The following is a 144,179-nucleotide window of genomic DNA, read 5'->3' on the forward strand; positions in this document are numbered from 1 at the left end:
AGGCATAGATTGTTGTGACTGCTCATGTGAGAGATATCAGGCTGAGTTTCTGTGTCCAGACCCCTGGGTACAGCCACCCAGAGACTGTGGGTTTCATATGTTTTGTGTCAGGAGGGCAGTCAGATTCTTACAAATGAATGAAAAAACAGAGTAAAGAAAAATCATAAATGAGAACTGAGACATCTAGATTTTGACTTTTAGTCTGAATAATCACACTGTGTTATGCCTTAGTACATTTTCAAGGTAAATTTTTGGTTTTAAGAAATCTTTGTAAAGATGACATATTTTATTATGTAAATCTAGACAACTCTGCCATTTTGGATAATTCATTATTGTCTTTGAAAATGAAAATAAGTGTTAAATTTTCTTGGTCATTGAGTAGTCATTTTTTCTTTGCAATTAACCTTGAAAAAGTGTTCTTCATCTTATGGCTTTATCTAGTATTCTGAGAATTAATTTCGCAGTCATTCAAAAAACATCCAAATAGCTGTTTATTTTGCTAACCAATAAATATCTTTGTATTCCATATCGATACCTAAAACCATCTAGTTTATAAGAGGACTCCACAAATACCTGTGGCATTAGAAAGAAGAGTATCCAGCTATAAGATAGCAATGGAGATAGATAAATTCATTTGGAAAGCGGTTTAGATTTTATTGGTGCTTCATCATTTCCCAGAGTACCTTTCATTTTTACTAAGGAGCCAAGAGCAACCTAAGTATCTCAATAAAACATTTAAAGTTAATGATGTGACTCAATCCATAAGCTTTTTAGACTCCCTAAGCCTACACAATATATCTCTATAAGACTCAAGAATAATGATTTATCACACAGTTGTGGAATATATTCTTAAAGGTTGATTACTTTCCTAACAAGCTGATTTGAAGTTTATGCTACCTACATACAACTCATGATTAAAACTGCTATGGAAGAAACTATAGAAGTTTCAAATCCTTAAGAAAAATTTAAATACTATAAGCACTACAAATATTAAAAGAACTAGCATTCTGTTGCAGTTTTAAAACTGAGCCTAAAATAAAATTTTTGACCAGAAGCAGCTCTCAAGAACTATGATCTTATCTGTGGACTAAGAGGTGGTTGTGTTTATTACAGATTTACAGAGGGGAGACATTACTTCTGAAGGATTTCAGGCTTGTTACTTCTTATGAGAAACTAGAAGTTTCTCCAGCATTTCTTTAATTAATGTGGACCTCTTAAAAAAACAACCAAATACAACTGCACTCAATTATCATTTTAGTATCTTTTGAAAGAATGTTTATCACTAAGTATTTCAAAGAGGAATAGAAATGAGAATGAAATTGTGAGTTACTAAAATTCCAACTTATGTGTAATAGCAGTGTGTATCAAAATATATGAATCCAAGATTTAGAAAACAAACAAACAAAAAAAAACCCAACATTTTTATATAGCACTTACCTTCTGAACTGCTCTTATGCCATGAGCTCATGTTTGTATTCCAAGGTTAAAGATGATCAACAGCTTTGGATCTCACGATTTTCTGATGTTGAAACAGAATCTAAAAAAAGGAAGTCTACTTTTATTCTCATTTTCAAGAATAATTTGTATTTTCTTTTAAGATCCAGCTTAATCTACCCAAGTGCTAGTATCTTTAATTGCTTTGTTTCTACAGGTAGCTGTCAGATATGATCAGAAAGTTTAACCTTGGCATCACAAACCATGATGTCTCATTAACTACAAGAGGATACTTGGATTGAGAATTTAGTAAGATTGTAATTGCTGGCTTTCTGACTGTCTTTTTACAAGTTTAATCATTCTATAAATACCTTCAAAAAAACCTGCTGGAATTTTTTAGTAATATTAAAGTTTTATAGAATGCTATAATAATGGATTTCCTGGTATTAACTTGTACACATTTTTCACCAATTTATAAACTGCTTTTTAAAACATCAACTCAAGACTTATGAACTGTTTTCTATGTTTTCTAATAAAAAATACAAGATGATAACAGTTGTGTAGAGGTTTTGTTTGTGAACTATATTTGTTTTGAGAAAGATCATTCTGTGCTCTTTTATCATACTTCACTACTAAGTTTTTGCTTAGTTTTGTATGCAAGAAGTGTTGGGGTTTTTTTCTCTGTCTATAAGCTGGATAGAAAAAGCTTATGCTGTCAGATATCACTCTAGTTTCCCAAATGGAAATACTTCAGATTTCTTCTCATTCTTTCCTTTCTCTTTCTTCTTTCGAACATGTTCCAATCTTCACTTCATGCTCAACTCCTTTAAACAGCTTTAACAGTCCATACCAGTACCAACACATTAAGTTTTTCTAAAGTCAGTTACTTCCTCGTCTTTGTCCCACAAGTGATACTGCCAGTAAATGTAGCCCAGACCACAAAGATACCTTTTCTCTGAGAAAACTCCCCTTACTCATAATCTCCCCAGTCTAACTAACCTTCCCCCCAAAAATAATAGGTCAAGACATTTTGTTATGCACTTTTTGTAGAAAAAACAAATTGAATTCTTGTTGAAGCATTTCACAGTACAAGTCTGCAAACTTTTCCCCCCAAGGAGTCCCCTAACTTTGTTTAAATATTGGCAAACATATTAGCTTGCCTCTATCTACATTTTCTACTGAAGAAAATTTTATATTATTCAAAAAACTTCTGAAGGCTTAAGGACAAAAAGATGAGATTATGGTCACAATTATGAAAATTATAGGTAAGGAAAAGCGCACACCTGACTAAAAAATCCTACACTTCTAACTCCCAGTTAAAGATTTTTAAGACTCCCTTGATCATTTAAAACTGATCATATACCTCAATCTTCTGAATTTTGACAAACCTTTTAAGAGCACATTGTCTTTTTCCCATACAAAATATATTGTGCTTATCTAGGATCTTTGAGATGAGTCCTTCAATCAGGCAGAGAGAAAAGATATTAAATTATATATTTATATTTTATTTAGAATTACCTGCATACTTTCTTCTATGTACATCATAGAGTAAAATTGCAAGTGTTTATCAACCTAAAATCACTTTCTATAGAATTTATCAAATTTATTAAGCATGGAAATGGTCAGATGCATTTTAACATTTTTTGCATGTAACAAGGGTATCCATATGAGTTTTGTGCTTGGCTGGTGAAGACTAATGATTCTTTTGACTTTCTCAGCTAGTTCAGGGGTCTTCTGCCTTCAAAGTCTATCATAATTGAAGTAATTTCAAGCAAATAGCAAACTTGTCATCATGATGAATTAACACTTTAAGGCTGATGTTAAGGAATTAATAAGATTTAGCAGGCCTGCTCAGCCTTACCTGAGCCTTCCAGACACACCGATGTGTCCAAAGGCTCCAGTTCAGGTCCTCAGTGGGTTCTTCAGGCCCCTCCAGAGCTATGCAGGAAGAGCATTGAACTCTGCTCAGAAACAGGCATTCTCTGCCTGCCCATGGAGCCCCACAGTCAGAACTCTGTTGCCACCGTGAGGGACCTGTGCGGGGCTGGAGCCTGGCTGTGTGCCAGGGAGGTGCTGGGGAGGTGCTGGCTGACACTGGGCTCTCATACCCCCACATTCCCCTGCCTGCTTAAACCAGAACCAACAGCAGCAGTTTTGATGGCTCTATTCAGTTCACTCTGGATTTTGGGGGACAAATGGCAATAGGGTAGCAAGGGGCTGTCAGGAATGGTGACCCAGATGTCTTGCTAGTATGCTAATATGGCTATAAATCAATCACCCTACTCCATAAATAGTGGACAGCCCTTGAGATCTCCTGCATGGCAGTGGGCTGCATGCCAGGATCTCCCCTTGAGTAAGGACAGATTTGAAGGTTACTCCTTGAGGTTGAGATGTTCCTTGCTGCAACGGATCTTTGGTAATGATTAATAGTGTGCTAAACTGTGGAATATTAGCTGAGTGATATAAGGATTGATTGTGTGCATATAATCATTTAGAAATAAACTGCTGACCAAATGAAGAACTAGGACTGGATCCAGTCACACCTAAAATCCTTTCTGAGATGGAGTTAAGAGCACAGGGAAGTCCTTTCTGAACATCATGACTCAACAGGAGGCTCTTCTTGCTTTATCCAACCCTGTCCTCTATTCAGACATCAATCTAATCTATCTTGTCATGGAATCCTATTCAACTACTGTCACATTTAGCACTGAATTTGATAGCTCACTGTTTTATATGAATAAGGTATATTGCTGTTTCTCTGTTAGGACTGACGTGCATCACTCCATTCATGACACGAAGACCTGTTCTGCCAACTCTCTCGGGCACCCTCAGCTTCTGAGGCTCTTAAGGAGTATCTAGCCCTTTCTACTTCCTAAAAATTGATTTTGGATGAAATATGCATTGCTTTTGTACTAATACATACCTGGGTGTTCAGAATGAATACTGAAATACTGAAACAAGCATGGAGCAGTATCTTCAAACCATAAAGCAAATTGGTTTTTAGAAGTAGCATGTCTGAATTTAATTTTCTTCTAATTTCTGCATAATGCCACTTCTTTCTTGGTCTAAACATATCTGAAATGCAGGACTCAGGAGAATAGTATAAAGCACTTTAGGCATGTTGTTCTCTTTCTAAATAAAAAAGAATAAATTGACTGTTTACTTCCATCCTGAAGTACTTAGATTTGGAAGTAAATGCATCTTGTTTATCTTGATAAATATTTTAAATATTTTTCCTCTTTTTTTTTTTTTTTTACTTTGATTTATTTTAACTTCTGATAAATATACTCATAAAGTAATCTGTATTTTAGAGAATCTAAATAATTTTTTGTCACAATACAGAGAACATAGTAAAGTTGTATTAGCAATTGATACATTAGAGTTTCTACTGGTTTCTTTTTACCTACACTACTGAAACTTTCCTGAACCTTTTCTGGGCTATGAGATGTCAGGAAAGGAATCAGTATTTTTCAGCTCACAAGTACATTCAGTGCCTAAAAGACAATGTCAACAAGAAAATGTTTATTGTTACAGTAAATTCTGGTAATTAAAAATATTTTGTTTATTTAAATGCTACTGTCTATTTCTGTGATCATCCCTCACAGATTCTTTTTTTTTCCCATTCTTGAGCAATATCAATGTACAAGAAATTCTATCTATTTCTTAGGGAAAAAAATACAAAGAACAGTAGTTTTTCAATTGAAATCTATGCTCTTCCAATTATCCTTGTGGAGCTATTTGGGTTTTAAAATTCAATAAGAAAGAAATCATCTGTATAAAGACTTTAGGAGTTCTTAGAACATCAAATCATCAGTTTAAAGGCCATTCAGATAATTTCTTATTCCAGTGCTAATCAAAGGAGGATACACTGAATGCTGATTAGATTTGGTCATAATCTTTTGAATCAAATATTTTTTTCCCTAGGAAATATCAACTTGTCAAAATTAAACACTAGATCAGTAATGTTAAATTCTTTTGCTTTAACAAACAAATGAACAAAATAAGATGAGAAAGCAACAAAATAGATCCTTCACACTTATATGATGCAATTTTACAGTGATTAAACATAGTCTGAGACAGAGCCAACTTCTGGGACTCCTCCTCATATAACACTGCAGTAGTAGTTAGAACATGGAAAATACTGATTAGATATTAAAGAAAAAAAAAAAAAACAACAAACCACCACCACAAGGAGGCTCAGATACTGGAACAGGTTACTCAGAGAAATTGCAGGATGTCTATCCTTAAAGGTATTCAAGGTTCAACTACCACAGTGATTTAATTAGGTGTATTTTGAGCAGAGACAGGGCTGAGTACCTCCATTTTTCTTTCTAACCTAAATTATTCTATGATTTCTCAGTTCTAAAAGTGATGCAGTGCTGGCCTAAACTAGTGTTGCTTATCAGTTACAGTAGAACTATCAGCCCTGGATTTAGGACGACTGCCTGGAATATCCATATAAAAGTCTCTTGACTACAGAATTTGGCTTTTTCTGGAAAGTTTGATCTACAGTATTTTACATCTTAATTCTGTCTAGTATCAGAATCTAGTTTTTGTCAGATATCATTTTATTTAATGAAGAATGGAAAGTTTTCTCTAAACCTAAACATGAGTGGGATGAAAATACCATTTCTTTCTTCCATTTTTCTTTACCTCAGGAATTGTTGGCATACATGAAAACCAAAACATTCCCCAGGGACTGATGTATTCTCAAGGTCTAAGGAAACAGGAAGCTATTTTTGTAAATCTACTTGTAATGAACCTGTTGCATATGGTATTTTTAAACAATCATATTCTACAGTTTCTCCCCCTTTTTATCTCATTGGCTTATATTTATTGTCTTAGGGTTTGTTTTATAGGTTTTATCTTTATTAAATTTATGTTTGTTCTTTCTTTAAGCATTATATTTTATCTTGGCTTCAACTCTCTTTTTCTATTACCTGTCCTCCTTTCTTATATACAATCTGGAATTCTATCATAATCAACCTTCTGATCTTTTAGCTAGCTTTCCACTTACCTTTTTTTTTTTTTTTTTTAATGTTCCCAATATATCTGATGATTCTGCAAAACTATTGATATTTCTAGATATCACATGCTGTCTCTCAACTACCAGATGTTTGTTAGAACAGTTTCACTAGGAGGAACTTTTATATCTAGGACAAATATTATCAACAGTCTAAAACAAAACCAGGTTTAGGAAGAAATACATCTCAGCTAGTTTTCATATGCATAGAAAAGCTCACCCTGACAGAACCTGCAATATCCTAACCGCTACCGTGCTATCCCTGATTGGAAAAGACCCAATGGATGCAAAAAAGACATCTGAGTTATCAGTTACCCATGAGTTCACTTTAAAGTACAGACGGGTTTGAAAAGAATAAAAACAAACAAACAAAACCTTCTGTACAAAAAAGCTGTACAATAGAATACAAAGTTCACTTTTTGATTGTAACCTTTGAAATAAGGTCAAAAAGAAATCAGAAAATACAGTCTTAACCCAGTGAAATCAGGAAATGGCACTGAGAGTTGATATTAATCACTTTACTGCTCATCATTTATAATACCCTGAGATAGCCTATCTTCAAAAGTTACTCAGCTGCATCTTGTCCTGACTGTATTGTTATCCAGTGAGAACATCTCTCACTCCTATTCTCATTATACTGAAATCTGAGCTGTATTTTCAGAAAACTATAATTGTCAGCATATCTCCTAGCACCTTCAGTTCTTGTTTCTCCTTGTGATGTGATTGTATTTTTGATTATTGATGATCTTTTCTGAAAATACAAATCAAAGACTAATTAAACTTGTCTGGAGCTGAAAAGCATACATAGCAATATATTATTATAATAATTTTTATTTCTAGGTTGACCTTTCTGAACATGAAATGAGTTGTACTGTATGTATTGTACTGTATGTATTGTGAGCTCTCAGGTCTTAATACAGACAGCAAGATTTTTCATAGGAATTTTTCACTTCTTCAAATAAATTTATAACCTGTTTAGGGATTGGGTTTGGTTTTTTTTTTTTCCCTTGTTTTTTGGGGGTATTATTTGTTTGTTTTAATAAGGAAGCATAATTCATCTAACTTTATAGTTTCAAAAGCTGAATTGCTATGTTGCATTCTGTCATGGGTTAGCACTGGCCAGATGTTAGTGCACCCATGAATATATGTTTTTTTCTAACAACTCCTGTGGGATGTGATCAGGAACAGAGCAGAGCAGGCTTAAATCTTGAAAACAAAAAAAAAAAACCCACCAAAACTTTATTAATTACATAAGAACAGGGACAGAAATACTCTTAAACACACACAGAGACAGAAATAAAAACTTCTTAGAACATTTCTTCTCCCAGTTTCTACCTCCCCACCCATCACTCTTCAAAGACCAACTCTTGGGTTTTAGATTAAACAATCACCACTCAAAAACAAACTAATCTTCAATTCAGTAAGGGAGAGAGAAGTCTCTCTCGCACCACAGACTGTTCCTCAGAAAACACGGGTCCACCCCTTATGTGTTTCCATGTCACCCGTGGCACCGCCCGGAGAAGTCTGCTAAGGTGACACTCTCTTTTTTCCTATGTCCAGCGCTCTCACCGCTGTCTCATAGGCCAAAACTACATACAGGGCTTTTTAAGGATGCTGCATGCCGAGCTCTCCCCTTTTCACCCAGGGGCCGGGGTTCCAGGAGCAGGTCTGCCCTGAGGGCAGAGGGTGCCACCTCACCCTCCCCCTCTCTTCTCTGCTCGCTCCAACTCTTCAAGTGCCAGTCACTGTAGCAAAAGCAGGGCAGCTGCATTCACCCAAAAATGCAGTTTATGTTCAAAAGAGACTCAAGTTCAGTCTATGGCTGACATTATGCAAGAAACGTCCAGCTCCAAGGCTACTCCTCTCATTCTTCCATCGAGTTCCTTCCAATCATGCTTTATCATCTCGGTCCCAGGCCGCTGCCCTCTCTCCGAAAACCACCAGTCATGAGAATCAATGTCTAAGAAAAGTTTCTTTCTGCCAAGCAAGGGTTAACAGTTCTTCTCGGCAGGGTGCTGCAGGCTCAGGCACTCCCAGGCTCCGCAAACCCCCACGTGGCTGGGCACTTTCTCCCGGAGTTTGGGGGGGAAGGAGGGGGGTGAGCACACACAGAAGGCACTTCCACAGTTTTCCACCCCTCCATCCTGGATGGGGCAGCTCAGTTCCAGTCCTGTCCACTCTCTTCTCCCCCCCCCCGGGGGCTCCGGCTTACCTGAGCCGACCACGTGTTTCCCCACCCCCGCCCAGCCTCGTGGCCAGGCGGGGGAAGGAGACTGGAGACGTCTCTCTGCTGAAACCGGGATCTGAAAAGAGGCTGAGCCCCCCAGACTCCTGCTTTTAACTCTTTGTGTCTTCAGAGGCGTGTCCAAACCTCTGAGTGACCAACCCAGGTGCCAGCAGAAAAGCTGATCACTGATTGGACTGCCCACATCCCCCTGGAAACATTCACCTCCCCCCCCCAACCACGACACATTCCCATATACGTAGTCTATTAATAACACACAGGAGCAGATTTTCTTCTGGAATGACTATCCAGTAATCCTGCAGCCACTGCTTGTAATTGGCTTTTGCATGCAGCTTGCAGATTCCTCTGATTCTCACATCCTCTTCAAATCTAGTAAAATGATAACTTTAAAGATAATAGGTCCGCAGGCAAATGGTACAAGTAGACAGCTGAAGGCTCTATCAGCTGTTTGCTAGGGGGCAGAAAATCAGTGCCAGTCAGTAGAAAAGTTATTGGAGAAGATTAATTTTTTTCCTACCGTAATAATTTGAAGTTTGTCTTTAATATTTAAGATCTTGTGTCTTGATTCATTTTTACTCAATGAAAAGAGAATTCTTAAAGTACAATACAGTTTATCATAAAATACGTGCCCAAGGACATATGAATTTCTATTTTGATACACTTATTTCTCTTTCAGAAATTCAAATAAAATTTATGTATCTAATTTTTCAGATATTTAAATTTAAATGGTTCCCATTTACCCATGCAAGTCTCTGTTTCTCTCTGTCACACAAAGTAAAAGAACACAGAAATAAGTCAATGGTCTGTCTGGATGGGGAAAAATATTCTATTGAATCAGCTGCTTGTTCCTCTTTCACTTTTCCTCCACAGATAAGCAACTACAGACACTGCAGGATTCAAGTGACTGCAAGACCATAACTGTGGCATTAGAGGATGGTTTCATAGTAAAATCATGGCAATTTAAAGAAAATTGCTACTGCACTATTTGCCTTTGGAGTTCAAGGCCTTCCTATACCACTGCAAGAAAATATAAAGTATTTAAGATCTGTTTCATTTTGTCTGTAGACATAACCTGTGGCACACCATCATAGCTTCTGGTATACAGGTTGCCAGAGAGAGTCTTGTCTACTGAACTGAAATTTCTGAAGTTTATGAAAAACAAAGAAATACCCTTGCTCACACAAATACACATGCAGATTTGGTCAAAATACTGAAAAAGGGATTTTTTTTCTTGCAAAGCAAGATTGGATAAACAGTCACACACTTTGATCTATAGTCTATTTGAGACTTAAGTGAGATGAATTTCCTACTGTTACACAAAGAAGCAAATGTTACATATTCAGCCAAACATGTCCCTGCAAACAAGTTTTCAATCCAGAATGCCTCTCCAAGTGGCCACTCAGTCTGTTTGCACAAGTATCACATTGCAGTTAACATGGTCTCTTTTCTTTAAAGCACACTTTTATCAGCTGGCATTCCTCTACATTTCCATATTCACGTGCGCAGCCATCAACTGGCATGAGAACAAAATATTAACTACAAAATATAAACTTATTAAAGTTTTATTTTTTAAAGCTGATTTTTTTTGAAGCAACAAAAGTACTCCAAGGATTCTAAGACAAGCTTTAAACAAGAAACTGAAATGCTTTCCTGCCTTTGACAATCCACAAGTCTCCTTTATCTTTTCTGTTCCTAAGGGTAAAGTGAGTCACTTTCATGGAAAAGGTATCTTCAAGCCCTTAGCTGAAATATATAAGAACCTAATCAGCCTGAGGTCATTCTAAAAATGAATCAGGAAAAAAGAATAGTCTGTAATCCCTATGCTTCCATCAACTATACAGGAAGTTGTGTGAGTGTTTCATGTAGTTAAATAGTTGTCATCTCAATGTGTTTTAAACAGATTTAAAATTTCTGGGATAAAATCAAGGCACGTTTGAAACCAATTGGAAATACCTACTAATTCTACTGCAGCACAATCTTCAGTCCACGAGCTGCTTACAAAGAAAATATTTGCTAAGAATATATTTACCAGTGATTTAACAATATTACTTGTCCAGCTCCTCTCAGAAAAATCTACAACCAACCAAATAGAAAAAGAAAAACCAACCTCAAAACCCCAATATTGTAATTCTTCATAAGTGTGAATATTTTTTTGCTTGACCACGCTTAGTATATTACTTGGAAGTAACGGTTGAACTAGTACATTAAATGTACAAACAAGAAAATTTACACTTTGACTCCATCTCATCACCTGCAGGCTCTGAACATGAAACATGAAGATGATACAATGTTCAAAAGATCTTAAAACTGTTATTTGTCAGTTTCTGTACATTTACATTTTTCAGTGCTATCATAAGTACGTAAGACATCTCCACCTTAGAAAATTAAGAGAATTTGCAATTCAATCTCTAAGGTATCAATCAAACTCCCAGTCTTTCAGACCATTTAATATATGAGTTTTATAAAAAGTCTTTAGAACTGGCTGCATTATAAATTCCTGACTAGGATCTTTTCATTGTAACCCTTGAGTAAGACTAAAAATGTAAAATCAAAATTATAAACCTGTGACAAATCATTGAATGCAACTGTAAAAATCTGGGTCAGCTGCACTCATGAGTTTTATTAAAGCTACCCGGAAACTACCAAGTCCAAATACATTTCAAGTTTTGCATGTCCCAGCCTGCATGGCTGTGTGATTTACAATGCACAAACAGCATTCCTTTCATGGTGGTCTCCATTTGTAACAATGTGAATGGGTTTTTACTTGTGCTCTGATACATTTGGGTTTGTCTGGTGGTCACAGTTGGCAGGTCATAATTTCCTGCTCTCTGGACTGTTTCTTGGCAGTGACCACTCAAATGAAATTAGTATCACTGAGGGACTGGAGGCTATATCCCACAGCTAGGTGGCAATCCATACAGTGCTGCCAGCTTACTTTGTGGTTTCAGGCAGGTTATTTTATTTTTCCATCTGTAAAATGAAAATAGCAGCAGTTCATCTCCTTTGCTGGGGTGCCAGAAAAAAACAGATCTGCTCAAGATCTTTACATCAAGAAGAAGTAAAGGTAAGGCAATGATTTATATAAAGACAAACTAAAGAATAGGAAAAAAATTACATAGAAAACACAAGATGGATTAGAAATGTTAAACTTGAAAACAGAATAGAATAGGTGAAGTCAAGGTAATCAGTTCCATCAATAAGAATGTGTAGTTGGGCATGGAACCCATGAGACACAAGGTATACTGATTAATCAGTATCTCACTGCTTAAATTTTAGACTCTTATGTGGCTAAAGAGTTCAATAAACTTATGATATGCCATGAAAGAAGGTGATGATGGAGAAAAAAATATGGCATGTTGGTCATAACAATCCAAATCAAGAGGACAGTGTAAATATGCCAACTACTTTGGTGTATTTTTCCTGAATTGGATTCAGTGTGTTTCATGTATTAATTCTGACTCATAAAAGTTGGTGTTATAACTATGAAGTTTCTTTCATCACTTTTTGATATTGTGCTGAAGATTTTTAATATTTTAGTTCTATATAAATTTGCTTTACATACAGGCAGAAATCATTCTTTTTCTTCCAAGGGCTGGTATGTACAAAGATTCCCTAAGTATATTCATATTCCACAAGTGGAATAAAACAACAAATGTTTCATGGAGGAAAAAAGGTTAGCTTGACCAAACAACTCTTCATTTTGTTATATTTCAATGGATGTAAAAGTGGAGAGTGTTTTTAAAGGAAATTGTTTTGCAATGTTGTGTTTCTAGGTCACAGGTATACAGCTTGATTCTTTTCCACCAGATTTGTGTCTGGATAATACAACAGAATCACAGTAAGGATTTCTGGTAAAAGGAATGGAGTATTAGTTCATGAAAACATATTTATTCTACATTGTAAATATTTTAAAGGCTCAACTGTTTGTTTACAAGTTGGTACATTTGGTAATTGCAGCCATTCCTAAAAGATATAGTAGGAACAATGGCTTAAACATAGACAAATCCTAGCAGTATTTGAGACAAAATATAAATATTTAAATTTTGCACAGTGTTCCTGTGAATGCATATGTATCCCACTGAAAAATACGTATGTGTGCATATCTCTGTGTCATGTCATAGGTAAAAGACTTAATCAAGTGAGTAGATTCCTTTAAAACAGAAAGCAAACACAAAGAAAGGCTAACTGTCTTCTGCAGGCCCTTACATAATCCTGTTTCTTTGTAGACAGAAAGGGTAAACTGCCTGCTCTGGCACTCTCTATGCACTATCCCTGCTGTGATAAGTCAGCATCCAGTAGAAAAGAGGATGCACACACTCCCTGATACCAAATCCTAGAGTGTAAAATAAGTGCCATAAGTTTTATGCTGTTAGACCCCTATAATTCTGGACTTCTTTACAGTCTTGACATTACTCCAGACACTCTGGCTAGAGAAGGAAAGAGGAAAATAACACCTCTTCAAATAATGATGATGTTTTAGATCCTGAAGGGCATCAAGGCATGATGTCAGAGGAGATCAGGGAAAGGTACATTGAATGGTAAAACAGGCTGGTTTAGAAGGCAGCATCTCTAAGAAGGGTGGATGAAAAAGCACAGTACCTCTCTTAGGCACTTTGATTTCTTCTTGGAAGCAGATCAATTCTTACAAAATGTTTCAGTCTTCAGGATACAGACTACATGTAAAAAGTATAAAGCCACTGAAATGCTTAACATGAAGTAGACCACAATTTTAACAGCTATGACCTGTACAACCTTTGCTGCTGTTAAACATTTCTTTATTGAAAATCACTCAAACACGATCAAATTAGCTGGTGATAAAAATCTCAGGTAGCCAGTGTGCTAGATATATTTAATTTAAATGTAAAAAATATTAAGTGAGTTTTCTAATCAAGCTTTTTTAGTTTTTCCTATTATCCCATCTTTGCTTTTACTTTTTCACTACCTTTAAAATACTTTTCTGAGTGCTTGAAACTCTGTACTCTTTCTCTTGGGCAAATTAGAAGTGCAGGGGTTTTGTTGTCATTTCTGAATCATGATTCAAAGGTAACTGCCTGATGATTTGCCTTGTAGAGCAATTACATTTCAAATACAAGTTTGTCAGAAATTAGGTCGAGTCAATTGTGTGAGGTAAATGCAGTGAAGTATGACAAAAAACTTCATATAATCTACTCAGTATATTTCAGTTTCTAAGCCTCATACACATATATTAACTATATTTTTTCTTAAATTGTATTAACTTATGGTAATAATTTTTAACATACCTGCTTATAATCCAATAGATTTTATTTGAAGGTGTTTTCTCCTTCAAGACATCAAGGCTAAGTTTTATATGTCACCAGCTATTTTAATTTAAGAGATTTGGCAACCGAGCTTCAGATGTCCCTCAGAGACAGTAAACATATTACTTTGCTTTGTACACTGTTTTAATAAGAATTTAAATAATAAATGTTGCAGTATTTAGTATACAATACATCCCTATAGACAAGTAGATAGACAAGTTATCTAATACTTGTTAATTTAATTTCTCCTTTTGGAAAGTTGTATGAAATCCTAGTTTTCTTTTTAAATACAGTGTTTCAATTGACTTTTACAAAAAACCCAGCACAAATTTGACCATGTAATTCAGATACATGCTTTTACAATTTTCTCCTGTACCCTTGATCATTGTAGTTCTTTCTGTACATAGGACCAGCTTCAATGGAAAAAGATGAAATACTTCATAGTTAAACTAGCAGGTAGTCTTAATGTATCTGGTGAGATAATGCTGAAATGTTGGATCTGGCTCATTTCTTTCTTCATGAATGAACACTTTCTTTTCAGGTAATTCATTCAAATGCCATTATCTCCAGTGTTTACAAAGGGTGTGTATGGAAGATCCCCTGCATCAGGTCCATTGGAGAAGCTAGGTAACACTCTTTTAGTTTCTGGAAGTAAATCCTGAGTTCTTTTGGTTAGTCTGGCTCTGACATGCACAGAAGATCCATGTGTATCTTGTAAACTCTCACACTGAAACAGCAAGCCTCTGCTACTCACATGCTACACTGATGTTTTACATTTGAATTTTTAATTTGGATTTTTGTTACAGTTCAAATAACATTCAGTTTATGGATTTTTAATATCTCCTGTTCAGTATAAGTATGACTTATCAGAAAATATTTTCTGATTTCTATCTATAAATTCTATAATTAGAGCAAATATTTTAAAAATAGTTTTTGTTTAAAAAGAATCATCAGCTTTTTTTTTTTTTTCCAGGAATACATTACTGCACAAGTGAGATTTTTTTCTTTTTATTATGCAGGTTTATTTTACTACTTCCCATGTGTCAGTGCCATAAACAGTGTAGTTACGAAAACTGACCACAAACATATCTCAACAAAAGTCTCCATAAAAAGTGAACTGAGGAGAGTCATATGAGCCTGAATAATGATAGCAGTGTATAAATTTCTTTAGTTGATGAGTGTGAAATAATTTACAAGAATGTCAGGTGACAAAATATATTAATTAATGAAAGAAACTGGATATTTCTCCTTGCTCACTCACATTCCAGTTCTTTACCATAAAAAGATGACCGAGAGGCAGAAGCTCTTGCTTATTTTCAGTGCTACACTGCAAGAGTGGAGTAAGGTTAATTGCAGGACTCCCTGTCAGAATGCATAATGTTTCCCATTTGAATAGATTTCAGGTCTAGCTAAAAAACTGTGTTTCCACTAGGCAACTAGAATAAAATGTAAAAAAAAAGCCAAATAAACCAAACCAAAACAACAAACAAACAAACCTGGAAACAAATTAAAAAAATTCATCTTGATTAAGGAACACAGTTCAAGATTTCTTAATTGACTACAAGCAAGTATGTTGCCATCAAAATGCTTGTCATTATATGTCAGAGGTGAAACTACCTATTAAAATTGGGATTATATGTTTAAAGGGTAACTTCTTGTTTCCATATTCTTATGCTCCATGCCATGCTCCTTAGGAGAGCCTGAAGTGAAGCCTTGCAATAAGTTCAATGAAAATTACCTAGGGCCAGCATGTCTTCCAAAAAACAGCCAGAGAGCTAGTACTTTCTAAATCTCTTGTCTTGAAACTCTTACAGAGTGGTGAAGATGCAGCATGTAGCTTGCCACAGCACAGAAACTGATTGCCATGATAGACCACAGGGCAACTCAAAGAAACAGCTGTGTTTAACAGAAATCCTTTGTCTCCTCTATCCCAAATGTATGACAGGAGTGAGGTTTAAAAAGAAACAGTTGCTTCAACTCACTGATCTTGCAATGATGTTTGTGCTGCGCTGCTCTGTCTCCACAGGACCCCTGCAAGAGGATGGACGAGGTTTTCATGTTGAATTAAAAGTACATTTCAACATGTGATAGTTTTTTTTATTTTTCTTCAAATGCTTGATCTGGGACATGAGAAAACAAAGTTTAATCCTTGTACCTTCTCATAAAGGCTAGACAGCCTACAAGTGCTGATGGAGGTAGGGGGAGTAAGAAGCAGTAGTGGTCACATACAGTGTTCCCAGGTTCAGGGTCTCACTCTTGGAGGAAGGCAACTCTCTTCTGACCAAAGCATGTAGAAGGTTTCTGTGAAAAGCCAGTGCCATGGACTAATTATTTGGTAATACATATTTGTAACGAGTTGTTCCATAACTGAAAAACTCTTATTAGCTATGACTCTATTACACAGATAATATATTTTTGTTTCCTAAGTCTTGGAGAGAATAGTTTTCTCCTTCTTGAGGGAAGAAAGGAAAAGAGAACAATATTTTAAAGCTGTCACACTAATTTATTCATCATTTCTTAAAATTTTTTCTCCTCATACAAGCTAATCTGAGCTTGACTATGAAATGCAGCTTTGAGTTGGCAGGCCTGCAGCCTGATTGAACTGCTGAAGAAAAAATACAGCCCTTCATACCACAAATAATGGAGGAAATACAAATGGTTTAGTATTTCTGCAGTAGACTGGCAAAAGGAATTATCTAACTAAAATAGAATCCTGAATCCATTATTTCTTGACAAAGCCATCACTGGACTCAGAAGCCACTGAAATTTCATTCTCCTGTTTTATGTATTATACCACCAAATTACCTGCATGCCCTCATCTTCCTAACTTGTAACATAACAGATCGAAAAGAGAAAGCAAGTAGTTGCAATGGTGTTATTACTTGTTCTGAAGTTGAGATAAGGCATACTATTATTCCCTTCAGGATACGGACATGAACTCCTAAGGATTTTGACAGACGATTCATGACTTTTAAAGGACCTGTCCCCATTGTATTTCAGAAATTAAGTATGAATAAACTTAAACAAACTGTATAAACATGTTTAGATCTCAAAGGAAATCTGACAGATCTGTAGAATTGTGCTTAGAACTGAAGAAAAGTCTAAATATTTCCTCAGGAAACCTTTACATATGAACACAAGGAATCAAATTATCCTGATGCTTAAGGAAACTGCATACAACACAGCAAATTATTTTTCCCCCTGGGAAGACAAGATAAACCTCATTTCAGTCAAGGAAGTAGAGCAGATGGCTAAATCAATGTAGTATTTCTTTCTTAATGAAGTGTTACCAAATATTTGAAGTTTTACTTACATACATCAGTAACACTTTTGTAGCTCTTAGGAAATAACAGACTTGGAAGATTTAGTTACTGTGTGTAACTTTTCTTTGTGTTACTGGTAGAAGAAAAACATTGAGATTTGCATATTACATAAATTAACCCATATAAGTAAACCAACCTACTGGGCTAAAATAGCCCAGGAGTTCAGGCAGCCAAGGAGCAATGCAAAAGCTTCTAGGCATGAAGGGAATAAGCTGCCAACTAGACTGAAAGCTATGTAAAGGAGGAATGTCTTGTACATGGTAAAATCCATGTCTGTTATATGATTTTCATGCTACAGTTCAAAATCTGTCAGCACTGAGAATATGAAGAGGATTAACATTTCATTATGACTCTTCATGGAGTACAAAGAACTGTCAGAGCAAGGAAATTTGATTGGAATTTATCTAGGCAAGCATTAACTGTCTCTGTGGGATTCAACCAATGAAGGTTAAGCACATCTGTGGCACATATCCCAGTAATGGCATATATCAGAAGAGATGGAGACTCTTTCAGTGAAGAGCAAGTAAATGTCTAAAGTGATGATTATTTCTGTATGTGATGTCAGCTTGGATTTGAATCCAAACTTGAGTTCAAACCTCTTTGTTGTTCATGTGTTGATTTTTTCTGTGGTATGATGCTGAGCAAAGCATCTTGTTCCCCGTTGGGGAAACTCAGATCCGAGGCAAGGGAGGAGCTGGGTTTTGTGTGACAGAATGGATGTGAGTCCATGTCTTATATTCAGATCTTTGCATTAGTTTTCCAGACTCTTAGATTTACTGAGATTACTAAGTTAAAAAGAAGATCCTGAATACTGTCCTCAAGCTCATTTCATGTGATACATGATACTGTGATCCTTCTGTAGTTAATTTTGTTTATACTTTCTTGCCTTATTTTTTTTAGGATGTGTTGGCTTTTAATTTTTGCCCTTTTTTAATCATCAGGGACATTTCTCAGTAGTCATGGGCCTTTGAATATAAAGAACAGTCCTATAATGATCTTATTTAGCTCTCTCAGTATATTTAGATGCTTTGATGTCTTCACACTGACTTTGGTGTGTCAAAATTTGTGATTTCTAAGTCAGTTTCTCTCTGCTGGGGGTAATGGTTTAATTCCTACAGACTGTTGCCAGATTTAAGAACCTGGTGAGCCTCAGAGCACACCTTGTCAGTAAAAGTGAGACAGAAGTGGCGTTAAGTCTTTTTGGCATAATTTATCACTAGATCCCATGCCTATTGAAAAGTGAGATTACATTTTTGTCTCTTCCTTTTGCTACTTATGTACATACAGAAATCTCACTTGTTGCCTTTTGCATTCTTTTCTAATTCCAACTCCAATTTCAACTTCTGGCTTTCATTTCAAACCTGTATGCTGGAGCAATAGTCCCTGTAGTTCTCTCAGGTCACTGCTTCCCACTTCTACCTTCTGTGTATTTAATTTTTGCATTTAAGCTCAGCTGTGTTTCCTGTTCCTCTATGCTGGCCATCTCCCACGATTGCTAGACTTTCTGCACATTGGAAAGGACTGTCCTCCTTGAAGACAGCTAGCTTTTCTAGGCTGTTTTTTTTATGTGCCCCCACTAATCAGATTCCAGAAGAAGCTAAAACCTGGTATGTTTGAAGTCCAGATCCATACTTCTTCTATTCTACTGACTTTTAGTTTTTAGAAGAAGGCTTTGTGAGGCCTTAGAAGGTGGTCTGTAGCAGATGTACACTTTGACAACACCAGTGTTGGTCTGTCCTTGACCAGCTTGCTCTTTCCTCCAAGGCGAAATTCTATGCATGTTTACTGCTCCATTGCACTAAATTCAGCCCCTTCTGCTCATCTTCCTGTCCCATCCATACTAAAGGGCCTCTATCCATCTGTTGTATCAGTCCATTCATGAGTCATACCCCATTATGTATCTGTGATCCTAATGAGACCTTTCCTGAGGCTTCATTTCCCCTCAGACCTCCACTTCTCTTCAGGTATTTTCAGTTTTACCAACAGCCTTATTTAAAGCCCACGTCAGTGAAGTAGATAACCACTTTGCAAAGAGCTGCTTCCTTGGCTTTGTCAAATGGCTTGGGTTACTCCTCAGACAGTTTAGGGTAGCAGCAGTGTGAAGGTGGGGCCACACCAGCCTCTGAGCAGGTGGTAAAGCTGCCTTGGACTCTAGGTTCTCATTTGCTGTGAAAACTATGCTGACATGCATTCCACTGTCTCTTCATTTGTCTGCACTGATTTCTAAACTTGCTCTAGTCAAGCTAATTCAGGCTGATAAATGAATTATCTTTGTTTTTACCAAATGGGTATTTGAGGGAGCCCTCTTTTCATGCTACAAGAAGCGAAAGAAAGGTTTTGTGCATTTATGAAATTGGAGGTTAGAATTCTGAACTCTGCATAGGCTGATGGTTTCCATCTTGCAGAAGCAAGATGCCAGCTTAGTATTCCTGCAAAGGAGCTTCTCTGTGTAAGAAAACTCAGCTGTAAGCCAGAAAATGCCATTCCTCACTAGGGAAACTGAGTGCCGATTACTGTTGTCTCTTAAACAGTTTAGAATTCATTAAACGCCATAGAACCCCTGTGTGGTATATGAGCAGCAGCTCATAAGCCATACTGCTACCTTATCTTCTCTGTAGTGTTCAGTGACAGATCAAGAAGGAAGAGGTGCAAGCTGAAACACAGGAAATACTACTTTCCCATTAGAAAACAGATTTTTACTATGAGTGCTTACAGCCTACCCAGAGATGTTACAAAGTTCCTGTCCTTGGTGACATTCAAGGTCCAACTGTACATGGCCTTGATCAACCTGTTGTAGCCAACTTTGCTTTGAGCAGGTGGCTTGGAATAAACAATGTCCAGAGGTCTCTCCCGGTTTCAAAGACTCTGTGATAGTCATTACTATCAGCTAAAAAATGGTTTTTCTTCAAGATGGTGAACCTTTCTGAATTCTTGAAAGCATCTCAGCCTTTTGACTTAAGAAACTTTTCTATGATAATTTTGGAGACCACAGATAAGTGGTGACACATTCCATTACATTTAGAGCACTGACTGTTAGTGAGATCTGTCCTGTCTTTCCATAAATCCAGAAATGGATTTATTGAATGGATTATATGAAGAAACCACCAAACAGAATTTAAATACTCTTATCTGTTGATTGCAGTTGAGTTTGTATTTATTTATTTCCTTTATCTGAGGTCTGGATTAAGGTCAAAAGAAGAGATGGTTACTAGGCAGAATCATAGTAGAGTGAGTCATCAATGATTTTATGGCATTGATGTCATTCACAGTATTTTAGACATAAGCACCAATGTCAATGTTCAAAATTACTTCAGTTGTTAAAACAGAGTCAGTTTTTCAGGTAAGCATTTCTCTTATGACATTTCTGCTATGAAAATCCTATGGACTGTTTAAAAAATCAACATCATTATGCATACTTTTTTTTTGACCCATATTTTCTTAAACCCCTGCTTTATCTAATGATCTTTTTTTACTCTTTTCAGTATTTCTGAACATAGCATTCTTCTGTAAGAGGAAAGAATACTCTTACTTTGGACTATTCTTCCACTTCCTTTTATCATCAATCATGTTTACTGTCGGAGTCTATGTTTTCATGGATCCTCCACAGAGAGTGAAAAGTACAGAGATAGAATTAAAGCCTTTAGAAAAATTAGAATATATAAAAGCTTTAAATGCATAAAGTAGAAATCTAACCCTTAGCTTTAAGCTTTACATGCCCTAAGTCCTAGTTCAGTGTAGAAGGACACAGCTTCAGGCCTAGTGATAGAGTAAAGACATAACAAAAATAGGGTAGATTGTTGCTTGTAACTCGTATAAACTTAAAGACATAACAAAAATAGGGTAGACTGCTGTTTGTAACTCGTATAGACTTTATGCAGAGAAGATAGAGTTTTTCATATATGATAGAATAGAGGTTTTTTACAATAACAAGATAGAACTTGAGGCTAGCAAGATAGTGTTTTGCGTTAATAGATATGTTATGTGCGTAGGTTCTGATACTGTTTTTCGTAGTTTTACGAACTTTAGAATTGTACCTAGATTGGTTAGTGTGTAGATAAAAAATATGAATATGCATTTTGCAATTTGGGATAAAAAGCCTCAGGGTTGGAGGTGGAGGCATCGATTGATTGATCAATTCGATCCATCGATCCAACCTCCACTCTCTGCAACCTGAGGAACGATCCTTGACAGGAGCCAAGACGGGATTTTAAGGTATTATACATCGCGGTCCCCGCACTAAGGGACCTGGGCCCCGGGGTCCCCCCTTTTCCCCTGCAGCACTTGCTACCGGTGCGCCGGTTGGGACAGTCGGGGACTCTGTGTGGGGAGGGACCCCGGGGCCCCACTGCCCTCGCGATCCCGCGGACGGGAACCCTGCGCGGCTCGGACCCTTTGTCTGCCCTCTCTATCCCGCGGACGGGAACCCTGCGCGGCTCGGACCCTCCATCTGTCCTCGCGGTCCCCCGGACGGGAACCCTGTTTGGCTCGGGCCCCCATTGCCCTCGGGAACCCTGCGTGGCTCGGGCCCCCACTGCCCTCGCGATCCCCCGGACGGGAGCTCTGTGCGGTTCGGGATTTCCCGTTGCGTTCGCGTCCCTGTGGCCGAGGGCTCTGTGTGGGTTTGGAATTTCGGGGTTCCTTTTGTTACTACGATCCCTGTGGCTGAGATTCCTGTCTGAAACTTGTGATCGATTCCTCTCTGTTAGTGTGATCCCAGCGATTGAAAATGCAGACAGTAATAAGAGGTTGCTTTACCCTGAGGCTGTGAATTATATGCTCTGTCTATAATTTTATTAGAGCTTTGTTTGTTAGGAATCTTATGCTTTGTTCGCTGTCTCATTTGAGTTGTATGTGTTAAGATTTCTATGCTTTAGTTATTGTCTTGTTCAGACTTTCTTTGCCTAGGTTTGTAACTGGTTGTAGAATAAGGCCGCTCTTAGAACTCTCTGCCTTCAGATATGTGCTTTTGTATAAATAAATTACTCTATTTAGAAATCAAGATGTGGTAAGATCTTTAGAGACTTTATACCTGTACCCAGCCTAGGCAAATTGGTGCCCCGTGTGAGGAGCGGCGTACATTGCTATACATAAGCAACGGCCAGGTCTCTCCAGACGACTGCTCGAATCGGCTGTTAGGACGAAAACAGCATTCCCCCGCGCGGGCTTTTTTGCAAGAATCTGTATCCCGAAGGAAGGATAAGGGCGGTGTTCTAAGGCTTTCTCCAGGACGCTGGGAAAGCTGCCGTGCCTACTAGCGAAATAATGGTCTGGAGTAATCCTAAATATGGGGAATAATTTGTCTAAAGAACAAAAACACATCTATGATTGTTTAAAGTTACTGATTTTGAATAATGGCTATGATGTTTCTGGAAAGGATCTGAAGGTATTACTCTAAAACTGCTACTTTAACTGCTACTTTAAAACTGTAAAACTTTTTAACTAATCACAAATGGAAACTGTAAACTTAGAACTTACTTTATTCGGTAAAGCTGCATCGCAAACTGTTGAGGTAACCCGGGACCGCGATTCGCTTCTAGGGGCGGTGGGGGGCAAAGATGAATCTCTGTTTGTTCCTCAGCAACAAGGGTTTGTTCCCCGCGCTGCCGAGCCCATGCCGCGGCCCGGGAGCCGCGGGACAGAGGACGATACAGCTCCACCGCACACAGCCGCGAGCTCGGGAGCACAAACACAGACTGCGGCATGCCCAGAGCCCCCCTGCCAGCTCCAGCCGCGGACCCGGGCTGCGGAGGGACCCCCCCCACACACAAGCCCGTGCCGGGAGGACCCGAACTCTTCGGGAGTCCCGCCGCAGCCCACCCCCGCAAGGATCATGGATCGTTCACAAACTAAAACCCTGCCGTCCTTTACACCGCTGCACGGTCCGGCGGCAGCCGTGGCTCTCATCCTACGGGAGCCGCCGCTGCCGCCGCCCGACCACGGCGCGGGACACCCTGCACCTAACCCGCCACAACCCATCGGACACCGCCACCCAAGAGCGCGACCGCGGGAGCCGCTGCCAGCACCCACGCCGCCATCACACGAACACGCGGTTTGTACTGCCCGCGGAAAAGAACCAGCGCTGCGGAGTGACGTCATGCCTGCGCCAGCCCACACCGTCCTGCCTTCAGCGCCTGAGCCCGTGCCTGGGAGCCCGGACTCTCCACTGACCCCCCCGATCCTGCACAGACCTCGGACAATACCAACGCTGCAACAAGAGGGGGGAACAGGGGAGGGTAGGCACCAAAGTAAAACAACCACACAGGACATCCGTGAGAGACACCATAAGACTATTATGCACCAAAACACAGACATAAATAATACTTGCTCGGACAGTGACTCAGATTTATTAATTTTAGATCCAGCAGACTTAAACTGGGAAGCAGATTTAGTTACTTCTGACATAGAACACCCTTCATCTCAGCCTGAATGGAGGCTTCCTCCAAGAGAGGCTCAGCAGGAGTCCCTGGCTGAAGAGCTGCTTGTGGCTTTGTCAGTCAGGGGTGGCAGACAGGGTGGCAACTTATTACAGACACTAAATCATGGGGACACTGGGGATCCTGCTTGTGAAGCTCTGGTGTTGACTCAGTCAATAACAACCGCAAAAGAGACTTATCCAGACATAAAGCAGGGAACATCAGAGACATTTTTCACGTTTTTAGATCACCTGATAGATGTCATAGACACACAATGTAACAATGACCTGGCTTGTCTTTATATGGAAAATTTCTGTCCAGCATCTCTTCTGGACTTTTTCAGTCCAGTTGCAGGGAAACTAGTCACCACCAAAAAGTACAACAACATCTAACTTGTACTCTAATTAATACAGAAATACATTACCATATGAAGCTCAATCACAATGGAGAGTAGAATAGAAATAGATTTAATAGAAATGGATTTTTAATTAGAGTCATTTATTATATATGTATGTTTGAGTTAAGTTATATTTTAGTAATCTGTTAATATTAAGATAAACTTTTATATAGTTTAGTTTAAGTATAGTCAGTGTGGTTTAGTTTAAGTATAGGTTAAGTGTTGTTCAATTAAATTAGGTTAGGTTAAGTTTAAATTCTGTTAAGTTTAAGCTATTTTTAAGTTTTAGTAAGTTTAAGTTTTATAAGATTTAAATAATATTAAGTTTATATGCTATTAAGGTTTTTATCGCATATGAGTTTTGTTAAGATTTATTCATATTAAGTTTGTGTTGTTTGTTTTTAAGAAAATATGCTCATTTTATTTGTAAAGTTAAATTAGTTCTAGAGATAAGATGCTTCACGGGAACAGCGATGATGAAACATTGGAAAACACCTATTAGTAGATGGAGGAAGATGAAAGGTTTGAAAGGTTTGAAAGGTTCTATTATTAGTGGCATTTCACAAAGCCACATTGGGATTGTTGATTGTGAGCTGTTTTAGTGAAGTTTCCCTTTTTGTAAGTTATAAGTATATGATAGTTTAGAAAGGTATTATTTCAATTTTCTAGGATGATTAGTGTTGATATATTAATTATTTGATGTGAATTTGTTAATTTTCCTTATTTGCAGAGGCTTTTTGATGTGCTTTAGTATCCTTCTTCTAACTATATAAGGACACGTGTCATTTCAAGATCTTTCCTTTATTTTTTAATTGTTTAAGTATTTCATAATTGCTATTGTTAGGATCTTTGTTTTAGAAATGTATTAAAGGACCTCACTCCAGTTTAGAGCTCGAGCCTTGGCCAAGCCCTGACTCTCTCTGGATGGATGTTCTGCTAAAAGCTCAGATGGTTTCTGCTTCAAAAAACAAATTCAAGTCATTTTGACTTGACAATTTGACCCTGTAAAATGACAGCTGAACCAATTTTCAGGGTGGACCTGAGCATCTTGCCCGGGAAAGGTGGTCTGGATCCAGACTGAAAAAAGGTTCCAAAAGCTGTCTGCAGACTCTGAGATGAAAGCACAGTGTTTTAGTAATTAGTAATTATCTTATTTTACATATGTAATTGTTAAAAGTCACCAATTATGCCTGTTCTTCATTGTCGTACCTGAATTTTCCTGATTTCTGTCAGTACTTAACAGAGTTATGCATTTGTTTAGAGTACCTGTGCACTTATGTAATATTCACATCAATCATAAATATTGCCCAGTCTACCAGCTGGTGCAATTTTCTGTATTTACAGGAGCTGTCAACTCATTAGAATGGAGAAGTGTAAAATATCCATCAGTCAGTAGATGTTCTTTAAGTGCAATTTTACACCGGTACACACAGGGAAAAGTTTTTTTTTAGTTTAGAAATCTAGAAACAGGACAAATTGAAGGTACACTTCCTCTATTAACCTGGGGCGAAGGGCTTGCTTGTGTTTCTGCAGATTTGAGCCCAGGTGAATTCTAGCATAGAATGTAAAGAAGACAGCGAGCACAGAAACACGCTGACCACTCCATGAACAGACGAGCAAGCACGCAGACGTGAACTGCGCAGAGATTCTGATTTGCACCTGCCATCGTGTGCTTCAGTCACAAAAGACTTTGGACTTTGGGGATTTAATGTGGGAATCTGTAGTAATGTAGAATTTCTGTTAGTAGATGTGGGGAACAATTGTATGTTATCTTTTTGCTTTTGTTTTGCTTGCTTTTAGTAGCACAGATTTTTTTTCCTAGTTAGCCAAACCTATAACTAATGTAGATGATTAATAAGGCTGTTAAGAAAGTCTACATGTGTAAACAAGGAGGGGGAGATGTCGGAGTCCATGTTTTCATGGATCCTCCACAGAGAGTGAAAAGTACAGAGATAGAATTAAAGCCTTTAGAAAAATTAGAATATATAAAAGCTTTAAATGCATAAAGTAGAAATCTAACCCTTAGCTTTAAGCTTTACATGCCCTAAGTCCTAGTTCAGTGTAGAAGGACACAGCTTCAGGCCTAGTGATAGAGTAAAGACATAACAAAAATAGGGTAGATTGTTGCTTGTAACTCGTATAAACTTAAAGACATAACAAAAATAGGGTAGACTGCTGTTTGTAACTCGTATAGACTTTATGCAGAGAAGATAGAGTTTTTCATATATGATAGAATAGAGGTTTTTTACAATAACAAGATAGAACTTGAGGCTAGCAAGATAGTGTTTTGCGTTAATAGATATGTTATGTGCGTAGGTTCTGATACTGTTTTTCGTAGTTTTACGAACTTTAGAATTGTACCTAGATTGGTTAGTGTGTAGATAAAAAATATGAATATGCATTTTGCAATTTGGGATAAAAAGCCTCAGGGTTGGAGGTGGAGGCATCGATTGATTGATCAATTCGATCCATCGATCCAACCTCCACTCTCTGCAACCTGAGGAACGATCCTTGACAGGAGCCAAGACGGGATTTTAAGGTATTATACATCGCGGTCCCCGCACTAAGGGACCTGGGCCCCGGGGTCCCCCCTTTTCCCCTGCAGCACTTGCTACCGGTGCGCCGGTTGGGACAGTCGGGGACTCTGTGTGGGGAGGGACCCCGGGGCCCCACTGCCCTCGCGATCCCGCGGACGGGAACCCTGCGCGGCTCGGACCCTTTGTCTGCCCTCTCTATCCCGCGGACGGGAACCCTGCGCGGCTCGGACCCTCCATCTGTCCTCGCGGTCCCCCGGACGGGAACCCTGTTTGGCTCGGGCCCCCATTGCCCTCGGGAACCCTGCGTGGCTCGGGCCCCCACTGCCCTCGCGATCCCCCGGACGGGAGCTCTGTGCGGTTCGGGATTTCCCGTTGCGTTCGCGTCCCTGTGGCCGAGGGCTCTGTGTGGGTTTGGAATTTCGGGGTTCCTTTTGTTACTACGATCCCTGTGGCTGAGATTCCTGTCTGAAACTTGTGATCGATTCCTCTCTGTTAGTGTGATCCCAGCGATTGAAAATGCAGACAGTAATAAGAGGTTGCTTTACCCTGAGGCTGTGAATTATATGCTCTGTCTATAATTTTATTAGAGCTTTGTTTGTTTGGAATCTTATGCTTTGTTCGCTGTCTCATTTGAGTTGTATGTGTTAAGATTTCTATGCTTTAGTTATTGTCTTGTTCAGACTTTCTTTGCCTAGGTTTGTAACTGGTTGTAGAATAAGGCCGCTCTTAGAACTCTCTGCCTTCAGATATGTGCTTTTGTATAAATAAATTACTCTATTTAGAAATCAAGATGTGGTAAGATCTTTAGAGACTTTATACCTGTACCCAGCCTAGGCAGTTTACATTTTAAACACACATTTCATGGAAGGTAATAATTGAACAGTTTGATTCTATTTTTTAAATCTTTGCCCATTTTTTTTTCAGTATTGACTACAAAACCAATATTGCTTTTCTGCCTGAAGTTAGTCCTTCTGGAGTCTTTGCATTACACTAGACTAGGACTTTTCTCATGTCCGTTTACACTTACTTTTAGTCATCTTAGAATATTTGCTCTTTTTCACCACCATCACTTATCTTTTTTTTTTCAATTCAACCTACAATCATGAATTATATACTAATATTCTTCACCTCCTTCTTCCCTTTTTGGATGTAAAGTATGTAGAAATAAAGATGATACTCTAAAGCTAAATTGGATAGAAAAAATAAACTATGAAAGATATATTATGCAACAGAGCAAGTATATTGGTAGTTCATTACAGTTGTGGTAGCACCCAAATTTTCCTCCTCTATCCCCAGTGAATGTGTGTGGATGTGGTTGCTTAGTTTCTATTGCCTATAAGAAAGTCAAAAAGCCAACATAAATTCTTCTGGATAGGGAATTATTGAGTGCTGTTGGTGCTTTTGATAAAAGAGTTAAGGAGAAATAAGGAGATGAGCCTGACTGCATCTGTAAAGTGGCTCAAGTGAGAATTACAAAAAAGGCCATGTGAGAGAGCTGAAGGTCAGGGACAAAAGGAGTAGAAAAAATACTCAAAATTGTACTGCAGAAAGCAGGCTGACAGGATCAATTGCTGATATTCCTGGCTGAAGCCACTTCTTGTTTTTGTTTCTGTAAGTCTGAGGTTTTTATGGCATTGATCCAGTACAAATAAAGTCAACAATAAGTCTGTTGAACCCTCAGTCTGTTTTTGTGATTTATTTTCTGTTCTCTTTGCATGTTTTTCATCTCCTTTTCTATCTCTGTTGAAATGTGTTCCTACTAGTTTGCCAGTACAGTTAGATTATCACTTTATATTGTCTGTTGGCCTAGTAAGAAAGTAAATCTTGGCAGGTTAACTTGGGAGTTCTGTCAAAAATCTCTGGAGTCATTGAGTCATCTCACCAAAATCCACTGGCTCTGTTACAATGAATAACTGTGTAACTTTATCTAAAGAGAAGTAAATGCTTATAAAAATGTTATCATTTCAATGACTTGGAGATGCCATCAAATAGATCAGATTGCCTTTCCAATGGTATTTTAAACCAAAGAATATCTACAGAATTTTCACTCTGCTGCCTTTACAACAAAACAAGTGATCTGATATTGGAAAAGGGTCTCCTACAAAGCTGATGCCTTTAAATTCACAATCCTCTGAAGAAATTTAGTGCTATTTTTCAGATCTATGTCTAGAAGACTTTATTCTACAGTTAGACTACTGGGCTCTGAAGTAAGTCATAAAGTCTACCAGGTCAGATCAAGCTCATAGTACGTACCTTAAAAAATTTTAGCCAAGAAATAAGCAGCCAACTTTAAATATTTCTTTTGATCTACATTCCATTCAACAAAATTAACAAGAAGTTCTTTATAGACATTATTAATTTCTACACTGAAGTAATTGTTGTAGAAAGAACCCAAAGCTATCAGTACAAGATGTTTTCTTATCATACAGTTTCCCAAGAACCAATCTAGGTGGAATAAAGTATTCCACCTAGAATTGTGAAATCAGTATTTACTCATGGGGATAAAAACTCAAGGTGAGTTCCACACTTTCATTGAACAGAGTGGAGAAATTGCCTTAAAGGACCTGGGATTTATATCACCTGCACATTGAACGGGTCCAGAGGCAAAGATCCAGAAACTTAGAGGGTCCAGGATTATATGTTGGTAGAAGGGGGTGCAGCCAATGGTAGCAACCAATCACTGAGAGGTGTGGGTGGGAAAAAGGAGTACAATGGCCAATAGGGAAACACAAGGATAAACAGACAGGGGTACAAACCAATGGGGTTACAAGGATCAAAGACACTACTAGAAACCTGACCACATGTGGTCAGCCGGGGTGTAATAGCCAATGGACCAAGAGAGGGGCGTGGCACTGGGGTTGACTTGATAGCATGCCAGTTAAACAGAGGGTCCATAAGAGAGGTTAAAGTCTAGGGGGTGTTTTTCCAAGGTATAGCCCCAGGAAGTCGCCTAGTGGGCCCACAGGCCTCCACAAATCCCCTTTCATTATCTATTAAAAAGACTTCTCATATAGACTTCCACAGGCATTTAACTAGGCAAGAAAGCATAGTAAAACTATGACGATAACAACTAAAATCCCTAAAATTCCTTCTACAGTAGACAAGGCCCATGCAGTCAGTCCCCATTGTTTGAAAAGTTCGGTAATCCCACTTGGATTATTTTCTTCCTTTAGCTCCTCTATTTGCCTTTTTAGCTTCTGGATGTTCATATGTATTGATTCCCTGTGTGATGACAAGTTAAAACAGCAGAGTCCCTCAAAGTCTTGGCAGCCATGTCCATGGGCAAGTAGTAAAATATCAACGGCTGCCCTATTTTGCAATGTCACGTGCCTCGTAGTCTCCTGATCCACTAATAGCTCACAAAGGGCAGCAGACGTTGTGTTGGTCTGCTTACTGATCCAGCACCCCAGGTGAGAAAGCTCACTGAGAGCCTTAGCTGCAGCCACTCGAGGTAAAAAAGCAGTGACTGCAACCCTCTTTCTTTTACTCCAATTTTTAACTTGACAATTTCCGTCAAATTTTTCATATGATCTTTTTTGGTGTGCTAATTCGTTCTTCTGCTTCCAGTCCTTCAGTAATCTTATGCTGGGGGTGAGGATGATAAGCTGGCCAAGGCTATGGGAAGCATGAGGGGATCCCTGCCCATACTCAGTCTCTGCAGATAAGACACAACCCCTGAGTAGCACCTTGGGATGAGCACCAAGAAAATATGGGGCTGGTGTAATTGCACCAATTTGTTGGAACATATATGTTCTTAATAGGTGTTACATTTTTCCTATAAACAGTCCCAACCTTAGATCTAGCAATTTCACTAAGTGTCCAGTGTTGGTTCAGTCTACTATAGTATGATTGGACACAGTAGGTGGCCTGGGAGGACCCCAGGAAATCCAGTTCCTGTGATTCTTCTAGTGCATGCAGTAAAACCTTGGTCCATTCATCCCAGATATCCACTGGGTTGGGTTTCTTACCTGCCTACAGGTAGTTGTTTGCTGTTAAAGGAATTTCTACCAGGTGTGTTGATAAGGGATCATTTACACTGCAGATGGACATGCATAAACTATCTTGTTGTAATGTTTTCGCTAAGGTGACCCAGATGTTTTGTTTTGGTTGAGGGACAATTCATATTGTTGCTGGTGGAAAGGCAAGGAGCACCTAGGTGGTTATGATGACTGGATGATGGTCTGTGGCCACCAGGAACCTGGTGAGAACTCACAGAGGGCGGGTTGTTCCGTAAAATAAAGAAAAAACTTAAACTAGATTGTTTATAAAGTATTTAAATAGTCAAGAAAAACCCACCCACCATCCCTCCCCTCTAATACAGAAAATATAGCGAGTTGGTCCTTATTCCCTGAGTGCCTAATACTGATGCTTAAGCTGCGAGCCATAGTGGCTGACTGGAGCTCAGCACAAAACCACTGCTAAATTGTCAGTAAAGTGTTGCACTGTGCATGCTGAATGGAACACTGTCGTTGTTCTGTAAATGAGGCATTTTTTCCAACTCGTATTTATTGTTTATGAACAGCATTCTCTGACAGTCTTGGAAAAGCCTCCAAGACTTTTATAATGACCTACTTTTATGTTCCTTCCTGTAATGGATAAAGTGGCAAATATATAAGCATCAGCAAAGGCATGTTGCTTAATGAGTATCAGTAGACATGGTCCTCAGCATATTATCCCTGTACTTTTTAAATATAATTCATCCTTATAATAAAATATTATCTCACAGCAACCCATAGTGGGGCTGGAACACCACACACTAATCAGTCTGCGGTGATTGCTTATATCAGCCTGAGCCTGCTTGTTACACAGCAGAAACAACAAATCTTATATCATCTTTGGCAATTCTGGTTTATGAGTGCAATTATATGTACTAGGGCCTAATGGTATTAATATAAATAAAAGTAGTAAGTTTAAATGAATTCATGCAGCGAGAACTTTAATTACTCAGCTGTACAAAAATTTGTTAACCTGTTAATAGTACTATGAGCTGAGAACTACATAAATTGCTCCTGGTATTTTTCTCCCAACCTTGATTTTTTAAGAATTAGCAAAATGTTTAAGTAATGTTACACACATGGCAACTTGCTACACAAAATTTATTTTGCTGGAAGATTTATAGACTTACTTATGTGCATTAGAGGTAATTTTCACAACAAATTCCTCTACTATGCAGCGTTCTCTAATAATGATGTTGAAGACTATAGCTTTATTAGTGATCTTTCAGTATTATGAGTATTTAATTTTAAATTAGCCATTTTGTGAGGCACATTCCTGTGGTAGACTGATGCTGTCTGGCTGATAAACACCCATATGCCACTCTCAGTCCACCTCCTCAGCATGACAGGAGAAAGTATAAGAAAAAATTGGTGAATCAAGATAAGGACATGGAGATCACTCACCAATTACTTTCAGAGGCAAAACAATGTTATCTTGGGGAAGATTAATTTATTGCCAACTAAAAAAATAGAATAGAATAGAAGCAAAGACAGAGCTAAAACTAAATCTGCCCTTTTTCTTCCCAAACATAGCTTTAATTTTCCATTCATGACTCCTCTGCTTTATCCCTTGTCCAGGCAATGCAGGGAGATGGGGAATAACAGTTGCAGTCAGCTCATAATACTTCATCTCTGCAAGTCATTGTTACTTATACTCTTCCTCTGCTCCCCCTTCCACAGGTGGCATTTTTTATGGATTGTTCCAGCATGCTTTCCTTCCATGGGGTTCAGCCCCTCAGGAACAGACTGCTGTGGTGTAGGTTACCCACAGGGTCACAGGTTCTACCTGAAAACCTACTCCAGCATGAGGTCTGCTTCCCACAGGTGCTGTCAGGATCCTGCTTCAGTGATGTCCATGGCTTGAATCTTCTTTCAGGGCATGCTCACGTGCTCCATTGTGAGGCTCTCCAAAGGCTGTAGATGGATATCTGCTTTATTCTCCTCCTCCATGAGCTGCAAGGGGACAGCCTGCCTCACCAAGGTCTTCCCTCCATGAGTTACAGGCAAATCTATCCTAGTGCCAGGAGCACCTCCTCCCCCTTTTTCTTCACTGACCTTGGTGTCTGCAGAGTTGTCACTTGTGGTGATGTGTATTTTGTGTTTTAATCCCTGATGGTTTGTTCCTTTCCCCACCCTGGGTTGTTGGTTTAGCCTGATATCCACCCACTAAGCTGCCAGTCTTCCCTGACACCTGCCCCTTGTTCCTGAAAGTTCTCTGTCCATCCTCCATCATACCAGCCCCTGCCTGGACTGCCCCTGTGGAAATCCCCTATTTTTCGAGGTCCCATTGGTTTGTTTGTGTTCGCCTCCTCACGTTAGCCTCTCCATTGTTTTGTGTTCTGTAAACCCCACCTTGTGTCCCTCCCTGGTCTTCTCCCTCTTGGTCCCTCTACCCTAAAATCCCTCCCTCATTCTGTCCCTTAAAACCCACTGTGATGCCTTTGTTCCCTGTCCTCGCCCCTGCTCTGCGTTCCAGTTATCTTACATTAATAAAGGATTCCTTGGACTGCATGCGAAGCCCACTTTGCTCCTTTCTACACTGATCCTGTGGCCACTTCTTGGGACTCTTGGGACCCCAGAGGCTGTGTTGCATCCCTGCCAAGAGCCACACCACCAGGAGTGCCATGACAGTCACTGATTGACTCATCTTTGGGCAGCAGTGGGCCCATCTTGGGGCCAGCTGGAACTGTCTCTATCTGGTATTGGGACATTTCTCGGCCTCTTTGTGCAGTCTGCTCCCTGCAGTCTCCGCTGCCTCCCATCAAAATCTTGCCACCTAAATCCAATACATATCCTGATGAACTTTTTTAAAGGTTTGAAATATTTGTAGGCTACAATATGTGCAATGACTGAAACAGCAGGTTACAAAGATGTACAGTGAGAACATGTGAATCCTGTGTCAAATACATGGAGCATTTGAACTTGCATAAGGCACAGAGCAGATGTGGATTTTTTTCTCTAGCGAAATACAGTGAGGATAAAGGATAGAAAGAAGTCATTGACACTGACGTGCCTGTGGAGCACAGAGATCCTTGAGCTAATCTTCACTGAGCTGAAAAATCCATGTACAAAAGTAAAGGGCCATGTGGCTGCACCAGCTGGTGTCCACAAATGTCTTATCCGCACATACATGCCCCACATTGAAAACAACCAGGATTTGCCAGCTCTCCTGGCTTACGCTGGGCCAGTTTGCTGACAGCATCACAGGATGCCTAACAGGCTGAGCACATCCAGTAGTGACTGAGAGTTGATAGTGCAGCTGGGGAAGTGTGACATGTTTCATACCCTGCCCTTTGGAGGGAAAATCACATTGTTCATAGAAAAATAGAATAATTTCATTTGGAAAAGACCTTCAATATCAAGATCAGCTGCAAACCTAACACTTCCACTTGTCCCAAAGTGCCATATCTACACATCTTTTACATATCTCCAGGGCTGGTGACTCAACCACATCCCTGGAGAACCCGTTCCAATACTTGACAAGACTTTTGGTGAAGAAAATTTTACCTGATATTGAATCTTAACTTTCCCTGGTGCAGTTTGAAGCAACTTCTTCTCACTTACTACTTCTGGTATTCATTTTTGAAGCTGCAGTGTGCTGGATTTATCTGACAGGGTGATTTTTTTAAGTTGTGATGTTACTTCCAAAAACTCCTGGAATTGTGAAACATATTCAGATACATTTTAGAAATAAAAATTGTTTTATTGAATTGCATGAGAAAAAGTCATTCCTGTATCCTTGTTAAATTAATCTGATGGATAACAAGTTCATTCAGTGTTGTGAACTTCCCACAGCTTCAGTTCTCAGAGTGAGTTTTCACATCCAGTAATACACTTGCCTACATTACATTGCCTATGTTTCACTGATGATCCTCTTTTTCAGAGGAACAGAATGTTCTGGCAGATATGCACATATTCTGTCTACTGTGTCTTGCTTGCACCAGGATTTCAGATTGATCTCTGTGTGCTGCAAACTATCATTTTAATGTGAGCTTCTTGAAACAGAGTTCTGTGATGAGGCAAATTTAAAAGCAAATTATAATACAGTAACTAAATTCTGTAACAGCAAACTCACAAAATCTCCTTACAGAGCTCTGTGTAGAATATAGCAGAGATTTTATCTTCTTTTTTTGTAAGGTCACATCTGTTGAAAGGCTCCTCATGCTTTTAACCATACTTCTGTACTTACCACAGCATTAAAAACAGCGCTACTTCAGCCTTTTCAGTCAAATGCTTTTGAGAGTATATGAAGGCAAAGATCTTAAAAAAAGGTAATCTGCAGCAACATGTTAACCTTGTGTTGGGTATTGGATGTTCATAAGGAAGGTGTTTAAAGTTGATGAATTAATCACATAGACATCTTATTATTTCTTCATTATAATTTGGAATATTTCTACTTCCTTTAATAATCAGCTTTGGGGAGGATGAAAGCCTGCTTAAATGCAGCAGATGGGAGAACATCAGGGATGGTTTTAGTATACCTACTGCCTTTGTAAACATAATTCTTTGATCTAATTTTAAGTTACATCACATTCACAGAAAGTCCAATGCCAGTGTTCTCTTTTCTTTACAATAAATTACACTCTTTACAGATAAATCTGTATGATTCACAGGTAGTGAATAGAATGACAGAAAAAAACCACCACAATCTTTGTCTGCTGCCTGTCTATCCTTAAATGTAGCTCAGAAACATGAGTAATAGACTATAAAATAGTTGTAGCTTCTTGAACAAAAGGAAGTTTTTTGTTAGGTTGAGCTCTGGAAAATGTATAACCATGGAAAAGAGAGTGTTTCCTTTCCTCCTGGGCATGAGTGACACAACTTAGTTTAAATTAATTTTCAGACAACGGAAATATTTTTTTAAAAAATAGAAAAATATACAGAGGATTTTTTTGTTTCATTTACCATTTGAAGACTCAAACACATTCATCTGTAGTTAGATCAAATCTCATTTAATATTACCATCACTTTGAAGAAAAGACTGAGGGAGACCTGGTGTTCATTGTAGGAAAATTATCAATATTTTGTATTATTAAAATGGCTCAAAAGATAAGTTTCTTTCCAAGATGTAAACTTTAGATTTCAATTTTTTAGTCAAAGCGCTATTCAGATGTTGGTGTGTCTCAGTTCTGAACCAAATTTAAGAGAAGGCACTCTGCTACGGGTAGTCTCCTCTGAAGGGTTTCAGTAATTCCCTTCCAAAAGCAAAAAAATGAATGCTGATAGAGGAAAGTGAAAAAAACCCAAACCAACAGTTTATTAACAACAGAATGCCCACAGATTCACCCCCTCCCCAGGCAGACACACATACAGGAACAAAGACCAAAAAATGAGGCAAGTGTTGAAGAAATACCCCTTCCCAACACTTGGTGTGAGATGGCGACTTTCACACTGAAGCAAGTGGAGTTTCTATGAAGGAGTTCCGGCAGGAGGCAAAAACTGGTGGCTCTCTGATGTGGGCCTCTTCTCCACAGCAGATGAAGCAGCTGTGCTAGGGCCTCTTGTGTGCTTTCTCTCCCCACCTCAGCTCCTCAGGACCTGGGGCAGGAGCAGGGTGATGCTGCTCCTGCTTGTCCTGCTTCTCCAAGCCTGGATCAGCAGCGGTTCTGTTCACCTCAAGGCAGCTCAGAGATTGCCACTGCAGCTGCTTCGAGCCAGAGAAGGCAAAAGCTTTTCTGCCTGGGCCAACAAAACTAAGCTAAGCCAAGCAAAGACAAACAGCACAGCACCAAGGAAAGCCTGGGGAGGGAGGCTTCAAAAAATGCCCACAAAAGGGCCCAAAGCTCTTGTACTCCCTGGCCCCACACACACCCAGTCCTAGGCCTTAAAGATACAGCAACCATTTTGGGGCATAAAGGGGAGGATCATGGACGAGACTATCATCATAAATCACTATAAGACATGATATCCCTTCTGCAGGTGTAAATGTGCTGAGGCAGTCAACAGATGAAGTTCTTTGAGCAGCAGTTAACGTGGAGGGCTACAAAGATGAGGACAAAACCCCAACACCCCTTCTAAGAACACCTGTGGTGGGTTGACCATGGCTGGATACCAGGTGCATGCCAAGACACTGTATTATTGTTATCACTTCCCTCCACAGCTGTACAGGGGAAGGAAATAAGATGGAAAACACTAAAACAAACAAGCAAAAAAATCATTATGGATTGAGATATAGGCAGTTTACCAAAGAAAAAGTGAAGGTTGTGCACGTGAAAGCAAACGATGAAAAAAATTTCCAACAATGAATATTTTATTCCCCACTTCCCATCAACAGGTGATGTCCAGCCATTTCCTGGGAAGCAGGGCATTAGCACACACAGCAGTTGCTTGAGAAGGAAAGCATGATAAATAACAAATGCCTCCCTTCATCCTCCTTTCTCTTAGCTTTTATGTCTGAGTAGATGTAATATTATACGGAATATCCTTTGTTCAGTTGGGGTCAGCTGCCCTGTCTGTGTCCCCTCCCGAGATCTTGCCCACCCCAGCCTGCTGGTTGTGGAGACAGTGGTGAGGCTTTGCCTGAGACCCTGCTGTTTCAAAAAGCCAAACTGCTCACTGTTGCAGAAGAGTCTATGCCTGTCTGGTTGGAAAGAAGAAATTCCTTTGATGGCAAAGACTGGAAGCTGGTGACTTCAGATACCAGGAGGAAGGTAGAGACTAAATTTTGCAGTTACACAGTAGATTGACTGCTTTCTGAGCTGATGAGTAGCAAGGAGTGTTAGCCAATGAAACATTCATGCTGTCTGGCCCTGAGCCATGCAGCAGAACGAAGAGAAAATGGTGAATGACAGCAGTGGGAGACTCCCTGGGGAGAACAGCAGAGTTCCCCATCTGCTGACCTGATCTGTCATCTACGAAAGTTTACAGCTTTCCATATTTGTCTTTCAGACTGATTTGTGGAGCTGCTGCCAAGGTTTCTCTGTCACTCAGACCTGCTGCTCTTTTGTGTGGGCACTGACAGAACTGTCAGGGACAGCATGGATAGCATGGAGCATGACTACATGGCTTCAGAGAGGGTGATCAAAGACATAAAGGACCAGGTCTCCTTCATCCTTTTAGTGAGGGGGAAGGAACCCTCTCTCTGAAGACTGGTGACTGCTTGGAGGAAACCAAGATACCAAGATTTTTCACCTGGAAAGGAATAACCCTGTGTCCCAATATAGGCCAGGGCTGGACCACGTAGGAAGTAGCTTTTCCAAGACATTCTGTGGTTTGGTGACCAACAAGCTGACCACATGTCATAGCACCCTTGCAGCAAAAAAGATCATCAATAGCATTTTGGGAATACATCAGGAAGAGTGCCAGCAGGTTGGGGGACATGATCCTTCATCTCTCCTCAGCATTGGTGAAACCACCTCTGTAGTGTTGGATCCTTCATCTCTCCTCAGCATTGGTGAAACCACCTCTGTAGTGTTGTGCCCAGTTCTGGGCTCCCCATTATAAAAAAAGATAAAGAGGAGCAAGTCCAGTAAAGGGCAACAAAGATTATGACAGAACTGGAACATTTGTTATGTTGGGAGATTCACAGAGCTCTTGACTGTTAAGCCTGGACAATGGCAGAGTTGGAATGATTTTAGTAAAATGTGTAAAAACCTGATGGAAGAATTAAAAAAAAAAAAAAAAGAATCTTCTCACTGGTTCTCAAGAAAACGATATGAAAAAATGGACACAACTTAAATGTGGAAAATTCCATCTAAACACAAGAAAAAATACTTTCTGTGAACAAATGCTAAAAAGATGAATTTATTAGAAATGCGTTAATAATACAAGTTGTGCTGAAATCTGATTCTAGTATTGAATGGACCCATCAAGAGGCAATTTAATAAAAAATCTTACACCAGAAAATTTCTCCCTTTCAACAAGTAAATTTGTGTAATTTTCTCTTTCCAGTGAGTCCAGTGTAAATCTCAGGGAGCATACTGAAGATAAAGATGTTACTTCTTATTGATATGTGCATAAGGGAAAATGCAATACTGCCAGTATGCAGCATTTTATTCTGGCTTCCTTATTTGGTTGCAGAGTGCAGTGTGGATCTAAAAGGTCTCTGCTCCTGGGCTGTCTGGCTCCTCCAAGCAGATTTTTTTCCTTTCATCCTTTTACATTATAACTCTTTGTGAAAAGAATGAGTTGAGAATGTCAGGGGTGTAAACGGCAACTCAGAAGGAAGTGTAAATATTGATCTGACCCTTGGCATATGAATGTGGCTCAGAGATGCAGAATTTCTTTTTATGCTTTCTCACACAGTTCTTGTTCACACTGGCCAGGTCTGTGAGCAATCCAGTGGGATTACTTGTATAGTGTAAGGGATTCATGATCTAATCTGTCATATCTCATGAAATTTCCTTCAAATTTTTATTATTAGGCCTTTATACAGTTCATTAAAATTTTAAAAATATTTGCCAGTACTGTTAGATCGGATCAACAGTGACACTTGCAACTTAGTCAGCCCTGGCTGATTTTAATAACTCTAAAAAAAATAGAAGTATGGCATGTTTTTCCTACCTATGCATATTAGAGTCTGGCAGCAGTCACAGCCGGATATAAAAGACAATGGCGTGTAATAACAGGAAAATAACAGATGTTGAGTTATTGACTCATCATTCAGTCACCATATATGTCTCTTATAGAAAACTAAATTTCTTTCTTTATTTATAGACTCGATTTCTCATTGCACTACCCTCATATCCCTACATCAGTTGCAGTGTTTTTTCCTGCGAGATTGTTCCACTGGAAATTTACATAGATTTACATTCACATTCTGTGATGAACTATATGGTAACAGTGGAGAACGTTCATTCCATCAGTATTCAAAAAATAGAGTTCTGATGCCAAAGGCTATAGGACTTCTGATTATTGCAGGTTGGCTGACTGTTTAAGAAGTCATTTTGGTTCCTTGAAGACTCACAAAATGACAACACCAACTGCATCCAACAATAAAGCAAATAATCATTTGATTCACTGACACACATATGTGAAATCAGCTGTTGTTTCCCTTGAAGATCCATTTAGACTGTCAACCAAGCAACATGAAGTTCTAAAACTGGGAGAGGGACAAGTCAGAGAAGATTATAAATAAGCATTTAGGAAAAAACTGAATTGTCGCTGTGCGTGTTTTCCTAAACCCCAGGGCACGCAGCGACATTCAGGGGTGCGACACCTTCCCCCGGGGAGCTCTCACTTCCCCACCGGGACTCTGGTTCAGCCAGTCTATGGGCGCAGAGACAAAGTGAAGACGAGACGGGTCTTGGGGTGAACTAAGGAGATTTATTACGGGTATAACTGAAGCATAACAACTAAAAAATGAACCCCAAAGACCAGGGGCACGTGTCCTCCCGTGCGTTTTATAGACAGGGCAATACAAAGCAAGCAACCAATGAAAATGCACTCAGGGAGGGGTTTAGGGCGGGGAGTACAGAACAAAATCCAATGGGAATAGCAGAAGCAGTGTAAGATATGAAACAGCAAATGATGTATCGAGTTAGGGAAGATTGGCAAGGAAGGTTCTAGAAACAGAGGCAGAGACACAGAGAAATGACACATAACGGCATGTATAATTTAAATCATAACACACAAATGAAATAGAAAGCTAGCTTGAAGACTTAAAGCAGAAATCCACACCGCAACACTGAATATGGTAAAAAAGGTTAAAATGAAAAATTAGAGCCATTGACAAATATTACAGCGTGATAGCATAACAGAGGGAAGTGAACATCCATTTATTAGTCATGATTTGAAATATTAGCGACACCTGGAAGACACTCTGCAGAACAGAGTTAGAATATATTCTTGAGGATGTCCCCCATCAAAGCAGAGATGCCTTTGGGACTCTCTCCTGCTGAGGATGTCAGTGGAATATCTGATAATACATCCCCTATAGTTCAACAGGTTTGTATCTATTACAAACACATAGATAGGAAAGGTACACACATGTAGGTATTTATGTACTTTTATAGATATTTACACACAGACACACAGACACACATTCACTTTAAATGAAAGCTTGTCTTTTATTTCTGAAAGATGAGTAAAAATACATGTGACACAATTTAAAATATCAGGTTGGAAGTTATTATTACATTGATGGGGGATGGTGTACCTGAGATGGGGATATGTTTTTTACTCTTTATGACCAAATCTACTGTGTGAGAACAGCTTTTGAAGATGCTATTTCTAATCTGTCATAACTTTTGAGCAGATTTACAGGACAGCAGATCCCAGGGACTGAAAGATAGACTTAATAACAAATCTTTCAAACATCTAGACAAATATTCTTTCTGAACTGGGTTGTCTGTGTAGTTCATTGGCAGAAAATTCATGCAATTTCCTGTTTACAAGGTAATGTGCTCTTCCATCACTACTCAGCATCTGCTGTTTTAAGGATCCTTGAAGTCATGATGTGAAGGCTGCATTAGGTGAAAGAACATTTTACTACTGAATGTTGCAAAGACTGTTTTTGTCAGACTGCATTGTGAACTGCTGCCTCACAGAGTAGTCAGTTATAAACGACAGCAGTAAATACATGGAGTAAAATGCAACACATGAATAACTGTTTAGCACTTCTTAGAAATATGACCAGCTTGCTACTACCGAAGGAATAAAACAAGTATTTGACACATCATTTCTTGAGAAAGAAGAATCTTGTTATATAATAGCACTGTACCACATATACATTCTGGAACATCTTTTAATTTTTACCTTTTTTGTGAAAGCCTGCAAACCTTTCATATTTTCTTCTATCCATTGAATGTGTAGTGAATATTGACTATGCAATACTGGATGAGATTCCTTATTTTTATATGGATATGTTTAAACCTTAGATAAGTGAGATGGAAAGATCCCTCTATTATCAAATGAGAAGTTATGGACATGCCTAGCAAAGATCCATTTAACTGGAATCCTTACCCTCCTTCAGAAGAATCAAACTGTGCTCTAGAGGAGATTTCTATCCATTAACTTAAGGGCAGGATAGGATGAAAAATTCTGACTTTCAAACATCTAAAGGCAGGTAAATCCCATACATTATTTCCAAAAATAGGTGATTTAAAAGACCAATTCTTAAGAGTATGTGATTCGGCAACAATCTTAATATATTCTCTAATTATGAAACTTCCGGACAAATAAGAAACCTTATATATAAGAAGCTTTCAAAAGTGTGTTTTTTTTGTTTTGTTTTGTTTTTTTCCCTTTGGTTTAGTTTTTTAGGTTTTTGGTGTTTTGTTTAAGGTTTATGTAACAAAGAAATTAATTTTGAAGGCTTGGATAGAGATGGTGGGTGGTTACAAGATCTTGCTTTAATTTGTTGTTTTCAAAAAAAAATCCAGAATTTTAACTGAAAACAAAGATAACAAATTTTAAAATGCATGAAGGGGAAAGATATTTTCATCAAATACATTAAGAGATTTTGTAAGTCCTTACTGCAAAACATAAGGAGATCAGAAAGATGGAATACCAAAGTTACCCCTTTTACTCAACTAGAACGGGATCAGGCAGGCATTTTTGCTAAACAGATTTCAGCTGCGAAGGACTGATATATTTTCCTCAATCCATTCAAGATAAATAGTGAAAATATTGAGCTCCTCTCAGGCTACAGGTTCTACTAATATCAGCATTGTTTCAAAAGAGGGTGTTTTATAAATTTAAATTTACAGGCTGTTTGGTCAAGATTCAAGTGAGTTTTTTACATCTGTTTGTGCAGCTATGAATACAGACATATTTGTGCATATAGATCTTAGACTCTTAATAGTCTATCATTTTCCACAGAGAGGGATTATTTTGCATAATAAGAACTGATGGGGTTTTTTCACTGGAAGCTGTTTTTTGCAATAGGAAATGATTTGAAAGAAAAGAGGGATTTTAGGGCTGTTCAGACAGACAGATATTTCTTTTTTGTCCTTATGTCAATTTTTTTTTCTCCTCTTTGCTTCTCCTTTCTGTTTTAGTTCGTTTGTTTGTATGTTTTTTGGGTTTTTTTTTTTTCACCTCTTCTTCAGTGTCAGGAGAAGGAGCTGTACAATTCAGCAAAATGCAGCACAGTTGATTATTTACTGGGCAAGAAGGAGTGGAAACACTGATGAGGATGTTTAGACAGCATCTTTGACACTGTTACTAAGAAAACCTGAATATTAAATCACTCTGAGAAACTGGAAATTACTTACCTTCAAAGCAAGAACTTTTGCTAATTTCTAGCTGCATGATTTGCCAAGGTTACAGGACAACATTCTTAGGTTAAAAATATTTCCTTTACTGTGTAAGGTGTTTAATTTCTGATCTCTGTGGAATTACACATTATATCCATAGTTATTTATGATTTTGCTTACAAACCTTAAAGCCTTACAATGTTGCCTCTACTTTGCAAGCAATGTCTTTAAGTAGGTTGTGTTAATAGTGTCTTGAAGGCTGGTAATCAGATGTGTCCTGCATTGCAGCAAGCAAAGAGAATTTTTGCATTCTTACCCAATAGTGTTTGGTTCATATTAAAGCAAAATTATTGAAAGCCATATTTCCAACAAGTGCATGTACTTCCTGTGCTGGGGGGCCCAGACCCCAGGTGGGGTCCCATGAGAGCAGAATGGTGGGCAGAACCATGTCCCATAACCTGTTGGCCACTCTTTGAATGCTGTCCAGGATGCAATTTGTTTTCTGGGCTGCAGTGCATATTGCTGGCTCATGTCTAGTTTTTCATTCACTAAAACCTCCAGGTTCTTCTTGTCAGGGCTTCTCTAAATCTGCTTATCTGTTGTATTGATAACGGGTTGCTCTGACCCAGGTGCAGGACCTTGCATTCGGCTTTGTTGAACCTCATGAATTTCCCATGGGGCTCATTCTCCAGGCTTTTCCAGGTCCCTCTGGATGACATTCCAACCTGCAGCTGTGTCAACTGCACTACTCAGGTTGGTGTTTGAAAATTTTCTGAGGGTGCTCCACTGTGCATTACACCAATGAATGTAATGAACAGAACAGGTCCCAGTACTGACCTTCTGACACCACTCTTCACTGATTTCCATCCAGACATTGACCAAAACCCTCTGCATGTGACCATCCAAACAATTTCTTATCCACCTATGAGTGCACCCATCAAATGCATCTCTCTCCAGTTTGAGAGAAGGCTGTTGTGAGGGACCACATCAAAGGCTTTACAGATGTTCAGATAAATTGTGTCTTTAGCCCTTCCCTCATCCACTGATGCAGTCATTCCGTCGTAGAAGGCCACTGAGTTGGTCAGGTGGGACATGACCTTGGTGAAGATGTGCTGGCTATCTTGAACCATAGCAAAGCTTCTAGAAGGCTTTAATAAAGGTTCCATGATCTTACCTGGCACAGAGGTGAGGCACAGAGACCAGGAGTTCTGAGTTGGCCTAAGTATAGGGAAAAAGATATTTGGATCCCATCTGTGCATTTCTAGTTTTCCTGCCTTTATAGCCCCTGTAAAATTTGATTTTCAGGGTTTTTTTCTGTGTTTAGTACTTTTGTCAATTAATTTAGCAGTAAATGCTTCTTTATTTGTGTTCATTATCTTTTTCCTTTGTAGTTCACAGTCAGATTAAGTTAATTTGTAGCAATATATTGTCATTTTCTGCACTTAAAAAGCTACACTACAGAATGAATGTAATGGTTTCACTTGACTGTAATGCTTGAACTACTTTATGCTCCTGTGCTTAATACAGCTCTTGACTTGTATGATTCCTTTCAGAATTTTGTGGCAGCTTGACTTTGAATGTGGCTGAGAAGTCAGATTTATTTTCACTGCAACAATCTGCCACAGCATTTTGTGTATGTTTTTCTTTTGCCAAGTACACAGCTTTCATGTTTCTCCCCCCTCCCTCCCCCCCTTGAAGGAATGGCTTTGAAAACAACTGGCAGTTTGCAGCCCTGCTATTCAGTGTTTCAGTTCTGGATTTTTAAGCTGGATATATATCAGAATACTCTCTTTTATGCTTAGAGCTACTGTCCAGTTTTAAACATAAGCTGTAGCAGTCAGTGAGCTCTATTTTCAGTAGATAAAAATGAAAAACAGAAGAGAAACAGGAATAATGAAATGTAAATTTCTAGTTTCCTCTGTCATGTTTATTATTAGCTTCACATTACTGAACAGTAATAGGCCTCTTTTTTGAAGACAGTGATCTTTAAGATTTTAAAAAATGCAAACAAACCCAGAAAGAATTTACTTCTTTTTATTTCTGAAAGGGAGTTATGGGGAGAATTGGTCTGTTAATGGAAAAGCAGAGAACAGTAGCTTGTAACAAGCAATTTTTGCAATGACTGAATATGTTTGTTGCTTGTACATGATTTTTCTTAAGCAGCTAGGAGATAAGATTGACACCTTCATTCATCACTGTGCAAGTGTGTGATAGCAGTTATGGGAATGAAAATATTCCTTACTTTGTTCTATCCCACTGTCAGTTCTGGGGATCCTTTTTAAAATTTTCTTTCTTTTTTCTTTTGTTTTCTCTTTTAAAAGCAAAGATCAGTAAGTATTTCTTTCCCAGCTGATTTTACACCAAATTTATGTGGAAGTCAATATTTCTATATACTTAAATATGCATATAATATTCAAGTCAACACTTTTAATATGGCCATTTAAATATTAACAGCTAAGCATATCTAGGAGTAGCATGGGAATGTTTCTGTGACTGAGTCTAGTTTTGGGTGCTGCAAATTCTTCCTGTCTCTTTTTTAACAGCAGCTGGATGAGCATCCAAAAACAAAGGTGTTAATTGAGGCTGTTGCTCCAGGAGGACCTCAACCTTTGGAAAGGTTTTCTGTGTAATCATATGAATGTGTTTTTTTAACTAATAGAGGGAAACAGAGAATTCAGATATGTAATTCATCAGTTTCAGTTCTAACATGGTTAGTTTTCAAGTCTAGTCCTTTTTATAAACTAAAATCTAGACATAAGAATATGAGTAGGAGTGTGGCCCTAATTTCCTGTCTCTTTCATCTGCTTGGTGAAGGCATGTACATGTGGGTGAAACCAGATGATGATGACAGCTGTGAAATATTATCAGTTATCTCATCCTTCTAGTATACTGTCAGGAAAAAAAAGAGAAAATAAATATTCTCAAGTTTCAAGGGACATGGAATACGGTTTGATGTGAGCCTTGCCACTGAAACTGTAGATGACTTGATATAAAATATGCTTACTGAATGCAGTAATGAAAATCCTTATCAACCCAATTCAGAGGATTAAAGATTAATCATCTCACATCAGAATAAGAATAGCTTTCATTTCCCTCTCTCTTTACTCTTGAGTTTTCAAAGTGTCTTACATGAACAAAACCAAATAGTATAAGTAATCTAGACTATAATTTGTTTCTTCCACCTATCAAAAAGTTAACAGAAAACAAACAAACAAAAAATCCAGAGTAAAATATTCAGTCAGTCGATCAAAAACCTAGTGAAATAAGCTATAAGCTTTTATTTTTTTCTTAAAAAAAAACCCCTCAAAACTTGTTCGGAATCTTTTTTCTTTAAGTATGTCTTTTGAAGAAAAATAAGGTCATTAAGTTTGGATGTGTTATTTAAAAGCAAAATATGGGCAGAAAAATAAACAATTTTTTTATTATTATAATGTATAGACTTCCCTATGATTGAATTACAGACAGTAATAACTAGGTTCTACTTCTAGCTATTTCAAAAACTTATTTCAAATGTGGGATTTGAAGCTTTTTCTCACTTTTTCAAAAGAGCTCTCTGTTAAAAAAAAAAAAAAGTTATGGATAGTTTTCTTCAAGGATCTTTGGCTCCACCTTGTGTCCTTTTTGTTTTCCCAAAGAAGCTGGTATGCCATGACAAAATGTGAAAGAATAATATGGACGAAATTTTCTGCTTAAACTTAGAGGGAAGTTTTACCATTGACATCTGTCATGTTGGATTTGACCTCATTGTGCACTAAGGAGAGATGAAACTCAAAAAGTAGTGCTTTTCCCATTTTTTAATAATTACAATACTTAAAAGACAGTACCATTTCAAATGGAGAGATACATAAATCACTCATGAATGTTTTTTATGTATGCCAGTATAGACATTATTTACTGGAAAAAATCTTCAATTGATGTAAATGAATTGTTGAATTTAAGTAGAGTTTGACTATGGAGGTAGGAAAAGTAAAATGTCAAATGGCAATATGCTCTGCTCATTTAGGGTTTTGCCTGAACTTTGAAAGAACCCAATTTTAAAAATTCCCCTTTCAGATTCAGGTAGGCTGAAGTCATTTTTATGAAAACCTATCTCTTATGTTCTACTGCACAGAGGTTCTTTCTCCACAAAAGGATCATATGATGGAGAAGTGTCTGGCCTAACATTATGTTTTTCAGATAAGTCACACATAGAATTTCAGTTCCTGTATCCTTTTCATGTCTTTCTCCTCCTCTTTAAAGTTATACTGAAAATTAATGTCCTGAACAATAACTGCAAGAACAGCAAGTGGTGTGTACTGAATGGGAGTATTTCATAGAGTTATCTTCTAAAATCAATCAGTGTTTCCCTCTTTCCTTTTAGGAACTAACACTGCAAATCAGTTGGGCGTGGGGTGAGGCTTACCCTGTTAGAAGTGAATGTTACAGTTTGCTGTAATTTATGTGCCTTGTCTTATGGTGCACATCACATCATCCAGAATCCTCCAATGAATATCAGAAATACCAGGTAAGAGTTTGAGCTTTTGGAAACCTCATGAACTTTTCAGAAGCCTTACTATATGAAATGTGTGTCCCAACGCAGCCAGTAATGACCTCAGGAAACAGGACTATCTCAGTTCTTCTAACTCACCCAGTATATTATAAGTTTAATAGATTGCACGGAACCAACACACAGGAAAAGAACATTTTAGTTTACACCGTAAGAAGAAATTGACTGTGTTTGCAATAAACAAAGTTCATCTCTGTGTTTTCTCAGCTTTCTCTATTAATTTTATTCTTTGCTGTATTTGCTCAGGTATTTCCATTTACTCAACTTTTGTTCTTCAGTTAGTTCTAAAATATTAAATTTGGGTTGCTGTTTTGGGTTCTTTTGTGGGGTTTTTTGGTTTTTGGGGTTTTTTTGTTTGTTTGTTTGTTTGTTTTTGGGTTTTTTGTGGTTTGTTTGTTGTCGTTTTTTGTTTGTTTGGTTTGGTTTGGTTTGGTTTTGTGGTTGATTTAGGGGTTTTTTGCCCTCTTTGTCTTTTCTGGGAACTTTTTCTTAGGCAGGAGGTGCCACTGACAATCTATACTCTTTTTACTTCCTAAAAAACTGAGATGTCAGATTTTGTTCCATGACTTGCACAGTCATCCACCTGTTTTTTCTTGCTGTTTTGTTTATTTGGTTTGGAATTTTAATGGTCAACATCACTGAGGAGAAGAATTTTCCTATCTAAACTTTTATCAACCAAACTATGCCATAATTTTCATACAAAGAATTTTTAAATTTACATCCTTGTTAAGGAAGGAAATATTGAAAATAATTGCATTGACTAGAGTCCTACATGACCATTACAAAATTAAGCTCAACTAGAGAGAAAAAATAAGTGAATGCTCTGTAAGGCAAGAATAAGGAAAGAATAAAAAACTCTATACTCATTTTACTATATTTTCCTCCAAATTAAACATTTTTCTTTCTTCAGACCTCCTCTTCCTCCCTTGTCCCTGGGATCATAACAACTATTGTCTTCTCTGAAGGAGGGGAAAAAGAAAGACTCAGCAAACTGCTATGTGGACCAGAACTTGGGGCCTTATTGTTTGCTGCTTTCTTTGGCTTCTGTTAAAGAGCTATCATTTCCTGATATACAAGCCAGAGATTGAATGCCTATCACCATGGTAGCTACAGACAGATGTCTATGAGAATAAATCAGTCTGGTGTACAGTTTTTCAGTAACCTTCAGGAGCTCAAATGTTCAACATTGCTGGTTTAAGACCAGTGGAATTTGGCCTAAATGTTCTTTTTCTTTTCTATCCACACAGCTTCTTTTCTAGCCTACACAGTTTCAGAATTGCTCCCAGTCATAAGAAGGAAAGCTAAAATAAAGCTGGTACGGCATTTTGAGCTTGATTTTATTAAGAGCTGATTACTACAAGGTACCTTAGCAAAGAGACTTTGCTAGTAATAGTGTCACTTTTTCTCATGGGCATATTGAGAACACCAAGACTCTTCACATCCTGCCTAGAAGTAAACAGATGCACACACCACACTCAATTCAGCTAATCCTGGGTCTGTCATTCAAATCAGGAAGGAGTCAGGAGAAGTCAGAACTACATAAAGCAATGACCAAAGCAAACCCCACAAAAAATGAAGCTCTATGTTATGGCAGAATCACAGAATGTGCTGGATTGGAATAGACCCACAAGGATCATTATGTCCAACTCTTGGTGCTGCACAGGACCACCCTCAAGAATCACATCACCTCTCTGCATTTAAACTCTGTCAGGCTTGGTGCTGTGACTGCTTCCCTAGAGACCCTGTTCCAGTGCTCAGCCATCCTTGGGTTGAAGAACCTTTTCCTAATATCCAACCTAAAACTCCCCTGACAACTTCAGGCTATTCCCTTGAACCCTCTCACTGGTCACCACAGAAAAGAGATCAGTGTCTGTCCCTCCTCTTTCCCTCAGGAGGAAGTTGTAACTGCAGTGAGGTTTCCCCTCAGTTTCCTCTTCTCCGGGCTGAACAGACCAAGTGACCTCAGCCACTCCTCATGTGGCTTCCCCTTAAGGACCTTTACCATTTTTTCCCCACCTTCTTTGGATGCTGTCTAATAGCTTCATATCTTTCTTACACTGTGGTGCCCAAACCTGCTTCCAGCACTTGAGGTGAGGCCGCTCCAGCTCAGAGCAGAGCACGACAATCCCCTCCCCTGCCCAGCTGGCCATGCTGTGCCTGATGCCCCCCAGGACAAGGTTGACCCTCTTGGCTGCGAGGGCACTGGCACTTAGTCATTGACCAAGACTCTTAGGTCCCTTTCCATGTTGTTGCTCTCCAGCATCTCATTCCCCAGTCTGTCTGTACATCCAGGGAAAATGCAAATCAATTCAGAATGGGAGTCCATCTAATTTAAGTTAGGTTGTTCACAATATTCAATGACAACACTTTGAATACTCACTTTAATTCACTGAAACAGTTTTATTGTGAATGAAGGCTATTCAATTAGGAAAACAAATAGATTTTGATTATACTCAAGGATCAAGGTGAAAGAGTGGTCATGGTCATGGTCAAAGAGTGTCAATTTCCTTACATGTATTTTCCTGATAAAATTCAAGAAAATCATTAAGGTCTACTTCTATGTCTCTTCTAATAAGATATAGAAAAAAAATCAATTAATGAACAATGTAATATTCATATTCTTCTTGCTTGAAATAAAAGCAGAGTTCAAGGAAGAGATTTCTAAGTGTATAAATATTATGATTGCAAATATCTTATTTGAGATTGTCACTAATGATCATTTTTTGAGATCCTGTTGAAATGGTTAGTAATATCTGTATGGCTGTCACAGATCCCTGAGTCTCCCAGGGACTGGAAGCAGAATATTTCCTGCCATTTTCGTGATGTTCCTAAAGGATGTTGGCAACTTCTGCTCTCTAAAATGGAGTAGTGCAAATACACATACACACAAAAGAATCTAGAGAAGTGTATCTCCAAATAAAGTAAAGATGATTTCCACTATGTAGTACCCAAAATACAAGCCTTTAAAGTAAATCTCCTTTTTGCCCATCATGTTGTCCCTTCCTCTTAAATACATCTTTCCAGCCCAGGCACTTTCAGAGGTTTGTGTAGTTGAAACAACTTAGATGTAGACATCTAAGGTTTGGTTTCTTGTCCTGCAGGCAGGTCTCTGTCTTCTTAAGCACGTCCAGATTTGTGAACTTCAAAGTCCTCATCAGCTCCTGTCTTCAGGGATATTGCCAACAATATCCTAATACTGAGAAGACCTGGATGCACACCAAACTGTTTTATGTGGTAGGGTCTTCAGGAAGAAAAGCCAGTCATAGGCAGTAAAATGGTGTCATGACATGCTACAGACATGTCCCCCTTCAGCAGAATTGTCCCAGACTATAGCAGTGTTTGAAATGTCTCTGCATTGTTGATTGTCCTGCCTATTCCAATCTGTACTTCATAAATATTTTAAAGGGGAAAATATTTCAAAGATCAAAATATTTCAGTGTTCTTCCCCAAAAGGCTCTCAAAAGGATCTTAAAAACACCAGTGAGTAATGGAATGCAAAGAAAGGTCATCAAATTAAGGGAAAACTCTTGGGAAGAGAATAAATTAGAGGTAGGAATAAAATCTCATTTATGACAGTTCAAGGAGGTCACAGCAAGAGAAGACTATCAAAAAAAGAGTAAAACATTTAAGTTTCTGAGGAAGATGTGGGGGTTTTTTAATGCAGTTCTGCGGATCCACAACTTTGATTATAATTATGCCTCATCTCTGACATATTTTGAGTGAATATTTAGCTTCAGAATATTTAGCTTCAGAAGGTTAGTATGTAGGTTACTTGCCAGTCAATGGCAAGAAAAGCTTAACCATCTTTTGTTCAAGCTCATTTAACATTTTGGAGCCTAAGATTTCCCTCAGAAAACTGCAAAATAAGCAATGGCAGCCAATTATTCAAGTTAAGTGGGCAGTAAGAATGCATCATTTACTTTTTCGCCTTCATTAAGTTTGGACCGTCTGTGTCCCAGAGGTGGTACAGAGGGTGTTGCCTAGAAAAGGATAGCAGGCAAGGAGGAGAAGGTAAAGGCAGACCCAGTCATCCTTTGGCCAGCTTGGAAACAGAATCTATTCATATGTGGGAAGATTTTAATAATTACAGAGGATATTTGGGTAACCAAATACTGTTGACTTACTTTCAGAAAGGGGTGGCCTAATTTCAAAGGATGAACAAAACATCACTGTTTAGATGAAGAGCTCTGAATTTAGCCTATATGACTATTGCCAGACACTGGGCAAATTAGAAAAAAAAAAGACATTAAACCTGTTGATATGATTTTGTAGGGGTTTTTTTTAAATTGTAAACATTATTTTTATTTTTATAATGAAAACCATTTGGCTGAAAGATGCAACCAAATTTTATCAGTGCAGGATTTCAGCTTTTGAAAATTTGCTTTGAGAAGCATAGTCATGCACAGAAATTTTTTAAAAATGAATAGAAATTAGTTGCAGTTGGCTTTCAAAATTATTTAAGTACTTTAAAAGCTCACAAATTCTACAAAACCCCACATTTTATGCCCTTACGAGGAATGAAAAAAACAGCACAGTATTGCAATCAAATATACAGAAAGTGTATAATTAATGTTTTGTGTGCAAATATACTTCAGTCTGTTTAATTTTTTTGATGCGTTATCAGCGCAGATTCAAATTTCTCTTGTGGTAGTTATGCTTGATTTGATATATTGATAAAGAGCTTTCAGAGATGGCTCTCTGCTCTGAGATTCCCATAATCAGCAATGGTATCTGGGACTTCTTCAGGTTTATATGATCACAAAACTAGAATCAAAATTAGAAAATTATGCCAAAGAAATAAAAATGTGTTTACATCGGCTTGCTGTTTGGCTGACAGCAAAATGTTCATCTGTTTTGCCACTTATTCCATAATGTCAAATAATATTTTTTTTGCAATCAAATTAATTTCTGAGAATAGTCACAATCGCCACTGGAAAACAAGGGATGCCAAGTGCTTGAACTTGTCTTGTGCCTGTAAAAGTTAATCTTCTTCCACCTGTTAATAACAGGGAAAATATATTAGGGAGAGTAATGTAATTAAAGAGAAAAACAGATGGTATCTTCAGTGAGAAAATTATCCGTAGCTGTTGAATCCTAGAGCACCGATTAACTCTTGTCCATACAGAGGACACTATTCCAGCAAACTTGGATGCCTAAAATTAAATACTGCTCATGTTGACTCAGCTGCTCAGCCAGAAGCAGGGGCAAAAGCTTCCTAATGAAACCAGGTCCAGGTCAGAAAATGCCTGCAAGAATAATTTCTAGGCACTTCAGGCAAGAATATGAATTTGAGACTTTGCTTTGCAGTTCTCTGATCATTCAGTGCTGTGATGTCTTTGCTCTTTTGTGGGTCCGGTATATTTTTAGGTTGTTGCACTCTCTTTCCTGTCTGCAGAGGTTGGTGCCTGTTCTGGTCCCACTATGAGAGTGGAGGTTTGGCACATTCTAATTGTCTTTAAGACAAAATCTGCCATTGGAGGCTGGAAGATGTAGAATTTATTTTGTGTATTTGCAGTATAGCCAGGGCATTGTGCAGTATATTTTTTTCTTACAAAGATGATGACTTCCATTTGTTTGTAGTTTTGAGCTCTGGGTCAGGTGGATTGCAGAGTCTGACCCTGCTTGGGTCTGCCCTTGCTGCAACTGAAAACACCCAAAAAGAATTATGTAGTACAATGTAGGGTAGCCAGCAATGTGATAAAGCTGGAAAAGATTTATTATGCAGCATGAGTGAAGAACTACTGCAGACAAAAACACATGAATGACTTTTCTTTTGAAGTGGCACGAAATCACAGCCCACAGCCCAGCTTTCCCTGTTCCCCTACTGCCACTGCTTTTTTGTAAGAAAGCATAGCTACTGCTGCATCCTCTATGTACAAAATGCATTCAGTAACCTGACCCCATTGCTAAGAAATTAAGATTGTAAATTACTAATGAACTGCGTGCTTGGCCTCCTGCAAGCTCACTTGATCTCTCCTCGCCCTCAAGGGAGAGCTGTATAGCTGTGGGTAGAACAGAGCTGAGTCTAAGACAGGAATGAGCTTGGAGCACAAACAAAGCATCTGTGGCCAAAATTGACTTGTGTTTGCCTGCCAAGGAAATCATGAACAGTATGATACCACAGAAAGGAAGAAACAGCTTGTTTTTGGCATTAAAAAGGCAAAACAAAACAAGATGCTTAGCAGAACTATTATGGTTTGCATAGGATGTGATGTTTTTCATGCCAGTGACTCCTGCATGTCTATTGGAAATAGAGGCTCAGTAGCTGATGTGTCAGGGGCAGCTGTTAACCTGTGTATTCTCTGCTAGCCATGCTTGACAGTTGTCTACTTACAGTTATCAAAGCCATGCCTTGATAAAATCCTTAAAATCCTTAAAAATCCTGTTATGGAATCACACACAAGGCAGTGGGCTTCTCTCTTGCTTCCTTGTTATTAATGAAGATGGTGCTGCTGAGATGAAAGGCAGTTCTTTGTTGATATACAGATATTTTCTGCAATTAGCATCCTGTCCTGATAGTTCTGGAATGAGCACCATAAAAATCATTCATATTAAGAAGAAACAAGAACTTTATTTTATCCCTTGTCATCATGTGTAATGGTGAGAGTCAACTGATACAATTAACACTGGATTGCTTTTCATCATGTAAATCCAAGCTAATCCTGTTCCAGAAGCCTGTCTCCAATTAGGAAACAGTGAATCAAAATATGATAATGTCTACACTGCAGTGATGCCTCTTGGGCTGTTTTGTCATTTGATCTGCTTTTGTGATGGACCATATGCCTGCATCTCTCATTCATTTTAATGAGAGAATAATTTCACATGGTCACTGCTTTATCTCTCTGTGTCTGTTACCCACTTCGTGCTTTAGAAGAAGGTTTTCCCCCAACGGGTTTCAGATACATTCTGTGATGACATACAGAATCTGTGCACAAGTACCTTCACTATTCCATTTGATACTGGGGATTATGTGAAACTAAAAATTTTATTATGAGCCTGAGGCTTGATTACTTCCTCTACTTTTAGTTTGTTTTTTTTCCTCTCACTCTCAGCAGTTCCAGGAAAGAGACACACATGTAATCCACAAGCCAGCAGGACTGAACTTTGGCAATCCTCTGTTTGAAAATAAATGCTTTGGGTGAAAGATGTCATCAAACCAAGGAAAAGAGCCCATCCAGGCAGGTTGTCAGCAAACTACATCATTGTGAATGTTTGGCCTATGCTGAGGTTCATCAAAACTTAATTAACAAAGTGATCTACAGAGTAAGAAGACCACTCTCTTATCCATCACTTTAAAGAGAATAAGAAAGTTCATTTTCTATGGAAGACAACAGATGGAGGGAGGAAGAGGAAATATTGAAGACTGGAGAGAAGACTAGGAAACGATATGAGACTGTTGTATTATTGTTGGCCGGATATGTGTATTGAGCTGTACAACAGAATCGATTTCTTATAAATTCTGAAAGTTGTCATGAAATCAGTGTTTTGTGTCTTTTTCTGCAGAAAAAGCCATGATACCCACTGATTTAGACATTTGAAAGAGTGAATTATTTATTGTTTACTAAAACATACAGTTGTCAAAAAAAAAGTATCAAAAGAAGAGACACTACTGTAGTCTACTGTATTACAAAATCTTTAATCATGCAAGTCCAGCATGAAGGATCAAATTGCTGCAGCCAGAAAAGCCAATGAATCCTTTGGCCAGAGCTGTGAGAGTGGCCAATCTGGAAGCAGAAATAGGAAACCTGGACTATCAGAAGCACTGAATGTTCACCATTCCTATACAGTGAATGGGAGTTCAAATAGCTGCCCATAATCTTTCATCCCTGAATTGCTAAAAAGGGTCTTTAGAAAGTGCTACAAAAGCATGAGTAAATGGAAAAAAAAAACCCAACTATTAAAACTATGAGAAACCTTTTTATAAAGAGCCAGGTATAGTTCATCTATCAGTCTCTCACCTCCAGACTAGTTGGATTATTTTGGTGAAAATCAGTGTGCAGATCAACTCAGTCTAAAGCTTTAATACCACACAAGGAAGCAGTCCAATCTTGGAGTCAGTGCTTTCTATTTAATTTATGTGGATCTTTAAATATGAAGTCTCTCTGCTCATGCTTGTGTTTTCCTTTGGGCAGAGAAATTACAATCCCTATGTGAAAGGCAATTATTCTACTCCAGTGAGTTCTTTCCTTTCATCACCCTCCTCCCAAAGCACTTAGTATCTAGGAGTAGAAAGCATACTGCCACCCAATTTCTTACCCCTGAATGAGGAGAGAAATGGGAATATGCTGTGATTCTGTTTTGACCTACCATGCATGGTCTAAAGTGTCAGTTAACATTAGCCTGGGATGGAGTTTTGCACTAACTTTCAACTGAAAATAAGAAGTGCTTCCAATCAGTGACTGCCTTAGAGTGGAGAATGTGGAAAATTGGTTTTATAAGCATACAAAAAATTGAAATGAGTCTTTAGGTATTTTCTCTGTATGTGAAGAGCCTGCTGCTGATGGAAATTTTTTCCATTATTTTTGAATTACTCATATTGTGTTTATATTCATTAGATCACCCTGCACAAAGCCTTAAAATGACTACCAGTGATTTATTGGCATGTAGGCAATATTAATCAAATGCTCACAATGCATTTTGGTGTTTTAAGTGTCTCTTTCAGAAAGGAGTAGAATCCCATACATATCTGCTTGCATTCAACTTTATCTGAGATATTCAGAAGTCCTAAGGGAAAGAATTGGCTTGCTTGTGAAAACAGGATAAGAAGCTTGACAAGGGCATTCAGAGATAGTATTTCCCTAGACTACTCCCAGAGCTCTTCATACATTTTGGGATGGAGAAGTTTGTTTAATTTCCTCCCTGGAAAGAACCAAAAAAACAAACAAAAACAAAACCAACCAACCAACCAAACAAAAACCCCAAAAACAAACAAACAAACAAAAGCAAAATACTCAGAAAAGGAGGTAAGACGTTTAAACTTTAATTTGAAATAAACCACTTCTAATTATGGGCAAAATGTGGCTGTTGAGCAGGAAGGAGGAAAAAAACCTGCCACAAAACCATCTATGGTGAGAGTCTGCTCCCAGACCACTCTCACATAGCAAAAGAAATTGTTGTTTATCATGGTTATAGTATAAGGATTTATTCCAAGCTTGGCAGGTTGATGTAACCCACTGTTAAGTAGGCCAGGCTTAGTAGTTATTGAATGTCTAGAAAATTGAGCAGATTCTGTCCTCTCTTGGCAGCTGCACTCGTTAATTTTCAGGATGTGCCTTTCAGCAGGCAACCTGATAATGGCTCCATCCAGTGGTGCAACTGCTTCATTGCTGGTACCTCCAGCCAGAGAGACTGGCCTCTCACTTCTGGCTAGGAGACGTATTTGGTTCATCTTGTGGACAGTGAACTCTGCCAATAGCTTCCGCAGGACAGTTGTTCAGAGATAAAAGATTCATTACCGCTAAAAGGCCAACATTCATCGCATGAATCCAAAGGATTTAGAGCAGTGTGAGAGGATCTCAGATGAATCTCAGAGGGTGCCAGGGGTTGTATTATAGATGTTCATTACATGTCTCTTTTTTTTTTTTTTTTTTTTTTTTTTTTTTCTGAAAGTAAGAGAAACAGTGAAGTTTTATTTTAACATTGGATTTATTTCCTCGTGCAATGGAATAACTTCAGAATTTCTCTGTTGGCTGAAAAATGAGGAAACAATGAATTTTGGGATATTATGGGGAAAAGTGCCTTTATGGTGCCTAGAAATTGGCCTCAAAGGCTTTTGCTCTTTTTTCTTCTGCAGCTATAAAACTGTATATAACTGAATGTAGTGGATATGTTTGTTTGGTTACCTTACAAAATGTTTTCATAATACTTTATTAATTAAATGCCTACCACATCAAGAAAATATTGCTCTGCATCTGATGGGGAGATAGAGTCAAATACAGCAAATGGAGAACTGGGATTTTTAGACTTCAGGTTAAAATGCTTCAGGGCACTAGTATCTCTGCAGACAAATGTGCTGAGGGGTGTGAACTGTCTCTTATACCAACAAGATTTTTATACTTAGGGTATAACCCACCTGCTAAGGTTAGGGTATATTTTTGAGGAAAACAAAACAACCAAATCAACCAACCAAACCCTCCTGTCTCCCCACCCCCCTGTCCCCCAAAACAGCCAAACAACAAACCAAACCAAAACCATGATAAAATTAAAAGAACTATCTGGTTGAAAAGGGAAAAAAAAATATTCTTTGAACATGTTATCCATTCTTTATGACAGAGAAACTCAGAAATTACAGATTTTGCATTATTTTCATTTGAACTCATCTGCAGATTCTGACTTTACTACCTGTTTCTTTCCCTACTTGATCATGCTAAGATTGATGGTAAAATTTAGTTTTAACCTTGGCATTTGTTCTGTTCTTTTTCTAGGCATTACATGGCATTATGAAGGTTACAATCTGTCACGTGAATTTTTTCACTAAACTCTGTAAAGAATGTACTTTAGTAACTACATAAAAGTGATAAAACATTTTTCAAAACACATAATCACTGCAAAAGGAAAAGATAAATCCACTCTAGGCTATTTCATAGTTTAAATAACTCAGAGAAGTAGAAATAAATGGATGGAGCAATATTGGAGTCCATATACTCATTTTTTAATGGCAGTTTTAAGGATTTAAACATGCAATTTCATAGTTTACTGTGAAATTATCTTGTCAAACTGCGAAATAACAAAGTGAGCTTCATGGATATTTTGTGTTAAAAAAAATGCACAATATTTCTAGGCTTTGTATAGCACCAGTTCTTTTCATACAAATTATTAACCAGAACAAACTGAGTCCTCAGGTCCCTCAGAACTTTTTTTCCTTCATTTTTTCCTTCATTTTTTTCCTTCAGTCCTTCCTGTTAGAATATGCTGCTATGCATCATTTCTCACACTATCTATGTCAGTAGATTCATAAATCCAGTTGAAGAAGTTACTCTCAGGAAAAATCCTGCATCACTGTGCAGCATTCCACAGTGAGGGACATTCCTATCAAGTCAAATGGAATCATACAGGAATGTAGGTGGGAGAGGGTTTCTAGAGAATGTAGTTCATTTCTTTCTCTGAAATCAACTTCTCCAGTTCTCTAAAATCAGACCACCGGATTTACAGATCTGTCCTCTTGTCTACAGCTAATCTCCTGAATATCAGGTTGATCTTTTCTGTGGAGCACAAGCCCTCCCCTTTTACTTTCTTTCTGTCTGTCTTGAACAGTCAATGACTGTCCATTGCAGTACTTGAGTCACATGAGTTATCCCACCAAATATCTGTACTGCCAAAGATAGTGTAATTCTGAGACTGCAGGTGGAGACTGCAAATGTCTTCTTTTTAATTTCCCAGAATATGCGTGTTGGCAGAAAGGCACTCCAGTGATTTGTCATCTGACCCTTTACTCCTGCTCCCAAGGTACTCTCAGCTTGTCCCTGAGTCTTTACTTGTCTCCAAACTTTGGGCACCACTCCCCAAATAACCTAGCTGGAAGCCACTTCTGAAAGTAACTTAGTTAACATATTAAAAACATGTCATTGCACCTTTTTTGTAGGAGGGTGCCACCTCTTTTCAGTAACCCACAGACTTAGAGGAGTAGCTGAATAGTCATGAGGCCAAAACTCTGCTGGAAACAACATCTGTGCAGCCAGATGTGATATGTGTGATATAGATGCTTCTGCTTGTCCTTCCTTCTGGCTGGAAGGTTATATTTACTATTTATAGCAGAAAATAACCTGAGGGACTTTCCCCTTTGCTTCATCTCCTATGTTCCTGAAGTCCTCTTTACTTATGTAGAGGTATTTTTTGTTCAATACATAACTGGACCCAGTGTAATTATAATAAATATGCATTTTTATTACAAAATCAAATTTTAAAAAATCTGAGGATTTTCTGTGTATTCACTTGAATCAACCCACAATCTTTAAAAATTACTGTTATTTTATTGAATGCCTTTAATGAAAAACTGTTCTGTCAGAATTTCTAAACACTACATAAAGAGACAATAATGGGTTTAAAAAAATAAAGTTAAGAAGCTCCATAAAATAAAATTCTTAGAATTAAACAACTCTTTCTTAAAAAAAAAATCTTGGCATAGTTGCACTGTATTATTATTGTGACTACATCAAAGACAGGAACTTGAGATTCTACCTTTATGAATCACACGTACTTTTCATTATATTTTTGAAAATAAGAAACAATAGGAGTTTTTTATCTTTTCTGTCATTAAGGATGAGAGTCAACCAGCTGTCCGTGAAACCGTCTTTGAATATGGCAACAAGGGGATTCAGCAGCCTGAATATAAGTATTTGTTGTCATTTTAGACATTGGATGCATGTCCTCTAGAAGGATGAATGTGTCATAAATCTTGTGCTCTAACTGCAGGTCTCACATAGAGGTCATGGATAACTGGGTCATTCTCACACTCAAGTGCTGAAACTTTATGTGCTTCAAGATTTCCACCTTCAGCTGCATTGACGGGGGATAAAGAGAACTGAGGAATTAAAAATGCATATGAGATAGAGCTGGAAAGATTGTTCTGCTCTTAATTTTAACCTCTACACATTTTTAAAATGAAGCAGAGATTTTGCCTTAATCCCTGGCCTTCAGTAGATAGGCTCTTATAAATAGCATCAAATATCATAGACATTAGCAGCAGCAATACAGGCTGGTTTTTCCCCTGAAACTAGATTATCTCAGTCTAGAGACGTTCTCTGCGTTATGTTTTTCTGATTGCTTTATGATTTTGATACTTCAAAATCAGTGAAAACTGTCATTAAGAATGTAAAAGATGTGCTGATATTTGTGTTTTGAGACAGGTGGTAGCATCAGATTTTTTTTAATTGACTACATTATTACACTACACAAGTCAGCTGTAAAGTTAAAAATGTTGCTGTATTCCAGAAGGTGTCAGTAGAGTATTAGAAAATAAAAATGAGGCCGCTGTCTAAGCTCTATGGTATTAAGACATTACAATGGTGGAAACGGCCATTTTGCATAGCAATTTGGACAAAGAAAATATTCTCTATAATTATGACATTTTACTCTTTTATGATATTTTTAAGGAAGACCTGTTTTTCTGCATTTGTGACCAGTGAGTTAGCTATGAGATACTGAAATATATTCTGTTGAGAAAGAGGACTCAGATCTAAGGATTAATGTCAAACAAGGAAGCAACAGCGTCCTCTGCAAAGATGGCAACCACACTTCACTGGGCTGAGGGAGTAACCTGACAAGTTTAGGCCAGAACATGAGAAACTCCTTGCACAGTTATATGTCACTGACAAATTCTATTATTGATCCCAGGGCTGTATTACAGCTTCAAAAGGAGTAGAGAAATGTGGAGCTTTTGATTTATGTTCCTCTGTCTACTCCTCTGTTAGTGGTAGCCTGGTCCTGTTCCCTCTCAATTCAGTGAAAGAATTCTAAAGCATTCACTTGTATGAAGCAGCTCATGTGACACAATGCTACATTTATACACACATTTTAATAAATGAAATTACAGAGCAGATAACAAGAATGTTCAATAATTTTAACAATTTAGGAGTGAAATGTGTAATTATCACTAGCCAGTGCAGCAACTGCATTAAAAATGAGAAGCAGAGAAAGATACAAGTGTCTTTGGGTGACCTTGCAAAAATTTTGAGAGGTTTTTAATCTACCTCATTGTGAAAGAAATGAAAGAAGATGGAATGTAGCTGTTTGTCACAGTGGGGGTTTGCACACTGACAAAACCAGTCCATTCTAGTTTGTCTCTTTTCTTCTTAGTCAAATATATGATTAGAGCTCAATCTGTTATAATCAACAACACTAACAACTGCTAATTGTACTTCCCTTAAGTAAGGAGGGAGTGGTTGCACTGATGTTTTTTCAGATAAAATGACAGAAAATGTACATATAATGGAAGTACATGCTCGAACACTACTGAGATTGTATAATGTAACATTAAAAATATTAATTTGAACTGCAAGTTTACACTGAGGAAAAGGTAGCTTATATTGCCCTTTTAAAGGCTGCCTCATATTGACCCCATTGGAACTCACTTTTTCTGCAACTTTTTCTTGGAACACCAAGTTCCCATAAGTTTCCCAAGAGAAAAAACAATGCAAAAAAAAATCCAGGTGTGATGTGTGCTGCATCCCTTTCCAGACTTTTAGAGTACTTGAAGAAAAATGGGACTAATCGTGTCTTACAGGCAGCCTGAGGCTGGTTACAGTCTTTATCCCCTAGGCAGGCTGTTTAAGAAAGGAGGGCTCTCATTCTCTTCCAGGACCCCTGTGAAGCCAGTTGATATTGATGGTTGTCAGGGACCATCTCACTGCTATTGCAGTACTAATCCCAGCTAAGGGCAACCTAACTATTGACAATTTTTTTTACCTTTTTTAAACTGGAGGCAATTTTAGTTGTTAAGGTACCCTAAAATTCAATTTCTAAGCTTTTCTTGGTTATGAAGAAATTTTAATCAGATCATTTAAATGTAATGAAAATGAAATTCTCATCTTAATGTGATTTCAGAACCTCTTAATTAATCATAAAATATAGGGGTTTTTATTTAAATACCTTATGTCACTGGTATATTTTGCTAGTGGAAATGGCAGGTGACAGTACAAGATAAGCATGGAATAAATTTAAAGTAAATAATGGACTGTAAAAAACACAGCAGAGTGAGGCTATACAATTAGGTCCTTATACTTTTTTATCTTAGAATTAAGCTCACAGTAATTCATCCAGGCATGATGAACCACATCACATGCTTTACCTTTCATACTCATGTTATGAATTTGGCCATTGAAGGTTGTGTTTGTATATGATCATGTTGTAAAAAAAAAATCACACTAGTCCAAATGCATTCAACCTGATAAATATCTGCTTATAAGGCTGAAATTAAAATGTTATGAGAGTATTTCCATACCATTGATCTTAATATGTCTTCCTTCAAATATTACAGATTTTCTTTGTTATTCCTCTCTAGAAATTTTACAATAAAGAAAGATCACATTATGAGAAGTTTTATTGGTTGTCATGTATCTTGAGCAACTTCAGAGCACTTGTTTAAATCATTTGAATGGGTCAAGACTTTGAAGTTTAAATAAGCTCTGAAGGGATGAAAGGATCAAGGATGAATTGCAGTTAATGATGTTTTCAAGTTCACTCTTTAAGTGACTTTTATGAACAAAAAGAACTACAAAGATTTGCCTTTGAGTGAGTACTTTCAAGGTCTATTATTGAAAACAAATGTACAAAACACTTTGGAATTAAATTAGGCATGCATATGAATATATTAAAGTATGATTTCTTGAGACAGAACATGTGTACTTATCAGGTGTACTTACACTGTAAGTAAATTAATATTTCTTATTTCATTTCTATTTTGTGTTCGTATTCGTTAAGTGAACCAAGGGGGAAATTTTGGGGTTGCAAAGCACATTGGTCCCCTTACCAATGAGTAGGGTGTTCATTCCTGGCACCTGCTAATGAAGTCCTTTCCCCAAGGACTCTCTAACAAAAAGGCCTCCTCTCAGGGTGTTTGCAGGGGAAGTCAGTTGAATTAGTTAAATATTGCTTTCATGTTGGTTAGAAAACATTTTTTGTATAAACCAAAAGTTGCTAAATTTTAACACTGCAAAGGTGATACATTTATATTTGTAATTGTAGTGAGAAAAGAACTAGATCGCGTGGTCAGTATGAGTCTGCTTCATGCGCAATCCTCAGATTAAGGTGGAGGAGCCTTACTTAGAGGCATTGCTAAAAGAAGTGTTACTACCTTCAATGCCAGAAAGTTACAGAACCTTTCCTACCTAGTACTATCTCTTTTCCAAAGAAGAGACAGTGAGCTAAATGCTGTCTCACGAAATGATCTATTAGAGGAAGATCTGTAAAATAGACCAGTAGGGAAGATGGGTTCTGAAATAAAGCAGAATTGAAATATTATTGACAGATTTTTGAGAGCCTTCCCTTCAGCTGTAGGGCTATCATCACCTCAGACACAATAGCTAATAAAGCACAATATTTTTTTATTCCTTAATTTGAAGTGATGACATCTCAAGAAGAAAAATTCTCTGATTCTGGCAATAACTTGTGAAGAATGTAGTGGGGGCTAAGTACTCCAGTAACTTGAAGTTAAAATTTTCATTTTATGTAAGTATGGTTGTGGGTAATACATTATTTACCAGTGTAGAGTTATATTTAACTCAGCACTGGGTGATCAATGGGCATGATTAAGCTTACCATATTTTCAGAGGAAAACTTGAGCTAGTGTGATCAGATGTTCTTTGAGTGTTTGTTGTCATTTTGTTCTAAGCATGAATTTTTAGAAACCTCTTCTGACCTCTGTGGCTCACTGAAAGTACAGGGCGGAAGGAATCCATTATGAGTGAGTACACAGAGCTTTCTAGATATGTGGTCGAATTTTGTTGTGCAAAGAGAAACAGGTGATAGGCAGGATGCAGAGTATTAGAATAAAATTTTGTAGAGCGCACGGTTGCACTTTGATCAGTTTTAAGAAGCTGCAGCTGTAAGACTGACATTCTTAGTTTGGCTATTTTAGTAACTGATCATTTAGAAGTTTCAGAAAGAATTTTACACTTCTATGATTTGCATTCCTGAATGATGAAATTTACATTCCTGAATGACTTATTTTTCTAAATCTTCTGCATTCTGTTCTCCTTTTAACAGATTACATCTTACTAGCAAGATGGAAAATTCTGAAGTCTGCTCTTTATTTTACATAGACCTAAAATGAGCAGTTATTTTAGAATTAAGTCAGATGAAGGACAGCTCAAAGCAGAAATTATATATCAAACCCTAAGCATTTAATATGACATTATGATACATATATTATAAAAATTACTCTGCAGAGCTCCACATGAACTAAAAGAGTTCAGAACTTCTCCTGAGTGTAAGAGATCTATGGGACTAGTGAACATATATATATATGTATATATAAAATGACATATACATTTTAACAACTTCCCTGTCTGACTACATTTGGTCAAAATTTTTGATCACCCACTGCAGAAAATACAAGATGGAATATTTAACTTTTCAGTGCACAAACTGTAATGAAGTGGGAGGTCCTTGTAAATTAGCTTTTTAAACTAAACAGGCTTTAAACCTGGCTTTCGATATGATTTATTTTCTGGGAATATTTTTTGGAACACTTCTGCTGGATGTCTGGCAAAACTGTCAATCGATCCTTGGCATGGGTATAGAGTATAAGATATTTCCAGGTGGCAGTATAAGTGAAGCTACCCCATTTTAAGGAGCTGTCAGATTTTAACAACATGGTAGGGAGAGACTTACTACACCAGATAACTTGTCCTCAGACAAATAACCAAAAGAGCTCATGACCAAGCAACATGGCCATCTCACACAAGCACTGATTTAATCAAGCTCCCTTCATGTCATAATTTCCCTGGGAAGAACTTGCTGGAATAATCCAAAAGCATGAGAGATACTGAGGCAATAATTAAGTAGTTAAACAGCTCAATCTCTCTGCTTGGTTTACGTTTGTTTAAAGAAAGAGCCATTTATATAGGTATAGCCCATGATACAAGTGAAGAATACCATCTGCATTACATCTATCGTTAAACCAAACAAACAAGATTGTACATAAATCTTTTGAGGGCTTGGAATCCCACTGGGCCCCCCAAAAATTTTGTAAGATGAATGTTATGCACTGTATTAAAACAGTGAAAGCTTGGTAGAAAAAATGGATTATTTTTTTCCTTCTTCTTGTAAAAGCAACTGACAATTACTTTTTATCAATACTTTGAGAGAAACCAAAACAGGCAGATTAATTTTCTCCCTTCTCCTGGAGGAGATTGCTGGTTTAAGTGTAAGCAGTCAGGCTACAAGCACTATGTAAAATTGGTAGTTGTGTTACTGAAAGCTGCAGGTGGAGGACAGAATGGTGTTTTTCTGCTCCACAGGGCTTCTGTCAGTCTAATCTTGGCCCTCTTCAGGTATTAAAAACCTCTCCATGATTATCTTCCACGCTAGAAATGGATCAAGCATTTTGCAATGTTATATTTTTTAATTTATTTGCTTGTTCCAATCGATCTTTGGATAAATTTTCTCTCTTCATCCCTTAGCACAAGCTGAGAGACAATGCTCACTACCAGATAATGCTGTTATCATTAATTTGGGTGCAAATGTTATTTTTAAGTTCTTTTTTTAAAGTCCTTTGACCAAATAAACCTTCTGTTTCTAATGACACAATTTAATGAACTCTGGTCTGTGGGCTTAATTTGGCATCTGCCAAAGAGATGCACAGGCAGAGGTATACATGGAGTTAGCAACTAGATACCTTTCTCAGCTCCAAATATCTGAGATAAAACTTTGTTTTTAGTCTCGTTCTTCAAGGCTGAAAAACGCATCAGACATTTGATGTGCATTATTTTACTTCCACTTACTTGCATATTTGCATCCCTTATACGTTTGACTGTTCAATATTTGTAGCACAATACAAGGTTTCATTGCTTTGGGTGTTTTTTTATTCTTTTGTCTTCAAAAACTCACTGGTTTGCTAGGAAATTGTAGCGTGAACTCTGTAATCTACTGCTGAAGGTAAAATCTTTTGGTTTTGTTCATTCTCTACTAGCATTCAAAAGAAATCAGAAATACTTCATTTATTTCTGCTGGTGCAATGTTTTCAAATGTTTTCATCTGTTTTGAAACAGGCACTCTTAATCCTTTTTTTTTTTTTTTTTTTTAATTTTAGTAGTGTCTTATGGAATCAGATGCCCTGGACCTGCATGAATGCTTCCTTTGCAAGATGAGATTGAAGGCAGAAGATTTCCTAAGAGCCCAAGCAGGATATTAGGGATAAGAATACCAATGTGGAAAATTCATCATTAAAAAAATCAGCTCAGCACTCACAATCAGATTTTGTTAAAATGCAAAGCTAGCTATTCAGAATTTCTCCACAGACTACAGGACTTTTGGTCTCTGCTATTGGTGTTTGGGATAAATGCTCCAAAGGTACACGAGCATGAGATTAATTGATATGAGACTGATGTGTACAGAATTAATTAATATGAGAGACAGAGAGAAAGTCACTATGAGCATAGAGATCTATGAAATAAATTAACTGATATTTTGGGGAAATCTAGAATCTCCTTGTACTATCATTTGCACTCCATGGAAAACATATCTGTGATTTGATTATGTTAAAAAAACCCAACTTTTAATAGCCTTTTAACTCTACTGCGCAATAGGAAAAAGAAAACAAGTAAGATAGTTTATTCTATTATTTTCTTTGTATTTAATTGATTTTTTCTATATTAATTTATTTAAAAATTATACATCCTTTTAGAAATTAGGATATGTGAAAATATCTCTTTTGATCATACTGATCAAAATGTTCATTTGATCATTCATTTAAGCAGTTCTTGAAAAATGGTTAAATAATATTGTAGCGAAAGACTGAAATTAACCTCCCAGATGGGTTTAAGGAGATTAATGAGTCTGAGACGCCATAGATGTCCAGAGTAATGGGTCCAAAGTAATAAAACAGACCCACAGAACCATGAAAGTAATTTATTCTAAGCATGGAAAATGGTAAGAATTTGTTAATATCTAGTATTTTTGTAATTTTGAGAATCATTGCAGAATCCTTACTCCCTGACATAAAGATGGATGGAGCATAGGCATTAAAACAAATACTGTGATTTTACAAGAAGTACATCTGGTTTCTTTACCTGTAGCTTACTGTTACTGGGGGTGGAACACTGAGGTAATATAATGTCATAAAAAGAATACTGTAAAAAAGGAGACAATGTCCCTTCTCTTTCTATGACATATCCCTTAAGCTGTTGACCACTGGCCCAAGCCCTTGTACCCTGGCCCAAGAAAACGTCTTGGACATTTTGTTAGCTTTAAGCATGCCCTAAACCAGACACATGAATTTTACATAAGTAGAAGGTCTACTGCATTTAAGTTACTGCCAGTTAAGTTACATCCCAGGAAGGATGAGATCGGAGGAGATAATTTGGGGAGTTTTGTGTTTGCTGTGCAGTTTGTCTCACCATGAAGCCCTGGTTCTCTGCATCATTAATTTAGACTTCCAAGAAAGTCAATTTGCTATTTGCTATTTACTTTTTCTTCTTTGCTATATCCCACTTATTTAAGTAAAATTAATGTTGCAAGAGGTGTACTCCAAAGTGTGTGATCCCCCTCCACTCTGGCTTCTATTCCCACTGGTTTTGGGTGACTCACAGTGACCCTCTGCCTTTCTAATCCATCCGATGCTTTTCACCTGTATTGGCTCTGCCTTGCTCCATTTACTCTTATCCCCGCATTCTCAGATCCAGTTTTCTGGTCTTCTCTGCTTGGCTTGTAATTCCTACCTCAACCTACTGTGCAGATACTAGCAAGTAATTGCCAAGGGCATGACATGTATAAGGGGAACTGCAATTATGGCTAAGATTCGGCATATGCTGCTTTTACAGCCATAAGGGTTTGTTGGAATTCTATGGCAGGAATGCTAACTCGGAGAAGAAGTGAGCAATTACAGGAGATATCAAGAAGGGAAGAAAGAGAAGATCTAGAAATGGGATTGAATGTGCCCCAGATACAAATTATCTTTTTAGGGTTCTGGGAATTTAGAGTTCTGGAATACTGAAGATAAGAATAATTTCAGGGAGAGTCTCACTGATCTTCTGCTGCTCTGTGACAGAGCAGGTCTAGCACAGAAGAAACCTGCAGAAAACTGAGGTGATAACTCACAAGATCCTAATTAAGTGTGCACTCTGTTTCTTTTATAGCTTAATGATTTTTTAGTATATAGATGATTATAGTGATACATATCTAGGGCAATTTAAGTTCTTTGTCAGCTTAGGGCAAGTAAATTTTTTCAGTGAAAGTCATTAGATATTATTTTTTTAAAGTAAGCAAAACTAATTATTTTCCACTTATCTCCCACCAAGAGCTTCCTCATTCTACTCCATTACAGTTAACTCTAAATAGATAAATTTTGGAATAGTCACACACAGTAGAACAGGATTTTTGAAAATACTTGAATACTGGCAATCCTGAAATATAACTACCATGCATATGAACTAAATTCTTTTTGCTTTCCCCTTTCTAAAATAAAGGAATAATTTACACTGAGGCTCATCTTGAGTATAACTTAATCACTGACTCTTGAATAAAGTACCTAGATCATGACTACTAGGCAAATTAGCACAGAATAATTTTCTAAATTGATTATCAATACAGTAATTATTATGAGTCTGAATAATTCTGATTTATATGAAAAAACTAAGAGCATATTGCACAGCAGCAAACTACACTATTTCAGATGCCCATTCCTCTTGAATATAATTTTTCATGCACTGAAGTTAGAATGTAGGAGCAATGTTTTGTAGAAGACATAATTAAAAATAAGATCCTCTATCCATCATTTGGTATGTGGTTTCTATTCTGGTGAATTTAGCATCTGAATATATGCCATCATTGTCAGAAATTGCTGACATGGACACAAATGATCTGATTTTTGTTCCTCTATAAGCAGACCAACGCAGATTTTGATATTTCATTAATGTTTCCAGCTTTGAATTTGAAAGTCTGACCTCAACTTAGAAATTTGACCTTAAATCCCTGGTACATCGTAACTATGGTATACAGTGAAAATCAAGCTGAATGCATGAGAGAAATCATTGCTTCCCAGATGCTGAACACTGCTTATTCAGTTGAGAACGCCAGGTCAGTTTCCCCTGTTCAGTTAAGGCAACACCAGCTGAAATATTTTAATTTGCTTTTAACCACGAACAAACTGATCTAATGTGATACTGCAAAATTTAATCTAATTGTTGTTAACCATGGTCCTCAGATACAAATAAAATGTTCTCAATGGAACATTATTAACAGACATTTTACCCATAATACTTTTCTTTTTTTCAATAATGGCTAGAATTTTCCATGTCAGTTATGTATGGTGAAGAGGTTTTGGTGCCATACGGTTTACAGAACCATCTGTGTACTCCAAGGACTGCCTTGATGTGCACTCAAATGCAAACTTGTTTTGTGAAAGGTTAAAGCAGCAGAAATATATATCAGAAACTATCTACTGGTATTCCCAAAATGAATCTTGCAGCTGTTCATGTCAAATCCTTTTTGTTATTATTGGAGAAGACCATTTAACATTAGAAGAAAGCTATAAACCCTGTGATAATAATATGCTGTTGTCAACCAGAGAGAATCTGTCTTGGAACTTGTTACCCTGTACTTTGGAACAGGGTAACAATTTTCAGCTAACAGTATATATTTTTGGGGGTTCTTTGCATAAAATAAGATTCATCTTGCAATAGTATGAAAAGTCACAACATCTCAGAGAATAATTGGGAAAAGAAATATTATTTTAAAAATTAAATTCAAGAGGCTCTGGTTCTAAAAAGCAGTTTGCTATTGTATAATGAACTCATCCTTCCCTCACAGGAACTTCATTGCAGCCATGTTCTTTATATAGATTTGTTGCTGGGTTTTTTTTTTAGTCTTGTGAATTGTTTATTATTTCCTGCAAAGAGCCTCATCTGCAGGAACTGCAGGTTCCCTCTTTTCATTTGCCCCATACCTGACTATAGGTGTAAGACATGAGGATTAAGCTTTCCTGCTTCAAGATGAAAATTTGTAACTCCTGGCTCTGTATGAAACAGTAGAAATGCAAATCTGATTCTAGCTCTTTAAAGGAATGATTCAGATTCACTTAATTTAGTCTTCCTTGTTTTAACCTCATAGATGTCTTTCTCTGTTTACAGTTCATGGAGACAAGCCATTCCAGAAGGCAGTGGTTCCTGGCTACCATTAAGCACAACTGGATGTGGAGGGAATACAGAAGTCTGTCTTAGATTAGGCTTAATTTTTAGACATCTACATGTGGCTGGCTATGATGAATCCCACCCTTGTTCCCAGAAAGATAATTACAGTCTGCAGATCTCAGGTAGATGAATAGAATGTTTGAGATGTATTTGGTACAATGGTTTAGTTGCAGCTAGAAATTACTGCCTATTAATTGCTGTTGTCAGGTGTTGTTTGAAATGCATATTTGAGTCATCTATACATAATTGGAAATATGGCACAGAACCTACAAGAAATCCACTTCTGTTTGAAGTGGCAGCTGCAGTCTTGATGAGTTTTATGAGTCATCTCAAATGACACACTAGGTGAGTAATCTTGACTATCTCCTAGTTTATAAATAAACACTTAGGGAGAAGTGATTTTCTGTCTTGTTATCTCTGTGGGCTAATTAATTTTAATTACAGATGCAGAGGACTTCTACAAAAAGGAATGAGAATGTCAGTTTTTATCTTCGCTGTATAGCAGTGCAATCTGAGACTTCTTGGATCTAAGTTTGAATCTCTTGAAGAAAAAAGTGGTGCTACATTTCTTTTTCTCTATGTAAGTGTTGAAATGGCTACCTTAGGCTATCATAAATGGGAAGGAAGAAAAGAAACCAGCTTGATTACCATTGTCTCTGAATTTGGAAAGAAATATGCTGTAGTGTCTCCTCTGACTTTGAAATGACTACATATAATGCCCTGAAATTTGCTCAATGCAGAGGGACCTTAAGGACTGAAGTAAGGAAACACTTAGAAAGCAGCACATACTCAGCACTTTTTAATGGACAGCCTAGACAACTTGGCACTCAGGATACCAGTTTGAAAATTGAAATCTGAGACTTGTATATTTCCCTGTGCTTTCCATGGGGAAGTTGAATATGGAATTAAGAGTTTATATTCCAACAGAGCTCAGATGCCTCAATCTTATTTTGTATCTAACCCTATTTCTTTCTTCTCCAGTGGTTTTCTGCTTTTTAGATGAAAAAATACCTTTTGCACAACTTTGTCAAAAGTGAAGAAGATGCAAACAATTGTATCATCAGGATTGTATGCCTTAGTATAATGTAATTTTTTACACTTAATTGATTGCAGTGAAATTTTGCTAAAGTAAAACAGGAGGAAAAATTTCTCAGTTGTAATTAGCCACTCAAATTTTATTCACATTCAAAATCTTTTTGTGTATTTATTTTTAAAGTTTTGTGTATATATTTTTAAAGTTAAAATGGAAGAGTAAAGTTATTTGAATTTAAAGAAAATATTCTTTTATTCCCAATTTGTCATACATTTGATCCAAGTTGGTATCTTGAAATGATAGCATTTTACCCATTTTCATGGCAATAAGCAATGTTGATACATCTGAAGCCATAATCATTATTCCTCCCCCATGAATGCCAACAGTTAATATTACCAAGAAATTATTTTTCTTCCATTCATATCATGAAAATGTTTTATTTTTTCTCCCCTCTGCTAACTGCCTAGCATCTCTTCCCCACCTTTCAATTTTCTTCCAGCTGAAACACAATGCATTAAATAATTTGAATCAATTAAAAGTAATATAGTTGTCCTAAGACTGTGTTGATTTTCTGCCTTACATTTCTCTTCTCTAAATGTTTCCTTCTATCTTCTGGTTTATTTTTTCTTTTATCTCTGTATCTTTCTCTTTTATGGCAGGGAGAAAGCATCTATCTTTCTTTTATCCCTTTACTTCAGCAGTGATTTTTCACTGCCTTCATAGCTGTTCTGTGAGGATTTGCAGCTGCATTCCCATGACTCCTTTTCACCCTGGCAGCAACTCACTTTTTTTTTTCCCTTACAATTCTTGCCTGCTTGTTGTAAGGGTGGGTGTCTCATTACTAGTCTGTTGGTGTTTTTGTTAATTAGTAGAGACAATGTTAATTGAGGAGTCATTTTGTTATTAAGTGTGTTAAACCTCTAAATACACCCCGTGTGAAGTCAGCATTTTCTGCAATTAGAACATTTTCCCACTGAGCTGGCTCATGCAATTCATAAAAGTTTGGTGCCTTCAAGCTTGCACTCTAACAGCCTACCAAGCACTACAGTTTGGGTTTAGTGGCAAACTTGATGCTAAAATCAGACCAATTCCTGACGCCTGAATGAAGAGTCAGGAAAATCTGGGTGAGCCTGACTCATTCTTAAGAAAAAGTGGTCTGCTTCATGTCTGTTGTTGCAAATCACTTAAAATTCAGTGGTTGTCCAGAGACAGTTCAAACTAAGACAAAAAGCACTCTATTCAGTTTTGTATTGATAACTCTCACCATACTACACCACTACTCTATTAAGGTATCCTGCAATTGGATCACAATTTCCTGTTACCATGGAGAACATCCTGGCACAGAGGAGCTCAGAATAAAGTTGAATGCTTTTCAGCATTTAAAATAGACAGCCTCAGTTTTGGAGTCTGTGTTTAAAATATTGCCTTATCTTCTCTGGTTCATTTCTAGAGTGCAGTCAGCCCCACACTGGAGCTTGTGGGACTGTAAAGCCTGAGAATGGGAGGTTAAAGGACAATAAAGGTTTTCGTCCAAGAGAAAAATGTGTGTGACAAAGACAGAGCATCTTACCTGGCTGCCTCTTATACTTAACAAAGAAAACAACATCCCCAGAATGTGATTTATCCCACCCCTAGCTAGACAAACACTCAGTGACCCTTAACCAACTACCTATGGACTTCGTTACTAACTATGGAACAGGCCGTATATTCCAACTCAAACTATGGAACATGCCAGATATTAACTATTAGCTATTAATTAACTAAGAGAGGGACAGGCACTCATTGGGGTCCTCATTGCTTTCTACAACTTCTTTAAAGTGGTTGTAACAAAGTGGAGTTTGGTATCTTATCCATGGTAACAAGAGACAGGACAAGAGGAAATGGCCCCAAGTGTCAGGTTTAGGTTGGATATGAGGAAAAGTTTCTTCACTGAAAGGGTGAATTTCTTTGCAAAAGGAATGTAGCAGGGCCTTCCTATCTGTCTGACACTACACGTGGTTCTTTTAAACACCTTTCAAAACAAATTATTTTGGGTCTTCCATAATAAATTTTATAACCTTTTTCTTTATCATGTGTAACTAAAATATTTATAATTTGTGCAAATATTGAAAGAAAATATAATTCCTATATATTGTTTATATTAAAATAGAAAGGTTTGTGACTCTATGTAAATATTGATATATTAAATATCAATATGATGCAAATGAATTAACACAGTACCTGACAACACAGAAAAAAAAAATTAGTTAGGATTTAACTTATAGTAGAGATAAAGGAAGCATGAGTCTCTCTAGAAAGAAATACTTGTAGAAAGTAATTTTTAAAGCTTAAAACACAGAAATTGTTGCAACCAAAGGAAATTTTTGGCTTTTATCCCACATTTATTATTTGGCTGTTAGTAAAAAAAACAACTTTCACAAAAGTAATGTTTCTGGCACAACTCTGTCTACTGTTAGTACATTTATGCAATAATATGTTTTATTCTGGTTTGACCTATGACAGACTGAAAAAATGAAGTTTGAGTTTGATTAATTTACTTAATTCTAGTCTTAAAGATCTGGAAAGAATCTGCATATCAAGGCCTATTAACTGTAGGTTATTTTCCTTCCTAAACAGCTTTAAAGAAAAAAGATTACTCACAATTTGAAGGAGGGGTTTGTTTGTTTCCAATGACAGTTTGTTAATTAACTTTTTATTGAGTTCAGAGGACTGAAAATCTAAGGAGAATTTTATGGATTATTTTGAAAACCTTCATTTTAATAACATCTCTTGCATTAGTAGAATAATAAGTCTAACTTTCAGAAATAACATTTATATATAGATACATATACATATTTGCATGTGTATGTCCTAAAAGGGATAGAGAAATGTAAAAAACATACATACACTGACTTTTAAGTAGCATTTTCATTAAAACAATATGTTCAGTTTCAGATATATCTTGATATTTGTAATGAGCAGGCTGTTTTTACAGAAGAAAAATGGTAAACAGGCTGCTTACTTTAATGGAATGAACTGTAATAATTTTTTAATAAAAGTAGAAAGACTATAACTTGTAGTGGTAATATTAATGGGCTTCAAAAAATTTTTCAAATTTCCAGTTACCTATTCAATTTGCTGTTGGAATCTTTCAGCAAGGGGCTTTTCAGTTTTGGTTTTGTTGTTTATGTTGTTTTGACAGAATAGAGACATTTGATCTATATTTTCATTTGAAAATGTGAGACTATTACTCTGAGTCTCATCTTCCTTTATCATTCCAGATGATACATCTAGGTTTTTGCACCTTGACTCTTTGAAGAGGTGATATCTTTTCAATAACTGACTGAGGAGAATCTCTGCTGTGCTCCTCGGTGGTGCACAGGTTGTATACTCCAGAATTTGAGGGTAAAACTTTTGTGTCACCCGACTCTATTTATGGAGATGCTCAGACATTCTTATTGGGTTTGTCAAGGAAGAACCACTACTTGCTTCTTCAAAAACTTTCTTTATATAGCACTCTTCTAGTAGAACTTTGACTTAATTCTTATTAAAGATGGTAATTTCAAAGTAGGTATTGAAATATTGCAAAATAATTTAAATATCCTCTACTAGACTGGACCTGCTCCTGTGATTGCCTAAGCCATAAACATTTTATTTCACTCCTGGGGTCTCTGTAATATTCATGAAACTAGAGCATTCCTAAATAATGCATAGGTCAAGCTCTTAGTCAAGGGAAAAGCCACAAAATGCAATGCAAACTAGATAACATAAATATGTGATTTGACCCACACGTTACAGAGTGCTCCAAAGCTGTCCCAGCAGGTTTGGTACACTTACTGCTCCCTCAATCACACCACAGGTATGCAACACATGCAAGAGACTCATACCATATAAAATTAGCATAAAATGTATAAAATAAAATACTTGGGTGGATGCAGCACTGCTTTTGCAGTGTTTTGTACACATTAAGCTAGAGGGAAAAAATAATAAAAAAAAAAAAAAAAAAAAAAAAAAGATAAAAAAGACACCAAAAATAATTATGTCTTACTGTGTCAGAAATGGTGGATGAGGCCAGAAGACCCAGTGCTGTAGAGTTCATACATAGCACATAGCATCCAATTTTCTATGGAAGAAAAATCACTTTCCTTGCTACAGAAAGCCTTGAAGAGTGTCATTGGCAAGCTACTCCCTATCACTTGTCCTAAGACTAAGTATCACTCTCTGGGACCAATGCACTTAGCAATGGATTTAGCTAAAGACATGTCTTTAATGGTAAATGAGAAAGGTCAAAAGACTTTAGTCGTATAGTGCTAAGTCTATTTTACAGGACACCAGGGCTTGTTCTAGTTCCCTGCAGGCAGGTGCCAATATCTACAATGTGTCCACATCACTGAGCAGGAAATCACATCCACAGGACCTCCTGGGAGCAGCCTATGGCTACTGCTTTTCCATGAACTGTGTCAAAGATTGTCTGGGAGACCATAGCTGGTCCAAGGGCAATGGATGTGAGCAGACTTGGCTCGAAGAACCAATGCTTAGAGCCAAGAAGTAGAAGAAGGGCTGTTTATTAATACAACACAGATTTCTTTTCATCATAAAGTTTCATGAAAAATGAGTCACACATTAATTGCTTATTCAGTCTTTTACTCTACCATTTTTTTCAAACAGAATTTGTTTACCTCAGACTCAGAGGTGGTCTCTCAAATGAAATATCAGAGACACACTGTCATTTCTGTCTTCTGTGACTCAATGCTTCTTTTGTATATTGTTATAAATCACACTACATTTACCTTTTGTCATCTTGTGTTATAAGTTGATTTCAAATTTTTGCCGAACAGCACTCCCTGATCTGTTTAACTTTCATGTTTTAGCCCTCCTGCTGATTGCAAAGTAAGAGTTTCAGACACTCATTTTTCATTAGATGTGGTGGCTTACTTTTTTTTTCTTTCAAAATCGTATTTTGGTTTCTATATGCATTTACTCATTTTTTTTTTAGCTTGACTTTTGTTAGATTTATGTCCTTGGTAGGGTTTGAAAGGTCCCTCGAATAACAGTAATCTAAAAATACTATTAACATAATGGTTGCCTCCTAAGTGGTCTAATGAAGTTGATAAATCAGGACAGTTGTGACACAGTTGACAAGTTCTCCAGGGGTCCTGACCCAAAGTACATTATCTTGAGCCACACAGTTCATGAGATCTTTTTATTAAGAATGACTAAACATAGAAAGTTTTGTTTTGTGTTGTTTTGGTCATTACGATTTCTTATAATAAAATTCTATGGCATACCTTCACTTGAAAGTTTGAAAATATAAAAATCATAATAAATTGCACTGAATTTTTTAACAAATAGAAGAAAAACAGAAGATCAGGAAAGTAAGAGATATATGAAATTCCCAGAATTAGAAGAAACTAAATTCATCATTACAGCATTGAAAGCTTTCCCTGAAATTGATTCTGTGCTAATACATCTAATGTATATAAAAATCCATGAATACTCATAGTTATTTGGTTGCCTCTTTTCCTTTCTTGGCTAACATATTAGATTCCAGAACTGGAGTCCAGAATTCAATCCAGACAGCTACTTTACTTCTAACATCCTTTGTTCATATGTATTTGCTGAATAAGGTTCTAACAAGCATGTGAAGAAATGCCTTTGTCTTGGAAGCACTCAGAGACTTTTAGTTCTTTTTTCGTACCTGACATATCCACAAATAATCTCTGCTTCCTGGTCTCATTTCACAGATACTTCAAAAAATATCTACTGGATTGAAGCCAACACAGGCCTCAGCCCAGCTCCTCTTTGACTTCTCAGTGATTAAGTAATCCATTTAGGATATGGGAAACCAAGACTCAATTTCATTCTTTGCCTCACCATTTCCGATGGGAATGCACTAAGGATGTGTTCTGCAGTGGTGTAATTTCAGTCCACCCTGCTCAATCAGTTCCACTGTGCCTAGTCTGGGTAAATATTCATTAGGCTGGAGAGAAAGAACATGTAAAAGCTAGTGAAAGATTTTGGCCCTTGGCTAACAGGCTGAAAACACAGTCTTGGCTGCCTGAACAGGGGGGTTACAGAGTGTGGAACCTCAGCGTGCAGGTCCAAAATGGTGCTCCTTAGGTGAGATGCTACTGTTAGCCTGCCCAGGAGAAATACTACAGAGAGCTTGCCTTCCACAGGGCACAGGTGTCTCATCACCAGGGCAATAACAATCATCCATTTAAAGAATCAACTGGAGGTTAAGCATTTGTTTCACATCAGTAAATGCCAGTTAAATATGTAAAGATAAATATGTAAGCATATTGATTTTAATATAGATAGTTATACTCTTGTATGTTCATATTAAAAAAGACATCTTTGCATCAGAAAGCTTTTCCAAAGACTATTGCCTGAAGATCTAGAGACCACTGATTCACCAGGATGGTGTTTATTTGCATCCTTAACAATACTTAACATTTTCAGCATTTTATCTTCCTCAGTTACTAAGAAAGATTTTGTTGTTTGGGGCGGGGGGGGGGAGGGAGTGGGTGTATGTGGAAACCCGAAGACTAAAATCTGTACTGTCACAAGGTGGTGCTGTTGGATAAGAAAAATCTAGAAAAATAACAAAGATTTTTACGGTGAATTAAATAAAATTAAAAGAGCGACAGCTTCATTCACCTCTGTCATGTCCAATCTTTCATTTCTTCTTTTGACACAAAGATTTTAAATTAGGCAGAATCGTTATTCCTCTGGCTTGTATTCTTGATAATTCACACAGTAGATACAGATCTTTAACATGAATTTCATGCCTCTGAAGACTGACAGTTAATGAGGTTATTATTTTCATTTTTAAATTGGCCAAATGTGGGACATAAAACTGGTGGTTTCACATCTCTTACTGTCACCTTTCAGTGCAGATTTTTTCCTTCATCTTTTAAAACCTTTTGTAATATAAGGTGAATGCCCAAATCATTGGATGATTCAATATATTTTCTATTCAACAAGTATTTCACTAAGCCAATAACCTTGTTTACTAGATATAAATGGCATGTTTTGAAAAAAAATGAATACTAGCTCAAATTGCTTTGGCTGATGTAACATCTTGACATTGAACAGCACATTCAGAACCTTGCATCATCTAATTTACAACCTTTCTTCAAAAATGTCATTTTTTCTAAAAAGATGTTCAGTGCAGTAGCTGTAAACAAAGTCTTCAATTTGAAAATCATCTGTGCTTGTCATAGTTCAAGCTAAAGGTATTGAAAATTTCAGCAGAGTACCATGGGATCTTTCAGTATGTCTGCAAGAGTGTGGAGATGTCCAGTTTTAAAATTACTGAATAGACTAATTATATCTTTCCTGATTGATAAAGTGGCAGGCAGTGACATATTTGGGTGTGAGGTGTTGTGCTAAAATTATGTTTTAATTATGGAAGTTATTGTTATGTTAATTCTTTTATCAGGTTTAGTGGATTTTGAACTTCTGGTGCTCTCACCAGGATTACATTATAGCATTGTATGTGAGGTCAGAAAATATATCAGAGCTTTAGCAGGGACTTTCAATGACAAAATGAAAGTTTTTGAATTGTACTTTGCTTCAAAGAAAGGGTCTCAGCAGCTGCATTCTTTGGGACCTTGGTAGGCAGACATATCATTAACATCTTTGACTTACAAGAACAGGAAGTCTGAGGGTCTAAATTTTACCCCTTTACACTTAAAAGATGAGGCACTCAGACTATGCCTGTGACCAACTGCTGTTTTAAATATAAGGGACCGAGTAATCTCAGTTTATTTCCACTTTTCACCTTCATACCCCACATGGTTTTTTGGTTTTTTTTTTGGTGGGAGGAGGTTGTTGGGGTTTTTCAATTTTTATCTTACTCTGGATTGAAATCCTGAGTGAGATCTTGACTATCCTTAACCCCCATTGAGACTACCAGAATTTATAAATGTAAATTATATTATCAGCACATTTTTAAATGCAAAGTATGTTATCGGGACCACTTGGGATCTGGTTCAAAGCCTTGATGTGTTTGATTTATTTTAGATGTGTTTGATTTGTATTTTACTAAAAGAATCCCCTTCAAAGGTAATGGATAACATGCTTCAAAGACAAAATGCACTTATGATCTCACAGAACCAGCATGGTCTACTGGGTGAGTATTAACCTGGGAAAACAAGGTTGGAATTTCTGGGTATTTCCACCATCATTCATTACCCTGCTGAATTGCCTGAAGCAAGCGGATCCTTCACTCTGGCCTTGGTGGTTTGTTTGGCTGTCTTTTGGTTTGTTTCCATCTGTAAATAGAGATGATTGATGAAAGGCTGATGTCAAAGTTTGGCATTGTTACCACACTCAGAAGAAGGTAGTGCTTCTTTATACTGGGGTAAAGGAACATGAAGAGAGCTTGAAATAAGCATGAAAACTCTGCATGTTCTGTATTTCTTTACACACATTTGTATCGAAATATAACAGTATTTTGTCTCTTTCCTCTTTCTGTGTAACTTCTGTGGTTTTTTGTATTACTAAGTATTTCTGAGCTGACTGTTGTGTATAAAAACCTTTTTCAGAGAAGGCTAAAGAGAGCAGTAAGTCCAGATATAATACAAAAATATACATTTCTCGGTGTACACATTTTTTTTTGTTCCTCATCCATTATTCAATCTGCTGTAGGAAAAGCTTGTACGTGTGACATGAGACTAACAAAAACATTGCAATCATCAGTATTTTCAGTTCCTAGCATCTTATTGTTTGGCATCTAAATCTGTGTGAGTTGTTTTCTTCCTGCTGTGGTAAACAGTCTCGTTTTCTTACCGTTCTCTTAAACATTGTAGTCATGGAGAATAGCTACCTCTCTAGGGAATGTGTATACTGCAGTTTGCACCTCGAGTCTCAGAGTAAACATAAACATTTATGCTGTTGTGTCAGTAATATAACCTCCCCACTCCAGCTGAGTATTCCCCCGATTATGCAGCCACATTAGCCCTCTCAGCCACAGCACCACACTGGGAGCTGGCAAGATCATGTTCAGCTGTTTTTAACTTGAAGGAACAGATTGTTAGAAAGCAACATGTCCTCAGCTTTGTTGATTTAGAGCCTGGGTAAACCTCTACGAAGTGAGAGTTTGGGGATTTCAGTGAGATCAAATGCAGCCATATTCTTGCCTAAATGGGAAATATTTAATGCAGTATCACAGTTTAGCTTGCCTACTTAACATCATTTTGGGATGCTCATGTCTCCTACCACACTAGGCAGCTGATATTGTCACTGAAGTGAGCAGAAAGGAAATGATAATTAAACAGATAGTGGGTAGTAGAAATTCACTAAAGAACACGGGTGATATTGCCATGTCTGTTTTTTTTCTACCCTTCATTTTCTGTTTGCTCTGTTGTCTTGATGCAGCCACTGCAACTGAAAAACTTGATCACAGATCTTTAGATTTTTAGAAGATGGAGGGCCAGGTTTTGTGATGCTGTTCCCACACCAAGTGCAAACTAGCCCCAAAGCTGCTGTAAACAGCCTGGCAAGTCCATTACAGTGCAGAGGTCATCCAAAACTAAAAGTGAGCAGGAATTTTTCTCTCTATTCTCATGCCTGAAGCTGAGAAATACTGGCATTACTCTAAGAAAACACAAATGGTCAGTGCATTGTTTTGCCAGGAGTATTTTACCTTGCAAGGGAAGAGAGTTTAAAATCACTTCTGTTTTGTAGTTTGATGAAATGAAGACTAAAGGTGTTTCAGTTTCTGTAGGGGTCCTAGTTTAAAAATAGCAACATCAGAACAGCATTGATAATCTAAGTCCTTTTTAGTGGGGAATTTTGCTGGCAGTGTAAGCCAAAGGGGCATCTCGATGCTCTGATTCAACACAGAGCCTTTTACCACCCTCTCAAAATGGTTGATAACCCAGCTGATATACCTGTATCAGCTGGTGCCCAGTGTGTCACCTCCATTTTTGAGTTTTATGCAGAACTGTAACAGAACAAAAAGAAAAATACCTACGTATTTATACTGTAGTGTATTTATCTGAACTCTGCCTTTTAGCCACAGTTCTAAAAATAATGTCTCCATATGCTGCTTCATCAAGGTAATCTCTGAACTCTTTGGTCTGTCAGAGTCCTAATTTTTTCCTCCTATTTATCCCTCTCCCTAACTTCTACTGTCTGAGGGCTTAGGCACCCACATCATAAACTGTATCAGGGATTTGATCCAGCTAAGGATGAATAAGTGTTTTCTTTCTTTTTTTTTTTAAGTTTTCTTTACTCTGTGGATTTTCATCTGTTCAGCTCCCATAATGTTTCAATACATAATTACACAAGACATAGTGCCAGTGCAAGGTAGGAGAGTGCACAGCTGGGGATGGAAAAGGCAGCTGAGATCACAGCAGTCTCAATTTAGATTTGTTGAAATGGTTATGGATATGCACCTTTCATTTCCTGAATTTTAGCTGCTGTTGAGAGAAGTGATCCCCAGAGACAAAAATATTTTTAACCAGACCAGTTCATCATGCAGCTACAGGAACTTCATGCACTTGGCATTCAGAAAGTGCTAGGAGCTAGAGGCAAGCAAATGAGGGAATGAGGGATATATCTTTAGTGACAGTGATCATATATTTCATCTTATAGTGATACTGAAACTTTGTGTGTTTTAATTGAAATGTATTTTAATTTAAAAAAATCTTTTTAATTTCTCAACGTGTTTAACAGATCTACAGTTGTATTCCTTGAAACCTTATGTGTTTAGGAGTTTTCCAGAGGAATTTCAACCTGACCACTCTTCACAAGCTCCCCTCCCCTCTTCAGTCTCTCTTCTTCTCCTTCTCAGCTCCTCTAGATGTACAGAATCCAAGAAACGATGTAGGAGAATAGAGAATGGGTTTTTACATTGTTATTATCCAGTGATTTGCAAGATTTCAAGGTTGTTGGTCCTCAGTTCAGAGATAAACAATTCTGATTGTCTCTGATCATATTAGTTGCCTTTGAGTACTATTCAAACATATATAACATCTTGTAATAAATTGGAGATGACACAGTGAAAACCAAATATGTATGAAACTTGATACTCAGGAATATGTCATTATTCTTGATAAGCTTCTATCTGACTTGCAAACCCCAAAGAATACAGTTCCACACTTAATTATCAATGAAAAAAGGTGGCTTGATGTTTTCTAAGATATTACACACCACTAAAAATACTGCTTTTTCTGAGTCATGCCTGGGACATAACTGTAACATGGTTGCAAACTAGATTTATTTTGCATGCTTCAGGCTGAGCTCCTAAAACGAAACATAATTTACCAAATTATCTGTTTTGAACAAATCAGACGGTCATGGGAATTTTTCCTTAAAGAAATTTTGTTTTCATTTTCTTGGTTCAATGGAATAAAATATGATTAAATCTAAAGTCCTCCATCTCACAATTTTATGACATAGGTAATTATAAAATTGATTTTAACAACGGTGGAAATAGAAACATGGGGAAAAATATAACTAACACTGCAAAAGATGTAAAAGTATTTCATATGAACCATGATACTGATACTAAATCATAAACCTCTTTCCATTTAAAATTTTAAATTTTTTGATAAAATGTATAAATGTAAAATCACAATAAATGTGATTTTTTTTCCCAGAAATGTAAAAGTTGTGGTTAGGACACAGAAATGGAATTCTACCATATTTTTTAAACCCTGACTAGGCACCTTAATACACTTTTTCTCATTGTTCAATATCAGGTTTTGCATTCATTGATGAAGCTTTTACTGTTTGAGTAAATTTCTAGTTCCTTATGTCTATTATTGGAAAGTTTATGGTTTAATTAAATTATCTTATTGACTGGCATAAAATAGTCTTCTAATATATAGATTATCATAACTTAAATCTTTTGCAGTTCACTTGACTTGCTATTTTTATTTAGGTACAAAAAAAAAAATTCTGGCCTATGGCATCTTCAATTTTCATTAGCATTTCTAGGTGAAAAGAAAACATAAACCCAGAAGTGCATCTTTTATTACAATGTCAGCACTGGCATTTCATTAGCTAGCAAAGGTCTCCAGCTCACTTCAGCAGTGAATAGATTGGTATAATTTCTCTCTAACCAGGGAATAAAGAAGTCACCAGTATTTTACAGTTCTCATGCAGACTTGCATGTTGCGAATTTTTTTTTTTTTTTTTTTTTTTTTTTTTTTTTTTTTTTTTTTTTTTTTTTGTGCAAAAGCCCAACATAAAAGCTCTTTACAACAACTTATATCTGTGTCCTGGCTTTAGAGATGAAGAAACTGGAGAGCACAGCCTGCACATGAATGCTGGAATGTGAATAAAAGGATGTATGTGTCTAAAACAGGCTCTGCTCTTTCAGACTAGGAAAACTGAGTTTAGCCTCCTCATCCACGTTTCACCTTCAAACAGCCAAAATAATCAGTTGTTATTTTAAGAAAGTTGCATTAGAGATCACTGGGATCTCAGCACTTTAATGTTTGTAAAGCAGTACTGAATGCTAAAAAGCTAATAATTTTCTACTATAAACTTGGAAAGTAATTATCTGTCAGTAAAACCTCAATTCAGATTGCTGAAAGAACTGAAGAATTTTAGTTGGAACCAACTGCTGGATCTTAGCTGGTCCAACTCCTGCTCAAAGCTTTTTTCAGAGCTAGAGAGGTTTGCCCAGGGTTTTCCACAGCTTCTCTGGGCACAGCTGGGACACAAAACACAGCTGTTTACTCAGGAACAGTGGGTGTTATGGAGGCATGAGTATCTTCTTGGCAGATGTTTGGTAGTCCCTTAAGGGATCTTTTGGTTAGTAAACGTTTACATATAGTCTTATAATCTTTGTCTGCTTAGACAAGTCACTGCTGTCTTGGAGGTGCTCCAAGGCATAAACTTCACTGCTGATGGTGGTGTGTGCTGGAAGCCTTGGACAGGTCCAGTCCTCTTCTAGGGCTCTGCATGGATCTGTGCTGTGGTTCAGTAGCACATTACATTGTGGCAACACATTATACCTCAACAAATACTTCAGTTTTCTTTAGTTTGGTTTCATTATTTTAGTTTTTATAATAACTACTTCTCACTCTATACCCATAAGTGCATCATAGAAGACAGTGACACAAACTTTCCCTTAAAGGTGTTTTCTGACACTCCCCGCAGCCTAAGGTAGAAAAGTCCCAGGAAGTCCATTTTGGCTATTATGCCTGGAGGTACCTGAATCAGACACGGCAAGGTACCATTTTTCCTAGCACAATACCACTGTCACCTAGGCTAGCTATTTTATGCATTTTTTTTCCTTAATCTGCACCTGCTTTAACAAAAAAACTAACCCCGCCCCCCCCCAACCCCCCCCAAATGCCCCAAAAACAAAATTTAAAAAATTAAGTAATATATACTTTTCCCTGGCCATTATTGAAGTATCTCAGTTACATATGGAAGCCCCACTGAATTCTGAACAATAGCTGAACAAATAATTTGAAATAAATGCCACCCCTAATTAATCTTTTCCATTTTCATAATTTCGATAGGTAAATCATTACTTCTTCATATTAATTCAGCATTCAGATTTGTTTAAAAGTTTTTTCCCCTTATTGATTGAATAAGTGGCTGGGAACAGCTCAAAGTACCTGTATGCTGTTCAGCATTCAGCTTGGCTTGCAATTAAAAAGCTGTTTCTGATCTTTAAGTTTCTTCTTATCAAACATCTCTTTGTGGCCTCTACATCACAATATCTGAAGACCTTGCAAACTCAAATGTGCTTACTCTTACAGCTTATGAATTCAGGATTTTTTTTTTCTCTGTTTTATGGATGAGAAGCAGCACATATAAAGCCAGTTTTTTAAAAGGTGCTTAGGCATAGTTCCACTAAACTACAGAAGAATCACCTCATCTGCTGCCAGCTTACTTCCTGGAAAGTTCAGCGGCCAATAAATGTTTTGGCTCCCAATAAGGTATAAAGAAGAGCCAAGCGCCTAAGGAATGGATTTTTCAGAAACCTGCAAGCTAAGCAGAGTCTATGTCAGTTAGATATGAGACAAATCCATACCAAAGGACATAAATAAAAGCTGTGACTTACAATCCTTCCATTCCAGTCATCCAGAAAGCAATTGATCCAACAAGCTTAGGTTTGAGGAACTAATGCTCTTGAAAAAATGAGGATACATCAATCTCTAGTAAGTACTAGAGAAGCATAAAACACCCACCTTCCCTCTGGGGATCAGTGGCAAGCTACTCATTGTTTCCAGACAGAAAATGCCTTCGGTTTCATATAGAGACATCAGGGCCCTGGATACATCAGCACACCTTAGTGTCCCTGACAAGCTTCCCCTCCCGTGGCACCAGGAGTTCATGAGAGCCCTGAGTCAGGCACCCAGCCCCTGCCTGAGCTGTGGAGAGTCTTTCTGATGCGTGGCTGCGTAGCAAAGGCCATGATACTGTTGAACTAGTTAAGATTTAACTGTGTGTACGTGCTAGACGTGAAGAAGCAGCAGGGTAGATGTGAGGAAGAAGCAGGGACATAAGCATAAATTTATGCAAGTATAGAGAAAATTGTAACCATATTGTAAACTGCAAGGCCTTCTGAACAAAGAATATGCGTCAAGATGTTGTAAACCAATCATGAGCTGTAATTTTGCAATATTCATAAGCTAATTAACAATACTATATAAGTGCAATTAGATTCGAATAAAGCTGAGACTTGCTGACCATGATAGCATGAGGCTTGTCTTCCTCTGTTTTCTAACACTGAGCCATGTGTGGTGTGCTGCAGATTTTACCAGAGCCTGGCACTGCCTGTCGTGCTCAGACCCTGTGGGATTGTGACCTGTCGGTCAGGGCATGCTGGGGTCACCCTCATCTGCCAGCTCGTGCCCTTGGCCAAGCATGAGAAAATATCAACAGAGCTGCAATCTACAGCTCTGTGACAGAGCTGACAAATGCAAAGGCCTTGACTGCACAGAAAACCACTCTGGTATATCATTTCCCCTTCCCTTCCTCTTCCAACATGCTGTGTTCTTTGACTGTCAGTATCCTCAAATTAAAAAAGTTCCAAAAGCAACTAGTTTTCTGGAACAGCTTTCCAGGTAAAACAAAAGAAGAAAAGGAAGAACACACCTAGCTCTCCCTAGGACAAACCCATGAACCAAACTCAGTTTTGCTTAGATGATCTGGACTGGAAAACTAGATTGTCTGCCATTGTCTACCACACATTCTGGTTGTTTTCACCCGAACTGTTGAATTATATCAATTAAATACTTAATTATTATTAATTAGGTATTATAAAATATCCATATAATAAAATAGAGTTATGAAAATATTCAGAATGCAGTTAGAACTATGTAAAGTTTGTACAAAAGAAATATGTAGATATGAGCCAAGAAAAATTGCTCATAGATAGGACTCATTCTGTTCAATCTCAAACATAGGATTCAAGTACAGCTTAGGAAACTAATGTTTTAGTGTTGACATTTAGATGTCTTCTTGTAATTTTAAATGTTTAATTAACCTAAATGTCAAAAAGTTGTTCAAAGTGGTGTAAATCTTCATGTGTTTGGAAGGAGGGTGTTACTTTGTTGTTATTTCTTTGGGTTTTTGGATTTTTTTGTGTGTTTATGATATAAAAAAAGGCAAAAAGGAGCCGGAATTTCCACAGTCCATACAGGTGGCACGTATGATTTTAGAAACACTTCTATGTTCATACCTTGACAGCAAAAAAAAAAAAAAAAAAAAAAACCACACAGAAAAGAAATGTTATCTCTGTTAGCTTTTTAAAATTGTTTTAGTTTTGGCTGTGGAGTTAATTGTACATATTTGTTGTTGTTCTCCTTATGTTTAGTGTGATCTGACAAATGCAAGCTGGAAAGACTCCCTTAATGTTCACAACTTTATCTTGATGGGCTAAAATGTGCAAATATATAGATACTATCAAAGAACTGCCTTGTTTATATTCCTATTGAAAATTCACACCTTTTCAAATAAATATCTTTTACAGTCACAACAAACAAAGCTGGAAATCTTAAACTTATTCAATAAAGAAACAAAAAAATAATTTCATTCCAGTGAAGGTAGGAATGAATTGATAACTCACTAGATAAATTGCAAAGACTCCAAATAAAATATCATCTTATAAATAAAATACAATCTTTTAGAATCCACCAAATCAATAGGTGTTGTATTTCTTAGTCAAAAATTGAGTCTCAAGAATATATAATCCATTGGAAAAAATGGTTTTTAAACAATCTTTGACATAGAACTATAAAAATATAGTAAAGGTTTCAGTATCACATATAAGCTTGTACAATTACATAGAAGCATAGGTTCAAATTCTCATGTGAGATTTCAGTGAATGGCCCAATTAAATATTTTACAGGGAATGTGAAATAAAGTAAAAGAAGACTTTAATAAATCATGATGTTTTGGATAAGTGCTGTAAAAACACTACAGTTCCAGCACTTTATCTGTCTGTGGTGATTTTATCCTGTAATTCTAAATTTGTACTTCAGAGAGATTATTGTTTTACAACTGATTATTTTATCTTTTCTGAAAATATTGAGATACTTATCTGATGAAGTTTTGCGAAGTTCTGTATTGTTGTTGTTGTTCTGTTGCTCAAAAATGAAAAGACCATAGTAAATCACTGTAATCAATCAACAGATTCATTAGTAGTAATTTATTTTCATGGATGTCCTGAATCCTGTAAAGTTTACGGAGTGAATTCTTTCTCATCACCAAATCTGAAGGAAAAAAATTGGATAATCTTTTGGTATAAATAGTTTTTGCAAATCAGAGTCCTCAGCAGAACTGTTCTCTTGTCTCTTATATTCCATTTCAAGACTTGGAGTGGCTGTATAAACAGCTGATTTTTGACGATTATTCCCTCATAAATCCAATTCTTCATATACATAATGAAGGAAACACAAAATTAATGATTACTATGATTTTATAATTTTATTTTTATCATTAATTAATCCTTATGTGACTTTCTCTCTATATGCTGATTTCTTGGTCAGAAAAGTTGTCCTTTTATTACCTCATAAACTTATTGTAAAATAACTAAATGAAGATATTTCAGTGCTTTCCATGACACCTATATAAAAGTCTGACAGAAAAACAAGAAATATTGTATAGCCTTAATCTTGAGAATTTTTGAAATTTAAGGTTCTAGCCCAAATTATAGAGATTACAATGTTTTCAACTTTAATACTAATCATGTCTGCTAAAAATAAAAGGAAGAAAAAGAAGAAAAAAGAAAGCTCTTAAAATTACACAGCTGCAAAACCTCTGCTAGATAAAGTATCAGCTCTGCTTACAATTAATGTTTTTTTCAAATCTGAAAGTTTTCCAGTACTATAGGAGAATGGCTGGTAATTCTGAAAAGAAAATTATTTGCTTTAAAATATATTTGTTTGTTTTCTAAATCCCGTATTTGTTTCTGTCTGCTCTATTGATATGGAGCATATATGGGTGGCTTTGGAGCAGGCTGGGTGGCTACATGTTACCTTAAGGACCTTATTTCAAATACTCTGAGACATCTCACATCCAGAAGCTTCACTTTAAAGAGGGAAATATTGTGCCAAACCTGTGAGAGACCCACACTGCCTTTGGCTGGCACCTTAAACCTGGCTGAGGTATTTCTCACATAGTCATTTAAGCAACTGAACTGAGCTCCGCCATTCTCTCACAAAATCTGTAGAAATATTTGAATCACAGGGCTATAGAACCTCCTCTATTTTTAGAATCAAAAGGAGCTACTGTTTCCAAAATGTTCAAAATGTTTAAGAAAATCTTGAATTTTGAGAATAACAAATAGATGCAACAAAATATCTGAAAAATGTCTATGGGCCCGCACCTTCTTAATTCTATAGCCTTCCCTAAGTTGTTGTAGAATCCTGCATTTATTCTAGCTGAGGTACAAAGGATGTCATTAGAGAATTCACTGTTATCTTTATCACACAATCCAGGGTGTGGCATCATCTAAGTTTGCATAATAAATTTTTCAGGTGACAGTGAAAATGTTTAAAGTATTCTGTAAGCAGTGGAATATGCCACCAAAAGGATACTCCAGATGATATAGTGTCATGCCCAGCATTCCAGGGAAGAAGGAAGGAGGAAAGGGGGGTGCTGGGATTCATGGTGTTTGTCTTCCCAAGTCACCATTACATGTGATGGAGCTCTGCCTTCCTCGAGATAGCTGAACTCCTGCCTGCTCATGGGAAGTGGTGAATATTTTGTTTTGCTTGCATGAGTGGCTCTTTCTTATTGAATTTTTATTTCAGCCCAGGAGTTTTCTCCCTTTTACTCTTCTGATTCTTTCCCCATCCCACCAGCGGTGATTCAGTGAGTGGCTGTGTGGTGCTTAGTTGGCAGCTGGGAGTAAACCATGACATGCTGAAAGAACCAGTATGAGTGCAGCTCCTGCTTCTCAGCCTTCCTTTGAGTCTTTGTCTTGAAACATCTGTTTTATTGTTTGAGAGCTGATAGTAGAAATTGGACAAAACATGCTGGGGATAATCATTTGCTGAATGCCTGCAATGCTCTTTGAAGACAGCGAAGGTCTTGAATACTTTACACTAGATGGGTGAAAGAAAAGTCCTACTCTGTACTTCAGTAGCAATTTGCTGTGGAGTGAGGCTTTCAAGAAGAACCTGCAACCCAGTGGGAAGGTGCATTTGGCAGCATGATTTAAAACTGTGTTCATCCTCAGACCCCGACCAGCTCTTTGTTCAGATAAGAAGAGAATTTGTATTCTTACTGATAATTCTGACAGCACTTGGTGCTGCAGCATTGTCAGATGGTGTAGTCTTGTTTCGCATCTGTTGATACATGATATGGTTTATATTCACGACTATCTGATGCTTGGTTTCCACGAATTGAAAAACTATTATTGTTCCAGCTGTCAATCTGATTCCATTTTCTAAAACAGCAGCAAATAACACAAAACAAAAAAAGCCAACCCAAACCTTTTTATCAATTCTGAAATTAGGAAAAAAAATAATTACACAAAATTTCACCTTTTTTAAAAATCTGATTTTTAAGCCAGTATAGTTCTTCAAACTTGCTGGCTGTTTTGGGTTAATCCAAATGGGCAGTTAAGCATCACACAACCTGTTGCACACTTTCTCCTCATGCCCCCAGTGGAGCCAGGGAATAGTAAAAGAAGAGTAAAAGCAAGGAACTGGGAAGTCAAGAAAGAAAAAAAAAAGAAAAGTGAATGGAAGTAGAAGAAAAGAGAAATAAACATAAGTGATGCAAAAACATTCACCACCTCCCACAAGTAGACTGATGTCCGTCCTGTTCCCTAACAAAAGATGATTAACCCTCAAAGCCCTCTCTTTTCCCTTTTATTACTGAGAATGACATTGTATGGTATGGAGCACCTCTTCGGTCAGTTCAGGTCACTTGTGAGGTTGTGACTCATCCCAACAGATTGTGCCTCCCCTGGGGGACAGAGAAAAGGCCTTGATGCAGTGCACTGGTCAGCAAACAGTAGAACATTGGTATGTTTTGGTCTCAGATCCAGAACATGGAACCATAGGGCATGTATGGAGAAAACTAACCCTGTCCTAGCAAGGCCAGTACACTGGCATAGTTCTTCATGGATTTTGCTGAGTGGATTTGCCAGTATCATGCTTGGAAATGTCTAAGTCAGTCAAAGCCATTGGGCTCCAAATCTTTTGCTTTCAGTTTAAATCTGGGTACATGACTTTCTGAGGCTTTTTATAATTTTCAGCCAACCTGCTGTGGCTTAAACACACTGTTATGTAAGTAAAATCTTGAATCATCTTAATGATCCTTCAAATTATACTTTCAAAAATAGCTGCCTGGGAACAGGGCAAAACAGAGTGGGAATGGAAATACTCACACAATCTAATATTTTCCCTCTGTAGCCAAATGTGAATGACTTAGGATTGGTATAGAGGACCTATAACTGAGAGACATAATTTTTTCTTTGTCCTCAGTTTAGAAGACAGAGAGATGTAGATGGACCAGCAGTATTGAAGACGTTAACCTCAGTTAGAAACCTAAAGTCGTACACTTTATTTAATCATAATAATACAAATTGCAACCTCACCTCTAAATTTCCTATTAAATTTTTTATCTCTACATGCATTAGAGTTTCATATTTATGTCTATTATTTTCTTCTGATATGCTTTCAGAAATAAATACTGTACTGTAGTAGGCTATCATATAGCATGCTTTGACACTACACCTGCCCAGCAAGGTTTTTTGGAAGCAATTTATGCTGTCTGCTGATGGAATCTTGTGTGCAGTCAGATGTTATAAACTCCACGAAGGTCTGTCACATCTGAGGGGCCAGCCCTTGCAGAAAATAGCTTAAACAATTTTGTGAGATGGGTCTCCAGGTGTGTTTTGTAAGGCAAAAGGTTTAATAAAGACAGAATAACAAACAATACAGAAACAAAAGGAAAAGCTGAGCACAGGTGTCAGAGAAGCCTGACACCTTGATAAAACACCCCAAAAAGCACTCCAGCTCCTTTGTGCACCTTCATAAATACTTAACCATTTAGGAGGGACAACTTGGCTTGTTGCCAATAGAAGCAGCTACAGATGTTGAGAGACATTTTTAAAGCCCAACCAGTGCCCCTGTGCTGGCACTGGACCAACCACAGTGAGAATATCACACAAGATTCTAGTCAATTTTGCTTTTAAGTTCAAAGGTACACTGAAATGCTTTTCCTTATATAGAGACACCTGCTTGGGCATGGAAATGCATTACTACAGTCTGCATCTGAAACAGTTTAAAGTGTCAGTATTGTGCTCTCAGACTGGCATGACAACAAAAGTAAAAAATGTAGAAGGTAGTGGTGACTCAGACATGTTTTAAAATACTGAATTTAACTAATAGAACTACTTTAAATAATAATCCATTTCACTTGTTCATCTTCTGCTCAACAATCTGAAACACTTTGCAAGAAATGAGCCCCATTTAAATGAAAGACAATCCATTTCTACATCACAACCAATCTGTATTGCTGCACAGTAACGTAAATGGAGCAGACACAGCATAAAAGGAATCTGGGTTTTTTCACTTACATCATTTGAAACACAGTGGCAATTTTTCACTGCATGTAAAATTCTTTAATTTGGTGTATGTAATTCTGTATGGATAATTACAGAAAGAACTACTATTTGTCTTAGAAACTATTCAGTAAAATGATTAGATGTTTTAGCAATATTGCCAATTATATAGTTACCTATATACATGTGATTCATTTGAATGTTGTGTCTATGGATATTCTGGAGTCTTGTCATGTATAAAGATTTAGTTTCTAACTCCTCTTTTGTCCCTTTATTGTATGAGAGCATCTACTCTGAGTAAGGTGAAGTGAGGGTTCAAAACACAGACTAGAACCAGTTTTCCTCTCTTATAGCCCAATGACTATGAATAATCACTGTGGTTTCATTTCGGGGAGGGGAGGAAAGGTTTTATTACAGAATTCTCTTGATAATTTAAGGGTTATTGCACTAATATTTTCTTCCTTTAGTTCTACCTACTTTCTAATATAACTATATATATATATACATACATACATATATTCTTCATATTTCAGGTTTGCCTAGTTTTTTTTTCACAAAATCACAGAATTCTTGAGTTTGGAAGGGACGTCTGGAGATCATTTAGTCCTCCAGTAACAGTATGCAACAGCTCTGTGAAAATAATAAAAACAGTTAAATAAAACAATCAATCATATTTTTCTTGAAATAATTTGTCTTCAGGTTCATGATCAATAAAATAAAATTGAAATCTAAGAGATGAGCTGAGAGATTAATGATGAAATTTTTAAAGCTACTTTTGCCTTCTGTGAGCACATGAAATTGAAGAACTGTCCTGTTACCAATTGTCCCCTTATGTGCATGTCCTTGGTGCCTAGTAGTGAAATGTCAAAGTTTGTTTTAGTTTAGCTAACCTGGTTGTTGGAATATAGATTATTCCTGGCAGCATGTTTATTTAATCCAGTTTCTAGCTCCAAACCATGCTGCACTAGTTTTACTCTGAACTGCATAATTCAGAAAGGTATAGTCAGAGGAGATCAAAGCATGGGGATAAGTCATCTCTTTCTTCCAGATCACATTAATATCATCTGTTCATTCTTCATAGAGCATTGGCCTGATTTTTCCTTGGAAAGTTTTGTCAGGCTCTGCTCTGTGTGTTTCAGTAGTTGCTTTTGATTTAGCCCAGTGCCATTGAAGAATGGTAAGGTTACATGGTTCTCCTGAGACATCCAGTCACCCAGTCAAAAGATGTAATTATAAGGACAAATTGTTACACTATTTTATGGTTGTTACTATGTCACCAGACAAGCGCTTTGAGTCAACTCAGCCAGCACTATTGTGAGAGGAAAAAAAATCTGTGCATCTTGATTTAGCTTTACTTGAAAAGGAAATAAATTTGCTGCATAAATCTCCCATTTCCAAAAGCGGAATTGCAGGAATGGAATCTACAAATCTCTTGTCACAGCTCACTAGCAAATTACTGAGAATGACCATGTTAACTTTCTCCAGGAGATGTCACTCAAGACACTGCTAAATGTACATTGAAGAGGTTTGCAGTAGGAACACAGAATGAACTATGGCATACAGATCTGTTCACTCCAAAAATACCTTGGCCTGTTTCAATATCATTACTGCTATATGTACATGTCAGGAGCAAGGAGCAAAATTTTCAGTTTTGTTCCTTTGTAAAGTACACTTGTTTGTATCAGTCTGCTAATGAGTCATCTTTTTTTTACATCCACAAGAGACTGATGCTCCAGAGCATCTCAAAGACTGAAGAGAGATTTGGGACAAAATACAGTTCTAACAGGAGTTATTGCAGCCTGAAGGAAACAGATACTGCTGGCAGTTTACTACATAAGCATTTTACATACCAATTTATATTACCGTTGCATTAAAATAAGTAGTTTGTAACTACTGAGCCCTGTTTCAGGTTACTAGGCGTTCAAGTCAGACTGGGAAACTACTTTTAGGCAGAAGACAGATCTTTTGCTTGGGAACAGAGAAAGGTAAGGAAAAAGAGAAGGAGAAAGGGAAGGAGAAGAAGAACAAAGGAAAAAAAAAAGGTGGGGGAGAAAAAAGGGAGAATGGGGGGAAAAAGAAAAGGAAAGAGAGAAAGGGAGATATTAAATACTGAAGTGCAAGAAGACAAAGATGTACATGTTTTTTTATTTTCTTCTAGTTTTGTCAATGCTCTCAGAAAACCTTTGAGCAAGCAGTAGAGAGAATCTAGACTATTAGTCATTTTGTTATTACTTAAGACACTAAAAGCATTTGAAAGAAACTGTATGAAAGAACAAAGATGGGCATGTGGTGGGTTGACACTGGCTGGATGGAGGTACCCACAATACCCTTCACAACTGGACTTGGGTGAGAAAATATAACAACGTGTTCAGGAGATAAGAGCAGGGAGGGTTCACTCTGTCATGACCACTTACTGTCATGGATAAAACAGACTCACCTTGGGGATAGTAACTGGATTTACTACCAACAGAAATCAGAGCAGGATAACGAGAAGTAAAACAAATCTTGTAAACACCTTCTGCCCATTCCCTCTCTCCTGGTCTCTACATTCTCCCTCACAGCAATGCAGGGAGACAGGGAATGAAGGTTATGGTCAGTTCATCACAGGTTATTTCTGCCACTGTGCAGGAAGAGCAGTCCTTCCTCTGCTCCATCATGGAATCTGTCCCATGGGATATAGTCCTCCACAAAATTCATCAGTGTGAGTTCTTTCTACAGCTACAGTTCTTCATGTACTACTTCACTATGGGTGCCTTTCCACAGGATGCAATCCTAAAGGAATGTTTCCACAGTGTGAGTCCCCCACAGGGTCAAAAGTCCTTCCAGGGAGCCTGCTCTAGCATGCCTAGACTCTCTGTGAGTCAGCTGGTCCCTCCCAGGACCCTGCTCCAGCCCAGGCTTCCCATGGTGTCACAGTCTTCTTTTGGGCATCCACCTGTTCTGGTGTGTGTCTCCTCTGTGTGCTGCAGGAGGATCTCTGCACCCCAGTGAACCTCCATGGGCTGCAGGGGCACAGCCTGACTCACCATGCACCACCTGCACAGGCCACAGGGAAATCTCTGTTCCCACGTCTGGAGAACCTCCTCCTCTTCTTCACTGACCTCGGTGAAAGGAGATGAATTGAGAGCCAGCAAAGTAGCATAAATGAACCAGTGGGGGATGACTAAGATATTATGGAGGAAAGACTGCCTACTGCACATTGGTCTTAGAATCTCTGCTAGCTCAAGCAGGAAGAGTCTGGGTTATTGATTTATAAACTGCAGTCATAGTGGAAAACAAAGGTTAACATTTAGGCCTCTACTTTTTATGAATATCATATATAACCCAGAACAAACCATCCTAATACAAAAATATGTCAGAAATAGTTTGGCCAGCAGGACTAGGGCAGTAATAACCTCCTTGTAATCCACACTGGCATGGCTGTACTTGAATCCTGTGTTCAGATTTGGGCTCCTCACTACAAGAACCTTGAGGTGATAGAACGTGTCCGGAGAAGGGCAACGAATATGGGGAACAGTCTGGAGCACAAGCCTTATGAGCAACAGCTGAGGGGTCTGGGCTTGTTCACTCTGAAGGAAAGGAGGTTCAGGGGAGACCTTACAATTCTCTACAACTGCCTGATAGGAGGGTGTAGCCAGGTGGGGGCTGGCCTCCTCTCTCAGGTGACAAGCGGCAGGACAAGGAAACAACCTGAAATTGCTTCAAGGGATATTTAGATTGAATATTAGGATAAATCTCTTCACAGAAAAGTTTGCCTAGCTTTGGAATAGGCTGTCCAGGGAAATCAAGTCCTCACTGCCCAGGTATTTAAATGACATGAAGATGTGGCACTTAGGGATGTCATTCAGTGGTGGACTTGACAGTGTTAGGAGTTAACAGTTAGACTTGTTAATTTTAAAGGTTTTCCCAGCCTTAAAAAATCTGTGATTCTATACAGTTATATGGTCGTTATGTAGTCTGGGGAAATTTAGGTGTCACTATATAGATTTAAAAACAAATTCATAAACCACAAGATTTCCAAAATATGTTCTGATTCAGTGAGAATTTGTATGTAAAGCCTCTTAGTAGACTTTGCATTTGTGGTGAAGCAAAATTGTACAAAAGAGATGACAGATAAAAGAGAAATTTTCATTAACAGATGTTTTAATTAAAACAAATATTTGGCTAGCCTTTTTTGTTGTTGTTGTTGTTGTGGTGGTAGTGGTGGTTTTGGTTTTTTTGTTTTTGTTTTTGTTTTTGTTTTGTTTTGTTTTGTTTTGTGTTTTTTGTGAAAATATACACTTGTTTAGCTATAGAATATGTAAAATGTACACACAAAAATATATTCATGCTCATATCCGTATATGTATATTGAACAGCCCAGGCACGTGAAGAATGGTTTAGTATAAATTAGGATATGAAACTATCAGTAGTGTCTAATTTTCCCAAGCTGTTGCTGGATGTCTTTTAAGCATGTTACATAGCACGATAATGTACATTTCAGCTTTCATGGATTATTTTCTGTGAGACATGGTTATAGTAAGAAACAACCAGGCATTCTACAGGAACAAATCCTAGCAAAGCTGAAGTAGTCAGACTCTCTAGAGAAATAATTAGCAGGGATTATAGACCAATCTGGCAAGTTGTAGGTGGAAAATGAAATTGAAACTTCTGGAACACTTGCGTTGAGAATGGACTGGCTCCAAAAAGAACTGTAAATGAACATCCTTTATAAAAATTTATTATGTCTTAAATATTTAGATATATTTAAAAATATTGTTAAAATAGAAAATTTAATAATTATTAAGCAACTTAGAAGAAAGATAAATAAAAACAGTAGCCTTTTTACTCTTACACAGAAGGACTTGTGTACACAATATTGATATCACCACTCTTCATAATGAAAAAAAAATCACCAAAAATACATCATAGAACTTGTCATTTCCTTGAATATGTGATTCTTAAAAATTTATTGTTTATGAATTCTACAGTTCTGTGAAGGATTTTTTCCCATTCTTTGTTTAGCCTAAAGAAACAAAAAGTCAGTGTTAGATTCCAGGTAATTTTATCCATGTTGTACATCATTAATATCTGAATGTTTACAAGTGTTAGTGGTTATAGTTCATACTATATCCTAAACTAATCTAAATATTTTCTTTGAGCGTGAGAAAAATGAAAACTATCAAGAGAATCAGTCTTATATAGACTGCTAATTGCTCACAAAGTAGCACAAACATCACGAGCAATACAAATGGTCTCTAAGTGCCACAGGCTAGCTCCATTAGATTAATGAGCCAACAGCTCCAACTTTGATGCCTTTTCTAATTATGCATGATTCGCCATTTCTTTCAAAAGAAAGGCATCTATTTAATTAGGTACAAAATGTCATCTATAGGTCATTGACAGCAAGGGAGATCACCACTCACTCGATTTAGTCTTCAGGCAAAATTATTACTCTTCTGGGATTGCCACCAAATGTCATTATTGAATCAAGAAGAGTTCCTGCAGTAGGAAGATTATAGCAAAGAAAGGAAAAAAAAAAAAAACCCACAAATCCTTCCCTTTTCACCGTACTCATACACAGAATTATCTATTCGACCTTAAGTAGGTAAATACAATACTCCTGAGATGTCACAAATTAAAGACTCCCTTTTAATCACATAAAATAAAAGGATATTACAAAGTCAAAACTGTTCTATAAAGCTCTTAAACAGTGATGCTAACTGCTGAATTACCCCAGGAAAAAATACTTGGCTGAAAGTTCCTAATTTTACTCAAACTTTCAACTCTCAAACTGCCATCTTGAAGTTAGAGTTTCCACTTATTTTACGAAGTGTAACTCTGAAGCATCCTCTGAAACGTTTGTAAATTTTTGGCTTGATTTAGGGTGTAACCCAATTTCCACTGATTTCAAGGTCACAGTTTGAAAAAATGCAGGACTGTTTAATGATTCCATCATTCCACAGCTGCAAGTCTGTTAGACTACCTTTAACTTGTGGAAAACCAAAACAGAGTTATTTAAAGTGTATGACTCTTGATGCCAAAAACTAAAACTGGTTTATTCCAGCTGTTCTGAAGAAATGTTATCACTTATAACTTGCAAGGAGATAAAAAACTTTGTCAGGTGCTCTATCAGTTTGATTTATTCTCCTTTCTCCAAATGTAAAGCTTAGATTCTTGATAGAGCAATCCTAGTTAGACAATCTATAGGCCTTTCAAAGAAATGCCATGCTTGAGCTGACTGGAATACAAAATTTACATTCAGCACTACAATATAAGGTATTAAGATGCCCTTTCATTTTAAACTGGGATAGAAAGTTAAAAGTATTTATTTATTCTTTTTCTGTGAAGGAAATACTCTGTTTATCTTGACAGGGAATTTTGTTTGGATTAAGTCTTAAATTTTTGGTTTGTTTCCATCACTCAATTATACTATATTTAATAAATATTGGAACAATACAGTTGTAATTAAACTTTGATACTATCCTCCTGGAAATTAAGATAAAATGTTACAGCAAAATATTTTAATTTCCTGGGATGAGCATTTTCTGACAGAAAACAGGTTAATTAGAAAGATGGGAAGAATTCAATTTTGTCTTATCACCCCAAAGATATGACTTACAGTTACTAGGTGTATAAAGGAAAATCCACTGGTGGGTTGGTTTTTTTTTTTTTTTTTTGTTTTGTTTTGTTGTTGTTGTTGTTGTTGTTTTGGTGGGTTGTTTGTTTGCTTTTTTTTCTTGTTTATTTTTTGCTTGTTTCACATTTTACCACAAAGAACAGAATGGGGCAGAGGACAATCTTGTAGATAGTCTTCTAGCTTCTAAACACAACATGACAGGCTAATATCAAGGAGAATTGCAGTAAATTTTAGTCCTGAGTTTGTTTCATTGCTGGGTTTCTGTTTACCCCAAACTTCACTTCTGTTCTTCTTCATAGGAAGCTGATAGAGAGACCCATATAACAACAGATATCTTGCCAAACCAACCAAAAGCTAACCATTCTATGAGACTGCAACCATGTATAGTTATAGAAGAAACCTCATTCATGGAACTATGAACAGCTCCAGGCAAAGCCACAACACCAAAGCAACCGCAGAGGAGGATGTGGAGTTCAGGCCTTCCAATATTTAGAAAATATAAAGGAATTTGCTGGTTTCTCTTTGGTCTTGAGCAGTAAGAGTTTGTCTTAGTGGTAGAAGGAAAATTAGAGGAAATTCAGAATTACTGTCATCTAAATTCAGCCTTGAACAAATGTAACCTAGACATAAGAGACTAATTTCTTTATACATAGATCAGAAAAGTCACAATTGTCTGGGTGGTCTGGGATGTTCCTGTTAATCTGTGCACGGACGATGAGTGTGAGACTCCGTTCATAGTCACTGTCACAACAAACCATTTGACTAGTGGCTGTAAGAATTCTTCAAGTAAGAATTTTGGACTGGCCTGGAGGTAGTCTCAGGTAGTCCTTGCTGTGTGCAGAGCAATTAATAGACATCACTTGTATCCTTCCAAGAGCTGGGTGGAGAATCTGTCCATCTCAGAGATATGTCCAAGGTGTTTCTGCTGTAAAACAGAGCAAACTGAGACAGAACACTTGTGACAACTCAGTAAAAGCTTTGCTGGAGATGCAGGTATGGTCATGTAGGGCAGTGTTTTGTATACAGAAAGTTAGGAGGTGTTTTGTATATTGTTTAAGGTGCTTAACAGTGATGGATTCATACACATTTGCTGTGGGGTACACAGGACAGATAGGTATTAGGAACTGGCAGGATATTGGTTTTGGACTGTCACCCATTCTGTCTAAAGAAACCATTGTGAGGATGTTTGCAACAGGGTCATTGTTGCAAACAAGGTTATTGTATGGACTAATAAGAGATTTCTTTCCTCAAAAGGTGTTACCCTGTGCAAAGATTCTTGTATGTTTTTAATGAGCACTTTGTTGGTGCTTGTAGAACATGATCACTCATGCTATTCTTTTACTTTGCCTATAATACTCTTTTCCTTGTTTCCTAAAGCCAGAAATTCTTTGAATGTGGGCCAGATTTGCTCTTTAATATTCAAACAGATAGAAATGCAGTAAGTCACATCTGAATATGAGGAAGAACTTCCTTACTTTGAGAGTGTCAGAGCATTGGAATAGGCTGTTCAGAGAGGTTGTGGAGTTTTCTTTCCTGAAGATATTCAAAACCTGCCTGAACGCAATCCTGTGGAACGTACTGTGGGTGAACCTGTTTTAGCAGGGGGTTGGACTCCAGAGGTCCCTTCCAACACTTAACATTCTGTGATTTTGAGAATCTTTGATTCCGTGGTTCTGTGATCATGGACCCTTCTCCATATAATATCTTTGTGCCATGGAGTCATTTTCTATTCCAGATACAGACCAGATTAATACATATATGTATGGAAATGTGAGTATCTCTATATAAGAGTGAAATGGGTTTATGAGCATATAAACTCTGTTATCTCAAATTAGAACTCCAAAAAACCCTCCTTGCTCAGTATCAGCTTCTAGAAAATATCAGTTCTGATATTCATATCTCAGGTTTCTTAAATGTTTGTATGAAATCTCGTAAATTTGCACCTCATTTCTTGTTCAGAAGGGAAAGTGCATTTGAAAGTAGATAGTGAAGTAAACCGATATAAGCAGGCAACAACACAATTATCATATTACTATTATTATTGTATATAGTTGTAAATAATTTGCTTGTGTTTTCTCATACTGCACAACAACTATTTTTTTTTTATTGCAGATAATCAAGATGTTCAGAGATCTCAGTTTCTCTTTAATAGGTACTTCTTGCAGTTAATTTGTTTTCTGCATTCCTTTGTGGTGTTTTAAGTATTTTACACCTAGGAATATATATTTGAAGTCCTGTTCTTTAACTAGAACTTTGTGATATTCAGAAATTACTTTTTTCTGTAGGGAAAAGAGATGGAAGTGAGAAAAAAAATTACATGACAAGCTGGGAACCACAGACTGGAATTCTCTGCTGCATAAGGCAAAGATGATATGATCAGCTAGAAAATTTTCATGATCCTAATGAAGAGCCAAAAGTCAAGTTTGCCAGCCTGTACACTCACCAGCAGAATATCAAAGGCTTGCAAATCATTTTAGTATCTGGACTTCTAAAATTTAATCAGAGCATTACAAGTGTTGGTAAATAAGGGCCTAATCTTTCAGACCTTTAAGTCAATGAGAGTTTTGCTACTGAGTTAATTGGAAGCAGAACTGGGTGCTTTATACTTCAAGGTGTCATAGAAAACCACATGTTGATAACAAAATCACAGCTACTTTTCATCTGTTTTAAAAGACTCCTTACCAGATCAATCCCCGATCAATGAATTGTTTTGGAGTGGCAACCTTGTCTGAATGTAAATAGTAAGACAGCCAAAACCTTCAGCATCCATTTGTCTCCATACAAGAACAAAGAAATGAAGAAGAACATGCCTGTGCTGATATGGGGCTCATTTGGATTTGTGCTGAAAAAAGGGTTGATAATACAGAGATGTTTTCATTTTTGCTGAGCAGGGCTTGCTGAGTTTCAAGACATCTCACCTCACCCCACCAGGGAGGAGACTTGGAGTACACGAGAAGCTGGAGGGCAACACAGCCAGGCCAGCTGACCTTGACTGACCGAAAGGATATTTCAGGCAACATGACATCATGTTCAGCCTATAATGCTAGAGGAAACAGGAGGAAGAGGGAGACATTGAGAATGATAGTGTTTGTCTTCCCAAGCCACAGTTACATGTGATGGAGCCCTGCATTCCTGGAGATGTCTGAACACCCACCTCCCCATGGGAAGTGATGAATGTATTACTTGGTTTGCTTTTATTTTATCTATTAAGCTGCCTTTATCTCAACCCACCAGTCTTCACACTTTTATGCTTCCCATTCTCTCCCCCATCCCACTAGAGCTGACTGAAAATGTTGTTATGTGGTGCTTAGTTATCAGCTGGGGTTAAACTACAACAATACCTGGAAGAGGTTAGGAATTACCACAGGTAGAGATCACAGAAGAAATAAGAAGAGGGAAATTAAAATAAACTATATTGTCTACCTTTTCCTATAATCCTGTTTTTAGCATGCTCACATAAATTTCAGCATGATATAATATTTATTCTCATTTGCCTCTTTCTAAATGAAAAAAAACCCCAACAACTAAACAACTAAACAACTAAAAAAAAAACCCAAAAAACCAAAACAACTAAACAAAAACTAAAAAAAAACCCCAAAACCCCCCCAAAATCAACCCCAATAAAATGTCCCTGCAAACCCAAAACAAAACTTCAGTTTTAACTGTGTTGAACCTCCTCTTCTGAGATACTATCTGTACGTGTGATTAGAGAAGATTAGGGAGCAATTGTCTTCACTGTGCTTGAACTTAGGTCAGAGACTATCCTGTTTCTGATCTGAGTTATCTCATAAGCTGTCTGTAACCTGGCTCATCTCAGAAGATGTAGAATATAATTTCTCCACAGTAAAGGGAACAGTTACACTCATAGATGTCATTTACTGGGCAGTTTGCTCATTCTGAGACTACAGTTTGCACTTACATCACAAAGCACCCTTTGACTGCTTCCATTAGCTGTGGCCATATGGTAGAAAACTTGGACAATAAGAATTAGAGTTGATTAGGTCTTCATATTACAATAAGCCAAACTCAGGATAAAACTGCCTTAGCTCCCAAAACTTTATTAGGGTTTTAAGGATGGACATTTTCTCTATTCTCTTGCAAGACAATTGTTGTTTTTCTGTAAACTAAAGTAAAAGTCCTGATTGGGGACAGCAGCTGAGACACTGCTGACATTCCCTTCACATGGAGGATTTTTATAGAAGCCAAATCAATTGAAGCCCAAGTGAATCAGCTGTAAAAATTGCTTCATATTTCGTAATCTTTCAAACGAATGCACTGACAAATATCTGGGTTTAAAAGAAAGGAGTCAGAAATGATCTTGCATTTGTTTGGAATTGTACACAATGTGTTAGCAAAAGCAATCAATACCTAATTACAAGCCTATCTCTGAGACCACAGTCCTCTCTATTCTAATGTTTTCCACAGAGATAAACCACTTGCTGCATGACCTGACACATTTGTTTTGACAGCTGTGCTTCAAACACGACAGTGAATGTCATAGTCTAAGAATAGTCCCCATCCTCAAAAAAACCCCACAGTTCTATAGGTTTTATTATGTCACCTGCAAAAGTTTTCACAATGAACTCTGGTTTGCTTGGTTCCTCTTTCGTCCTTGAACAGTGATTCCAAAGACACAATTTACACTAAAAGGTTTTTGATACTACTGCCAAGTTGTTCATAAGCAGTCAAGGGTTTCCAAGGCCTTTGCAGAATTGAATTTTACCTGGGAAAACAAGCTGTGGGATGCAGATTAATTCCATCCAGTTTTTGTAAATAAACCCAGACTCACAAGACAACAGTCTTGTTGAATTTTCTGTCCCAAATGCATCCAGTGACAGCCATTTCTAAACTCAGGACTGGATTTCAGTTTCCATTTCAGGAGCCAAATCACAGTAGTAGGAGCTGCTAATGGCTTAACTGTAATTAGCTCAAGCAAGTCAGCAAAATGCAGTCAGAGGTTAATCTGTGACAAGGAATCAAGGTATAAGCATAAATTAACCCGTGCATACACAGTTTTCATATAGGTGGATAAAGAGCAGTCAGGCTATCATGGTTTTCAGTCCAGCTTGCATGTCTATTTTCCAAGAAGCAGCCTGAACACAAGAAATAATTGCAATGAAACACTAGGCTAATAGTAAAACCCTCCCAAATTTCATGCACGCTTTACTACTTTTCTCACTTTTCATGCAAAACCAAAATAAAATGAAGCATCAATGCTAGACTTCCCAAGAGCAATCATTTTTACCATATTCAGAATGAACATGTAAGGCTGCATGTAACAGAATCTACCCAGCAAAATGACCACATTCTCTGGTCACCAGAGGGAACTAAAAATTATCCTTAACTGAATCCACAATAGCAGTGTTACTTACACCTGTGCAAACTAAGCATGTCATTATCTGATAAACTGCATGGGCAAATAGCTAATTTGCAACCTACTAGTTAATAGTAATATTTAAATATGAATCTTTCAACTCTTCTACTTTCCTAACCTAAATCACCTTTGTCTGGGAACTCTCTGCCTTGAAGACAAAAATTACATTAACATTTTGGAGTCACAGTACTTACGGAAGAAGGATACTGATATTTAAATGTGTAAGTAACTAAATCCACATTCAACTTTAAATACTATCAGTATTTTATAAAAAAACCCAAACTTAATAAGTAAGTGAATCACTGCAATTGGCTCTGTATGTTGTAAGCCCACAGCTGAATGAGTTGCTAAATGTGCAAGTCTAAAAGCCTGAATGACTAGATGTTGAGTGAGAAATTGTAAAAATATGTGTTTGGTAAAGGAGTTGATGATACCTAGAAAACGTGGACACTTGTATTTGACAGCATATTGGGAAAAAACAAAAGCAAAAGAGAGGAAGATAACGAAGCACCCAGTTACAGGAGACATAAACAGCAGATAATAAGACATTATCATGAATCAGAAGATTCTGAAATAATAATAATACAATAAAAATCATAATAATAGGACATGAGGAACAGAGTGTTGACATGGATCTTGGATGTAGATAAGATGTGATCTAGACCTCAAGAGACCTGAGGATATGAATGTGACTGTGATACATTCACCTGCTAGTGAACTTCAGCCTGTATCAGCTGGAAAGGAGAAATGTATTTGTGCTGTGCTGGTCAAGTTTTTGGTGCTGTTGGTGTTTATGTGGGTACCAGTAAGGATAATGTTCACTACTTCTCTTGATTTTTTCTGTATATTGGTTGTGTATGTGTGTCTGCATGTGTGTTTGTACCTCCTGCTGAAGAATGCATGCTCAAGCTTGCTACTGTCTGGACCTACAAAAAGGAACATCAGCAAACACCGGAGAGTAGAAACCTCCTGAGCTGGATTCAGGTTCCTCAACAGACACATATAAAAAGAATATGATGACAGTAAGAAGGTGATCTTACCCATAATAAACTTATTTCTCCCCAAATATTGAACATGAAATAGATGCCGATTCTTGTTGATTTGCTGTCCTTCAACAGCCTCCTGCAGGAGCCTCTGGACAAGGAGGAAGTCTTTGTTGTACTCAGAGTTTCTACTTTCTCAGTAGAAATAATTTTCTTTCAATTTTTACAAGTCCTCCCTACCTGTATTTACTAAAAAAAGTAACATAACACACCTTATTCTGGGTGTTCTTACTGAAAACACTGGATTCACCTACTCAGCCATTAATATATGGATTCAATGTTCATGCTTTCCTCTCTTGCACACATCCCTATCAAAAAAAAAGACAAAACACGTGCCTTTGACATATTTTAGTCAAAACCAGACTGCTGAAGTAACTTTTCTCCTTCATAGAGTAACTCAAATGATTGTAAATGAGTGATTTATTTTACCAATAGTCACAGCTCATGTTTACATGAATCACGGGAGAGATCCAATTGTTAAAGCCCTTCAGCATCACTCCAGACTTTGATCTTTTCTCCCTTATTTACATACACTCTTTAGTAATTATTGTGCAATTTGTTATATACAAAAATCCCCATATCTTGTGGGCTGCTTTACTTTTTTCTAGCCCTCCTGAAAGGCTGTATCACTGAAAGTGAAGTTCTCTGACACTTCCATTGGAATGTCTTAGAGGCACTAAGTATCTTGGAAGATACATTTATAACTGAGCAATCTTATCTACACAGAAGAAAAAATGAGATTTAAGTGTTCTGTTTTTCATGTCTAATACACAGTTTTTCAGCTGCACTTTAACCTGGTACACAATTTATTTGGTGCTATATTTACTTCATTTAATCATTTGTAACAGCAATTATGAAAACTCTCTCCTTCTTGCGCCTTATCATCTGATCTTTCACTTGTGCATTTTCTTTCAGTGTTGGCAGATCAAATGAGAGGTTTTTCCTCTTACAGATACCTAGAGTATTTACCTCTTTATTTTAAAACAATATTCTATCAACACTCTTATGAAATCTTTTTATCTTTTGTTTGCTGGAAATAAAACACTTCAAAATAGCTTGCTATGCAATTGAATAGAAAACTCCTGTCATCAGCCTCTTAAATGTGAAGTTTCTGCTTTTGTTCATTTTCTCTTGAATCTCTTTTATTTATCACCAAGTATTCACATTATCAGTTTTAGAATGAATTTTCCTGCAAAAGTCAGATGAGCAAAACATGCCAGATTTTTATGCTTGAATTAATTTTTCTGCTAATTCTAGCCTGTAAAACTGAGTTGCATGTAATTCTACATGATTAGTGATGATTTTTAACAGGCAAAGCTACTACTGTGCATTTTCACAGTAGTTGTGAGTTGACCCTGGCCAAAAGCCAATGGGGAATATTTCTTTATCCAATTTAGGCCAAATGCCCAAGTATTCTTCCTCCCAACTTCCTCACCCCTAGTCTACTCACTATGGGGGAAAGAGTAGGAAAAAAGATAAAGCCTTGACACTGTGCAGGCATTGTTGAACCATATTCAAAACACTGGTTTGTTACCAACACTGTTAGGGCAGGAAATCTAAAACTGAGGACCATACTGGCTGCAATAAAGAAAGTTAACCCTGCCACACCCAGCACTGTCATCTGCACACCACTACACAGTGGTAAGACTCTCAGAATCTGAATGAGCTGTGTGGCAAATAATTATGTTTGTGAGCAGCAAACTCGTAGACACCCTATGTCTTCTGCCCTTCAGAAGACCCCTGAATAACCTCAATAGTATCTGAGAAGGAAATGTACTTGAAGAATATTTTTAACTAAAGATTAAAGAACTAAAAGAATTCATGCTTTTGTAAAAGTTCCCAATGGTAGCCCTTAGTACTTCTTTGTTTATGTTCTACCCTTGCAGCTGAGGGAGGGAATGGGAAATCTGTGTCATTCTCCATCACTGGGAAAGACTCCAGACTCTGAAATATGTTGGCAGAGGCTGATAAACTCTCCTGAGACCCTTTTTAAAGGGTTAGGGGATGGAAATGCCAAATCCCCTGTCTTTGGTGGACTGGATGAGTGTACTGTGCCCCTTAGGTGCGCAACCAAGATTTTATTCTTACTTTTAATTTAGAAACTAAATTTATGCTTGACTGAACAAAGCAAACAAAATTAAAAGGAACAGTTAAGTCCTTTCTTCTCAAGGTTGTTGTTTCCCTGAGATTCTCCTTGGGGTTGCTGGTCCCTAAGGTAATAAGGTTTTCCCCCAGGGTTGCTGTTCCCTGAGGGTTTCCTCTGGGTTGCTGTTCCCAGGGGTAATAAGGTTTTCAGTCTTCTCTTTGCCCTAAGTGTTTCACACCAGAGGTAGAGACGACACGTTGAGTCTGCCGGTGCACATTTCCAAGGTTGTTTATTCTTCATTATCTCAGTCCTTTTTCAACTCTGCCAGGCCTCCCTGGCAGGGTACCTTATCTTAGTTCTTTCTCAGCTCTGCAAGGCATCTCCGCAGAGCAGGACACGCGGCGGACTGGGCGGATCAGAGAGCCCCGCACCTTATGTACGGTACCCTTGACCCAACCACTGTCCACAACGTATTTTTTATTTACAAAACTTCACCAATACCTACTACCTATGCTAACATGTCATTTCTACTTTAAACCAATCTCTAAAACCCAACTCAGCACAAGACGGGGGATGAGAGCAAGAACAAGGAGCACAGGGGCCACTCCCCAATTCCTCCATCTTGTCTCTTCAGCCCCATATGCTAAGAATCCTAATTTCTATATTTATATTCTATAATAAACCATCCACTACTTATTTTAAATTCTTAGGATTTGTGATTCTTCCTGCATGTGAGTGTTCACTCCCATGGACAGGAATCAGAGTCAGTGTCCTCCTGGGATCCGTGTGGGTCTAACTGACCCCCCTGTACAGATCCCAGACCCCCCTGTCCGGTCTCCAAACCCTCCAGGGTGGCCAGAGGGATGTTCTAGACTCCAACACTTTTTATTATCCCGTTGTCTCTCATGTAGAGTAAAAAGACAATCTACTACCTGTAGGATTAACATTGCTGAAACCACTACAAATCAAACACTAGTTGCTGTAACTTGTTTGACAAAAAAGAGTATGTTTTTTCTTTAGACAGTATTACATAGATATTTCAAAACATTTGTACTTTGGGTAACCTTCCCTGAGAAGAAGGATTAATTGTGGTAGAAGCATAGACTACCAGTCTCATTTGCAGTATCTTGCTGGTATAATATTGCCTGTGGTCTCAAAATTTGCAATGAGTATGTGAAAGGCCCCACACTGGTCAGCAATTTAAAATGCATTTACTGTGTCTTTTAAACAAGGGGAAAAAAAAAAGTAAATTGATAACTGTTAGGTTTTAAGAGAAGTTTGGAATCAAGAGATTAAAAGGGTGACCATCCTGTCCTGTTCTGGCACTAGGTTGAGTTCTCACAGTTAGCTTTCAGACTGATATTATTTCAAGGGCTTTTTGGTACATCGGTCTATACAGAGAAGTCTTTCAGTAACTGGAGGAAAGGTAACCCCTTCTATGATTCTCTCTGTGATGTGTAGCTCTGTGACCATGCCATGATGATCTTAGTAGCTTTCTATTGTCTACCACACCACATTGCTTGTAGACCTCTCACTCCTTTGGAACATTATTCCTTCTCAATCTGAATTATGCCACTTGGTCATTTCTGTACAGTCTAAGTTGCTCCCTGAGCAGGAGTAATTTCCCTCTGAGAAAAGGTTTCATACTTTGCCTTGATAAGAATGGTACAGTATAAATTGTAGGCATGAGTCTGTGTAAACAGTACTAGCCCCATACTGAACCCACATAATCCTGCACCACAGCCAGAAGAACACACATCATTGCTGTTCCTAGTTGAGCTCACAATGAAGCACACAGAGATGTGCTCACCTAATTTGATCTCATGGGAGGGCTATAACCTCCAGTAGAGAGGTGGCAGCATGTATCTGAAGAAGGTAATTTCTTTAAACTCATCAGTTAGGTTCAGAAGAGGGAGACTAAGCTGTCTTGGGTGATGGTAGTCCTTAGCATGTTGCGCAAAATACCCTTCTCAATATCTTTGAAATAAATGACTCAATAAATAGCTGAATGTTCACTTCATTAATAGACTCTGCTTTAAGCAGGGAGTGAAGCCTTAAGCCCCCATGTTGCCTGATTTTTTTTCAATATTGTCTTGAATGCATTCTTTCACCCTTTTTTTCTTCAGCTGCTCTGGTAGAAATGCTGTTATAGCAAGGTCAACAAACAGTTGCATTTATATCTGTGAGTGGAGTGCAGGTGTAGAGATGAGCTCAGGAGGGCATTGCAGGAGCAGTAGTGCCTCTGCCCTAAGATGAAGCCTGCCATTGCTGTAACTTTGTGCTAGCTGATTCATGGAGCAGTAATAAAGGTTATGGCAGTCAGTAAATAACCTGTCAAATTCCTACTGCTTCCCTTACCCAATTCAAAGGATTCATCAATCTCTGTACACACTTGTGCTGCACATCTGGGTTGCTTATTGATGATCTGGATCGTGTTCATCAGTTCCTTGCTCATTTAATGCTTCTATAATCACCTCAAGCCTGTGTAAACCCTTTTGGAACCACTGAGGTGTGAAATATCTTCCCTTTTGGTGTTCAAGGTGCCACCCTGCATTCTGACTTTGTGCTTAGCAGCACTATAGACTGGTATAAACCCACCCTCCTCTTCCTCTGGAAGCATCTTTATTAAAGAGCAGTAAGTATCCCTACCTTAAGAGACACACAGAGACACAAAGTAAAAGTACACCGTCTCCCCACACACTAATTAGATTTTTAAATGCTATTTTTATAGAAGTGTTTTAAACTTTTTTTTTTAAGAATAGGGATAAAATGATTACTTTTTGTTTGTTCCATTTTCTTTGAATTGCTAACAAGGAGACAGCAGCAGTGCTGATTGAGTTTTTAGGCCTGCTCACAGAATATTTCCTTCAAAAGACGAACATCCAGGAGAATTTAAACTTTTTTTTCTGTGACAATTCAGTATAATGGCACATAGGTTCTAAAAACAAAAACACATTCTTTTGTCCTTGTTATATTTTTTCCTTTGTACAAGGAAAAGTCATACTACACTAAGATATGCCATAAACAGACAAGAGAAAAATATGTGAATGTATTTCCTGGAGAGCACCCTCACAAGAACAGCATTCATGCCATCAGCTGTTTCTCTCTGGCTTCCCCAGGATATAGTCAATCTCCAGCAGACACTGCTATAAATCTGGAAAGGAGGAAGAGCCAGGCATTCCATGAAGTCCATTAAAAACTTCAGTGTGATCAATCTGTTTGGTGTGGAATGTAGCTGGTACAAACCCCTTAAGATCTATATCTAAGTAAACTGATAGTGTGTACCTAATGTGTTTTTCTCCTCTATGTTCATTGGAGGAAAATTAGCTTCCTGTAAGGAAACTGCTGTTGCTGAAAAAGACCTAAGAATCTTCCTTTGAGTGTTGCTTCCTAGTTAACAAGAAAAAAAAAAATTGCAACTGTTTCAACATTAGATGTCTATTGTTTTTTTCATACAGCTTTAAAAGGAAATTCAAGAGCTTTGTGATCCAGTCATAGATATTTATTATAAATTTATTTTTAAAAATAGGATGTGACTTCTCAATATTCTGTTGAAACTTGGTCAGATACTGATGCAGTAGCTATGTCTTTATTATTAAATCTGAACTTGGAATAAAAATCTATATAAATGCAGCCTTCAGCTTTTGCAGAGATTTTTGTGGCTTTTCGGTTTTTTTAAAGTTCAAAATCTTTCTGAAATATGAAGACTCTTCATGAAGCTATGAATGATACATATTTATCCACTGGAATTACATCAGAACTACATTTTTGGCCTGTGTTTAATTTGAAGAATACATTTTCAGAACTGAATCTTTATATTAGCATACAGATGGAATTGAACAGTATGTCAATACAGAATGACAAAGCAGATAGATTGCTGGTTGCTTTATTTTAGATTAGTTCTAAATTTTCTCATGGAGAATATAAAAATGTAAAAGAGCATTTCAATTTCCCATTTCATTTAAACTGTGAAGAAAGCAATAATTTGAGGAAAACTAATAAAAGACTGATGTCAGAATATGATTGACATGTGGCTAAAATGTGTTTCAGTTGTAAAGACAGTCCAGTGCTAATAAAACAACATTGACTGACTTGTAACCTTCAGGCCTCCCTTGCTCACATATAATTGATTTTAAAACAGCATCCAAAAAAAAAAGATGCTGTTCTATGTCTGCATGGATTTTTTACTGCTTTCTTCTGTCTTTGTTAGGAAGCATTTGAAATTAAATTACAACATATCCTAAGGTGAATATAACTAGTTATTTATTTCTTTGATATTTTATGAAGAAAAAAAAAAAGAAGAAAGAAAAATTTTGAGCTCCACTGTGAAGGTAAAATGCTTTATTTGTGTACACTTCCTAATAGGTGAAAATGCATAAGAGGACCTGAGATAGTCTATGGACTGGGTGGAACAACTTCTAAAATTTTTACAGTGCTGGAGACAGAAGGAGCATTCAGATGTACCTTGTTATTAGGGTAAGGTATACTAATAATTTTATTTGTTTACATGCATTACCATCTCTCATTTTCTGAGTCAGAGTATGTGGAAACAAATCCCAGAAAAGCAAGCATTAACATTTGTAAATTTGTTTTAGTGGCTAGGAATTATCTCATAACAACTTCAGCTTCCTTATATCATCAATAAAGAGAAGCATTCTTATTCTAAACTAAACACTGCACAGATGCTCACTCACTCTCCTCTGGTGGGATGAGATAGAGAATCAGAAGAGTAAAAGATAGAAAACTCATGGGTTGAGATGAAGGCAGTTTAGTAGGGAAAGCAAAAGCCGTGCACACAAGACAAGCAAAACAAGGAATTCATTCACCACCTCCCATGGGCAGGCAGGTGTTCAGATATCTCCAGGAGAGCAGGGCTCCACTGAGCGCAGTGGTGGCTTGGGAAGAAAACGCCATCATTTTGAGTGTCCCTCCCTTTCTCTTTCTTCCCCTGCTTTGACACCATGAGCATGATGTCATATAGCCTGGGTATCCCTTTGGTCATCTGAGGTCAGCTACTCCATCTGTGTCCCCTCCCAGCTTCTTCACTCCCAGCTTCCTCACTGGTGGGGTGGGCTGAGACCTTTCAGAAAAGTCCTTAAAAATGTGCAAGTACTGCTCAGGAATAATGAAAACATCCCTGTGTTATCAACATTGTGTCCAACATAAATGCAAAATGTGGCCTCATACAAGCCTTTATGAAGAAAATTTAGTTTATCCAGCCAAAACCAGTACAAAAGAACAAAGAAATGGCTCTACAGAATTGTGTTTTCTGTTTAATGCAAATGAGGTGATTAGTTCAGAGGCAAATGACTGCAGCACAGATGTCTGAAGAAGCTATCATAAATCAAGCAAATCTGTCACTGTGAACCATCTCAACCTGTACATCTCACTGCAGCCTCTCAAAAAGGAAAGGTTTAAAAGAGACCTCTTTCTTTAATATGTTTTCTATTGCTTGTTAGAATTTTTAAAACCTAACATCACTGAAATAAACAGTAAAACTCTCATTTCTTCCTTTTTACTTCAATTTCAACCTGAATTCTGACATAATTAATATAATTACAGAAATGGCAACCAAAAGATGCATAGGCTTTGTTTCTATTCTACCTCTTTCCCACCATTATGGATGTATCTGCACTACAGAACAACTTAGCTCTTCAGAATATTCAAACCCCCAGTCTGACGCATAAATTTTAACTCAGCTTTGGGATCCAAACTCAAATGAACTAATGTTTCCTCAAAGCAAAATCTGATACTGGGTCTGCAACTGGTTAATGACATTTCCTCAGTTCTGCATCAAAAGACATTATGAATGGGCTTTTTCTCTCTCCATTCTTTTTTCCAGGCTACATAAGCTGCATTTCCTCAGCCTTTCCTCACAGACCCCATGCTCCTCCACAGATCATTGTGGTGAACTTGTTCAGCTCACACATCTTCCTTATTTTGAGGATACAAATATTCTACATGCAATCCTCAGAGGTGTAAGTAAAGAAGAAAAAATTATTTTTGTGAGGTGGCTGTGTTCCCCTTCAAACAGCTCAGGAGGATTTTGGCTTTCCCCAGGTCAGGTTCTAGGCCCCCATGTACTTCTTCCTGGCCACTCACTCTCCAGCTTACTGTCACAAGGGATTCCTCCTTTCTAGGTGGAGGACTTCTTGTTTGTCCTTGATGAAGTTGATACAGTTCCTTCCAACCCACTCCTGCTGCCTGACAAGTTTCTGAATGACTGCCAGGATACTTTGACTTCATTGAATGTGCTTTCTAGGGCAGTATCTTTTGCAAACTTCTCACAGGTACATATCCGTGACGTGATTTTGTATTTTTGTTCAAATCAACTTTGTATTTGTGCCCTACTGTACTCAATTTGCTGCCTACAAGTCTTGTGCTCACCTGATATCCATCGCAGTGGCCACTGGAAGGCACTGAGTTTCCCTTACTTGCCTGGAATCAGTCAGCTGGGATAAAGAGTCTGAGAGGAACTATGATCTTTCTTCACAGTCCTGCTGTGAGCAGGTAATACAACAGGAAGACCTAGGAGCACTTATAGCAGACATTTATAGACACAGCTGAATAATTAAAAACCATTTAATAAATTAATTTAGAAATTTGAAGGATAAGCAAGTGGAGACACAAATATACCCCATTTTATTTAATATCTTTCCCTCTATAACATTATTATATTTGAATGCATCCTCAGATCTCTTAAGAATTCCTGGTTTTTATCTCTCTTCCTCCTGTGATGGAGGATTAAAGGAAAATGAATTGTTTAGAAAGAGGTATATCTGGTAGATGAAACAAAATTATTAGTGGGCACTTGCTGGCTACTATGCAGTTCAGGTAATACTTATCAGGGACTCAATGACAGGAGGGAAACTAATATTTGAAATGTGAGAATATTGTGAAAGTGATGATTTTTCTTTTTTTAAAGAAAATTGCGGTATCACAAATTCTAAAATCACAGGTCTCCCAATGATGGTTCATGCTCTGAATATATCAGTCAACCTATAGTCTAACCTCAGAAAAGATTAGAAAATGTCAAGGACAGAATCAGGACAATCATCATTTTGCCCTTTTATAAAAAAATCACCCAGAGATAGGCAGCATGTATCTCTTTCCCTTTTATTATGAAAATATATGATAGTAATATTGTATACACAATTGTGCTGTTTCATGATTAGAATTATGCTGTATCCAGCCCCAGTGCAAGTTCAGAAAGCTAAGGCTGGCTCATCACACCCCGCTTGCATCATGCGTTTAGAGAAAATCTTGCCTGTCACAATCTTGTCATCACAGCATTCCTTTTTTTTCTTTTCTTTCTTTTTTCTTTTTTCTCTTTTCTCTCTCCTCTCCTCTCCTCTCCTCTCCTCTCCTCTCCTCTCCTCTCCTCTCCTCTCCTCTCCTCTCCTCTCCTCTCCTCTCCTCTCCTCTCCTCTCCTCTCCTCTCCTCTCCTCTCCTCTCCTCTCCTCTCCTCTCCTCTCCTCTCCTCTCCTCTCCTCTCCTCTCCTCTCCTCTCCTCTCCTCTCCTCTCCTCTCCTCTCCTCTCCTCTCCTCTCCTCTCCTCTCCTCTCCTCTCCTCTCCTCTCCTCTCCTCTCCTCTCCTCTCCTCTCCTCTCCTCTCCTCTCCTCTCTTTTTCTTCTTCTCCTTTTCTCTCTTTCTTTCTCATTTTTCCTTTTTTCTTTTTCTTCTTTTATTTTCTTTTTTGCTAAACCTCCTTGCAGTTGCTTTCTCACCATTTAGAAGCACAAAAGCCTCTTTCTCCCTTTCCACTTCCTGCCACCAGAGGGGCTGCTACATGTCGTTAAGTCACAGAAATACCAAACACTACAGAGACATGATTAATGGCAATAGCTACTTTGCTTGATGGATTTTGATCCCCCAGCAGAAATCTGGCATCAATCATGTGGCTGAATTCCTCTCTGCTGCTAGATGATTTAGTATCCCATGTCCTGTGTTCTACAACTTCCATTTGGAGCTGAACAATTTCTCTGTCACTTTGGAAGTGTAGCAATAATTTCCACTCTGCTTTAGATTCCAAGGTGTTGGCAAGTCACTGCTTTTAGGACACACTACAAAGGGGTTCATTAGAACTATGAGAATAGGGAAGACACTCCATTAATTATCCTTCAGCCAGTAATACATACTCTCCCCCCAACCCCATTATAGACAAAACAGAATTGCTGTATAATTTCAGATATGTGTGTTCTGTTTAGCATTTACTTGCAATTTGTGAATAAAATCTTGTGTCATGGTATAGAACTTTTCAACTTTGGAATTACTGCTGAACTTCTACAGACAATATTTCCACATTAAAATCAAGGTATAAAAACTGCAGAAGATGTACTAAAACACTTAAATACTTGAAATCTTAAGAATAGTGAGATTCAAACATTTTACCATTATATTAATATGAATTCTGAGGATGTTAAGTAGGTCTCCATCTAATATTAGTATTGTACTAATAAATTTAATGAACCAGTTGATAAAATGCTTTAATAAACTCTAAGGAAGTTAATAAATAAAACTCAAAGTGGAAAAAGCAGTGACAGAAAACAGAAGCTAAGAAAAAGATTCACCACCAGACTCCAGACAAGTACCTTGTAAACTTAAGTATTAGCAAAATTAATGGTTTAATATCAAATATCTCTGTGAAGCAATGATGCAAATAGAGAGAAATCATGAAATGGCTTTGATCAGGCTCAAAGAATACATCCGTAGGAAGTCACATCAGGAATTATGGGACCGAGTTCAACAATTTGCCGAACCACTTTACTGTCTGTAATTCTCAGAATGCATAAATAATAAGCTGTCCTGACAATGTAACATTTCATCCAAACCAATTTTAAAATTGTGACTCTTGCAAACAATTCATTATATGCCTTTCTGTCAGGAGAAATGTCTTACACTTCAGACCCTGAACCAAGCTAGGATTACTAAGGTAGCTAGTGTACTCCAGTTCTGGTTAAACTATTAAGTTAGTACCAGTCTAAATCAAGATCTCAGAACTTAACCATTAATATAACATAAATTATTTTATATAAAAAACCCCAACAAACCAAATAAATTCTCTAATTACATATTTTACTTACATCCCCCCTCTCTCTGCCCAATACACACACATAATACCCGATTTCTCAAGCATGGCCGTGCCTACTTACATCTCCTATCTCTAGCATGTGTAACTAGGCAGCCCTCTGACTCACCAACACCTGTCAGTCCACAGATCACTGCACTGTAGTTTGCTATCATTATAAAAAGACTCACTCTCTCTGCTCTGAGGAAGCCTGGTGGAAGCTTTTGGGCCAGTGCAAAGTTCCCCTTGAGAGCTACAGCACTAATTATTCAAATCCTATGCTGTGAAGGTGACTAGGAGTTCTCTCCATCCTCTTCATGCCAGTCCTTTGTCTCAAACCTATCCACTGTCTCGTTGTCTCTGTGAGCACTGTGAGTGTAGGAGAGACCTATCTCACACTGACTGATCATAAATTAAATGGGTAGTAGTTGGCACAGGACTAACTTTCTTGCAGTGTGTAAACTCATCTTTGGGCCGGAGTCAGTAGTCTTTTACTGTTGTAACTGCAGGGAGTAATTTTGAGGAACACACTAAAAAATAATAATTAAAAAAATAAAATATTTTCCCCAACTTAACCACCAAACCTTTTCTCTTTGGTAGTGTCTTGGTTTAGGGTCAGTTTGGGAGGAAACTTCTGAGTGGGGTCTCTTTGGGAAGCAAACCTACACAGCCCCTCTCTTAACTGGTCTGGGAAAAAATATCTTTTGAGAAAAGTGGAAAAAACTATTTATTTAGCAAACAAAGTGCCCACAAGTATAAAAAATTAATAAAATGAAACAATAAAACTTCTTGCTGGTTTGAAGGGAGATGGTAAAATTGAGAAAGTCCTTGCCTTGGGGTTGTAGCTCAGCTTTCCCAGTCTTATATTAGTCCTTCTGGTGCTGGAAAATGCTGAGGTCCAGGCCCTGGTGGGCTGCAAGCATGAGATCAGGGTGTCTCTCTGGGTTTTTCAGTCCAGGACAGGTTTAAACCGTTCTAAGAAAAAGGGAAAAAACAGTCTAGGGAACTTCTCTGCCTCAGCCAGCTAAAAACTTTTAGAAGCAAAGGAGATCTCTGTCCCACTGTCTGTCTGTGCTGCAGACATCACAGTCCAGAAGTGGGATGCAGAGGAGTGAGAGCTGTTTTTGAAAACAAACTCGGTGCTTCTCTTTTCTCCCCCTTCACTCTCAGAACCAGTCTTAAAGGTACAGAATACAATATGCAACACAAACAGAAGAGACAATTGGGGATACAAGTGTCATAAAGTCACCCCAGGACATTCCACTCTTTACCCTTATATTGTTAACTTACTACTAAAATTAATCTACATTCTAACTCTATGCATACATACATTATACATACATTTTTATATAGTATACAGCTATACATAGACTATGGCAGTGACATTTAGTAAACAGTGATATTTACTCATGGTTTTTACTTAACAGTTAGATTTTTTTGAGGCACATATTGTTTTGTTCTATCTTTTTATATTATTTACCACATGTAACTTGGTTTTTAGCAAAGACAACCTTACAGACGGGTTTGTTTGTACTTGAGGTAGAATTGATCTAAACTGTCTTCTCTAACAAACTTTTCACTACTGGGACTTTGTTTCTGTCTACTATGTGCAGAGGCTTAGACCAGGCAGGGCTTTCTCGATTGGTGGAACTTCGGGTGTTAATTAACTAAATGGCTTATGCTAAATGCTGCTCTTAATTTTTGAAAGATCTCCTATTTGGTGGTTTTAAGGTGGTTTTTAATAGTTTGTTGTACTTCTTTATTTTGCTTGTAGCTAGTGCATGGTAGGGGATATGGTACACTCATTTAATGCTATGCTCTTTAGCCTAAGTGTTGATGAGGCTGTTTTTGATATGAGTTTTATTGTCTGACTCAATTCTTTTAGGGGTACTCTGCTTTCAAAAGACTTGCTTTTCAAGGCCCAGGATGGTGTTATGGGCTGTAGCATGAGGCACCTTGTGGTGACTTCTATCATTGTGAGCACGTAGCTCTTACCTTGGCATGTCTGGGGCAGCATAATATCAGTCTGCGGGGCCTCCTCATACTTATACTTGGACTATTGCCTACTACACTATAGGGGTTTTATCTGCTTGGCTTGCTTGGTCACAGCACACATCTCACAATCATGGATAACTTGAGAAATACTGTCCATGGTTAAATTTATTTCTTGGTCTTGTGCTTGCTTATTGATGGTATCTCTAGCTTGATGACTTGAGGCATCATGAGTTTATTGAGTTAGGAACAACTCTTCTTTGTGTTGCTAATCTAAGCTAAGCTTTGACACTTCTATTTTTGTAGCTTGATCTAAAACAAAATTATCAGGAAAAGCAATATTATTGTCAGTGGCTAAAATTCCTAGTGCAAAAGTATACAAATGGTTTCAGAATCTGTAAACTACAAAAGTTAGAAAAAATATTTGTTCATTGATGGGGACATTAACTCAGGAAATGGAAGACTTGGGTTCTGCATTAACTTCAGAACATTGCACCAACAGTTCTTACATCCTGGACATCAGCTATGGTGGTTAATTACTTATGAAATAAGCAGGAAAGCTGATTCTATTTTCTTTCTTTTCAAAATGTGTCGTTTTGTAATCAGGAATGAAAATGTCAAGAAACAAGAAGAACTAGAACAAATGACATGACTCTTTCATACAGAGTTTGGGATGAAGAAATCTCAAAACTGTTGAGTGGTTTTATATCAGTAAGACACTGAATAAAAGATGGGAACAGTTGATATTGCACAAAATAAATTGCATTAGGGCCTCTCAACAACATTATGCATTTCAAAATATTACAGAATTTCTAAAGCATTTCAAGCTGTATAAAGAAAAGGAATCAAGGCATTACATGTTACATAATAAATTATTTTCGATTAATAAATATGTTATAAAATTGCAATATCCTGTAATCCTTCCAAACTTTCAAGAATCAGTTAGAAAAGTGGAACTTCTGTTAACACCCTTTTATACATTTTTGCAAGGAATCTTGAGATGGGACACTCAAGAGAAATGAATAAAAAATTGTATTTATGGGCTTGTGGAATGATCCTCCACAGCTGGCAGATTGCTTTTTTACTATAGAAAGAATCTCTATATTTCTGTCTCAGTGATTTATCTAGTGATTGTGTGTTTTCTGGCTCACTAAAGTACCACCTATAATGCAATACCTTCTACTAAAACAGTATTATTTCCCAGAACATATTTTTTGTAACATAGTCTTTGCAAACATGTCATTTAGGACAAAAATATTTTTTCCAGATTGGTATAATTTTAATTCACTGACATACTGTAACATCTTTTTAGAAGTAATGTACACGAATGAAAAGGAATAAATCTCATGACCCTTCACTGATTTTTTCCTCTATTTTGCTAATATATCCTCCCAGAAAAAATGCTTTCTGTTTTGAGAGGTAACTTTGAACACTTGATTACCAGAATTTTAGTAACTGACACTTCAAGCAAGAGCACTCTCTCCAAAATCACTGCATGAAAAGTTGTTATAGAAGGGTCTGTTTTCTGGCAATGAAATCAGTGCCTAAACTATTTATTTTCTGTCTGGTAACACAAAGAAAATAAAGATGAAAAAAATTACGGTAGGATGTGGGTCAAGAGGAAATTTAATAGCAGGTATCATATAAAAACACAGACTCACAAGCAATAAAATCAGAACAGTCATCATTAGAACAAAACCTTCAGTCTCCACAGAGCATCAGCAGCTCATGCAATCTGTTTCACACTGTTCTACCAGCAGGGCTCAATCCTTGCTCAGAAGAACCACCATCAACTCAGATGGAATAAAGCTATTTCTGTGCAGTCCCTGGTCTGTCCAACAAGATCTTAAGGAGGGTGTCAGTGAGTACTTGTTGGAATGCTAGCAACAGGGACACCTGCTTAGAGCTGAATTGATGCCTACTGCACATCTTCATCTTGAGTGTATTCTGGAACTCAGCCAGTGACCTAAAACTGAAATTCTCTGATAAAGAAGCATCTGCATCAGAGAGTTAAAAACTATTGGCAGCCATGGAAAGTAAGAGAATATGATGGAAAGGGAAAAGAAAACAAACAAGGTGTGTTCTATTATAAAAAGGTTTCTTCGTATGTGATGTAGCCATCCATAGCTCACATGCACAGTAGGTATGGGTCCATTATGCTTATAAATCATAATAATTATTTTCCAAATTTATAGCATAAAACAGGTCAATATATGAAGACAAAAAATATTATATACTTATATCTTTTACTATTAGAGCCCATTTTATTCCTTTGCTCTTTGTTTCAAATCTTGAGTAGTATTTTAGGCATATCTACTTGAGCAAGAGCAGGAAAATCTGATTTACATTTTGATGTACCTAAACTCATATGAATAAAACAGTGTATTCTACATCTGAGCTTATAAACTCTGAAAAGTAAGAAGATAAAGAGTTCCAAAACAATATAGTTGTGGTTTTGAGACTAGAATTTTTAACACCGTCAGAATGAAATCCAGAATTCAGATCTATATAGAGCTTACTGGCAAACTTTCTGATGATTTTTTCACTGTTATCACATTGTTCATTTTCAATATGATTTGTAGATTTTGATTCCCCTCGTCTCCCACCCCAAAAAACCCCACATTTCTCAACAAATTCATTTTGTACACGACTGAGAATATTATCAATCCAAAATCTGGATGTTATTCGAGGCCCAGTGTTAATCAACAGCTGTGTTTTTTGCCATTCAACATATTTTTAAAAATCTCCTCAACTGTTTTTTGCTATGGTTGTATTCCTCAGCCCTCTTTTACAACAGTAAGTATTGTCTAGCCATTCCTGCATTACACTCTTCTTTGTCAGCTTTGTTTTCAGAAATCAAATTAAAAAAATACAATGGGACATTGAATTTGAAGGGGGATTCTAGGTCATTGGTCTTTTCACATTCAATCACTTACCATAATTTACTTCATAAATAAGCCCATTTTTTTTCTAGCAGTACCTAGGCTTTTTTCTCTTTTTGGGAGGTTTCTTTTCTTTTGTTTAGAAGCCTGTGTTTCCTTCTTGGTTTAGTTTTGTTTCTATTACTCCTGTTAAACCTTTTCTCCAGGATTCATTTGTTCTCTTCAAGGCTTCATTGATTATGTACGGCTATTCTATACCCATCTATTCTTGTGCCAACATTGTCTGTTAGCTAAATAACTCTTTTGTGTCCCTTGGGTTTACCACTGGTTTAGTTGTAGACAACTATTATATTCCCTCTCATCCTTAGTTTTTCCAGACAACACAAGTGATGTTCATTTTGTGTCCTTTATTTTTCAAAATGTCCCGGTAGTCCTCCTCCTTCTTAAAATAGTTGGATGTGAAGATACAGTGATTATCCCATATTTACTAGACAGCTTGAAGGATGCATAAACATGTTGGTAGAACATTTTTGTTAAGGGGAAATAGTAATTGGGACTTTCAATGGCTGGGTTATCCAATTATAATTATTTGCTGATGGACCAAATAATACGATATAAATAGTTGCAGAATGTAGGAGGTGGTCAGCTGGTATTTTAACATGGTAAATCATGATGATACTGTGCTATTTTCATAGTTTTAGTTTTCTGCAATGGACAGTCACTATGTACAAAACTTAATAGTTACCAAGGACATATGTATTTTGTGAATTTAACCACTGTGTATGTTTATTTCATGCAATGCAATTAAATATAATCCTTCTGGAAAGTCATAGGAGCTGTGTAGTAGTTCTGACAACTGAATAACTACTACGCAATTTGAATTATTTTTCAGACCGTACTTCTGTGCTGACAGGTAACTATTATGAGGAAGAAAATGATATATTACATGAAGTTTTCCTGAGAGTCTTTGTATATATTTCTTTTACCAGGGACAGTTGCAATTTAATAGTGCGTTAAAGGACCATGTGGTGTGCAATTTGTCATATAGTATTTTCATACAATCTAAGTTATAATTTCCTTCTTGGGCCCTAATTAATCTAATAACCACCTCATTAACTTTTAGGAAAGCCTCACTCTAATTTAAGGTTAATCATTAAGCACTTTTGGCATAATTGGTACACTACCTACATATGTGCTTATTTTTTATTGTTTATAAGATCCAATTGTAAGCGAAAATAAATTAATGAATGCAAAAGTTTTGTATATCAGAAGGTGATATTAAACATATATACATATTTTTTAATAATCAGAAGAGAAAGAGGAGACACAAGTATGGCAAAGAAGATTTATTTATCCCTACATACACAGCCTCAATGTAACCTTCAATAGTCTGCTCAGCCCCCTTTGGCAAAAGACAGCACAGACACCGTTAAGGGGCAGTCACCCTCTGGTGCATTCATCTGACACATTGAATGGCTCAGGCACTCTCTGCAGCTTGTAAAATGATAGTTCGTAAAATCACACGTATACACCTACAGTCTAAAGTACGGGAAGATCATTCCATCTAAGTTGTGTTTATCCTCACCATGACATATAAACTATATGTATATTCATTCACACAACTATATAATTATATTTGAGATACTTAATTACATCTGAAGCTAGTCAAATATTACAGAAAAATATTTTTGTCAGTAAATGCCACCACTTTAAAACAAAAAGTTATTTTTTAATGATTATATCAAAAATTTATTTGGAATCCTTCCTTCCTTCCTTCCTTCCTTCCTTCCTGTCTGCCCTCCTTTCATCCCTCCAGTTGCTGTTTTAAAAAATGTTTAATTGTTTTGACTAACTTTATTTTTCCTATTTTTACTTTTCATATGTCTAGAAATAACTTTTCATAGATATTTTATTGTAACACAGAAACCCCTTCCATAGCATAAGAAATATTTAAAAAGGTCAGCATAAATGAAACAAACAAAATCAAGCAGTTTTTTACATTTTAAGATGCAGAGTTTCTTTTGCTGTATTTTTTTCCTTTCTGATTTGTAAGAAGAAAGCAACTAATTTTTAGCCCATAAAATGATCAGTGAAGTAATATTTGCTAGCCTTAATATTTTCCCTACTATGTGATCTATCTCACTCAGTCTTTTAATCTAAAAACAAACCTAAATCTACTGGATAGAGGGCTTACTTGCATGTAAAATTTAAAGTTTTAGTCTCTGAGCCATAATGATTCCTGTGCCTATGCAGGTTAATGGGACTTACAAAGCATTTCTTTATGGGCATTTTAACAATTCTGCTTGGCTCTTAAAAATTATTAAAATCATGTGAATGTTCAGTACATATATATTGTGACTAAGTCAGCAAAAGCAGGGCAGGCATGCCTAGCTATGCCTCTCTTTCAAATCTGAACCATCTATCAAGTTGGTTTATGATTGATTTTCTCTAAAACTTTCTGCATTGCAGTGCTGTGGCAGCACTCTGTTTTTACAGCTTTTTTTTTTTTTTTTTTTTTTTTTTTTTTTTTTTTTTTGTGCCTCAGACTCAGAGGGCAACTCAGCAGCTGGTGCAAATTGTCATTCCTCCCTGTGATAGACAGGATGATGAGAATAGACATTGAGGATTTGTCCTTCAGACTTTGTCTCAGTTTCTGAAGCTCAAATTTGTCATTCTAAAATAGCAAACAATAATCATTCACGTTCCTTCATTTCTCCACATATGTTGAAACCTAACTGAGGGTACATTTAGATATCTAACACCTCTTTTTTTTTTTTTTTTTTTGAGTCTCAAGCTCCTAGTAAAACATCATATTTCCAGGATGCATAAAGCCCATTGAAATATTTTCTACGTGGTTTTATATAGTCAGACAAAAATACCTAGTTTGTTACACACTGGATTAAACTGTTTTTACATTAATTAAGCAAAAAGGTTTGTGCTGTTTTCTGGTTTGTTTTTTTTCATCTACATATAAAATATTCTATCAATATTGCTACAAAATCCACAGTATTATATAGCTACTATCACAAAGAAAACTGAGTATATATTCATAGCTGGAGTGCACCTTAAGCACTCTGAGTAAATCACTTGATGTTTGTGGGGGTTTGTGCTGCGAATTGCAATCTATATAACTGCTTATTTTGCATAAACAATATTTCAATATCTTATTCCATTTAAAGTTACAAGTAGTACAATCCTCCCTCAGATGCTGTAAAGTACATGGACAGTCTACATGAGACTGTTAGATCTAATATAGGACATAGGGAAACCTCTGAAATACCAGCCACACCTTGGAGAGAAGGTCCTGGAAGAAAATCTAAACCTCAGATACTTGTTTCTATGAGGTATTTTTACATGTCTGTAAGACTGCTAGGCAGAGAATTTTCAGGATAGAGGGAAAGAATTTAAATGTGTTTAAATGTGCCACTACAATGGGTAGCAAAAGCCCAGTGCAGAAAATTTAGGTGGATTGAATTTTACATGGAGTTTTTTGGTGTAATTTTGTTATTTAGGAAATTGCAATTAAGGATGGTTAAATGATATATATGGAACTGTTCAAACTGCAGGTCAATATGTGTTATAATACCTTTAATCAAGCAGTGGTTTTCATTTTGGGAATATATGTTGGGGAAAACTGCTGAATACAACATAAACTTGTTTTTGACTTTAGGAATACTGAGGGAAATATCTTCAGAAGCATAATCTTTCTGCTTTTTTTTTCACAGAAATATATTCTTAGAGATATTCATACAACAATAAATCATTTCTTTATAGCTAGACACACACACAGACACAAACATTCAAGATCAATAAGAAAGTAAGATTTCATATTCATAACTACCTCAAACCTTGTAGTTTGTTTCATTCTCCAATTAGACTGCTTGCTATCACTTCATGAACAGAAGCAATAATTTTCATTCCTTCCATCCAATTTTTCCCACTGTCAACCTGAAATATTTCTTCCTTTCCTAGATGTAGACAGGACGTCTATTTGGTTGTCTATATAACCAACAATTTAAAACAGTCTATAGATGTACATCGCAAGAGAAGACAGACAGCAGAAGTCAAAAAATTCAGGTTCTGCAATGGAAAGTGTAGCTTTTAACAACAAAAACCTGAATGTTTTGGCAGTCTGGAGATAATTAATTTCTTAAGTATTAGTGACAAAAAACTGAAATGTAGGCAGCACATGAATTACCTCCTACTAGTGTCTTGTGATATTCTTTTATTCTAAACAATTAGAATTTGTAGAAATTATACAAAGAGAACATCAAACAAATAGTATGTAATGGTTTTCAGAGCCACAGGACTTTTAATAAAAAGTAAAATCTTCTGTATATTACTTAACACTGCAGACCAATATTTACAAAATGTCTGCTTCCATTTAGAACAAAATGCTGACATATTCTTTGTAATTAGTAAAGTTTCAAACAAATATATGCAGCTTCATCCAGTTTCTGCAGGAGGCTCTGATTAGAAACTTGTCTGGTTAACTAGCAGAAAATAAACGAAAAGACCAGAAATGCATATGAATTCGAAATCAATTAATGCCTGAGGTACATGAAATAATACAGGCAATGACTTAAATCAAAAGATTACTGTCCAGGACTGATTAAAAAGTGCCAGAGCTGTTCTAAAGCTGCCAGAGGTGTCCTTGCCCATGTAGGATGGAGCAGATCCCTGCCAGGAGCTGTGAGCTGCCACACTGTAGAGTGGGGTGACACTGAGGATGTGTGGGGGTAACTGCACCTTGGAGGGGTTATAAATCCTTGACAGCATATGTATTAGTCAATATCCTGTTGCTAATAAATTAATAAATCACTTTGATTGATATTTTATTTAAACTGTCTAGTTTTTCCCCTGGAACAATGTTATACTATCTTACTTTACAATGATAGAGAAGAATAGATGATGACAGTTTCTATGTTACTGTTATTGTAAATCCCACGTTCTATATACTGCCAAAAGAATGTCTTAAACTGATCACATGATAAGGTTTTCTGAAATCTCTGTGGATAGATTTGCAATACAAATCTATTGAAATTGTGATGCTGAAACTCACCTCAGTGTAGTGTTTGCAAGGTTTCTGTCACCAGCCTACAGCCCAGCAATTTCTGCTGGTGGGGGATATCACTGCTGAGAATTCAAACAGAAAAACTGGGACTGAGGCCTCTGGGACAAAGAATGCAAACTACTGCATTCCTCTCCAGACATTTGAAAGACAAGAAGATAGTCAGGAGCAATCAATTCATATTACTGAGGTGACACCATGCCTGATTGCCTTTTACAGTGATCTATCAAGGCCATACAGATGATGGTAGGACAATGGATGTGATATATCTAAAGTCCTGAAATATTTTCACAATCTTTGACTGCCACAGCATTCTTTCTTGAAAACCAAGGAGTTTTAAGTTGTATCAGTGTACTGTCAGATGGGATGAAAATTGTCTGGACTGGCAGGTCCAAGAGGTAAAACTCCATGGTTTGATATCCAGTTGGTGACTGATAACAAGCAGAGAAGCACAAAATCAAGGCCTGGGCTGATGTTGTTCAATAGATGTCAGTCGAGATGACAGCATGCACAGCAAACCTATGGATGATAACATATACGAGTGTTGTCACACAGAGGAGAATACACTGATCTGCAGCTCTGTAAAAGAAACCTGATGAGATATACCAGAAGTCCTGGAGCTTTCAGGAAGGGCATGTATGAATTTTAAGAACACAATGCCTGCTAGAATGGTTTTGGAAGAATCTCAATGACTTCTAATGTTGAGGGGCTCTCTTGTCCCACCCTTTGAGAATACTTGCTGGACTAAAAATTCTCCAGAAGTCATCCTACAGAGTTTTTTGTTTGTTTGTTTGTTTTGTTAATGTTTTGTTAATACTTATTTGAAGTGGAAGGCCAGGGGACCAAAACCCAGGAATTAATTAACACACTAATTTTTAAGCAATAATGTCTCAATTTCCCCTCTCTCTCCTGTAGTTGCAGCAGAATCAATCCTGATTCAAACATAGAAGAATGAAGAGCACAACTGGGGATGGTAGTGGACATATGTCCCCCTTCTCCTTAGCTTTCTCCCGTGTTTTTCCTTAACCTAGTTTATATGACAACAGTCACACTAGAACCCTACAGGGCTCAAAAAGGTTTCCCCCTCCTTTTACAGCTACATAGAGGAAGATTGCCCAGGATGAGCCCTGTTCTCACATGGTTCTGGCTATAACTTTGTAAAGGATAGTGGTAATTCTCCCCTATCAAGAGCAAACATACATAATGGTATAACAGTTTGTTTTCCACATGCAGTATAAAAAACGTGCCCATTCTATGTCCTTTGTAGCATCTTATTATAATATGCAAATGTAATTTTTTCTCTCTGTGAGCTTCTCAGTGAAATGTATGCAAGTACACAGTAAGGAACACAACCGCAGTAAAACAAAACACCAATTTAACCAAGTGGCTTACTAAGCAGTGCAAAAATTATTCTAATCCATTCCATGAAGTTATTTTCCCTTAGGAACAAGTACTCTTCAGAAGTTACACTATATTTTCTGACAGTGAATTCCAGAAACTCACTGCCAATTACTGCAAATACTTTTGTTGACCTACTTGGCAAGCCACTAGAGATCAAACTACACTTACAGCAAACAAGCCATAAAAAAAGTGTTATTCTTCTCTTATCCTTCCTCTCAAGCTCCAATTCCTCTGCTAGCTAAATTGATGTTTACTTGGGCTGCGTTAGGTTTACCTGGAGCAAATCCCTTTGTTCCACTGTTTGACAGTCCTCAGTCGTACTAGGCTGTTCTGTCTTTTGCTCTTCCAAAGTGACTAGAAACATAAACACTTTGCAAGGACATCATCCTTCAGAGCAGACTAAAGCAAGGCACTCACAAGTGCCATAAACTTTATAGTTCCATTTTGCTGTCTTTTGTTGGTGTTCAGACAATATTTTGTGTCACTTTAGAAGGAGTCTTAAAGGAACAGGATAGAAACAAATTTCTAACCCTTCAATCAGTATTATCTGTTTACTCATCTGGAACAAAATCTGTTTGTATAAGTATATAGTCTTTATATTTTACTAGAATTTGGGATTTTGTTGTGTTTCACTGGATTTTTTTTTCTGCAGCGTTAAGGCTTTCAAACATTTTTTCCTGGAAAAAAGTATTCATATAATAGCAAGTATTTTTCATCACATATTTAACAGCCACAATATTACAAAATATTAAATAGAGGAAAAAAATCTTGTTCTGTGCCAAAGGTATTTCCTAAATCCTATTTCAGATAAAGATTTTTATTTTGAAACTGCTTTTTTTTTTTTTTTTTAAACAGGTTAAAGATGGAAGACAAGAGATATGTATTATAGTTGTTCAAGCTCTGCCACAAATTTGATCCTAATTCAATTCCCTGCTCATACAGTAGGGTTGTTTTGTTGTTTTTTTTCAATTAGAAGATTGACCTAGAATAAAGAAAAATGCAAACCTCCCAAATGTTTGACATAAAACAAGAAAAGATATAAACAAATTGGTAAAAATTTCAATATGTCCATGTGCTTGGAAAGCTTAAAGCAAATCAGAAAACAGAAACAATAACTACAATTTAAAAATAACTCTCCACCTGTAGTATAGTTAGAAGTACTAAAATATTTTTATTATTAGAAGTGCTGTTATGATTTTTACATTCTAGTGATAAATTTTACATTTGAAAATTCAAGGCTAGCAATTCAGATATATATGTTGGAAGTTTGAGGGATTAAGGTAGAAGAGGGCAAGATCTGTTGTGATAAATGTTTCAGTGTTAATATCTCCTATTTGCTAGCTTCACAGGAAAACAATAAACCATGGCAAATCTGAAAATCTGGGACAACCACCTCAGTCCCATTTGTAAAAATGATACAAGAATTTAATGCTGCTTATTTTTTGTAGGATTCAGATTTACTTCACATGACTGTGTACCTAAAATATAAAAACTGGGGTGTGATTTTAACTATACCTTAACTTCAATTTTGCAGTTATGAGGAGTCTAATCTTAAATGGACATTGTTTCCCTAAACAATCACTAAATGTCACCTCTATAAAGCCATCTGTGTCCTTTGAGGAGGTCTCACAATGATGGCTGGAATCTAAGTTAGACCAGAGAGTACTTATTTGCTGACCTGTACCTGGGTCCTTGTCTGCCTTTTGCATGTCTGCACTTGAAGGAGTAAAGGAAAAACTTTACCCTTACTAAACAGTATCTAAAGGTTTGTTAGAAGCTCTGTAGTACCTAGAATTACTCTAAAGGCATAAATCATTGAAATTAACTCCACTCAATATGCAATGTGCAATAATGCTGGATAGCTAAAGGCTAAGGTCTACTGATGTGGCCTCTTTCTACAAAAAGAGAAGAACCACTTCCAAATGGAAACCCATTCTGTTCTAAGAGAACTGAAATAGTACAATCCAGCACTTTTGGAATACATCATCTTCTGGAGTGCCTAGAAGTAAAAGCACTCCTAGGACTAACTTAAATTAGGCATGTAATTTTGGCTCATTTTGTAGACTGTCATATAAAACTATGATAAAATTGCTTTTGCTTTTGATAGTCTAATACAATTCTATAGAATGGTATAGGATTGAGAGTAGCTAGTTGCCTGCAGGGAAAAAGCTGCATGCAATATTATGTGTGTTTTATTTTTGCTGCGCTGTTATCCTCAGGTGATGAGGATGGGGGGATAATTTTTTCTAAGGGTGATCTCAAAGTAGGAACTAACACAAAAGCACACTTTATATTTACATAAAATACATGTACGATTTAAAAAATATTTAGTATTAGAAAAAGGTTTCTCTGAGAGGACCAGACTCTGAGTTTGCTGGGGTAGTAATGTGGACTGAGATGTTGTACTTGAAAGAAAGGAGAATTAGTATTCAAGATCTTTATTACCCTCTTTCTTTCAGCAATACGGTTTTGGGATTTTTTTCAGTGGGAATGGGTGGTGAATCTCTTTGTAGCAATGTTTATAAACATAGTTTGATAATTAAAAAAATAAAGTCTACTTTATGCATTCACTGAAAATAATTTGTGGAACACAAATGTGCAAAAACTGGTATTAAAAACATTTGCTTCTCTATTAACTGCAATCACAGCAATTTTGTAAATCCCTTGTCATATATGAAGTCAGTTTTTCCATTTTGCTGCAACAGAGAAATATTCACTATTAACTTGCAACTATTTAGGACATACCTTAAAAGAAATAAATTACTAAAATGGAGAAATTGATGGCTTTTTATAGTATTTCCAAATTAGCTACATATAACTTAAATTTCTGTCACTGAAACTATAAGGATACTTCTTCATTCTCAAAAGGACAATCTTGAAGGCAGTTGAAAACTTTCTCTTCAGATGAATTTAAATGTTCAAAGAGGAATATACTGATTTTGAAAATGAGGTAAATACTTTTCTTATCATACATAAAAGGGGAAGTATCTAAATATATGCACATGGTCAATTGCTTACTGATGCCTTTGCACATGTATAATTTACCAAAATGGCTGCCTATCTCTTTTTGAGAGGATTTAGGAAAATATTTTTCTCTTGCCAAAACCCTTTTACTTCCTCTTATTCCTGGGAGATACTGAATCATAATACATTTGTTTTTTGAAAATATCTGTGGCTGAATTTGGATGCAAGAAACACTGTTTGGGAATCTCAGTTGATCTATATGTAGCTTGTGTTAGTGGATTGTCTTCTGCAAGTATTAGCTGCTCTGAGAGGAAAACATGCATACAGGTGTGGATTTAATAATCAGATGTAATACGATATTTTTCACTTCCTTTCCACACCTTAATCATACATATCATGTATCATTGAGTCTAAAATTGAGAAATTATTATGCTGAAACAGGTAAATATTTTGTTACAAAATGAAAAAAATGGGAAATTCTTATATACTTAGTGATAGCATAACAAAGGTGAGACATCCTTGTTCCCAAGGGGTACAGAATTTTTCATACTCTGAGCTAATAAAGCCATGTAGCAGAAATAACAAGATTCACACATGCTAGAGTTTGTATAGCCTGGAGGCCTCCCATGGCCAAAGATTTGGCGGCTTTGAATGCCACAGTGATTTGTGAAATGACCAACTTAATTTTCTCTGCTCAAGCATCTGTTTATTAAGGCAAAGCTTGCTTTCTACAGGAAGCAGTGCTAGCATTTTTTTTTTTCAGCTTATCTTTAACGATTATATAGATATGGTATGGAAGAGACAGTATTTTCCTTTTCCTGTCCATTACCCTATTCTCCTGCTTCATACTGTTATTACTGCCAAATACAATATACAATAATAAGTTCTTGTAACACTATTGTTTTGATCTGTATTGATTGCTACAAAAAAAAGAAGCACAGAATCTTTTAGAAGAAACCCTTGATTGTCAAAGATATGTTCAAATTCACACAATTTCTAATCACAGAAAGTTCAATGAAAGCAAAAGACATACCTGGCTGAATGTGGCTCTTTCTTACATTGGAAAAGAGGAGAAATGGATGAAAACAGGAAAGTAGATGCCATTTTTTCTTTCAAGTATTGCAATTTTGAATTGATATCTCTTAAATTGTTGAAGTGAAATTTTAGCAAAACTGTTGACCATGCTTCATGTCTGAATCAAACAACTGCAGTATATCTAATGTGTAGGCTTATCAAGGAGCCTGGGGTTTTTTCTCAACCTCTTTTTCAATAGTAGAAATTAAAATAGGGACCAGAATCAGAAATTCCAATTTGCCAAGAGAAATGTAATAGAACTGCTTAGAACCTTTTCTCTATTATGTTCCCTATTATAATATTTTTACTAAGCAAATACCATACATAAAATTATTAGCTTGCATTTTGTTAAATATTTGTGCGCGTGTTAAAACTTTTATTGGAAGCTATGTGAATTGATGCTATATTCTGAAAAATTCTGAAGCATTTTATGTAATTGCTTGTGCTCTGTTGATTATAAAGATGAACTACATGTCCTTGAATCTCCAGGATTTCTTTATGGAAAACATTGCTATGTTGATGAGTCAACCACTGCTGTAGTGGCAAAGTTGTAAAATATGTCTAGCCAGACAAGGTTTAAAGATATTCTTTTGCTAAAAAAAAATTCTTTTATCTCTTTGTTTCATATTTGAGAGCATGTAAACTGTAAACTGCAGTATAAAGAGAGAAAAAACTTTTTATGTATTCCTTTTACAAAGAAAATGGCTATTTTAGTTTCCAAACTTTGAAGTAAATATTTAGATATAATTTTTCACAGGTAGATAATTAATTACCACAGATTAAATGTGTTAGTGAGGAATGAATGGAAAATTATAGCTGTGTAACATTTGGTATGCAAAATTCTGTAGGGACTACTTTTGAATATTACATAAATGTTTTCAAATCAGGCACATCCAAATGACTTCAATTTATGACATTCTCTTAAACCTAACAGCTGCATCGTTTCTGGAATGAGCCTCTCCAGACTCATCAGTCTGAATAAAAAATTCAGATGACCATTAATTATCTTGAATAGAAACCTGGCAGTTGCCTTTTTTACTGTACAAGTCTTCTGGTGAGACAGAACAGCTATACGTGATTTATGACAAACTATAAGACACACATAATCTGTCATCATAACAAAGATATGCATCTTAACTATCTATATTAAGTAAATTTTTAAAAATTACTAGTGCTTGCACTGAAACCCTTTCTATATGGTGTATCTGGAAGACTTTAAGGCATTTCTTGATGAAGTCTGGAGAAGATCTTTGGGTTTCTAATAATGTCGTGCTTGAAACTTACATGCAAGTCCCAGAAACACGTCTTGTAATCATCATAATGCTGAAAGGAACTTTCAGATCAAACTTAATTATTTCCTACCTGAAGAGAAGCTTCTGTACTTGTAGCCCACTGTGAAGACACACAGTTCAGCTTTTATTTCAGTGTCATAGTAATTTAGAAAAAAAAAAGGAGGAAGAATAATGTCTAATTTTTTTCCTGTTTTTCACCTGCATTTTTGTACCTTCAACCATATGCTATTTTCAAGGATATTGTGAACACCTGAGAGGCATTTCAATTCAAAAAATTCTTAAAAGCCATGTTTCTGCTTCCCACAATTGAAAATACTTCAGTAGTGCTTTCTTAGTCTTAGTAGGCGATGTTCTTACAGGTTAAGGGACTTTAAGTTGTACAGAGCAAACAGGGAAACTGTGCTTGAAGTTTTTAACATCAAGAACTCAGCTCCTCACTACAGTCTCCTCAATAGCCACTTGAGCTTATACTGTTACTCTTTTGTAAATGTCATAAAAGTGCATTTCACCCAAAGAAGTTTATAAAAAAAAACAAAAAAAATTGTTGAGATTTGAACAAATAAAAACCACTAAAAGTTGCCACTATTATGATAGCTTTGTAAAAGCTATCACTATTATCCATGATAATAGACATCTTTGTCCAGCATAAAACTTTATAGAGGAAAATGATCCAAAGCAGTATGAACAAAAGGCAGTCACTGCTTTATGCAGTGACTTAGGGACAAGGTCCCATGTGGGATTGCATTCTATGGAAATGGTTTGCTTTGGCTCACCCCTGGAAAATGTATGGTTTATCTCCAGTCTGTACCCTCCCTGCAGTATCCTGTATCTGTAACCTCATTGGCTGGAGAATGTTACCGCGCCCCTTTGAACCTCTGTGATAAGAATGCTAAGGCAGAAGGCTCGGCCCTCTTGCCCCTCTACCCCTGGAGGCGTCCGGACGCTCTTCTCTCCTCTCCCCCCCTTCCCCCTCCCCCCTTCCCTTCCCCTCTCCCTCAGTGAATAAACCCTCACCTCATCAGCACCCCACCGGCATCTGAGTCTCCTTGCCTGCCAGCGCGGGAACACCACGACCCCAAAAGACCCCGGGGGTCTCCGGGGGGCACTCCCGGAGGACCCCCCATAAATTTAAACAACAACAGATGGCGCACCAACGTCGGGCAACAGCATCAGCGACCCTGAGACCAGATGGACCATGGTAACTCCGTTTCAGTGCCGTCTCCGGTGGAGCGGCCGTTCTGGGCCATCGCGGCCCGGGGCGGCCCCTCCCCCACCGCGCAGAGACCTCGTGAGCCACCACGCGGCCGTCCCACCACCGCCGACCAGCCCGGCGCGGGCCCGGGTCCCAGTCCCTTGGGGCCCCGGCCCGCCTCGGCGCTGCGCGGGCCGCGCAGCCCCGCCGGGCGGCGCGGCTCCGCCACGGCGAGGCTCCGGCGTGAGCCCCGGCGCGGCGGGACCGCTGCAGCGGCGCGTGGCGGCGGCGCGGCCCCGGCCCGCCTCGGCTCGGCGGCGCGGCCCCGGCCCGCCTCGGCTCGGCGGCGCGGGCTGCGCGGCAGCGGCGCGGCACCCTCTGGCCCGCGGCAGCCGCGGCGCGGGCGGCGAACCGGCAGTGGAGCGGCCCCGGCCCGGCACGGCCCCGGCGGAAGAGCGGCCCCAGCCCAGCGGCCGCGGCGCGGGGCAGTCCCGGAGCGAGCCAACACGTGGTCCCAGCCCCGCCGCAGCGCGCGCGGGCCCCAGCACCGGGAGAAGCCGCGCGGAGAACAGGCGCCCCTCCCCCCGCCCGGCTCAGCGGCGAGAAGAGCCCCGCATATCATCGATCGAGCCCGAGAAGCCAACGCCCCTGGACAGCAGCGAAAGGAACTCAGCCAGACGGCCATCAGAGAAGGAAAAAGCAGTCTTCAGTTGTGCCCAAGCCCCGCACCTTCAAAAACTCGGTTTTGTAAATTGTGTAACCTCCTTCCTTACCCTTACCCCCTCCTCCCCTCGCTGCCCTTCTCCCTAACCCCCTTTCCCTTAACAAACCCCCGAGAGTTAACCCCTTCCTGCTAAACCCGGCACGGCACAGCTAACACCACGTGCTGCTCTGTGACCGCATGGCCACCATGGCCACGTGCTCTCAGTCCCATCTTCCGCTTTTCAAGTCCCACAAGGTAAACGCTAAGAAACCAAACCCAAAGCTAAAGTGAATTTGTAATACCAGTTTTGCAGCCTTGTATAATTGTTAATGCTACTTCGATTCCCTTTCCCTGTTTTTCTGCCCCTGTCCCTAGCTGTTCTGGCCAAACAGCAGGGTGTCCCAAACCCCTCCATTTCCTTCCCATCCCCATGAAGTAGTTTTACAATTATGCCTTTCTAGTTTTGTGTGTGTAAATATTGCAGATTCCCCTGTTTTCTGTTTTAGAAAGCAGAGGCCTTTTCAGGTCACAAGTGTAGATCCAAGGGAAGCAGTTTTTGAATTGTCTTCTTGTAAGGCGCGATTCAGTAGTGTAGACTATTGAATCTGTAACGCTTTTGGGTTTATGCTGTCCTCAGTTAGTTCTGAGGGTGATTGATAACCTAAATTGGTGTCTGAGAAAGTATTTGACGGTTTTTGTAGTTTTTTTCTTTTGTTTTTCTTTTGATGACCTAAAACTGGGGGTCTTTTGTTTTGGTTGAACCAGTTGGAAAGTGAAAGGAGTGGTTTGGCTCAGATCCGTGAGTGTCGGTGACTTGCTGTTCAGGCCTTAAGGGAATTCCGTGACAGATCAATGGCAGCTTGAGTTGATTTAAATTCCTCACTGCCCCTGCCCGGCCCCAATGGGGGAACTGCAGCAGGCCACCTGGAGAATCTGAAGCCGTGTGTGGAGCCCGGGGAACTCCACGTGTTTTCCTGTCCCTAGAGTGGGAGCATAGTCAGCGCCTCAGCCTAAGCTGGGGGCTGTGGTGGTCTGAAAAGCCAGTTGGAAAAGACTAGACACTATTAGGCCAGTCACGCTGGAAAGGCTCAAACAAATTTGTTAACTTGTTTCAAATCTTGCAATATAAACTCACATAACCCGTCTACTGCAATTACAAGGTCAGATCAACTGTTCACCGTATAACATAATCCTTACTGCAATTGTATTTGGTTTCATGCTGCAAAACTGTAATTACTGTTTCATTTTTTAAATTGTTAATTGTCATATGTCATATTTCTCTTCTCACATTTTAAAGAAAAAAAGGGTGACTTGTGGGATTGCATTCTATGGAAATGGTTTGCTCTGGCTCACCCCTGGAAAATGTATGGTTTATCCCCAGTCTGTACCCTCCCTGCAGTATCCTGTATCTGTAACCTCATTGGCTGGAGAATGTTACCGCGCCCCTTTGAACCTCTGTGATAAGAATGCTAAGGCAGAAGGCTCGGCCCTCTTGCCCCTCTACCCCTGGAGGCGTCCGGACGCTCCTCTCTCCTCTCCCCCCCTTCCCCCTCCCCCCTTCCCTTCCCCTCTCCCTCAGTGAATAAACCCTCACCTCATCAGCACCCCACCGGCATCTGAGTCTCCTTGCCTGCAAGCCCGGGAACACCACGACCCCAAAAGACCCCGGGGGTCTCCGGGGGGCACTCCCGGAGGACCCCCCATAAATTTAAACAACAACAGTCCCACTTTATTTCGGTAGTACAAACATAATATATACAGTCATGTGTGTGCAAATTAGAAATTATTGGTATTGAAAGTGATTTAAACTACGTTTTTGCTGTTGGGATGCCTAAATCTCACCTCAAAGAAAAAGAAGCCAAACGTCGTGCAGCTTTTTTTAACGGAAGGATCTTATGCCTTGTCACAGGAGGCAAATTTTCTTTCATCTTAGCAAATGTTCCTGTCTGAGCTCAGCCTGAATTGTGTCCTCCTCTGCTTGCTTTGTAATGAGATAATTGTCTGTGCTGTCTATACATCCTATGAATTTGGCATAGTAATTTGAATTGCTTAGAACCAACAGTATTCATTAGTTTTCAAAAAGCTGGGTTTTTTAAAGCTAATTCTCAGAATCACTAGTACACAGCATGAAATAATTATGAAAAAAAAAAAAGATATTTCTCTTTAAAATCTACTAAATAATATTCCTTCCATGGTAATACAAAGGAAAACAAAAAACAAAACAAACCAAAACAAACAAAAAAACCCCCCAAAAAACCCCAAAAAACCCCCCACCAAACCAAAATAAAACAAAAAACAAAAAACAAAACACAAAACAAAAGAACAAAAAAACAAAACAAAACCCAGAAAACCAACCAACCAAACAAACAAAAACAAAACAAAACAAAACAAAACAAAAAAAAAGAAAAAAAAGAAAAAAAGAGAAAGATTCAAGTCTTTGTCCTCACAATAATCCTCCAAATCTAGAGGTTTGGAGTTTTAATATATTTTTATAGTTTTATTTTCTTTTCTTTTTCTTTTCTTTTTTTTTTTAATTTTCTTTTTTCTGAAATAACAATCATTTTCTGAAAAGTGAGTTGATTCAACATTTACTTATCTACTTTATACTTACTCCACAGAATAGTAGGATAATGAGGACTAAGGATATAGCTGGTGAAACTTTCTTGCCATTCATGCCATTCCCATTAAGATTTTCATAGCTTTTGGTTTCAACAGGCCACTGTTGTTTGGAAAGTTACAAAGGGAAACTTTTTGGTGTATACATTCATCAAAGACATATATTATAGAATGTATGGCTTTAAAAATTATATTCTTAGCCAAAACTCAGCCTATGTTTGTGTTTGTTACAAGATATATTCTACTAAGACAAATAGGAAAATTACCATAATTTTATGCTACGGAGACATCTAAATCTGCAGTAAACTGTTCATTGAGAGTTATCCTTACCACTGGCAGTTTATAACTACAGATTGTTAACTTTCCTCTCTTTTTGACAGAAGAATCATTGGCAAAACACTGTGAAATGACATTAAATATCAAAAGTAAATTCCTTATCTACATATAATCCTCTTTGCTTTATTTTTATTTTAGGTATGATGGAACAAAACACATCTTTGTTCTCCATCAACATTCTGCATTCACAGCTTGTATCAGAACTCCTTAGACAGAAGAATGTATGGTGCTTTTGCGTTGACATAAGAGGCAAAAACATGTCTAAAATGTGTAATAATAATTTTATTTATTCATGTAAATAAATGGCATGACCATCACAGAAAACAAATTCTGGACCACAGTTTTTAAAAGGCAGTTTTGATCCTTTTGGTAGACTAGTTCATCAGAGATTCAGTTTTTAATGAGTTTTCTATTGTCATCTTCTTTATCTTACTAAGATTCTTGCTATTTTTAAATGTGCTCGAAACTCATGCATTTCAGTAGCATAGAAGAAGCAGCTATGTGGCTGTGATTTCCAAGCAGCCTCTTTTAAGATGTCAGTTGCATTATTTTTTTTTCTCCTTATAATCAAGCAGAGATTAACTTGTATTTTTTAAGTCTGTGACCTCTACAGTGAAATGGCTTCTTTTCAGAACCCGTTCATGAAATAGTTGTCTCTCAGGCAATATTTGCATTTCAACAGCAAATTATCATCTTTATGTGTGAGTTCCCATATTTATAGAAAAAAAAAAAAACCAAAAACAAAACAAGAAAAGCTCTTATATTTTCTTGGATGGCTTTAAGAAGTGTTAACAATATGCAGCTACACTGAAATGTGAAATCCCAATTCAAGGCCCCAAAGGCTTTATAACAGTAATTGTAACATATAGCATCCAAAGGTCAGGGTATATTTCATGGAAGTCCGTCGATGACAGCTGTCATTAGAACTTCACTGCCAAGAAAACTAGCTGTGCGGGTGCTCATGGGGAATAGAAGGCATTTAACTACCAAAGGTTTATTGCTGATGCTACTTTTACATGTAAGTTCTGCTTACAAAAAGCCCAGTGAGAAAGATAATTTATGAGAACGTCTGTTAATGACTGACAGCTCCTATTCTTATTTCAGCTTAAAACTACTCAATTTAATTATTCAAGCACTAGAGCTGATTCATTACAAGGCAGGCAATAATAGAAGCTATAAGATACTTTCTTGGCAGAAAGCTGATAAGCTGATCAGTTATCTCAACAACTTCAAAAATATTGTTATATGTTAGCAGAGATTTTGAAAGAAATACTGTGCAGGTTGATGCAGCTTGGTATTTCAGTTATCTTATGCCTGACGAGTCAGCATCCAACCCTTACTAAAATTCTGTTCCTCGTTTTCTTATAATAACAACAACAACCATGATTCTTGCAATTACAATTACTATTAAAATTACAATTATTGCACTTTCACTTAGATGGTTTCTAAACACTTAAAAAGAGAGAAAGAGGCAAAAGGGATGCAATCAATTTACCAATGCAAACCTGCCTTAGATGGAAGTTTTAGTAATGCTGGAATTTTTCCACTTCACCATTTTTAGGGTACTTACTGTTTCTTTCTAAATCCTCTGTTGCCTTAATTGTATGGATTCTAATACAAAATATGGTCTTTCTGCTATTCAATAGTATGAGTCTTTTCATTGGAAGGATCAGATATTATTCTTGTTATTTTTTTACTGTTGTTGTTATTATAATTTCAAATGTTAACATGTTACAATTTGGTTATAAATAAACATGCATATTGAATTTCCTCTTACATCAATTTTCCTGAGCTCATAATCTGAGGAAGAGTCTGCAGGGAAAGACCCACCTTCCCTGTCTCCTGAAGGTATCACATATAGTCTTCCTAGTTCATGCTTCTCATAATAATTTTTAAAATCCTACTGTATCTTTGTATTCTTTCTGTACTTTGCCTGTGACAGTGATACTTTCTCTGACTCGTATTTTTTGTATAGAAAGTACCAAATATTCTAACTTTGTCATGATATAATATTTAGACTAATGAGCATAAACTAATCTTGGGCCAATTTAGTATATCCCCATAATTAAACACCTATGCAATCTGGCTAGATATCCTTCCTTTGAGGCTTATATCTTTTCTATCACTTATCTTTTCTTTAATATATTCAGTACAATACAGCTTTCAGCAATAAAATTATCAGCTTATTTTCCTTTTCTTTTTTTTTTTTTTCCAATCTTTTTGTAAGGCATTTGTCACTTTCCTAAATGATTTTTTTCTCTAAAAAAAAATATCCAGATAAACTTTGTCCTCTTTAAATCCATATACAATACTTTGTTCTCTCTGTATGATAGTTCACTTTGAATAAAACTATATTTTTCATTTAATTTGGCTTCAACATCTATTGGTCTGGATAGGAGGCTCTTTGTTAAATTTCTGAAACCTCTGCAGATGAAGTAGTCATCCAGTTTCCCCTGCTCATAGACAAAGGGAGAAAACATTATTTAGGGAATAATCAGAACAAACACATGTGCTTTAGTGTGCAATGAGTTTCTCCCTCCAAAATGCATATTTTTTGACTAAGGGCTCAACAAACTGAGTAGTTATACTTGGTCTGGTGAAGTGCACCCTCATCTTCCACAGAGGAAAATATCAAAAACTCCTAATTTTTTAAAATTCTCTTAATTTTTTTATATACACCTAATCTAGAAAGCAAAACCTTTCCACGATATTTTACTGTATGTAATAATATCCCTCTCCTCTGTTACTTTTGGTTTCTTAAAAAAACCCCAAAAGACAATACACACTGAAATCCAGATAAAAAATTCACACCACAACCACAAGAACTAACTTTTATCTGAACGTAATTTTCATGTCTTTTTGAAAATCCGCACATTTGAAAAATTAATAACTTCAGGTCATGGATATGAAACATATTTGCAAAAATCATCAAAATATTTACGGCTATATACCTTTCTCTTTAAATAGCTTAACATTGCAATGATAAAAAAAAGAACAAAGATGACATAAAATCTTTCCAAAAAATCCCATTATGTCTACTTCTTTTTGGTACAGTTTTCACCTAGTAGTTAAAGCATAACATGCACCTTCCTTATCTACTCAATAGAATTTTTTACAATACTGGATGACATTTTATAAATTTAAATGTATTTATAATCCAGGAATGTTGCCTAGGATTTTTGTTGCTGGTTTTGATATCCTAGTCAGTTTACATGCTGAAAATTTTAGTGCAGATATCAGTCATCAGGTAGACCTCCCAGAATTGTAAAATCATTTCTTTTCATGAGAAAGCCCAAAATTAGTTTAAATACATTCAATTGACATAATTTCAGAGAGTATATACCAGACTTCAGGCAAATCCATGGGTCCACTTTTAGGAAGCCATGCTTCCTTTTCCTGAAGAAGCAAAATCTGCCTTTCAGCTTTCACAGAACCATTAAAGTTGGAAGAGGCTTTGAAGACCAGCAAGTCCAGCCTTCAACAGCATATCACCATACCCACTAACCATATCACAAAATGCCACATCTACTTGTGAAAAATATGTGCTGATATGGCCCTGTGTTTAGGGTTTGTGCTCTACACAGGGTTGACAAAAAATGGATTTTTATCATTGCTGAGCAGGGCTTACACAAAGCCAGGACATTTTCTGCTTTTCATACTGTCAGGCTGACAAGGGAACTGAGGGTGCTTGAGAGGCTGGGAGGGGACACAGCCAGGACAGGTGACCCCAACTGACCAAAGAGACCATGTGGCATCATGTTTATAAAGTGGGGGGGGGAAAGGAGGAAGGGGGGGTTGTTTGGAGTGACAGTGTTTGTCTTCCCAGGTAACTGTAACATGTTATGGGGCCCTCCTCCTGGAGATGGCTGAACACCTGCCTGCCCATGGGAAACAGTGAATTAATTCCTTGTTTTGCTTTGCTCATGTGTGTGGTTTTGCTTACCCTATTAAACTGTCTTGATCACAACCCATGACTTTTCTACCTTTTACCCTTCCAATTCTCTCCCGGGTCCCACTGGTGGGGGAAGAGGCAGTGTATGGCTGCAAGATACTTGGATGTTGGTTGTTTTATGAGCACTTCTACCACGAAGCTCCACCATTTCCCTGGAGACCCTGTTCCAATACTTAACTAATTGTGCATATATAATTATTTGTACCTTTTTTTGATGATAAATATATTTAAAAACTTAAAATATAAATTATCTCCGCTCTTCAAGCAATGATTATAAATTCTATTCCTTTCTGGTGTTTACCAATTAGCTGATTTTCTCAGTCTGCTTTATAAATTGTAATGACTTTGATTAATATCCTCTTCCTACTCACTAGTTTGTTTTCAGTTTACCTTGGATTACATGATGCCTTCTTTATCCATAGATCTTAAAAAAAATAAGTCACAGTGTGTTTATTTCTTACTATAATATTTTTATCCCTGTGGACTGATTGCTTGAAGAAATCCCTCTGGTCCTTTTACAACATCCTTTGATATTAATATTGTTGGTCTGTGCATGTCTCAAGTTCTCTAGACTGTATCAACAGCTTGTGTTTCAACTTTTCATTAAAATCTTTATGTGATTCATATTTTCTCTACAGCTCTATTAGCATTAATACACTTTTCAGTTTCCTCTTTATCTCATCCAGATGGTGTAACATTCAGTTAACAACTGGACCTTCAGACTAATTTACTACTTTCATAGCATAGTTCATTTTCCCACACATCCATGTCTTTGAGAGGTTTCAAATTAGACAATGATCAAGTTTTCCCAAAGTTACTAGGTCCCTAATATATATCATTTTAAGGTACTTATAAGCTTTCTGGGTACACATCTAGGCATTTTATTTCTATTCTGAAGAGCACACATCTGATTTTCAGTAACAAAATCAGTGTTTACAATGGGGCTTCTTTTTGTTTGATTGGGGATTGTTTGTCCTACCAAATATCTATTTCAGGGCCACAGTTTGCATAAAACTTCCAATTAATCACATAATAGAGTGTCATAAGGGCACAATCTATTCCAATTTAAAGACATACACAAGCATCTAAAACATAATCATATTCTGCTTTCTGTAGCGTGGGGGAAGTAATTTAGTAAAGATTTCAGCTTTTTTTTGCAGAACATCAAGAGTATTTTTGTCCAGAAGAACCTCTAGAAAAAATTATTTTCAATGAAAAAATCCTTTAAGTAGGGTCAAACCAATAATAATATAGTCTATGGGTCGGACAGTTCATTCTAACATTCCTCATTTTTCTAGACAGGACATCCTTATATTCATTTAATGTCACCACTCTTTCCAGATGTTCAGATCTTAAAGGGATTTGTTGAAGAAAGGATTCTGAACTGCAGATCATGTCTATCTAATAATAGTATATTATTTAAAATGTCTTGCCCTTTGAAGAGACAGTATCAGTGATTGGTTATGACTAAGATCTTTCTTTCATTATAATCTTTCACTTTCAGCAACAGCCAGGACTTGTAATTTCCAATGCCTATTAAATGTTTCAAACAAGGTTCAGCTCCCAGTTTAAGGTAAATTGTCCAAAGTGCCATAAAGTGTGATTGTCCCTGGACCATCCACAGAGGATGATTCACTCCCTTGGAGTACGCACAGCCCCTAGGCTGCCTCAGTTAGCTCCCCTTTGGGAAGTCAGCTTGAGAGATTTTCTTGTAACTCAGGGTGAGCAAAAATGCTTCAACCTACGAAGTTTTGCAGGTCTATGTTAATATTTCATACCCCATTGGTTATTCCCCTTGTTCCTGGTTTTTACCCTTCCTGATTGGTTCTTTTTGCATTCTTCCCCTGAGTGGTTCCCTTCCCAATTCCTTACCCCATTGGCCACATTGTGAAACCCGGCCCCTGGGCTGCCCTCTATAATCCCTCTCCCCTTGGGCTGTCTGGGTCTTTCCCCTCTGGACCTAGTGGCAGGAAAAAGCGGCACTGGAGACCAGAAAGGCCCCATCTCATTGCTTTTACTCCTGCGTTGCCCCGGGTGGCAAGCACAGCTTTGTTGCTCAGGGAGCCTCTCAAACAGCAAATCACTCTGCATTTGAGAGTGCACAAAAGAGTTAATCACTCTGTGTCTGGGAGTGCCTGTTCCCCAGCTGATCTGGGTGTCCTTTTAAAGGTGCTTCTGAAAAGGAAGGTTGCGGCACCTTCACCACTGGAACGGACTGTGGCAAAGAACTAAAGCAGATTTAAGAATATATAAAATGTATTAAATATCTATAAAGGAGTCTTTATGAATAAAAGTGCTTGCTTATGATCAGGTTTGTTATTTCCTTT

At 37.4% G+C, this 144,179-nt stretch overlaps 1 long non-coding RNA gene across 2 annotated transcripts; it reads left to right on the plus strand.

Annotated features, from left to right (window-relative positions):
* Nucleotides 1-11,584: 11,584 nt before the first annotated feature.
* LOC134547972 (uncharacterized) lies at nt 11,585-71,311 on the plus strand. Of its 2 annotated transcripts, XR_010079659.1 has the most exons (7): nt 11,585-11,766; nt 14,523-14,608; nt 47,144-47,287; nt 66,078-66,337; nt 70,114-70,295; nt 70,381-70,518; nt 70,618-71,311. It is a non-coding gene; the product is annotated as an uncharacterized LOC134547972 (long non-coding RNA). The 2 variants fall into 2 exon arrangements; XR_010079658.1 differs by having other exon boundaries at nt 66,078-70,295.
* The last annotated feature ends 72,868 nt before the right edge of the window (nt 71,312-144,179 follow it).

Source organism: Prinia subflava, chromosome 3 (assembly GCF_021018805.1).
Source record: "Prinia subflava isolate CZ2003 ecotype Zambia chromosome 3, Cam_Psub_1.2, whole genome shotgun sequence".
Lineage (NCBI taxonomy): Eukaryota > Metazoa > Chordata > Aves > Passeriformes > Cisticolidae > Prinia > Prinia subflava.